The sequence below is a fragment of the Dasypus novemcinctus genome, chromosome 6 (assembly GCF_030445035.2).
Source record: "Dasypus novemcinctus isolate mDasNov1 chromosome 6, mDasNov1.1.hap2, whole genome shotgun sequence".
In the NCBI taxonomy this organism is placed as follows: domain Eukaryota; kingdom Metazoa; phylum Chordata; class Mammalia; order Cingulata; family Dasypodidae; genus Dasypus; species Dasypus novemcinctus.
Window position 1 is genome coordinate 118,175,563 of NC_080678.1, and position 144,179 is coordinate 118,319,741.

Below are 144,179 nucleotides of genomic sequence, written 5' to 3' on the forward strand. Positions count from 1 at the left end.
AAGAAGGAAGGAATGTTCCTTCTCAGTTGCAGCTTTATCCTTCCAGGTTTCGACCAGAACGAGGCAGGCCCACTCTTGATTCTTTTCGCAGAAAAGGAAAGGCTCAGGTTGAGTGAGGAAGCCCTCGCCTGGGTCTCTGCTGGGTTGACTGTGCCTGTCCTCAGCTGTTGGCCAAGATCCCTGCAGCTGGGATAGCCTCTGCATTTCCAGGGCCCACGCCGAAGCCCCCTGGTGGGGGGATAGCCCCACAGGCAAGGGAGGTGGGAAGGGACGTCCGGGGCTGCCCCCACCCCCCTCCGCTCTCTGTAGCACCACAGTACCCACCCACACCCTTTGTCTGCCCATGACATGGCTCTTTTCTGGCAGCACACAAGCCTCAGAGCACATGCCAGGTGTCCCGACCTGGGTTCCAGGCCAGGCTCTGTGGGATGTGAGCCAGGCCCGCCCCTCTCCATGCTTGGGGATCTCAAGGTCAGGATGTAAAATCCCTTGGTTCTTTCTTAACCAGCTCTCTGTGCAGCCTCCCCATGAGTGCTTTGGATTTGGACTGTCCTGTCACTTCTTCATCTCTGGGGTTTGCAGCCAAATTTGGGGGGGGATTTAACTGAAGGAAGGCCAAAGGATTTCAGCTGGTTAATTCTTTCTTGGACCTGGTGCGGCGGCTTGCTCGGTCGGTAGAGGTGGGGTCTGGCTGCGGACGAGGGGTTGGTCCAGCTCTGGACGAGGGGTCGATCCAGCTCTGGAAGAGGGGTTGGTCCCGCTTGGGACGAGGGGTCGGTCTGGCAGCAGACGAGAGATCGGTCTCACAAGGGGTTGCGCGGTTCGGCTGACGGGGTCACCCGGCGAAGCCAGCGACGAAGGGGTCGCCCAGAGAAGCAGGCGACAAACTGGGGACAAGGGAGGCCAGGCCCTTGTCGGGGGCTCTCAGGACTGGAGGGCGCATGGCAGAAGAACTACCGCGGAGACAAGGTAAACAGGCAAGTCCACTTTATTGAGGGAGAGGCAACAGTTTTATAAGGGCTGGGGAAGGCTGATTGGTCGAAGCCACGCCCTGTTCTGATTGGTTGCCAGCGAAAGGTCAGTGGGCGGTACTGGACGGGGGAGGGGTGGTGATTAGGGATTGGCTGTTGCTGTTGCTGGGGGAAGGGGCAGGGTTTAGGGATTGGTGGCTGCTGTTGCTGGGGTAGAGGGCAGACTTGAGTTTCCCGCCCACGCCTGGCTGTTGCTGCTGTCGGGGGAAGGGAAAAGGGCAGATTGGATTTTTCCGCCCACGCCTGGCTGTTGCTGCTGTCGGGGGAGGGGAAAAGGGCAGACTGGAATTTTCCGCCCTGCGCCTGCGCAGGGAGAAAGAAGAAGAAGGGTGCCGCCCCACAAGGCATCGTTGGCACCATCCAGGAGGAGGGGCGGCCGCGGAAGCATGGCGGCCGAGAAGGGGAGACCCGAGGGCACTCTGCGCCCATGCCGAGCTCCCTTCAGGGGTGGCGGTGAGTCCGACCAGCCACCCTATTATGGGGGCAGTGGCTTGGCCTGCCGCGGCCGCTCCCCCGCCAGGCCACACTTCAGCCCGAGGGGTGACCGCAACCTGGAGTAGATGATTGAGGAGCGGCTTCTGATAGGCTGATGACAGATCTAGAACCTGTCCTAAATTCTCTTCCAAAGGGGAGAGGTCCTGCCTGTCCTGCTCCTCTCCTGGGCATCTCCGAGTGTCCCTTCATCTCCCTTTGGCCTGTGACATGCAGTTGGTCCATCTTTTCTTTGAGGCTTCACACAGCTTGCCTCAGGGGGCTGCAGCCTGGAACCCCCAGTTCACACCAGGCCTGAGCCAGTGTCACAGCAGAGATCTAGCCAACGGCCCGAGGCAGTGAGCCTGGAGTCTTCCAACAAAATTCTTTCAACCCATGAAATAGGCTGCCGCACAGCTTCCCTACAGCCTTGGCTGTGACTTGTACCCCCTTCCTCAGCATCTTTGAGATCCTGGTGTACTGCTGGATTAAGTCAGTTTCCAGGAACTGACCTTAGGAAGGCAGCAGATGCACAAGGATGAACAGAGACAGACAAGGCAGCAGTTACTCTGTGCTCTCCCTTTCAGAGGGCCATCCAGGTTCTCTTGTTTTCACCTTCTCAGGACCCCTCACAAGGCCACAAGGAGGTGCCTGTGGCTGATGTGCAGGTGTGGAATAAAGGGCATTCCAGGGTAAAGGCTGGATGGGATGCCTGGTCCCACCTGCCTGCCTCCTGTCCTTTCCTCTGACACTCCTGCCATCCACCACTTCCTGCTGGGAGTTGTCATCTCACTGCCCAAGAAGCATCAGCCTGCTCCGGACAGTCCTAGTAGCCAAATGTTGGGGCCTCTCCCCAAGATGCTTGAGACCTAGCAGCTCACTGGATGCCCTTGCAGGCCAATGGCCCCATGTGGCTTTTGTGGTCTGACCTCAGTATATTCAGGCAGTGGGAAGATCAGGAGGAAGGTACAGGCTTGATGCTGAAACATATTTTTTCCACCCTGTCTTGTTTGCTGCTTGGTTTCAGGATTCACAGCTCACAGAGTGGTTAGTGACCTCACAGGTCATCAGGCTCAATCTCCACCTGGGGATAGAACTGCACTGCTAATCTACCTCCACTCACACATGTCCAGTGCCCAGGGACACATTCTTTACGGAGACACTGTGAAGATAACTCTGAATTTTAGGTCAGGTTTCCTTGCATGGACCAACATTTTCATACCCTGCAGGAATGGCCCCATCTAAACTGAAAATTAACCTCCCATCTCCTGACCTCCAATCCTACCTTCCAGAAGCAGCCACTTGCAAAACCTCTTCTTTTGTGAGCATGTTGCACATTATTCTGATAACATGGTTGTACTGAGTACAGTTTCTTATTAAAGTTTACATATTATCTCTTGAACTCTTCCATTTTCCTAACAGAGTTAAATAATTTCAGACTAAGTATTTATTGCTTACTTTGCAATTACAATATATTGTTTATAGCTGAGCTATTTATTATGGTGTTTAGTTTTTAATGATTTGTTATGTTTATTTTTTATCTTGTTACTTCAGGGATCTTTTAGTTTCCCATGCTTTCTGATTATGTAGAAGCTTCCCTCTTATATAACTAGCTTCCCGATTTTTTCATAGATATTCTCTTAATTCTCTGAGACTATGAATTGCAGAATTTTTACATTTTATCCTGCTCACCGATTCTTCTGAATTTTTCTGGTTTTTGCTGTAGGTACTGATATTTTGGTCACAAATTTTAAGAGCTGAGGTGTTCCTCGAGTGTCTGACCATCTTTGTCCATTCTCATCTAAAAGGGGGGCACAAAAACACTATCATGGCTCATTGTGCCAGAAGCTTTTTGCTATTCCACACTGTGTCCTTCTCCAGTCTTTGGGTATCCCGTGACTCATTCTACTGGCCATAAGCCTTTGCTTTCTTTCTGTAGCCTAGAACCTCCTTCAAAATCATCTCAAACTGGGAACTTTCCTAGATGGTGTGTGTGAGTTGATGACTCTTGCTTCCTATAAATATTCTTGTAATTGTAATTCTTTGGAAGGCCCTTTTCAGTCAGGGCAAGAAGAGAAGAGTAGAGAGAAGTGTTAGCATTAGCTAGGAAAAGGAGGGGCCTTGTACTTTTTCCTGTGGGCTGAGAAGGGTAAAGTCTGTACTGTGAGTGCCTTTTCAGAAGCTAGAGCTTTGCAGTCCAGAAGTTGTCCAATGCTAGAGAAGACCCAGAGTGCCTGCACCTCCTGCAAAAGGCAGAGCAGGTGCTTTGTGATTGGAGACGGGTTCTTATCCATGCTAGCCCCAGAAAGTGTGGCCAACGACTTGACCTGCCTGACCCTCAGTTATCCCATCTGTGAAATGGTAGTAACACCGGTCATCAGGTTGTCCTGGAATTGGAAGTCATGCATAAAAAGTGCCTGGGATATAAATACCCCATAAATGATAGTCCTGATATCTTTAGAACCATCTGTCCTTAGTTTCCTCATTGTCTGCTGGCAGTTTTACTTATTTAAAATTTTTTTTAAAAAAGATAAATAGATCACACAACTCTTATGTTAAAAAATGCAAGTTCCCATATACCCCACTCCCCACTCCCCACCCCCCACCCCCACTCCTCCCACATCAACATCCTCTTTTATCAGTAAGGCACATTCATTGTATTTGGTGAATACACCCTGGAGCGCTGCTCTGCTGACCGTTTTAGACACAGCCTAGAGGAGGCAGTAAAGAGGGAGGGGAGGAGAAGGTTGCTCTTGCGTGTATAGCAATGTCTGTAAACAGGACATGGAGATTTGTTTTAGTTTCCTCATTGCTAAAGCAAATACCATACAGTGGGTTGGATTAAACACAAAGCCAGCTAACAGGGAGGTGAAGAAGGTCAACCACCACACCAGGGAGCCAAGAGTGCCTACAACTGCAAACAGGAGAACTGCATCCATCATCCAAGTGGAAGCTAAGCCCCCTCTTGATACAGAGGTGGAGTGGACATAACCATCCCAGGGTCCACAGGATGGAGGAGTGGAGTATGGATTAGAGGAGACTTGCTGATGCTCTATTCTGGAATTGTGATTAGTGATGGAAGTAAATGTGGCATTGAGGTGGAGAAAGTGGCCATGGTGGCTGCTGGGGGTGGGGAGTGGGAAGAAGAGATGTGATGTGGGGGCATTTTCAGGACTTGGAACTGTCCTGGGTGATACTGTAGGGACAGTTACTGGACATTGTGTGTCCTCCCATGGCCCACTGGGTGGACTGGGGGAGAGTATGGTCTTAAATGTGGACCATTGACCATGTGGTGCAGCAGTGCTCAGAGATGTGTTCATCGAGTGCAGTGAGTGTCCCATGATGTTGGAGGAGGTTGTTGTTGTAGGAGGAGTGGGGTAAGGGGGTGGGGAGTATATGGGGACCTCATATTTTTTAATGTAACATTGAAAAATAAAGACAAAAATTTATTGGCTCATGGTTTTGATGTTAGAGAGGTCCAAGCCAAGATGATGCTTTCTTCCCGAAGACTGGCCTCCCAGGGCAGGCTGTTTAGGTCTTTCGTCCTGAGCCCCTACATCATGATGCAATGCACATGGCAGCCTCTCCTGGTCTCCCCCTTCTCTTCTAGGCTCTGTTGACTTTTACCTTCCAGCTGCTCCCTTTCTGGCTTTTTCTCTGTGACCTTACCTATAAGGTCTTCAGTAACAGGATTAGGACCCATTCTGGACCACATACTACTGAGGCAACCTCATCAAAGTCCTTATCCTCAAGGGTTCATACCCAGAGTAATGGATTTAGTTTCAGAACATGTTTTTTTTATGGGATACAGAGCTCCAAACTGCCCAAAGTTACATTAATTGCTGGAAGGGAAAGGAAGGGCCTCCCTGTGGGTTGGTCCCTCTGATGCATGCAATAGGGGGGACTTGAGTGGTCACAGATCCAGGGAGAGAGCCAGCAGGGAATAAGGAGGCCTGGGGCCAGCCTTGCCCCCATGACTTACCTCTGCAGGCCCTCAGACTGCAGGGCTGCAAGGAACCCAGGCACCTACCACTTCCTTCCATAACCTGAGTCATGCCCAGCTCCACAAAGCTGTACACAACAGATCTGTGGATGTGCAATGACCTTGAACCCAGGGGAGATACGTAGATATGAGCAGCTTCTCACCTGGCCAAAAGGGGCTCTGAGCCTCAGCCTCCTCCAACCACCTCTCTTCTTCCAGGCACTGAACACAACCTGGAGAAGCTTCTCCATTTACTCAGAGGGAGAAAGAGCCTGAAAGTGTGGGCAGGAGGGCCTGTGGCTTTCCCTGCTGGTCAGCACCTGATGGGCTCAGCCAGCCAATCCATCACCCCCATCCTGGCCCTCTCGGCTCCTCCAGTGTCCACACCTCCATCTGCCTGGGGCTGACTTGGCTTCAGCACTGGAAGGTCCTGGTCCAGGAAGCTCCTCTGACTTGGGCAAACAGGCTGGGGGCGCCCCTGCCCTGCTCACCAGATGTGCCATGGGGCCTGAGGGCTGCTGCTCTCCAAGGCTGTGTCCGGGAGGGAGGCGCCTGTTAGAGAGGCTGCTGGAATTGGGGGACAGGTAGAAACTCTGCTTGCCCAACAGGGCACCTCGTCCCCCTGACCCATGCCCTCTTGTCCTCAGGTCGACGTTTGTGGGGAAAAGCTGGAAGAGCATAAACAGATTTGTTGCTGACATCTCCAATAAATTAAAGAAGTATGGCTTCTCCGAGCTGCGGGCCCCTTGGGCTGTGGGAGCTCGGCCCCGGCCAGGCAGAGCACACATTCCTTGGAGCCTCCAGGGGCCTGCATGTCCCTTGGGTGGGAGCCCTGAGCCCAGGGCTCTGAACAAGAGCAGAGGACAGATGGAGAGATGCCAGTGGACGCCCCCTATGGTGGCCAAGGGGTGGTGCCAAGGGGAGGGAGCTCAGTAAAATCCATCCATGGCCAGGACAGGGAGGTGGGGACCAGCTCCCCAGAGAGGGCTAATTGTTGGAGGAGGGGCGATGGGGGAGGGGAGATGGGGGAGGGGAAGGAGGGACAGAGCTGCAAGAATATCACAGTAGAAGGGAGACGCCTCAGAGATGCGAGTGCAGGTCTTGATGTCACTGCAGGTGTGTGCAGGTGTGCGCAGGTGTGCACAGTTGTGCGCAGGTGTGCACATGCGTCTTCTGGGGTGTTGGGCTCTAGGGGTGGGCAGAATGCCATCCTGGCACCCGCTCTTGCGTGAAGCCTCCAAGTCCTTCACTCAAGTTGTCGGCACTGCCTGGTGGGGAGTGGGCCCAGACGTGAGACGCGGTGGGGAGGGGACGGCTGGGCGGGGACCCGGCCTGGCTGCCTGGGCGTGCAGCTTCCAGCTGTGAGTGGCCTCTCACGAGTGGGTGCTTCCTCGCAGCCCGAAAATGCGGATCGCCTTCATCACGTTCGACTCTCAGGCCTACGTGTCCATGGACCTCACGTCAGACGAGTAAGACCCCCGGATGTCCTCAGTGGACCCAGAGGCCCCACAGGGCAGTGAGGAGCAAGCCCCAGTGTCAGGCTGGCCCTCACCCAGGACCTGGGTTCCTCGGGGACGCCTGGCACCTGGCACTGCCTCCCCCATTGTTCTCTCCTCACCCCTTGCCCTGTCTCCCTTGTCCCGAGCACCCGCTGGCAGCACGTCCCTTCATCAGAGTCTCTGAAGAGTCCAGGGACCCAGGGGGGCTGGTGGAGACTCGTGCATGTTCTGTCTCAGCCCTGCTTGTGCTGTGAGCCCAGCTCTGTGCCTGCTCATCCCCCTCTAGATTTGGGGGGGCAGGGTCCGAACCAGGCGGGACGATGGGGGCAGTCAGGGTGCTGGAGCAAAGGGTCTGGGGAAGCCAGAGTGGGTCAAAAAGAGGAGCCCAAGGGCAGGGTCCCGCAGGCATGGGACAGGCACAGGTGGGGGCATGCGGTGGCCTGAATGGGGTCACAAAGCCTGGAAGTGGGGCTGGTGAAGTGCCTGGTGGCCGCAGGGTCCAGGCACTTGGGGACGCCAGTGCTGGGGTCCCATCCCGAGTGGGGAGCCAAAGGAGCCTTGGGTACATGTCAGCCTGGGGGTGGTGCCTGGGGTTGGAGCAGAGCAGGCTGCCCGCACCTTGGAGGGAAGCCAGGGCAGCAGGGGAGGCAGGAGGCAGCACCTGAGGGGGGTGCCGGGGGGGCCAGGCCTCCCCATGGTGCTCCAGGAGGAGCTGCAAGGGCTGATGCTCTGGGCAGGGGTGAGAGCATGGAGGGGGAGTGGGTGTCATGTGGGTTTGGAGGTGGGAGGAAGCAAGTCTTGGAAAGCTACTGGGTGGGGCAGTGGTGTCCAGGGGAAGCTGGCCTGGGGCAGGAAGGCCCCCCCAGGCAGGAGGCTGCGGGAGCCGTGCAGGAAGGACACGTGCAGGGAGCCCTGAGTCCTCAAGCAGCAGCCCTGGGGGCACGTGGCCTGCAGCAGAGCTGGGGTGGCCTGGGACTGGTGCTCCCACAGGTGCTCCCTGCCGGAGCTGAGGAGGGGTGGGCAGAGGGGTGGGGTAGGGCCTGAAGGGTCCCTGGACTTGGGAGCAGAGGGAGCCCGACCCCCTGGGGGGTGTGGAGAGCGTGTGGCCGTGGGTGGCAGGTGCAGGGTCCTGGTGGATCTGCTGTGGGGGCAGAGGCCAGAGCACAGGGACTGGGTGGCCCCAGCTGGGCTGTCAGGAGAGTGAGACCAGGGAGGGGGGTCCTAGGGCAAGAGGCACCTGCAGGAGGAAGGGCTTGCCCAGGGAGGTGGAGCCTGCACACCAGCCTCGAGGGGCCCCAGTCCCACCTCCTGAGCTGGGCGGGCCTGTGAGGCCACCCACACTGCCCCCCCTCTGCCCACAACCCACCCTCCTCCCAGCTTTCGGCCTTTCTCCCCCAGCAAGCCTAGGAACCCTCTTAGGCCTATTTGCTGCTTCCTCTAGCACTGACACAAGCATCTAGAGGCACTGAGCCCCCCCCCACAGGGGGCTGCTGAACAGGGGAGGGGGTGGGCAGTGGAGAAGCAGGACGAGTTTTCCCAAACTCAGCCTCCCATGGGCCACCTGCGGGGGGTCCCCCAGGAGTTCCACAGAAACACTGGTCCCTCGTGAGTGCTGCCTCGCAGCTGCATGTGCAGGGATGCCCCCGCTGTGGAGTGGACGGTCAGAGGCAGGGCCCCTGGGGCTGGGGGCTGGGTGCTGTGGGTCAGGGATGCACCCAGCAAGCCAGGCCGAGCCCATGGGGACAGCGGAGCCCTGTCTGCATGTGAGATGCACCAGCATCCTTGCACGTCCACGCAGAGTGACGGTGGGAGGGCCACGCCCACCTCCACTGCCTTCTCCATGTTGCGTTTCAGAGAATATCTTCAACAAGGTCTTCGGAGACTCATGCGTGAGCGTAATCTGGTGCCATCTTCCTACGTGAATGTAGGACTAGAGAAGGTACAGCTGCTGGAGCCTGGGGAGTTCATGCCTCTGTATCACGTTCTTAGAGGGCTCCTTGCTCATCTAACCCCCTTGTCCAACATTTCCTTCTTTTGTTGCAGGCAAATATGATGATGAGAAAATCCAGCTCTCAAGGTAAGCCCCCTCCTGCCCTCTGTGTTCTCAGGGGCCCAGGGCAAAGCCGGGTTTGGGCATCAGTGCGTTTGGGTCCCGATCCCTCCCCTACGTTCTAGCTCTGAGCTGGAGGAAGTTCCTTACGGTCTCCCAGTTACAGATTCCTCTGTACGAGGAGGCTAAGATAATACCCACCTCGCCTTTACGAGAACTAAGGTATCTGCCTGCACCTTTGGATTTGAGAGGCTGCAGGTGCATCCAGGTGAGGCCACTTACCTCTCTGATCTGCAGTTGGGAAAAGATAAGGAAGCAGACGAGGGCCCCACGCAGACATAAGGTTTGATTTACAGAACGTCTTCTCGACTGCCACCCTTTGTTGCCTGCTGAGCCCTCTGAGCTGCACTGTGGCTTTCGGCTCTTCTTCCTTCCACCCTGTGCCTCCCTCCCTGATGGTATTGGGTGCTGTCCTCAGACCAGGACTGACGTCCCTCCAGGCTTCTCAGGGGGCTGCACTGTGGTTTGCAGAGCCCTTGGCTGGGTGCATGGTCCCCCTTCAAGGGCCTTGGCCAGGGGCTCTGGGGCCTGGGACACTGGCAGGAACCCCCAGGCCAGCCCGGCTCAGGGATTGCTTACCCTAAACCTGCAGCCCACCCATTACAGCAGGTCAGCCTGTGGTCTCCCTGCTGTTCTGGAGTCTTGCACCTGTCAGGTGCACGAGCTGGGTTTCCCTTCCTGGCACAGGTGGTACCATCTGGTGGGGGAGGGTGGGGCAGCCTGGCAGAAGGGGCCCTGAGTTGGGCTCAGTCTCCTGTCTGCCAGGTGGGTCCTGGCTCAGGCCCTTCTCTGCTGAAAGCCTGCAGAGTAGGGTGGCTGGCACATGCATCCCGGTGAGCTGCCCACGCCTTGCCTGCGAGGACTTGGTGTGGGGCACTGGGCCGTGTCCCAGCATGGGCAGCCCTGCAGTTCTGCTGCCATGGCTCCCTGGTGCACCCCAAGTGCCATTCCCACCTGGCCCCTCTTTGCTTGTCCTCCAGGTAGGAAGGTCACCAGAGTGGTCTATGCTCTGATGGCTGCAAACATACCTCAAGGGGCAGACTGGCTGGCTGCGGAGGAAGTGAGTCCAATCCATCATTACAGCCATTATGCTGCACTGATTCTGGGGAATTCTACTCAACACCTTCTTTCTCTTAGGCTCGAAAGGCTCGGAAGATGGGAGCTATCGTTTTCACCATTGGTGCGAACGACTTTGAGCAAAAACAGGTAAGTGAGAACAGGTAATGCAGGGGCCGCCCTTGAGCCTGATTGGGGGCAGGTGTCAGAGGCTGCTTTCCCCAGGTAGCCCAGGGATGCCATCCTAACCCTCCCCCCCCAATTACTTGGGTCTACCCCGTCCACTTTAAAGGATGGAGTTGGCAGGCTCAGTTGCACCCCAGCTGAGGGTGGAGGCCGTCCCCCATGAGTTCTGCTGCAGATGAAGGATCTAGTTCCAGGGAAACACTGCCCAGACCCTGACGTGTTGGCCAGGCACTGTCCCATTTGTGGAACCAGCTGCCCCTTCCATGCCCTGGCTGTGCGTCCCAACCACCTCCTCTCCCTCATAGCTGGAAGGAATTGCACATTCCAAGGACCATGTGTTTGGGGTCCCTGATCTGAACTCCCTGTCAAGCATCAGTTCCCAGGTGAGTGGAAACTGGACGTGAGAAGCCCGATGGGTGTGAGAAGCTGAAAGTGAGGAGGGGCTTGTCGAGAATCTCCCCACAGCTAACACCCTGCCCTTCTGCCCACTGTGGATTCTAGGTAATTGAGAAGAGCTGCATCGAAATTAAATATCTGGAACCTACCAATGTCTGCATGGGAGGTAAGGGCTGAGGTGTCACTAGTGTAGACAGAGGTATGTGTGTGCATGTGCATGTACATCCATGTGTGTATGTGGATATGCATGTGTGTATGTGTGTGAATTGTGTGTGTGTGCCTTTCATGAGTGTATATATGTGCATGTGGGTGTTGGCATGTGTTTGTGTGTGTGTGTATGTACATGTGTTGTTGTTGTGGTTGAGGCTGTATAGACCCCAGAAAGGCATGTTCTTAAAGCTATTCCATTCTTGTGGGTGTGAACCTAATGTACGTAGGGTCTTTCCCTTTTGATAAGGTTACTTCATTTAAGGCATAGCCCAGGGTTGTTCTCTGTCCTATTACTGGAGTTGTTTAAAGTGAATGAAATTCAGAAGAAGAGAGAGACAGCAACAGAAGCAAGATGCTGGAAATAAGGACACCCAGCAGATGCACCATGTGCCATGCAACATACATTGGAGTCCAGGACCATCAGCAGGTGGTCTTCAGGAAGAAGACCTCAGAACTGTAATCTGAAAGCAAATAAATCCCCACTCTAAAAGCCAACCCATTTCTGGTATGTTGCTTTTGGCAGCCTAGCAAACTGGAACAGATTTTGGTAATAAGAAAGTGGGTAGCTGCTATTGCAAATACCAAAAATGTTTAAAAAGCTGTTAGATGGGACAACCAGCAAAATGGCAACAGAATAAGGAGCTCCTGGAGTCAGCTTGTGCTACAGGGCAGTTAGTAATCCCCCAGAGCTGTCTAAAACACCTGTTTGGGGCTTCCAGGAGACCAGACAAATATCCTGCAACGTCAGGAGCTATTCTGTGTCTAGAAATGGAAGTTCCACTTCCAAAAACCAGGAAGACATGTTTGGGCACCAAATTCAACTACTAATTAGAAAATTCAGCGGGTTCAAATATAATCCTAAGAACTGCTAAAGTTTGAGCCAGTCCAAGTTTGAAAGAGGCCAGTAGCCACCATTTTGACTCCATCCCCCTGGATGAGGGTAAGCCAGGTTGACTGAAAATTACAGTGAAGGTAGGGACCAGCTTCTTTCACCAAGATCATCCTGCAGTCCTAGCCTATGCTTCAGCCCCACCTCTAGCAGAGAGGAAGCTGGCAGGCCCTACACCAGCCTCTCCGGGTAACTATGGGTTCATTTGTTTGGCACGGACCAAATAGTCAGAAGTCTACCAGGTCATCTGTCATCATTTTGGGCCTGCATGGCATAGATTTCTGCCCACACCTGCAGCTTCATCTCCTCCCCAGGCAGGGAAGAAAGGGGCGTGAGCTTCATTAGTCTCTCTGGGCAACTGCAGTCTAGGCCTGTATGACTTGGATTATTATACAAGGCTGCAGCTGTGTCCCTACCCCTGGCAAAGGAGAAAACTGGGAGAAGCATCATCAGTCCCTGGGGCAATGAGGGTAGCTTGAACCTCCACAGCTTACAGCACCAATGACATCCTTGGCTTGTACTAAATAACGAGCAAGGGAGAAAAGGCAAGAGCCCTAAAGAGAGAAACTGCACCCAGAATAAATACATTTAGTAGCCACATGCCAAGCAGCAACAAAAAATTACAATCCACACCAAGAAACAGGAAGATATGGCCCAGTTAAAGGAACAAGACAAGCCTCCACATTACATAAAGGAGTTAAGACATCTAATCATAGATGTTCAAACAAACCTCAATAAATTCAATGAGATGGCTAAGGGGATTAAGGAAATTAAAAAGACATTGGATGAGCACAAAGAAGAATTTGAAAGCATACATAGAACAATAGCAGATCTTATGGGAATGAAAGGTGCAATAAATGAAATTAAAAATACACTGGAATTATATAATAGCAGATTTGAAGATGCAGAAGGAAGGATTGGTGAGCTTGAAGAAATGAACTCTGAAAGCAAATACACAAAAGAACAGATGAAGAAAAGTATGGAAAAAATTGAACATGGTCTTGGGGAACTAAATAACAGCAAGAGAAGTGCAAACATTCATGTCATGGGTGTCCCAGAAGGAGAAGAGAAGGAAAGGGGGCATAAGGAATATTTGAAGAAATACTGGTAGGAAATTTCCCAACCCTATTGAAGAATATAGATATCCATGTCCAAGGAGCACAATGTACTCCCAACTGAATAAATCCAAATAGACCAACTGTGAGGCACATACTAATCAGAATGTCAAATGCCAAAGTTGAAGGGAGAATTCTGAGAATAGCAAGAGAAAAGCAATGCATAACATGTAAAGGACACCCAATAAGACTAAGTGCCAATTTTGTATTAGAAACCACAGACGCTGTAAGACAGTGGTATGATATATTTAAGATACTGCAAGAGGAAAAGTTTCCAGCCAAGAATCTTATATCCAGCAAGATTGTCTTTCAGAAATGAGGGAAAGTTTAGAACATTCACAGATAAACAGAGACTGAGAGAGTTTGTAACCAAGAAATCAGCTTTGCAGGAAATACTAAAGGGAGTGCAGGAGCCTGAAAAGGCAGGAGAGAGAGGCTTAAGAGAGATTCTACAAATGAAGAACATATCAGTAAAAGTAAGTAAAAGTGTAAAAAGAATAGTGAAAATAAAATACAAAAGATAAAACCCAAATATTTAGAAATAAACTTAACCAACAATGTAAAGCATTTTTATTCAGAAACCTGCAACTCATTGTTAAAAGAAAAAAAAAAAGACCTAAATAATTGGAAGAACATTCCATGCTCACAGATTGGAAAACTAAATATCATTAAAGATATCAATTCTACTCAAACTGATAAACAGATTCAATGCAAACCTGATAAAAATTCTACCAGCATTTAAAAAATAAATGGAAAACACACTTATCAAATTTATTTGGAAGGGTAAGGGGTCTTTAATAACCAGAAACATCTTAAGAGGAAAAGTGAAGTTGGTGGACTCTCACTTCCAGTCTTTAATTCATATTACCTAGCTACAGTGGTAAAATAGCATGGTCCTGGCATAAAGACAGACACATAGACCGATGGATCCAGACTGATGGTTCAAAAATAAGACCCTCACATCTATGGTTTAGTGATTTTTGACAAGCCTGTCAAACACCTCCAACTTGAGCAGAACAGTCCATTCAACAAATGGTGCTGAGAGAACTAGATATTCATAGTCAAAAGAAGGAAAGAGGACTCCCCTATATCTCACACTTTCTACAAAAATTAACTCAAAATGGATCAAAAATCTAAATGTAAAAGCAGGAGCCATAAAGTTTCTAGAAGAAAATGTAGGAAAATATTTTTAAGACCTGGTGGTAGGTGGTGGAGTCTTAAAGGAGATAAGAGGAGGACTGAGGTATACCACTGATGTTTAATGTATGTAAAAGTTTTAATTAACCTTACTGTAAAAGTGTGGAACTGTATAGAGTTGAAGGTACCACATTACAGTTAGTAACAGTGGGTTTATAAATGGGAATGTGGCTGAAAAGGGTAGTCTAGGAATGTAAATGCCAATTGACCAAAAGCTAGAGAATTACCTAGGGACTAAATCACACAGTAAAACCAGAGGTGGGTGGGAATTGTGGTTGATGGTACAGATGCAAGAGTTCTTTGTGAGCTAGAGCAGAAGTACATCACTACTGCAGGTTGGTGGGAATGTGATGAAGCACGGGAAAACAATTGGAGTGACCTATGTGCTGTAGTTAACAGCAGTGATGTAATATTCATGCATCTATATTAAAGATGTACTGTGTTGATACTGTTTGAGTATGGAAAAAGTGTGCCAAATATATGCTATGGACCTAGTAATGATCAATGATATTATCTCATAATCTGTAACAAATGTTCCACCATGGTGTGATGTGTTGACAGAGGGATGTTGTATAAGCATTCTGTACATGTACATGATTGTTTTGTAAGTTTGTAACTTCTATCATAAAAATACATTAAAAACATAATAGCAGGGTGGTTTGGGGGGAAAATATACCAAATAAAAGATAAGGACTATGGTTAGGAGTAAGATTTTGAAGATATTTTTTCATAATTTGTAACAGATGTCTCACAACAATGCAAAATGTTGGTGGTGAGTTGATGTATGAGACCCCTGTATGATGTTATGCATGTTTGCTTTGTAAGTTCACAACTTTTCTATACACATATTATTTATGTGTGTTCATGTATAAATGATATAAACATAAAAAATAATAATAATACGGTGGGTTAGGGAAAAATAAACCAAATATAAGATTCTTTGGTTATTAGTAGTATTTTAAGGATGCTCTTTAATCATGAGTAAAAAATGCTCCACAACAATGTAAGGTATTGGTGATAGGATGAGGTATGAGAGCCCTGTATGAGGTTTATGTTTCTTACACTAATTCTTTATCTATGTTTATGCATGAGTGATATAATTCAATAACGTTAAAAAATACAAAAAAAAAAAAAAAGCTGTTAAATGGGATAAAAAAAGTAGAGGTGGGAAGAATTGGGTGGTGCTTGATAGGAAAGGCCCAGAGTACTTTGAAGAAATTGTTGGTAGAAACACAGATGCTAAAGGAACTTCCGATGAGGCCTTACTCAGAGATGATGAGTGTGTCGTTGCAAACTGGAAGAAAGCGATTCTTGTTTTAAAGTGGCAGAGAATTTGGCAAAGTTGAGTCCTGATATCATATGGAAGATGACAGAATTTGGAAATGGCAAGCTTGGAAATGTAGCTGAGGAGATTTGAGACTAAATGTAGAAAATGCAGCCTGGCTTCTCCTTGAAGCTCATAGTAAAATGTGAGAGGAAAGGGATAAGTGAGGACTGAACTGATGGGCACAAAGAGAGCAGATATTGATGACTTGGTAAATTCTGAGCTTCTGGAAAGCGAGTCTCCAGAGAATAGTGCCCCATGTGAAAACATCTCTGAACAGGGAGCTGGTCATCAGTGTGCATCAGGACTGGGAATGCAAACATCCAGGGAGGATCTCCAGAAGATCTTTTGTCTTATGGCCTGGACCCGTGTTCTACCTGTGAAACCAACAAGTTTTTTGCAAAATCTGTACGAATGGAGCCATTACCGGTTTGGTCTATAAGGAACAGAAATGGGGTAGATTGATGGAAAAATGACTTCAAAGGCACAACCATGGCAGCTGAGGTCTGGACTGTAGACAGTATTCAGCCAAGAGAGCAGACCAGCCAGGCCATGTAGAAGGTGTGAGTACACCCAGGAGCCTGGAGGTCATCCCTGCCATGTGGAGGTGTGAGAATGCCCGGGAGCTTGGAGGTCAGCCCTGCCATGTGGAGGTGAGAGTACACACAGGAGCTTGGAGCTCAGCCCTGCCATGTGGAAGGTGTGAGTACACCGAGAGCTTGGAGATCAGCCCTGCCATGTGGAAGGTGCGAGTACACCCAGGAGCCTGAAGGTCAGCCATGCCATGTGGAGGTGTGAGAATGCCCGGGAGCTTGGAGGTCAGCCCTGCCATGTGGAAGGTGTGAGAACACCTGGGAGCTTGGAGGTCAGCCCTGCCATGTGGAAGGTGTGAGTACACCTGGGAGCTTGAAGGTCAGCCCTACTATATGGAAGGTGTGAGCATGCCCAGGAGCCTGGAGGTCAGCCCTGCCATGTGGAAGGTGTGAGTACACCTGGGAGCTTGGAGGTCAGCCCTGCCATGTGGAAGGTGTGAGTACAACGCGAGCTTGGAGTTCAGCCCTGCCATGTGAAAGGTGCGAGTACACCCGGGAGCCTGGAGGTCAGCCCTGCCATGTGGAAGGTGTGAGTATGCCCAGGAGCTTGGAGGTCAGCCCTGCTATGTGGAAGGTGTGAGTATACCTGGGAACTTGTAGGTCAGCCCTGCTATATGGAAGGAGTGAGTGCGCCTGGGAGCCTGGAGGTCAGCCCTGCCATGTGGAAGGTGTGAGTATGCCCAGGAGCTTGGAGGTCAGCCCTGCTATGTGAAGGTGTGAGTACACCCAGGAGCTTGGAGGCAGCAACCTTTTGCCTTGTTGTTGGAAGAGTGCCACCACCCCAGATTTCTCAGATGCCTTGGGGATGATGGAGAGGTTGTTTGCCACCCAGATGCTTGACAAGGTGGGGCTGAGAGCTGGCTGTCACCTCAACATTTGATGATGCTGGAGCCTTCACCCCAGTGTTTGGGGTGGGCAGGGATCCTGTCAAACACCTGGAAAGGGTGGGGCTTCTGATGTACTAGGGCCTGAGGTCACACCGTTGTTCCATAACGACTCTCAGACCTGGAAATCTCATGGGTCTGCCCTGAAGGGTTTTGGAATTGTTTGGGACCCGTGACCCCTGTTTTCCTTCCAATTTCTCCCTATGGCAGTGGGAATGTTGGCCCTATGACTATCCCTTCTGTGTCTCTTGAAAGCAGGTAACTTGTTCTCTGAGTCCCCAGGTCCACAGCCAGAGAAATTGTGCCCCAGGACAGATGACAGCTGTAACTGATTTTGATGAGAAGTTTACTTAATATTGTTACTGAAATGAATTAAGGCTTCTGGGATGTTGTGATGGAATGAATGTATTTCAATATGGCAAGGACATGTCTTTTTGGAGTTCACGGGGTGGAGTGTGATGGTCTGAACCTGTGTAGACCCCAGAAAAGTATGTTCTTAAAGCTGATCCATTCCTGTGGGTGTGGACCTATATCAAGTAGGGCCTTTTGATGAGGTTCCTTCAGTTAAGGCCTGGCTCAGGGTGGGTCTTAATCCTCTTATTGGAGTCCCTTATAAGACAATGAAATCCACACAAAGAGAGAAAGCTATGGAAGGAAGAAGCTGGAAGCAACACAGCCTGGAAGAGGAGACCAGCAGATGCCACCAAGGACCTTGCAGTGTGACAGAGGAGGCTAGGGTCACTGGCAGCCGGTCTTCAGGAGGAAGGTACCATCTTGATGGTGCCTTGATTTGGACCTTTCCAAGGCTCAGAACCGTGAACTTGTATGCTAATAAATCCCCACTGTAAAAGCCAACCCATTTCTGGGATATTGCTTTCGGCAGCCTAGTGGACCAGAACAATTGTGTGTGTGGGCAGGCATGCTTTTGTGCACAGATACGAGTATAAGAGGAGCATGAACCTGTATGTGTGTATGCGTGCATGTTTGTGTGTATATGTTTCAGACTTCATATGTTGGTGCATGTGGATATCATCATGTGTGTACATGCATGTGTATGTGTGCATTTGGGTTGTGTATGTGCATGCACGCATATCCATGTGTGTTTGTGTGTTCATGGGCGTGTGTGAGAATCATGTTTGTGTATGTATCTGTCTATGTACATGCAGTGTGTGTGTATTTGCAATGTATGCATATGTACGTGTGAGCATGAATATGTGTGTTTGGATGTGTGGTGTGTGCACATATGCATGTGTATGTGCCTTTGTTTATATTTGGGTGTCTATATGTGTGTGCATGTGTTTGTGTGTGTGTGAATGTGTGGTGTGTGAGTGTGTTTGAAGTGTGCAGGAAGTTGCTCATTTGTGAGTGGCTCTGTGAGGGTACTTGTGGGTATCTGTGTGCAAGTACATTTTTCCCCTCTCAAAAAAAAATGTTTACGAACAAGAAGAAAGGAAAAGCATATTTAGAGCCCCCTCGACACAGCACCAGCCGGTGGAGCACAGGAACACATGAGATGGACGTCACACAGGAAAAATTAGCCATCATCCCTGCTGCGCAAAACTGAGCGGCCATTTGAAACCTGCAAGTCACAGCATCAGAGGACGGGGAGCCCGACAAGTGCGGCTCAGGTGTGAAGGAAAGACATGGCCAAGCCTGACGTCCAGCATGCCCCAGCTCAGTGCAGGAGGAGAAGGGCCTCCCAGTGTGGCAGGGGCGCCTGCTCATCGGCCGGCAGCTGCCTCCTCCCTGATGTGGAATCCTGAGCCCCGCGCCCACCTGGGAACTGGGCAGGAGCCCTCTCCCCGGCCACGGCCATGGGCCCCTGCTGAGCGTGGCCAGTGGGGACCTGCTCGACTGTGACTTTTGGTGCCGGGTCTGCGAGTGTGGGAGGCCCTCCACACCTGGGCCAAACTCTGCTCTCACCTGTAAAGCAAGGGGTGACTCTGCCCACTGCCAGCATCCCATGGCTTTAGGGAGCCCCTTGGGATTTCAGTGGTGGAGCTCACCCTAAGGAGAGGCCTGGCAGGGCACAGTCAGGGTTTCTAAGAATCAGTGGTGAGAAGAGGCTGCTTGGAGGTGGTGTCCCCCAGAGGTGGTGTCCCCACAGCTGCTTCCTTGCCTGAGTCACCTTGGGTGTTCATTCTGGGGCAGCCTGCCCTGAAAGGAAGAGCCAAGCGAACACAGCCCTGAGTGTGTCCTCACAAGCCTGTTCCACGTTGTCCTTGCAGAAAGCCCTGATATCAAGGTGCATGGAAGAGGCTTTGCGAATGCCCTGAATAAGAAGGACATTATTTGCAGATTCAAGTTCAGCAGAACCAAGTTCAAAGGTAAGTACCTGCCCAGATGCCTCTGAGTCCTGAGTGACCCCACAGCACGTGTTGCTTCTGAGATGCCTAGCCTTGCCTGTCCTTGCTGGCCTCTTTCAGTAGACGTAGTAGGGTCAGAGGCAGCATGCCACACAGGGTCAGATGGGCGAGGGGCCTGGCCCCCTCCCACCCTGACCGGAAACAGACCCCAGGCACCTGGAGCAGGGCTGAGCTCTGCCTCGCAGGGAGCCCTCCCCAGGGCCAAGATGGAGGCCACAGGTGGCTCTGGGGGCATGGGCAGCCAGCCTGGGCCCTGCGCCCTGCCTGGGCCACTGGCCCCTGCAGGGAAGGTGGCTCATCCTGAGCTGAGATGAGGAGCCCTGGCCAGGCCTGCGCTCCAGAGTCTGAGGCCCAGGCCCCAGGGCCTTAGCTCCTGAGCCTGTTTTCTTTCCTATAACACGGGCCATGGTCGTGGCAAGATCTCGTAGTAGAGGGGGAGGTGCCCTTGAGGGCGTAATAATTGTGTGAAAATGTAAGAAGCAGCCTATTACTTGGCAGGACTGAGGTGCCAGGCACGTGGCCGAGGGTGAGCAGCCTTAGGAAGCAGAGGGCCTGGCAGGTGGCCCCTGGGGAGCTGGGGCTGGGTGGGCCTTCCCCAGAGCCTGGGCTGCTGGGTGGCCCTCAGCACCCTCTGCCTGCCAGCTCCTCACTGCCTCCGGTTGTTATGGTTGCATTTTCCTGGGCCAGTGCCTTGCCCGGCTGCCTGGTAGACCCAGAACTGCTCCCTTCTCCAGCACTGGTGGGCATCTGCTCCTCTAGGTGGGCAGAGCACAGGGAGGACCTTGGTGCTGGCTCTCCACTCAGGAGAGTGCTGTTCCCCTTTACCTGCCCTTCCCCAGCGTGGGTGGACCCGAGCCCCCCAGTGCTGATAGCCAAAACCATGGAGGGTGCCTTCTAGTTCACCTAGAAGAGAGTTCCTGGTGCAGGCGGAGCCCACCTGACAGCCCTGGAAATGCTTCTGGGTCCTTCCCAAGAGGACTGGGGGTTCCTGTGCCCCCTTGGGGGTCCCTGGTGTCCCCTCTGAGTCAGTGCTGGGCACCGGGCCCCCAGTCACACCACGTGGGCAGAGCCATGGCATGTGGCACATCGTGAGCAGCTCTGATGTGCTGAGAAGAATTTGTCTTGTTCCTTCCAATCACATGTTCCTCTTATTAAAACACCTGGGAAAACTTTTGGAAAACTGAGAAATGAGAAGAAAAATTTAATAGCCAGTATGGCCCCCTGTTCCACGAGTTCTGTCTTTCGCATGTTGTTTTCACGACAGGGGGAAGGCCTGTGAATTCGGGTGATGAGCTCGTTCTGGGTGGCCCCTCCCTCCTGATCTGCCTGCCTTGCCCCTCACACAGCTGTCTTGGCCATGAGCCATCTTGGCTGTGACTTGGCAGCACCTGCAGTGCCCTGCACTTCCTGCCCCTGACCTTGGACATGCTGTCGTCATCCACTCCCTGGGGCTCTGTTTTCCAGGGAATCCCAACCTTCCCACATTGCCTCAGCACCTACTTTGAAGATGAGTTTCCAGATATGTCCAGATCACCAGTTTCTTGGCTCCTCTGACAATTGAGATGGGCCAACACACCCGTCCCCATGGAAATGAACCTTTTGTTGAGAAGAGCCCTGATCCGTGGTGGAAAAGAGAAAAACAATCACAATTGTTAGAGATTCTTAATTATAAGATTGATGTGGCCACAGGGAAGTAGAAGAAAGAACAGAGAATAAAACATTACCCTGATCCCAAACCCAAGTAACTATTGTTTCCAATCTCAAATGCAGCATAGTGAAATTTACTTTCCTAAAATTTATGGAAGAAAAACAGACTGAACTGGAATTAAAGAAACTGTAATCCCCTACAAATATTTCTTCATGAGACCTATGAGTTCCTCAAATTAATGAAGTGGTTAGGGCCATAACTGAGGGTTCTCTTTCATTTTTGATCCATGTGTTTTAAAAATTAAGTTACTCAGGAAATAACACCTGGATGCCAGTCCCATCAAAATTAGCAAGCATTTCTAAACTGATAACAAACTTAGTTTTTTTTTAAACAATTCTATTTTATTGAATCATATTAATAAAGCATAAATCCTTCCAAAGGATATAATCATTGGTATTCATTATAATCACATAGTTGTGCCATTCATCACTTCAATCATTTTTGGAGCATTTTCATCATTCCAATAACAGCAATAACAATAATAATAAACAAACAACAAACACACCAAACTCAACACCTCTCAATCTATGCTTCACCTGCCATACACAGAGCTGTTCTGCTCTTTGTCTAGTATATTTGCATTTACAGTGTGCATGCAGTAACACACATATTCATATTTTACATGAGGTTTCACTGTTATACAATCCCATGTTACATTTTTTAGCTTTCTTTCTAGTAATAAACATTACCTTAAACATACCCTTTCAACCACTGTCATAGCCATATAATAACTCTGCTAGTTACAAATACCATGATGTGTTCTCACCTGTTCCACATTTCTGTCTTTAGCACATACTATTTTCACAATAGTACATGCTAAAGACATTTATTTCCAAAGATTTACAAAAACCTTTTTACCAATTCTGTACAAATTAACCCTCAACTCTCTATTCTCTAACCTCATTCTATTTTCTGGTGACCTATATTTTAATTATTATCTCCATGAGTTTACATAATACATTTTGTTCATAATAGTGCAGCCATACAGTATTTGTCCTTTTGTGTCTGGTTTACTTCACTCATCATAAGGTCCTCCAGGTTCTTCCATGTTGTCACATGCTTCATGACTTCATTTCTTCTTAAAGCTGCTTAATATTTCATCATGTGTACACACCACAATTTGTTAATCCATTCATCAGTTGATGGACACCGGGGTTGTTTCCAGCTTTTGGCCATCATGAATAATGCTATGAACATCCATCTATTCTTGTCACTGCTCTCAGTTCTTCTGGGTATACACCCAGTAGTGGTATTGCCAGGTCACATGGCAAATCTATATTTGACTTCTTTAGAAACTGCCAAACAGTCCTCCACAGTGGCTATACCATTCTACATCTCCACCAACAGTGAATAAGCATTCCTATCTCTCTGCATCCTCTCCAACTCTTCCAATTTTCAGACTTTTTAATAATGGCCAGTGTAACAGGTATGAAATGATATTTCATTGTAGTTTTGATTTACATTACCTTAATCACTAGTGCTGTATAACATTTTTTCATGTTTCTTTGCCATTTTTATTTCTTCTTTGGACAATTGTCTTTTCAAGTCTTTTGTCCATTTTTTCATTGGGTAGTTTGCCTTTCTATTGCTGAGTTATATGATCTCTTTATATAGCATGTATATTAAACCTTTATCAGATATGTGATTGCCAACTATTTTCTACCATTGAGTCAGCTGCCTTTTTACCCTTTGGACAAAATCCTTTGAGGTACAAAAGTGTTTAATTTTGAAGAAGTCCCATTTATCTTTATTTTCTTTTGTTGGTCATGCTTTTGGTGTAAAGTTTATGAAAATACAGCCTATCACAATATCTTGTAGATGCCTTCCTACATTTTCTTCTTTCTGTCTTTCTTTCTTTATTAATTTTAACAATGGGACATCATTAACTTTACTGACAAAGATTTTCTTACAGCTTCATTGAGACATAATTCACATTCCATAAAGTTAAATGTTAAAAAAGGTACAATTCAGCAATTTTTAGTCCATTCACAGAGTTGTGCATCCATCACCACTATCAAATTCCAGAACATTTTATTTTGGGAGTTTTATGGTTCTTGCTTTTATATTTATGTCCTTGATCCATTTTGATTTAATTTTTTAAAATAAGGTGTGAGATAGAGATCCTCTTTCTTTCTTTTGGATATGGATATCCAGTTCTTCCAGCACCATTTATTAAAGAGACTGTTCTGGCTGAGCTGGGAGGACTTGAGTGCTTGTCAAAAGCCCCTTGCCTGTAGACGTGGGGATCTATTTCTGAGTTCTTGATTCATTGGTCAATCTGTCTGTCTTTATGCCAGTACCATGTTTTTAGTGATGTAGCTAAGTGTATGCTTCAAGTCAGGAAGTGAGAGTCCTCCAATTTTGCTCTTCTTTTTAAAGACAGTTTTGGTTACTGAGGGCCCCTTACTCCTCCAAATAAATTTGATAATTGGCTTTTCCATTTCTGAGAAGATAAAAAGGGTGCCAGGATTTTTAATGTAGTGTTGAATCTGTAAATCAGTTTGGGTAGAATTGACATCCTAACGATATTTAGTCTTCCAATCCAGGAACACAGAATGTCCTTACATTTATTGAAGTCTTCTTTGGTTTCTTGTAGCAATATTCTAGTCTTTTGAATATAGGTCCTTTATGTCCTCGGTTAAGTTTATTCCCAAATATTTGATTCTTTCAGTTGCAAATATGGAATTTGTTTTCTCATTTCCTCCTCAGATTCCACATCAGTAGTGTATAGAAACGCTATTGCCTTTTGGGTATTAATCTTGTGTCCTGCCACTTTGCTGAACTTGTGTTTTAGTTCTAATAGCTGTGTTGTGGAATTTCCAGGAATTTCTGGAAATAGGATCATATCATCAGCAAATAGTGCAAGTTTTACTTCTTCCTTTCCTATTTGGGTCCCTTTTATTTCTTTATCTAGCCTAATTGTTCTAGATAGAACTTCTAGCACAATGTTGAATAACAGTGATGGCAGTGGGCATCCTTGTCTTGTCGGTGATCTCGGCAGGAAAGCTTTCAATCTTTCATCATTGAATACAATGCTAACTAGTTTTTTCACTTATGTGTTTTACCATTTTGAGAAAGCTTTCTTCTATCCCTATCATTTGGAGTATTTTCTATCAAGAAAATGTGCTATATTTTTTCAAATGCCTTTTCTGCATCATTCAAAGGGATCATGTAATTTTTCTTCTTCAATTTATCAGTGTGGTTTATTACACTAATTTTCTTGTGTTGACTCACCCTTGCATACCTGGGATAAAACCCACTTGATTATGGCATATAATCTTATTTTTTAAAATAAAGATTTATTTGTTTGTCTGTTTATTTATTTTTAACTTGCTCCCAGATGGCTCCCTTGTCTGTCTGCTCGTTGTGCTTGCTGTGTCTGCTCATCTTCTCTAGGAGGCACCAGGAACTGGATCCAGGACCTCCCATGTGGGAAGCAAGTGTCCAAAGCCCTGAGACACATCCACTCCCTGTTGGCTGTAGTGTCTGCTCATTGTGGTGGTTGAGACTTCTGCTGATTATGGTGTCTGCTGATTGTGGCAGTCTGCTTGTTGCAGCGGTTGCAGTATCTGCTTGTTACAGCGGTTGCATCTGCTCTTGCGGTGCCTGCTTGTTGCAGCATCGGCTCCCTGTGGTGTCTTCTTTAGGAAGCACTGGAAATCAAACCCAATTTGTTTAGTTCCTCATTGATTTCTTTTAACATTATTTTGTAGTTCTCTGCATGTAATTCCTGTACTTCTTTGGTTAAATTGATTCCTAGGTATTAGAATCTTTTTCTTGCTATTGTAAATGGAATTTCCCCCCTGATTTCCTCTTCGGATTATTTAATATTAGTGTACAGAAACATTATTGATTTTTGCATGTTGATCTTATATCCTGCTACTTTGCTGAACTCATTTATTGTTTCAAGTAACTTTGTCATAGACATTTCAGAATTTTCTAAATATAGTATCATGTCATCACAAATAGGGTTTTACTTCCTCTTTCCCTTTTGGATGTCTTTTTTTTTTTTTTACTTCTTTTGTCTAATGGCTTTGGCTAGAACTCTGGCACAATGTTGAATAACAATGGTGACAGTGGGCATCCTTGTCTTATTCTTGATCTTGGAGGGAAGGCTTTCAAACTTTCCCAGTTAAGTACAGTGTTGACTGTGAGTTTTTCATATATGCCTTTTGAGGGATTTTCCTTTTACTCTTAACTTTCAAAGTGTTTTTTTAATCCAGAAAGGATACTGGATTTTGTCGAATGCCTTTTCTGCATTAATTGAGATGATCATGTGTTTTTTTTTCCTTTCAATTTCTTAATGTGTATTACATTGATTGATTTCTTATGTTGAACCACCCTTGCATACTAGTAATAAATCCCACTTGGTTATGATCTATAAGTCTTTTGATATATTAGATTCTATTGGCAATTATTTTGTTGAGAACTTTTTGCATCTATATTGATTAGAGATTGGTCTGTAATTTTCTTTTCTTGCAGTGTCTTTATCTGGTTTTGTTATTGTGATGATGCTGGCTTCATAAAATATGTTGAGTAATTTTCCCTTCTCTTCAATTTTTTGGAAGAATTTAAACAGGATTGGTGTTAATTCTTCTCAAAATGCTTGGTAGAATTCACCTGTGAAGTCATCTAGTCCTGGACTTTTCTTCGTTACGAGTTTTTTGATGACTGATTCAATATCTTCAAATGTGATTTAAGTTCTTCTATTTCTTGTAGCTTCAGTGTAGGTTGTTTGTACATTTCTAGGAATTTGTCCATTTCATCGAGGTTGTCTAGTTTGTTTGCATACTATATTCTCTTATAATCTTTTTTATTTCTGCAGGGTCATAGCTGCATCTCTTTCCTTTCTGGTTTTGTTTATTTGCATCTTCTCTCTTCTTTGTTAGTCTAGCTAGGGGTTTGTCAGTTTTATTGATCTCAAAGAACCAGCTTTTCGTTTTGTTGATTTTCTCTATTTTTTAATTCTCAATTTCATTTATTTCTGCTCTAATCTTTATTATTCCCTTCCTTCTGTTTGCTTTGGGAGTGGTTTGATGTTCTTTTTCTAGTTACTCCAGTTCAGCCTGTTCTGACTTTTGCTCTTTCTTCTTTTTAATATGTGTGTTTAGGGCTATAAATTTCCCCTCTCCAGACTGTCTTCAATGTATCGCATAACTTTTGATAAGTTGTGTTCTCATTTTCCTTTGTCTCAATATGTTTACTGACTTCACTTGCAATTTCTTCTTTTTTTTAAAGGACTCTTTTTTTTTTAAGATTTATTTTATTTATGTCTCTCCCCTTCTTCGCCCCCGTCTGCTCTCTGTGTCCACTGGCACCCTCGGTGGCACCTGGAAACTGCATCTCTTTTTTGTTATGTCATTTTACTGCATCAACTCTCCTTGTGTGTGGTGCCACTCCTGGGTGGGCTGTGCTTTTTTCATGCAGGGTGGCTCTCCTTGTGCATGGGGCACCCCCATGCAGGGCCGCCCTGCGTGGCATGGCACTCCTTGTGTGCAGCAGCTCTGTGCATGGGCCAGCTCACTGCATGTGTCAGGAGGCCCTGGGTATCGAACCCCGGACACTCCCATATGGTAGCCAGACACTTTATTGGTTGAGCCATGTCTGCTTCCCGCAATTTCTTCTTTGTCTCATTGAATATTTAGGAGTGTGTTGCTTAGCTTCCACACATTTGTGAATTTACCTAGTTCCTGTCTATTATTGATTTGAAGTTTCATTCCATTATGATCTGAGAAGGTGCTTTGTATAATTTCAGTCTCTTTGTATTTTTTGAGAAATGTATTCTGATCTACCATGTGGTCTATCCTGGAGAAAGATCCACGTGCCCTTGGGAAGAATTATAACCCACTGAGTTTGGGTGCAACATTCTGCATATGTCTGTTAGGCCTAACTCATATTGTTCAAGTTCTCTGTTTCCTTGTTGATCTTCTAACTGTTCAATCTAATGATATGACTAGTGTGCCAAAGTCTCCAACTGTTATGGTAGAGGTGTCTATTTCTCCCTTTAGTTTTGTCAGAGTTTGCCTCATGTATTTTGGGGCACCCTGGCTAGGTGCATAGACATTTATGACTGTTATTTCTTCCTGGTGGATTGTTCCTTATATTAATATATAATGGTCTTCTCTATCTCTTATAACTTTTTTTTGCAATTCAAGTCAGTTTTGTCCAATATAGCTACCTCTGCTGTTTTTTTGGTTACTATTTGTGTGAAGCAACTTTTTCCAACCTTTCACTTTCAGCTGGTTTGTATCCCTGGGTCTAAGGTGAAACTCTAGTAAGCAATATATGGATGGTTCTTTTTTAAAAATCCATTCTGTCAGCCTATATCTTTTGACTGGGGAGTTTAATCCATTCACATTCAATAATGCTAATGTACATACATTATTTACTTATAGCATTTTATTCTTTGGTTTTCATGTATCAAAGACTTGTTTTCATCTGTCTTTTTACTCTTTTGGTTATCCTTTCTGCTATTCCTTCTTCTATCCTGTTTTCCAAACCTCTCTCTCCTGTCTTTTCCTTTCAGGCTGAAACTCTTCCTTTAATATTTTCTGCAAAGGTGGATCCTTTTTGTTTTTTTAATGAATTCTCTTAGTTTCTATTTGTTTGTGAATGTTTTACACTGGCCTTCATATTTGAGGGACAATTTTGCTGCATAAAGGATTCTCAGCTGGCAGTTTTTCTCTTTCAGTATCCTATTTGTATCATATCATACTGCTGTCTTCTTGCCTCCATGGTTTCTGATGAGAAATCTGCACTAGGTCTTACTGGGTGTTCCTTGTATGTGATGATTTGCTTCTCCCTTGCTGCTCTCAGAACTTTCTCTGTATCTTTGACATTTGACATTCTGAGTAGTATGACTCTTGCAGTGGGTCTATTCAGATTTATTCTGATTGAGATACACTGAGCTTCTTGGACATGTAAGTTCATTTCTTTTGTGTGAGTTGGGAAATTTTCAGCTATTATATCCTCAAATATTCTTTCAGCCCCTTTTCCCTTCTTTTCTCCTTCTGGAATTCCCTTGACATGTATGTTGTTGCATTTCATGTTATCATTCAACTCCGAACCCCTGCTCTATTTTTTCCATTCTTTTCTTTCTTTCTTCTTTTTTCTCTTCAGTTTCAGCATTCTGTCTTCTATATGACTTATTCTTTCTCCAGTCATTTTGAATCTACTGTTGTATGCCTCTAATGTGGTTTTGATCTTACCTATTGTGTCTTTCATTCCCATGAGCTCTGTTACATTTCTGTACAGGTTTTTAAATTCTTCTTTGTGTTAGCTCAGTATCTTCTATTGTAATATTATTTTTATTTTTAAAGAAGCTTTGGATTACATAAATGTCACATAAAAATTATAGGGAATTCCCATATGTCCCATCCTCTCCCCCGTCCACATTTTCCCACCTTAACAACATCTTTCATTAGTGTGGTACATTCGTTACAATTGAAGAACACATACTGAAGCATTGCTACTACCCGTGGATTAAATTTACATTATAGTTTTTAACCTCTGTCCTGCACAATCTTATAGGTTATGACAAAATGTATAATGGCCTATACCAATCACTGCAGTGTCATGCAGAATAATTACAATGTCCTGAAAATACCCGGTATTGCACCTATTTTCCCTCTCTGTCCCTTCAGAAACTCTGGTGGCCACTGATTAGTGTTTTCTCGATATTCTTTATCTCTTTGGATGCCTTGTCTTTCAAGTCATTAATTTGATTTTGGAAATTTGTGTTCATCACATTGATTAATTGTCTCAAATCTTCTGTCCCTTCTGGAGTTTTGATATATTCCTTTTCTTGGGCCATTTCTAACATTTTCTTACTAATGGCTTGTAATTTTTGATATCCAGGCATCTGATTAGGGTGGTGAGTTTACTCAGATGCTAAATTTTTTTCCTCTTTCATAGGGCTTTAGTGGCAAGAGGCTATGTGTTACTGCTATTCTTTGATTTTTGGTTCAATCTGTTCTGAGTCTCTGGGATTGTCCTGGTTAGTTGATCAAATTGGGCTATGAACCCAGTAATGGGGAGCAGACCTGCTTCCTAGGGCTTTGTGGAGGGAGATTGCAAAGGCCAGAAAAAGCCTCTCTTTCTTATTTAATTTTAATTTTCTCACATGCAAATCCTTGGTCACCCAGCAGATGGCGATCTTTGGTAACCCTCTTTCAATGCCCAGTTGAAGTGTGTTGCTGCAACATCGACTGGATCATTGTGACAAAGTTTCCTGTCTGGAGGCTAATAGCTTTGTAATTGACACTTTCTCAGGGGCAGTTCTCCAAACTTTGCTGGCTGCCCCCTCTCATTTCCCAGGTGGGAAGTAATTTCTCTCCTTTTTGTGACCTCAAAAACCAGTCCTGGTCAGTAGAGAGGGAGATTGAGAGAGTTGGATCTCTTTAATCTCTTGCTAGCTCTTAAGACAAACAATGGTGTGGCTCCATCTGGCTTGGAAGGGCCCATGGAACACAGCAGACCAAATTTGTGGGTCAAAAGCTGGGTCAGCCTTAGGCTGTGTCCTTCTCTCACTTTTTCTGGGGAGGTAGATCCCTAGGGCCCCATTTGTAGCCATCAATCCAGAGGCCTGAGAATTCAAAAGTTTTTATATTGTGGGGGAAGGTGCTGGCATTTGTAGCTATGGCTTTTAATGCATAGTTTTGTAGACACAATTATTTTCCCTTGCCCCTTTCTCTTCTGGGCAGTGTCCAGCCATCCCCTGGTGTCCTAAACCCTAGAAGATTATTTTCCCAAGCTGTTTATGTCTGCCGTCTAGATATTTTTTAAGGAAAGAAGAGAGTCCAGTGTGTTTTTAGTCAGCCATCTTTCTGGAAGTTCTAATGTATTTTTAAAAATATTATTTATTATTATTGTTATAATTATTTATTTATCAGTTGTATTGGTGTATATCATTCATACATGAACACACATAAACAGTGTGTAGTAAAAGTTGTGAACTTACAAAACAAACATGTATGACATTATACAGAGTCCCATATATCACCCCAACCCATGTATCACCCCACCCCACATCTTGCATTTTTCTGAAATATTTGTTACAAATTATGAGAGTATCATCAAAATATTACTACTAACCATAGTCCATATCTTATATTTGGTGTATTTCCCACCAAACCCACCTTATTATTATTATTATTATTTTAATTTAATAAACTGCTTTTGTCTGTTATTTTTATTTTATTTTTATTCCCCCCCCTTATGGCTTTTTGCATACTGTCTGCTCTCTGTGTCCATATGCTGCACATTCTTCTGGGTTTGTATGTATTTATTTTATTTCCCCTCCCCCCTTGTGGATTGCTTGCTGTCTGCTCTCTGTGTCCATTTGCTGCACGTTCTTCTGTGTTTTTGCTTGTCTTCCTTTATTTTTTTGTTGTGTCATCTTGCTGAGTCAGCTCTCCACACTGCTTGTGGGCTGGGTGGCTCTCCGCAGCATGCAGGTGAGACTGCCTTCACAAGGAGGCCCCAGAATGTGAACCCAGGGCCTCCCATATGGTAGATTGGAGCACAACTATTGTGCCACAGCCACTTCCCCCTATTATTATTTTTTAATATATATTTATTACAGGAGTTGTGCACCTATAAAACAATCATGTGTATGTGTAAAATTGCCATACAACAGCCCTTCACCAACACACCACACCATAGTGAAACATTTGTTACAGATTATGAGATAATATCATTACACCATTACCACCAACTATGGTCCATAGTGTACATTTGGCACACTTTTTCCATATTCCTTCATGATCAACATAGTAATCTTTGGCATAGATGCAAGAATATTACATTATTCCTGCTAACCACAGTCCATAGGTCACACCAGTTGTATTTATTCCGTGCTTCTCCACATTTCCACCACCCTGTAATAGTGATGTACATCTGTTCTTGCTCACAGAAGGACACTCTTTCATCTGTACCATCAACCACAATTCTCTTTCACCTGTGGGTTCACTGTGTTATTTAGTCCCTAGATTAAGCTCTAGCTTTCTTTCAATTGACATTTACATCCCTGGATCACCCTTTCCAGCCACATTCCCATTTATAAACCAGCTGTTATTCACTATAATATGTTACCATCAACTCTGTCCATTTCCATGCTTTAACGGTCAAGTTAATTAAAAATTCTACATACGTTAAGCATCAGTACTCCTTCTCAGACCTCCTCATAACTCCTGATAACCTGTCCTCTAGGGTTTAACTCCATGAATTTATTCTTCATATTTCATTCATATTAGTGAGACCATGCAAGATTTGTCCGTTTGTGTCTGGCTTACTTCACTTAGCATAATGTCTTCAAGATTCATCCATATTATCATTGGTGTCCCAATTTCATTTCTTCTTAATGCAGCATAGTATTCCATCATATGTATATACCACATTTTGTTTGCCATTCATTGGCTGTTGGAAACTTGGGTTATTTCCATCTTTTGGCAATTGTGAATAATGCTGCTATGAACATCGGTGTGCCACGTGTTCTTCTGTTTGTGCCACAGACTTCAGTTCTTCTGGATATATTCCTAGTAAAGGAATTACTGGATCATATGGTGGTTCTATATGTAACTTCCTAAGGAAGAGCCAAACTGTCTTCCACAGAGGCTGCACCATTTACAACCCCACCAACAGTGAAGGAGTGTTCCTATTTCTCCACATCTTTTGCAGCACTTGTTTTGTTTTGTTTTTTAAATTATGGCGATTTTATGTGGTGTAAGATGAGATCTCATTGTCGTTTTGATTTACATTTCTCTAGTAGCTAGTGATATGGAACACTTTTTCATGTGCTTTTTGGCCATTTGTATTTCCTCTTTGGAGAAAAGTCCATCTAAATCTTTTGCCCATTGTTAAGTTGGATTGTTTGGTTTTTTATTGTTGTTATATGCTCTCTTTTATTTAGAATGGAAATCAAGCCCTTATCAGATATGTGGTTTCCAAATATTTTCTCCCATTTAGTCAGATGCCTTTTCACCTTCTTGATGAAGTCGTTTGCATCACAGACGTGTTTGAGTTTGAGGAGGTCCCATATATCCATGTTTTCTTTTGTGGCTCATGCTTTTGGTATAAGGTTTAAGAATCTACCACCTACCACCAGGTCTTGAAGATGTTTTCCTACATATTCTTTTAGGAGCCTTATGGTTCTTGCATTTATATTTAGGTCTTTAATCCATTTTGAGTTAATTTTTGTATAAGACATGAGATAAGGGTTCCTTTTCTTTCTTTTGACTATGGATATCTAATTCTCCCAGCACCATTTGTTAAATAGACTGCTCTGCCCCAGCTGGGTGGGTTGGATAGGCTTGCCAAAAATTACTTGACCATAGATATGAGGGTCTACTTCCAAACCATCAGTTTGGATTCATGGGTATATGTGTCTGTCTTTATGCCAGTACCATGCTTTTTTTTTTTTTTTTAACCATTGTAGCTATGTAATGTGATTTAAAATCTGGAAGAGAGGGTCCTCCAGCTTTGCTTTTCCTTTTCAAGATGTTTCTGCCTAATCGGAACCCCATTACCCTACCAAATAAATTCAATAATTGTGTTTTCCATATGTTTAAAAAATGCTGGTGAAATTTGTATTGGGATTGCATTGACTGTATATCAAATTGTGTAGAATTGATGTCTTAATGATATTTAGTCTTCCAATATATGAGCTTGGAATATTCTACCATTTATTTAGGTCTTTTTAAAAATTTCTTTTGACAATGCATTGTAGTTTTTTGAATGCAAGGGCTCTACATCCTTGGTTAAAATTATTTTTATATATCTGATTCTTTTAATCACTAATGTAAATGAAATTTTTTTCCTGACTTCCTCCTCAGACTGCACATTATTAGCATATAGAAACATCACTGATGTTTTTGTGCATTGCGGTTGCTTATTGGTATAGCATGCTGATTGATTTTCTTGTGCTGAACCACCCTTGCATCCCTGGTATAAAACCCACTTTATCATGATGAATAAGTTTTTAAATATGTTGTTGGATTCAATTAGCAAGTATTTTGTTGAGGATTTCTGTACCTGTATTCATTAGGGAAATGGGTCTGCAATTAAAAAAATTTTTGTAATATCTACATCTGGCTTTGGTATTAGGGTGATATTGGCTTCATAGAATGAGTTTGGTAGCGTTCCTTCTTATTCCATTTTTTGGAAAGAGCTTAAGTAAGATTGGTATTAATCATCTTTGAATGCTTGGTAGAACTCACCTGTGAAACCATCTGGTCCTGGGCTTGTCATTTGGGGAGTTGTTTGATGACTGTTTCAATCTCTTTACCTGTGATTGGTTTGTCAAGGTCTTCTATATCTTCTAGGGTCAGTGTAGGTTGTTCATACATTCCTGGGAATTTTTCCATTTCATCTACATTGTCTAGTTTTTTGGTGTACAGTTGTTCATAGAATCCTCTTACGATATCTTTTATTTCTGTGGGATCAGTAGTAATGTCCCCATTTTCATTTTTTATTTCATTTATTTGCATCTTCACTCTTTTTTTCCTTGTCAGTCTAGCTAAGGGTTTTTTGATTTTGTTAATCTTCTCAAAGAACCAATTATGAGTTTTGTTAATTTTCTCTATTGCTTTTTGTTCTCCATTTCATTTATTTCTCTTCTGATATTTGTTATTTCATTACTTCTACTTCCTTTGGGATTAGTTTGCTGTTGTTTTATTCTTCTTGATTTTAGCTCTTTCTTCTTTTTTAGTATAAGCATTGAGTGCCATCAATTTCCCTTTCAACACTGCCTTCACTGCTTCTCATATGTTCTGATATGTTGTGCTCTTGTTTTCTTTTGTTTTGAGATATTTATTGATTTCTATTGAAATTTCTTCTTTGGCCCACTGATTATATAAGAGTGTGTTGTTTAATTTCCATATATTTGTGAATGTACCCTTTTTCCACCTCTTGCTGATTTTCAGCTTTATTCCATTAAGATCAGAGAAGGTGCATTGTATAATTTCTATCTTGTTGAATGTATTGAGATCTGCTTTTGCAGAGTTAACATGGCAGCTACTGGGTGCTTTCCAACTTGAACAGGTTCAAACTTTAACTGTTTTTAGGGTTATATTTTACCCAGCCGTGTTTACTAATCATTACGTGAATTCAGGGGCCAACTATCTCTTCCTCCCCCATTTTTGGGAAATGGAGCTTCCAACTCCAGCCATGGAATAGCCCTTGAGGCAGCTTCTCCACCAGTGGAGAATGGACACTGGCCTCCATAGTGTAGAGTGCTCTACTCATGAATCTTCTCTGCAGATGGTAGGTCTCCTCCTTCCATTCTTTCAAGGATGTTGCAGGATGCTCATCTGGTCTCCTAGGGTCCCCAAGCAGGTGCTTTACATAGTTCTGGGAGATCACCAACTGCCTTGTAGGATGAGCTAACTCTCAAAGCACCCTTCTCTGCTGCCATCTTGCACGTCCCTCTGCTGCCATCTTGCACCTCCTCCCTCTAATGTATTTTTTTTCTAATTTTTCATACTTTATTCCCTGTATGAATAGGTTAAGAAAGTAGAATTTCCCCAAGCACTGATTTATAGATAATGTGAAAAAGCAGCACACAAAACAAAACATTCAGTTTCACAGATAGTTACATTTAATGATCACTTTAAATGCAATTTCAACTCTCATTTTAAGCTAAGTGCAATAATAATTTAATACAAGATAGTTAAATACACACACAACCTGTATATCCTGAACTACAAGTGGTTTCCATGGCCACATATGCTTTTAGGCAAGTACACATTTCCACAATGAACAAGTACTAACAAATATATTAATAAAACACTACCCCAAATGCTTATCCTGCCATCAGCTTTTTAAGCAATGACATTCATGCTACTGAAAGCATTTCTTTTTAGAAGATTTAAACTGACTTGGGAAACTCAGTTGTAAAGCTTGACAAACAGAATGTATAAACCCCAAAGATTTTAAATAAAGAAAGCCTACCAACACTGAGGCATTTACATGAAACTTAGTTTCTCAAAAAACAAAACACTCTTGCTATCTGAAGAAAATTAAAACAAATGACCACTTAAGACACTTAAGCATTCTCTAAAAATACTGTATTTTCCTATATCATCATCTACTTAAGAGAAACACAAACCAGTTCACTTCATTAGTAATATCAGAGTTTTGTCTAGAAACTTAAGAAAATATAAAAAACATGTCTCAGCCATCACAGGATCAAAGGTGCCATTTACTCGTCACATATAAAACAGCTACAATATAGCCTACAATGACAAAAAAGGACACCTAACACATAAGTACTACTTCATCATCTAGTCAAAAGTCAGAAGGAATTACATGAATTGCAAGGTCCTTTAACTTATATATGATCATTAAAACCCAATGGCAATATAAAGACAGGCAATTAAAGACTCAAAAGCTCTAAAATTGAAGACAGGAAAATAAAGGCTGAAGCCTGTATGTTTCTCCAGCTTTCATTTTCATAGTTAGATATCCGGACCTTACTATAGGAAATAGGCAGTTACTATATATATTTGACCCAGAAGATAAGGAAGCTTTAAGAAGTACAAAAAGGATCAAGATCCATAGTTTGTGTGATCAAATGCTTTTCTAGCTTGTTTCCATTCTTCATTCATAGTAAGTCTTTAACCCTAGCAAACTTCCTTGGGTCCTTTCGAATCAAGAAGATGATATCTTCAACTTGTACTCGACCTTGTCTTCCAATTGACATTGCCTTGTGAGTCATCTCAGTGATGACCTCTATGACAAGGTCTTCAAGAATATCCACTGACTCAGTATAAGGATTCTGGTCATCCCCAAATCCATACATCATACACTGTAGTTCCTTAGAAAAAAGTCTCTTTCTATTACCCTGTCCACCTTCTGCACCTCCTCCAATTTCTTCATTTTCTTCCTCAAATGTGGGGTCTTCCTCTTCATCTTTCTATTTTTAATTTCATCCATTGTGTCTTTAATTTGCGTATGCTCTGTTACTTTTCTTTGCAGTCTCAAATTGGTCTTTATGCTCACTCAGTGTCTTCTTAATACTCTTTATCCCTTTAGTCATATTTTCTTTCAATTCTTTGAAGTGATTTAGGAGTGTTGCATGATTATCATTCATTAATTTTCTTAAATCCTGTATATCTCCAGGATATTTGGTCGGTTCCTTTGGCTGGGCCATCTCTTCCTGCTTCCTAATATGGCTTGTAATTTTTTGCTCATGTCTAGGCATCTGAATATGTCAATCAATTTGCTCTGATAGTCAATTTCTTCTGTTGCCTGTTTCCTGCCTCCCCCCCCCCCCCCCGCCCCAGCTCTTCTTTGATACTTGGTTCACCTTATTCTGAGTCTTTAAAAGTACCCAGCTTAAATTACCAAAACTGGGCCAGGGATTCACTAATGGTGTGCAGATTTTCTCCCAAGAATTGGGGTTAAGAGAGTCCTTAAAGCAGTTTTTGTCCATGCAATTTCCAGACCAGCCAGCGCATGGTGTTTCTTGGAAAACCTGTCCGTGGAAGTGTTTCTTTCAATCTCTACTTTCCTGTGTGGTGCAGTCAGAGCTGAAATTCACAGCAGGATTTGCTGGCTGAATTCATGGAAGAGAAGCCTTCTGATGCCCCTTCCCTTTTCCCTTGAAACAGCTGACAGGGAGGAGGACATCTGTTCCCCCCCCCATTGGGCTGCAGGGAGCCAGGGCTTTTACCCCAGCTTAATATCTTGGGATGGGGGAGGGGAGCCCTTCCCAGCCATGGTGGGCATTTGATAGCTCAGGTTTGTTGTTTTGGGTTCTTCATCTCTCTGTCCCTTGCCCTCCTGGGAGTTGCATAGCACTGTCCTGGTCTGTTGACTCCCAAAGCAGGTCCCTAGGACAGCTTTTGGCCCTTTCTCCATTGTTTTTGTGAGAGAGTTGAGCCCTGCCTGCCTACTCCAATGCCATCTTCCTGGAACTCAACTAGCCTAGTTGAAATGAAAACATTCCACAAGAGCCAACCCTGTGAGGTGGCAGACCCAGCCTCCATCCTGCAGAGAGACAGTGGATGCTGCTGCTCACCCTCCTTCCCAGGTGCAGCTGGGCCCGGGCCTTGGAAAGCAAAGGTCCTGCTCCTCCAGCTTGGGGGATGACTGTAATGACAAGCCCCACTCAGAGGGCTTCTTTGCAGTGCCCTTCACCCCAGTCCAGGGGCCAGTGAGTGTGCAGGCTGCAGACTGAGAGGTGCTCCTACAGCTGTGGGCCTGCACTCAGCCTCCTGTGCCCCAGTCCCAAACCCCACAGTAACCGAAGGCTAAAGGAAAGCCAAAGCATCCAAAATCCCCTCCCATGTCAGGCTTCCCCATTGCAGGAAAGGGCACCCCTAGCCACTCAGTCCTCTCCTCCAAAGCTCACGGCCCCCTCGTGCCTTTTTGCTTCCCCTGCATCCAGCCACCAAAAGTCCTGCTGCCTTCAAGTCCACACCACCCCGGCATCTGTCAGGCCCTGGCACACTCGCTGTCCTTGGATAAAGCCCATGCTGCCCGTCCTGCTCACTCCCTTCCTCCCTGCACAAGCACGAGTAGTTCTGACCTCAGGACCTTGGCACAGGCCCCTCCACAGCCTGGAAGATTCCTCCCTCAGACCTCTCCCTGATGGCTTCCTCACCTGTTGGGGCTCAAAGCAAGCATTGCGTCCTTGGAAAGGCCTGATTTTTAGTGAAGGTTCAACAGCATACAATCATTGTGAGAATCGTAGAATGAACTTGAAATACTCATTACCTGCTGTCAGTAATGGCACACCCATGCCAAGCTGGTGACATCAGTATCCCCGCTGCCGCTTATTCGAAGCAAATCCCGGACATCACGTCAGTTCATCTGCAAATATCGTAATGTCTCCAAACGAGAAATTGTACCTGTAAAAGATGATCCAGGCCACCCGTTCTGAGAGGATGTCCCTTCACTTCCTTGCTCTGTGCCTTCCCCATTTTCATTGTCATGCACTTCACACTCCCTGACATTTATTTTGTTCATGGTTATATTTTATGGGATTGCCTCCCCATCCAGTCACGAGAATGTTCCTGCCCTGAGAACGTCTCTCTGCCTGCCTTGTTTCTGTTAAATACCATCGGCTGCCCAGTGCCAGGGATCCCACAATTTCTCAGAGTAGACGATGGCTGAAGGAGAGGCTGGCCACCTGCCAGGGTCCACTTGTCTGGCCGAGGGCAGCAGGAGGTGGTGGATGGATGGACATGCACTGACCTTCTGCTGTGGGTTTTCTCTTTTAGATAAAGCAGCAAGCTCTTCTGAAGACAATGTCATAACTTGTCCTGGAGTAGAACCTCAGATACTTGGAAAGTAAGTGACCCGACCTGGGGACCCTCGTGGCAGGAGACCAGGTGGGCAGTGGTTTAGTGGTCTTGGGTGAGGACACCCTCGGCCGGGGCACCCGGGGAGCCCTCTGTACCTACCCTGATGGGTGGTCCTGGGGGTGGGCAGGGATCCGTGTGGCCCAGCTCTGCTGAGGACGGCAGGAGGTGGAGGGTGCCTGCCTTAGTTTCCCCACTTCTGGGACATCTAGCAAGCCATGGGTTGTCTTGACAAGAGTGATTTCTTGGCTGCCAGTGTTGGGGCTGGAAGCTGACTCCCTCCAGGGTGGGCAGCGCTCTGGTGCTGGCAGCCGGCAATCCTGGGGTCCCGTGGCTCCCCCACCACACGGCCATGTGCTCTCCTCTCTCTGCCGGTTCCCAAGGACTTCCAGCATCTTCTCCTCCAAGTGGCTTTCCCTTGAAAGCCCCCAGTCACTGCACTAAGGGCAGTCTCATTCCCCTGACCGCAGCATAACGATGTCCTCAGAAGTTCCACTGACTCTGGGTTACACCCCAGGACTGGGTGCAGGTCGTGAACATGGTTTTTTCTGGGGCACACGCTTCAGCCCATCCGGTTCCAAAGGGCTCCTGCCACTCGCCAGAGCTGAGCCCACGTGCCCTGTCCACACGGAGGAGCCCAGGGAGCCCCCCCATTGCTGCCACTCATGTGGCTCATGGCCACACGGTGCACAGATGATGCCGGGCTCCTGGGGCCGGCCGTGTCCCTCGGGGCCTCTGCGCCAGGCCGACCTCGTGCCCTGGGGAAGGACAGCTCACCCCGTTCTCTCCACTACCCCAGTGCCTTGCTGGCAAAGTCACTGCACCCAGAAGCTGGGGGCCAAGGTTCAGCCATGGGGAGACCTGGCTGTCACCGGCCCACCCCCTCCATGCTTTAGGCCCATCTTCGTTGAAATCAGCCTCAACAAAGGCATAACCTTCATCACCAACAACCTCAAATTCAGAGGAAAGGATTGCGTGAGTACTGGGTGGGGGCACCCCCGTCACGGGGCCCATCGGCCCAGCCCTGATGCAGACACACTGGGGGGCACCTGGCAGCCAGGGTGAGTGGGTGGGGCAGGGGTCCACCAAGACCAGAGTCCAGGCCTGTGGCTCCCCTGGCTGTGTGGGCCCCAGGGCCCACCCCTCCAGGTCGGGGTTCAGGCAGGGGGATGGGGCAGCCTCCGCCACACGTGGCGTCTGTGGCCCTGGGTGCTGCCGAGGTGGTCTGGGCATCTGGCCATGGACTCCTGGCCCCCCTGGGGTCCCCCAAGGTGAAGCGCCTGAGGAGAGGAGGAGGCTGGGGGTGGAATGCCAGGGGATGGGAGCTGGGAGTGGGCCACCCAGCCCCAGCCCAGCCCTCGGCCACACCTGTTCTCTGGCAGCCAAGGCTGGATGGTGACGGTGGCCTTTCCACAGGGGGAGAATCCTGCTGCCAAAACCACCGAGGACAAGGCAGGGAACCCAAGCAAGGTCAACAGCCAGCGCCCCATTGAGCAAACCCCTGAGAAAGCCCCTGAGATGCCCCAGGAGGCCCCCCCAAAAAACCTCCCTGGAAAGGTCCCCAAGCAGGCCCCTGGAAAGCCTCCTGAGAAGCCCCCTGCAAAGCTCTTCAAGCGTCTTGCAGCCACAGCCCTCGAGAGGCTTTCCAAGTACCGCAGTGGTGATGCGGACAGCAGCGATGAGCGCACTGACCAGGAGGGGACCCCCGAGGGCGAGGGCGGTGGTGAGGAGGCGGAGCCCCGTGGCTTGGAGATACCCTTACCACCACTTGTTGAAAGCTTCATCAGCACCGGCAGCAGCAGCAGCGACTTCCCCTGGATCCCCGTGGTGGCTGGCGCAGCTGCCCTGCTCTTCCTCCTGTTGCTGTGCTGCTTCTTCTACCTGTGCTGTTGGGTGAGTGCCCCTGCTATGTGAGCAGGCAGGTGAGTGCCCCTGCTATGTGAGCAGGCAGGTGAGTGCCCCTGCTGCATGAGCAGGCAGGTGAGTGCCCCTGCTATGTGAGCAGACAGGTGAGTGCCCCTGCTATGTGAGCAGGCAGGTGAGTGCCCCTGCTATGTGAGCAGGCAGGTGAGTGCCCTGCTATGTGAGCAGGCAGGTGAGTGCCCCTGCTACGTGAGCAGGCAGGTGAGTGCCCCTGCTACGTGAGCAGGCAGGTGAGTGCCCTGCTATGTGAGCAGGCAGGTTAGTGCCCTGCTACGTGAGCAGGCAGGTGAGTGCCCCTGCTGCCTGAGCAGGCACCTGAGTGCCCCTGCTGCCTGAGCAGGCAGGTCAGTGCCCCTGCTGCCTGAGCAGGAAGGTGAGTGCCCCTGCTATGTGAGCAGGCAGGTGAGTGCCCCTGCTTCGTGAGCAGGCAGGTGAGTGCCCCTGCTTCGTGAGCAGACAGATGAGTGCCCCTGCTATGTGAGCAGGCAGGTGAGTGCCCCTGCTATGTGAGCAGGCAGGTGAGTGCCCCTGCTATGTGAGCAGGCAGGTGAGTGCCCCTACTGACTGAGCAGGCACCTGAGTGCCCCTGCTGCCTGAGCAGGCAGGTGAGTGCCCCTGCTATGTGAGCAGGCAGGTGAGTGCCCCTGCTTCGTGAGCAGGCAGGTGAGTGCCCCTGCTATGTGAGCAGACAGGTGAGTGCCCCTGCTATGTGAGCAGGCAGGTGAGTGCCCTGCTACGTGAGCAGGCAGGTGAGTGCCCCTGCTGCCTGAGCAGGCACCTGAGTGCCCCTGCTGCCTGAGCAGGCACGTGAGTGCCCCTGCTATGTGAGCAGGAAGGTGAGTCCCCTGCTACTTGAGCAGGCAGGTGAGTGCCCCTACTGCCTGAGCAGGCACCTGAGTGCCCCTGCTGCCTGAGCAGGCAGGTGAGTGCCCCTGCTGCCTGAGCAGGCAGGTGAGTGCCCTGCTATGTGAGCAGGCAGGTGAGTGCCCCTGCTTCATGAGCAGGCAGGTGAGTGCCCCTGCTATGTGAGCAGGCAGGTGAGTGCCCCTGCTTCATGAGCAGGCAGGTGAGTGCCCCTGCTATGTGAGCAGGCAGGTGAGTGCCCCTGCTTCATGAGCAGGCAGGTGAGTGCCCTGCTACATGAGCAGGCAGGTGAGTGCCCCTACTGCCTGAGCAGGCACCTGAGTGCCCCTGCTGCCTGAGCAGGCAGGTGAGTGCCCCTGCTGCCTGAGCAGGCAGGTGAGTGCCCTGCCAAGTGAACAAGCAGGTGAGCGCCCCTGCTATGGTTGCATCTCCCAAGACTGACCAAGGCTCAGGCTCCGTCCCCCCTGGAGCCTAGAGGTACACTGGCCTCCTGCCCCACCTGCCATGGGGTGCTCACAGGGAGGCTGTGCATGCTGGGCCAGGCTGCTCCAGTGCCCACGGCCTTTCTAGAGGTGACCAGAGGCAAGTGTGCAGCAGGGCAGCAGGAAGACAGAGAGGAGTGCTCCTGGGCTAGGAAGGAGGGGACTTCGAGGGGCTGGAGGACCTTCCCGAGGGCTGCAGGGAGGAGGAGGAGAAGGGGGGGCAGAGAAGGAGCAGGCAGGTCCCTGCCCAGGGAGCGCTCAAGGGAAAGCCTGTGGGGACCATCCCACTAAGGGCTCTCGGCTTGGGGTGGCCTCAGCCTGTCTGGCCTGCCCCAGCCCTCCAGGGAGGGGCAGTGTCCCTGTAAGAAAGGAGGAAACTGAGGCTCAGAGGCAGCCATGCCGGCCACAGCCCTGCAGGCATCAGTCTGTGCCCCGCGGCTCTGAGCAGGGTCCCCACCTCTCCCAGGGGCTGAGGCTGAGCCCAAACCACACCTTCCAGCACAGGTTATGTCTTTTTTTAAAATATTTAATTTTAAAGAAGCTTTATATTACATAAATGCTACATAAAAAATATATACATAAGGGATTCCCATAAACCTCACCGTCTCCCCCTCCCGCACTTTCCCACATCAATGACAACCTTCCTTAGTGTGGCACATTTGCTAAAATTGATGAACACATATTGAGGCTTTGCTACTAACCATGGACTCTAGTTTACATTACAGTTGACACTCTGGCCTGCACAGTTTCGTAGGTTATGGCAAAATCCATAATGCCCTGTACCCATCATTGCCTTGTCCTGGAGGACAACTCCAATGTCCTGAAATTCCCCTCATGTGACACCTCTTCTTCCCTCCCCCTCCCCTCAGACCCTCTGGTGGCCACTGCCTTTATAGCAATGATAGAAGTTCTTCCATTGCTAGAATAATGTCTATAATAGAATAGTAATAAGTCTACTTTAGTCCAGTGTTCATTCCGCAGTCTTGAGGATTTGACGATGGTGATGCAGTTTCTGATTGAGAGGGGCCCTGTTTCCCAGGTGGTAGGTGGATGTTACTCTCTTGCTTGCAGTTGCAGACACTCTCTGCTTCTTGGGATGGGCGTTGTCCATCATCATCTCCTTGTCAGTTGTGCTGGATGAGTCCAATGAGCTGGAGAGTAGGTGCTGCAACTCTGCTGAGATTCAGGACCCAACTGGCACATGGATGGACCAAAGATTTTAAGTCTCTGGAACATACATTTAATAAGTAGAGTGCTAATGATATTTCAAATAAAAGGGACAGAGGAGCCTTGTTTAGGGAAACTATTCAAGAGTCTAAGTCTGTTACACTGAGGAGCATAGATTCCAGAGTAAGGCCAGCTGATAGGGTGCCTAACTCCTGAGGGGCTCTGTGCTGCTTTTGGTGTTTGGGTGTCTCTAGCTCTTAGGAGCCCTGCTGTTTGAGGCATTGTTTACCGTGGCAGTCAATGGGATCCTGCTGAGCCTGCTGAGATGCGCAGAGTGTAACCTCTGGAATGACCTTCTGATTCACTTTGAAATCTCTTAACCATAAAAACTCATTTGTATTGAGTATTTCTCCCTTTTGGTCAAGGTCTTTTTCTGCATGCATTGTTCGTTGGTGTTGGTAATAATCCCTTGGTGCCAGGGGGGCTCATCCACAGGCATCATGTCCCATGCTAGGAAAAGGATAGTGTGTTTATATGCTGAGTTTGGCTTTCAGAGAGGCCACATTTCGACAACAAGGAAGCATTCAGGAGGTAACTCTTAGGCAATATATAATGTTAGGCTAAGTTTCAAATTCACAAGGACAGGTCTGTAAGTACAGTCATCAATATGCAGGGCCTGTCATCATGGTCTCTCCTCCTTCACTAGGCACTGCCCTTGTACTTGGGAGATTCTTGCCATGCTGTTAAAGAATGCAGCAGCACTCCCCAGCATGGGAATTCAATATTCTTTTGCTTACTGTGTGGGTCTTCAACCATCCAGACAGTGAACACTTGTACATATTCATATGCCTTCAAGGCATGCCCCAGGTGGACCCCTTCCCACATTTCTGTAACCTACGCTTCTTTGAAAATAAAGTGGAAAAAATAAGGTCCTCGGGGAATATACAGGAGAAATTATTACTGTACATACAAGACAACAGACCTTACAGTGATGAAAGACACAGTGTCTAAAAACTTTTTATATTATGTCAATTTTTAAAGTTTTTTTTTGTATTTTACTTGTTATTTTAAATACTAGTATTATTTCATTTTCTTATTAATCTTATTTGGCTATGTCTTTTTAACTTTCTAGTGTAAAAGGGAGCCGGACCCATGTAGGGTAAGTCCTAAGTGCGTCCTGACTTCCTGTGAGCTCATCTGCCATGCACCGAGCCTCCCGTGGCCCATGGAGGGGTCCGCTCCCACCCCAGGAGCTCCACCGCCTGTGCCAAGAGCCTGCAGAGCAGGAGGAGGGGGGCGCAGGGGTGGGGGGTTTGGAGGCTGCTAGGGAAGCCAGGAATCCCCCTTCCCAGGCTCCCACCAAAGGGGCAGTGTGGGCAGCCTGTGGGGGGTCTGCCATGGACCCTCCTGAGACAAGTGGGGCACTTGAGCCCCTGCCAGCTGGCAGGATGGTACTTGCCCAGGACTCAGGGAAGCTTCTGGAAAAGGAGCCTCATGTTGCAAGGACCCAGCTCTGGGATCTGCCGTGCCCTTTTCTTAATCACGGTCTCCTGGTGGGCAGAGGGGCCTGGCCAGGTCAGCCCTTGCGGCCTGCAGGGCTGAGGGTGGGTGAGGGACCTTACCTGACATGGAGCTGTGAGGGGCACCCACCCGGGGGAGCCCAGGGCCGGGTTCAGGGCAGCAGCCATGGGGCCAGGTGGACCTGGGGCGGTCGTGCTTTCAAAGCTGGAGCCCAGTGGCTGAGGGGCATCCCCTGCCCATGCGCAGACCCCTGGCTGGCCCAACACGTGGTGTCTTCATTTGCCAGGGCTGCTCTGACAAATGCCATGCACCAGGTGGCTTGAACCTGGAGGTCACTGTCTCTGGTCTGGAGCCCAGAAGGCCAGCTTTCTCCCGGGTCCGCAGGGTTCCAGTGCCAGTCACTGTGGCCCTCGGGGTCCTTGGCTGGCCTCATGCCTCGGCCACATGGCGCCATCCTTGGTCCCCTCCATCCTCTGCTTTCAGACTCCTCCCAAGTCACGTTTCCTCCTTCATGAGGCTCCTGCAGTGTACAGAGCCCCCACTTCTCTTTGGCTACCCATCCAATAGTGGCGTCCTGGGCACGTCCTGTTACAGATGGCTCCCCCCAGAGAGCACGGCTGCAGGCGTGAACCCCTCTCTTCTGGGGCCCTCAATCCAAGCCTCACACAGGGCACAGCCTCAAGGCGAGGCTCTGCCAATGGGGGCATCAGACGAGCGAGGGGACAGGGGAGCTTTGCAGCACTTTGGGGACGAGCCAGATGCCGTCTTGTTTGCCCCAGAGGATGCTCCCTGGAGGCGCGGGCTGTGGATGGAATCCGGGGTCCGTCACTCGATTGTTCCTTATTCACCCCACAAACATCGGCTGAGTGGCAGCACCAGCCCCCCCCCCCGCCCCCCGTTGTGCCGCCCTGGAGCAGACGCTTTCTCTTCCTACAGACAGTGTGCTGCAGCCCGCCGTGCCCCATGATGATTACCCGCTGCTGTGACTGCCCGGGCACTGGGCATGTGAGGCAAATGGAGGTGAGGAGGGCTGGGGCAGGGGAGAGGGTGATGATTCAGGTGCAGAGGCCCTGCTGGAAGGCTCCACCTGGGGGAGTCCAGGGTCCGGGGTGCTTTGCTTCCTCCCTGGGTGCCGGGGGCCAGGGGAGGGCACGAAGCTGTGGGTCAGTGTCCCAGACGCTCCAAGTCAACTGAGCCCAGCTGCCCCTGCCCCACCTGGTTGCTGGGTGCTGGCAGCCAGCCCACAGGAGTCAGGTAACCGGTTGCCACCCAGGTTTCCTCAGCTCAGGTGTGGCTCAAGTTTCAAACCCCAGCCAGCAGTGGAGGGAGAAAAACAGCCTGAGCCACAAAGAGGGGTGAATGAGTCAGAGAAATAGAGACGTGCTGAGCAGCCGCTGTTAGCGCCTTCTCAATTCTCTTGAGACACCGCAGCTGTGCCCAGCCCAGCAGCAGCCTTTTTGGCAGAATGAGGACAAGAGCTGCTGGCTTCATGGCTGGTGACAAAGGGTGCAGGGCTGCAGGGAGGAGGAGCCCCAAGACCCCATCCTCGAGTGACCAGTGCTGGGCCTTGAGTCCTGGGAGCCCAAGTCTCAGCCCTTCACCCCTCCCTGGACACGCTGCTGCCCACCTGGTTGGGAGAGCCCTGCCAGGCCAAGGGTCCTGGGGTGAAAGGGCCACCTGGAGGACAAGAGCCCCAACCTCCTGCTGGCTGGACCCCTCCATCCTGCTCTTGCGTCTGCTCTGTGCTCCTCTGCAGCCCTGGAAAGCACTGGAACAGCCAGCCCTGCCCTTGTCCTGACACAGTGACTTGTTCGGCCTGCTTGGCCCAGACCTGCCCCACCCTGTGGCTCAGGCCAGCAAGGTGCTGCCCTCCACCGGCCCAGGGTTCCTTCTGGACTGTTCTCTGCCCTTCCCACCCCCATATCAGGAACCTGCCCCTGAGCTGGGCACGGGACCTCCCACCTGGCCCCTGCCTGCCCCCTCCTCCTCCACCCCAGCACAGGCCTCCCTGCCCACCGTGGGCTCCTGCCCAGCTCCCCACACCCCCCGGCTGCCCCCTCAGGGACCTCTCCTGGCTCCTGGTGTAGCTCACCCGACCTGGGAACTTGTCCCCTAAACGAGCCACTGACCCCCCATGCCAAAAGGGTGTCTTGTTCCAGATTCTGACACAGCACAGCGACCACCACCCCAGCAGGCACGCAGGCTGCCAGGCTCCACTCCCAAGCTCATGTGGGTTCTTGGGGCTCAGCAGGGGTGCCTGACCCTCTCTGGACGCGTCGCTCAGCCGTGCCGCATCCTCATGCCACGTCTCCTTTGCAGGGCAAGCTGAGCCTCCTGTGTGCCCTGTTGAGTCGGTGCTGCACCCCAGTGCGCCTGGTGCGGCCCCCGTTCCAGTGCATGGTGAGCAGGCGCGGTGCTGCACCCGCGGCGGGCCCACGCCCCAGTGCTTTTCCCTCGTGACGCCTGCCCACAGACAGGGGCCCAGCCCTGGGAAACGGCCTCAGGAGCACGCAGGCCCCAGGGGCCGGCCGTGGCTGCCCACACGCTCCTTCCCTGTGGTCTTGGATGGGTGGGGGACTGTCCAGGCTGGAGGCTGAAGGGCCACGACCAGAGTCAAGGGCAAGGGGCTGCAGAGCAGGGCCAACCACCGGCTCCAGCACTCCTGGCCCATGAGCCCCCTGCACCTGCAGCCCTGGGGGTCAGCTGGCTTTATGCCTCCCAGGAAGTGGCCTCCCATGTGGGGGCCTCTGGGTGCAGCCCCCACGGGCTCTTCCAGGTAGCCACGGTCCCCTGGCGTGGGCTCCCCGGCACAGGGGGTAAATGGCAGCGCTGCATGTGCACCTGGAACCAGGGCGGTGCTGTGCCCATGGTGGACATCCTGGGCAGCTGCCCTCAGGGGTCCCTACATTCTTCCCCTCCAGCCCCTCCTCCAGCTCAAGCCTTGGCGCTGTGGTTATGTGCAGTTGTAAAGACCAGGAAGCAGGAGCACAGAGAGGCTTGTGCCTTGCCCCACCTCACACAGCCACTGCGGGGCGGGGATGGACCGGGACCCAGCAGCCTGGCTCTGGAGCCCAGCGCCCTCCTCGCCCTGCACTGCCTGTGCTCGGGTCAGCACTTGGGATCTCATGTGGTCATCCTACATCACCTGGCAGCTGTGCCCACGTGGCTGCGGGCCCCCTGACCCAGCCTGCTGTCCACCCTGTGTGGCCTCCCCTGTCACGCTTTGTGCAGGTGGGGCAGGGGCCCTGGAGGTGCCCAGCCCTTGACCGCCGTGTCTGTGGCTCCGGTGGTGCTCCAGGACTGCTCTGGGCTGGGGCACAGGCTCACTCTGGGCACGGGCCGAGGCCCTGAAGGTCACTCACATGGCGTCCTCACCTGGGCGCAGGGAGGCAGCCGCCCACCCCTGGCCGGCCCTCGCCCCTGGCCTGGCCACCTCCTCTGCACCTCCCAGGTGTGGAGACAGAGACTCCGCCTCAGCGAAGGCCTGGGTGCTGCAGGGGGCAGTTCCTCTCCCCGCAGAGCCCCTGGCTGGCCTGCATCTGGCCATCAGGTGGACCCTGGGAACACCTGGAAAGCACATTTCTGTAGTGGACTGGGCTGTACGTGCAAGGATCTCGCGGGCACTGGTGTCTTGATTTCCACCCCATGTCCCAGCAGACTCCTTCTCCATGGAAATCCGCCTGTGTTTGTGGGCCTTGGTTGGAGTGTGTTGGGGTGGGTCTGAGACTGCACGGGTGCCCAAGGGGCAGGTGAGTCTTGTTCTTCTCATCCTGCCCGTGATGGAGCTGGACCAAAGGGGGCACAGACGTAGGGCTGGGGAAATCCTAACGTGACAGTGTCCTTCCACCAGCGATCTTTAGAAACGTCTCTGCTCGTGCCTCTGGACTGTGATGGCACCTGGCTCCCCTCCCTCCCACTTCCCCAGGAGATCCAGAAACAGAGTCCAAGCCCCAGAGCCCTGGACACTGAGGCTCCCTATCAGCTCTACCGGTCCCTTCAGGAAAGGCCCTGAGCTGCACAGTAGTGACCTGAGGAGACGTAATGGTAGTTGGCTTCACGTGGCAATCGCTGATGGCCAGAGAGGAAGGAGAGCCGCCCCCCCCAACCTCACATCCCTTCACCCCCTCATGCCCATGCCACGGACTCAGGATCCCTGCAGCCCCCAGAGGGCTCCTCTCCTGGGTGAAGGTGCTTACATCTGCCCCTCTATCAGCACCTGTTCAGATCATTCCAGGGTGCCCCTGCAGCCCCAGGATGGGCATGATTGGGGCAAGAGACTGCAAGTGTCCCGTAGACCATGCCCTGAAAGAAAGCAGAGGGACCTGCTGCCCTTGGGGAGCACCAGCCCCAGAATCAGTTGCTCATGTTCTAGAATAAATGAGTAGAAATAAAGGAGCGAGAAACAAAGATAAAGATTCCATTCTATGCCCAACAGCGACAAAACCCAAAGTTCCCATGAATGAGTAGAACTCGATGAATGTTATCCCAGGGTGGCATGCTCTGGGTGAAGAGAGAGGCAGCGAGTCTAGAGAGAGTGGGAAATCAACATGATCTTCATCAGCCCAGTGGTCAAGGTGCTCGTGATGATACTTAGTGTTGGCACAGAGAGAGGGTGGGGGACGGACACCTGCCTGCCCTGCAGGCGTCAGTGTGGACAGGATCAGCTTTCTGAAGCACTTATCATCCTATGCCTGGGCCTGTAGATGCAGCACTCTCTGTGGATGGAGGGATAGATGGATGAATGGGAGGATGGATGGATGGGTTGATGGGTGGATAGGAAGGTGGAAGAGTGGGTGGATGGATGGAGGGATGGGAGGATATATAATGGATGGATGGGTGGGTAGATGGAGGTGTGATGGGTGGATGAATGAGCATTTATGGTTGGACAAGGGCCTGCAATGATACTTTGGGTCATTTCTCTGACACCAAGAGGCATGTTTGGATCTGGCATGTATGAAGGCACAGAAAGCCTCTTTGGGGGACAATTGTGGAAGGATGGAAGGGGTCCCTGTAACATTTTCAGGGGTGACCATAGGAAGAACTTTGTTTAACCAGTTGCTACTTGTGTAAACTTGGCCTAGTTTCTTAACCTCTCAAAGCCTCACTTTTCTCATCTGAAAAACAGGGAAAAATAATAAAACTCCCTTGTGCTGCAAAATACAAAGGCCGCACACCAACCAGGCCCGGGCGGGAGCCCCTCCCCAGCCCAAGAGTCACAGTCCCCAGGCCAGATGAGTAGAGGGTCTCGTGGCTCAGGGTCAGTGCTGGGGGAGAAGTGCTGTGATTGCAGGTAGGATTGGGAAGTCCCAGGAGGCACAGGCATTTTATTTTATTTTTTCATTGATTGAAACACATCACTCATACATAAACATACATAAACAATAAATGTATAGTAGTTGTGAACTTACAAAACAAGCATAAATGACATCAAACAAACATATATAACATCTTGCCCTACCACCAATAACTTGCAGTGTTTTTAAACCTTTTCAACTAATGATTAAAGAGCATTGTCAAAATATTACTATTAAGCAAAGTATTTTTCCCCTAACCAATCTGATTATTATCTTTATATCATTTATATATGAACATACATAAACAATTAAGTGTATAGTAAAAGTTGTGAACTTATAAAGCAAACGTGCATGACATCATACAGGGGTCCCATACATCAACCCTCCAACACCTTGCATTGTTATGAGATGATTGTTACAAACTATGAAAGAATACTGTCAAAATCTTATTACTAATCATAGTTCCTATCTTACATTTGGTGTGTTTTTCTCCCAACCCACCCTATTATTATTTTTTAAATGTATTTTTTATGACAGAAGTTGTAAGCCTATAACACAATCATGCACATGTGCAGAATTCCCAAACAAAGCACCCCTCCATCAATACACCACAATGTGGTGTGTCATTTGCCACAGATAAAATAATATCATCTGATTACTGCCATGTCCATAGTGTACATTTGGCTCACATTTCCCACACTGCCTCAGAACCAACACAGTACATCTTTTGCATAGATGCAAGAATATCGTATTGTTACTACTAACCACAGTCCATAGGTCACTCCAGCCATACCTTTCCCATGCTTCTCCACATTCCCATCGCCCTGCAGTACTGATAGACATTTGTTCTAGCTAACAAAGGACACTCTTGAATCTGTACCATCAACCGCAGTTCTCATCCACCTCTTGGTTTACTGTGCTACCCAGTTCCTAGATTATTCTCAAGCATTCTGTCAGTGGCATTTACAAAACTAGACTACCATTTTCAGTCACATCCCCATTTATAAACTAGCTGTTACTCACTGTGTGTTACCATCCACTCTATACATTTCCACAATTTTACAGTAAAGCTAATTAAAACTTCTATGTACATTAAACATCAGTAGTCCACTCAGTTCTTCTCTTATCTCCTTTAAGAATCCACCACCTACCACCAGGTCTTGTGCTACATTCAGCTCACAATATGTTGGCTTGAAGGGAAGGCAACACAGAAATAAAGGTAGAGACACAAGAGGGGAGAGAAACCTGAGACCAGGGGACTCACAGCTTCTGGAATGAGAGCCTCAACCCTGGTTTTCCCATTGCATTTATTGGGAAACTACCAAGCAGTTGTTTGCTATCTGAACTACAACATCATTTACAAAAACAGGAAACAACTGCAACATCTAACAACAGCTACATTTAACAGGTGTAACATTTACAGTAACAAACAGGTAAACCAGTTTTCCACAACAGTCTTGAAGATATTTTCCAATAATTTCTTCCAGAAGTTTCATGGTTCTTGCTTTTAGTTTTAGTTTCTTGATCCATTTTGAGTATGTGTCTTGGAGTTGGTCTATTTGGATTTTTTCAGATGGGAGTTTGTTGTGCTTCTTGGACAGGGATATCTATGTCCTTCAATAGGGTTGGGAAATTTTCTACCATTATTTCTTTAAATATTCCTTCTGAATCTCTGGACTGACCATGTGATAGCCAGGCCCAACAGACTTGCAAGTCCTATACTCTGGTTTATTGGACTTACCCCACTCAGTGAACATGGAGGTGAAAAAGGTCAGCCACCACACCAGGGAGCCAAGAGTGCCTACAACTGAAAGCAAGAGGATTGCATCCAGCATCCATGTGGAATCTAAGCCCCGTTGTGATATAGATGTGGAGTGGACACAACCATTCTAAGGTCCACAGGATGGAGGAATAGAGTATGAATTAGAGTGGACTTACTGATATTCTATTCATGAACTATTGTGATTAGTAGTAATCGAAGAAAATGTGGCATTGGTGTGGAGAAAGTGGCCATGGTGGCTGCTGGGGGTAGGGAGTGGAAGGAAGAGATGTGATGTGGGGGCATTTTTGTGACTTGGAGTTGTGCTGGGTGGTGCTGCAGGGACAGTTATCGGACATTGTATGTCCTCCCATGGCCCACTGGGTGGACTGTGGGAGAGTATGGGCTATGGTGTGGACCATTGACCATGAGGTGCAGTGGTGCTCAGAGATGTATTCACCAAATGCAATGAATGACGGAGGGGGTTGTGGTTATGGGGAGGAGGAGTGGGGTGAGGGAGGTGAGGGGTATATGGGGGCCTCATATTTTTTTAATGTAACATTAAAAAAACAAAGACCATAAAAAGTAAAAAAAATATTCCTTCTGCCCCTTTTCCCTTCTCTTCTCCTGCTGGGACACCCAGGACACGTATGTTTGCATGCCTTTTGCTGTTATTTAGTTCCCTGAGACCTTGTTCAATTTTTTCCATTCTTTTCTTCATCTCCTCTTTTGTATGTTCACTTTCAGAGGCCATTTCTTCAAGCTCACCAATCCTTTCTTTTGCCTCCTCAAATCTGCTATTATATGATTCCAATCTTTTTTAAATTTCATTGATGGCGCCTTTCATTCCCTAAGGTCTGCTAATTTTCTATGTATGCTTTCAAATTCTTCTTTGTACTCATCTTAATATCCTTAATCTCTTTAGCCATCTCACTGAATTTATTAAGATTTGTTTGAACATCTATGATTAGTTGTCTCAACTCCTTTATGTCATCTGGAGGCTTATCTTGTTCCTTTACCTGGGACATAGCTTCCTGTTTCTTGGTGTGGATTGTAATTTTTTTGTCGGTGTCTTTGCATCTAGCTTACTAGGGTATTTTTTCTGGGTGCAGTTTTTCTCTCTAGTTTAGGGCTTCCTGCCCTTTCTCCCTTGCTGGTTATGCAGTAGGAGCCAAGCATGTAGTTGGTCCTGTAAGCTGTGGAGGCTCAAGCTGCCCTCATTCCACCAGGGACCAATGAAGCTTCTTCCAACTTTCTCCTTTGCCAGGGACAGGGACAGAGTCATAGCCATGTGGAATAATCCATGTGCAGGCCTAGACTGTCGTTGCCCAGAGAGACTGATGGAGCTTCACATCCCTTTCTCCCCTACCTGGGGCAAGGATGGAGCTGCAGGTGTGGGCAGCAATCTCTGCAGTGCAGGTCTAAGATGACTGCAATTCCCCTGGTAGTCTTCTGATTTTCAGTCTATGCCAGCCAGAGTTCCCTGCTGTTGCCTGTCTAGGCTGGTGCAGGGCTCCTCAGCCTCCTCCCTGCCAGAGGCGGGGCTGAAGCCTAGGCAGGCTGCAGGCTGATCTATGTGAAAGAAACTGTCAGCCCAGCTTCCCCTCAGGCTGGGGGTGGAGTCAGAATGGTGGCTACTGGCCTCTTTCTGAGGTGGGCTGGTTCTCACCCCAGCTGTTCCCAGGGTTATCTCTTAGCCAGCCAAGTCTCCCAATCAGTAGCTGAAATCGGCAGCCAACCATCTCCTCCTCCCCTGTCTCTGGGAAATGAAGCCTCCAATTCCCATCACAGAACAGCTCCTGGGGTGGCTTGCACCACCAGAGTAGGATCATCACCTGTGTCCATGGTTTGGCTGGTAATTTCCCAGAGAGGCTGGCACAGGTCCCTGCAGCTTCCTCCCTGCTGGAGGTGGCACTGGGGCCAAGGCTGGAGCTGCCATCTGACCTGGAGGGAAAGAAGCCAGTTCCCACCAGCACTGGGATCTCAGTCCACCCCTCTTCCTCTCGTGCCAGGCATGGAGTTAAGAAGGCAGCTCCTGGCCTCTTTCTGACCTGGACAGGCTCAAACCTTAGCTGTTCTCAGCATCATACTGTAGCTGACTGAGTTTACCCATCAGTAACTGAAGTTGGTGCCCACCCATCTCTTCCTCCCCCATTTTGGGCAAGTGGAGCTTTCAATTCCAGCCGCGGAACAGCTCCCAAGGCGGCTTGTGCCTCCAGTGGAGGATGGGCACTGGCCTCCAGGGTGTGGAGTCTGAACTTATGAGTCTTCTTTGCAGACGGGCAGTCTCCTCCTTCCACTCCTTCAAGGATGTGGCAGGATGCCCTTCTGGTCTCCTGGAGCCCCCAAACAGAATCTTCAGCTAGCTCCAGAGAGCTCTGGGTGTTTGCTAACTGTCCTGTAGCAGGAGCCAACTCTAGGAGCTCCTTACTCTGCTGTCATCTTGCTGGTTCCCCAGGCTCAGTCATTTTTGATGGAAATGAGACTTTGTGGAGGAGGTAAAGTTTGGGTTGTCTTTTAAAAGATGAGTAGATGAGAAAAAAAAGGGCATTCCAAAGAGAAGAAGAGTGTGTATAAAAGCTTAGAGATGGGGAGAGCTTAGTGAATGTAAGATTTGGCCACATCCTGAGCCCCCTGAGCAGGCTGCCCCAGTCCCTGCCACAGTGGGATTGCTGCAGGTCAGCACAGGCACCACGGGGCCAATGAGTGTCCACAGCCAGGGGACAGCAGGTCTCCGACCCAGGAGGCGTCCACCCAGTAGCAGCGTGTCTGCGTGCTGGAAGGTTCTCTGAGCACTCCTGGGCAGCTCGTGGACCCCAAATCCAATACCCACTGTGTCCCGGGTTGGGGGTCATGCCCCGTGTCTTGTGGAGGAAAGCTCTGAGCTTCCTGAGGTGCTGGGCCCCTCCTCAACCCCAGCTGTGTGGGGCTGGCTTCCACCTGCCTTCTGTGTCCTCCACTGTCCCTCGTGCATGAGGTCCTGAGGTGACCCCACCACACAGGACAGGCCCTGGTGTGTGTCAGGGGTGTGGGGAGAGACACATGAAGTCAGCAAGGCCCAGAGACCTCACATGGTTCCAGTGGCCATTCCTGTGTGGCTTGGAGGCTGTGACATGACCGTTTCCTGGGGCCCCTGCTTGGCTGTCCTGGGCGGTGTCTTAGCTTCCCCTAGCTGCCATGGAAGTTTCCTGAGCTCCATGGCTTTGGGCGTGCACACTGGCCCGTCCTCCATCCACAGGCTGGAGGGGCTCTCCAGGCCCCTTGGCCTCACCTGGTGATGTGCACAGCTCTGCAGGCCGTTCGAGGACCTGGGCACCCTGGGCTCGCTTTCCAGCAGCCGGGGGGCCACGTGCCTGAGAGCACGGCTGTCTTGACATCAGGCGCCTGGCTTGGAGCGGGGCATGGGCAGGCCCTCGTGGAAGGCCAGGCAGACACGGGTACACAGGCGAGCTGGAGGACCGCGGCCCCGGGCCTGAGCCGAGGGGGGTGGGCAAGCACCCGCCGGGGCCCTGCTGGGCCTGTCCTGCTGAGGCTGGCCTCTGGGGCACCAGGGGTGCTGGGCTCTAAAGGCAGATGCCAGGGTCTTGGGGTGCTGCCCGCTGGAGGTGAGCAGGGGTCCCAGAAGGCCGGGGGTCTCCCTTCTCCCAGGGGGCTGCCCGAAGGTGCGGGGAGACCCTTCCTCACTGGAGTGAGGGAGGGGCCAATGTGCTCTGGTCGCTTGCGGGGGCCTTGAGTGGAGGGTGGGGGTCCTCGGCAAGCCCAGGACGGAGGGGCAGGGAGGACAGCAGCGCCGGGGCGGCGGGTGCCGCAGACAGATGCAGGGTCTGCACGGGCTTCCTCGCACAGGGGGTGGGGCAGACCCTCTGCCTTCAGGGGCCCCTGCAGCCCCCAGCCTCACGTCCCGCAGTGGCCCAGGGCCCTGGGGAGGGGCCCTCCTTCAGCAGACACTTGCCAGGGCCCAAACCAGGCAACGCTGTGGCCCCAGGGGGAGTCCGGTCACAGGGAGAGGCCAAGGTCAGAGGTCAGGCCTGGGGAGGGTAGGGGGACCCCTGCAGAGGAGGTGACAGCCGAACCTTGTCGCCAAGTGGAGTGGAGGCTGGAGGCCAGCACCCAGGGAAAGGTCCACCGATGGGTGCAGGTGTCCTGAGCCCAGCCCACCGCGCCAAGGGAACTGCAGCCTCCACTCCCAAGTCGGATGACCTTCCTGTGACCTTCTCTCTCTTCTCTGCCCTACAGGGGAGGTGCCTCACCTTTGCCCCAGTGAGAGCCCCATGCAGGCCGGTGGTCTGCAACCCAGCCACGTGCGCCCCACCCTGCCGCGAGGGGCCCTCCTTCAGCAGACACTTGCCAGGGCCCAAACCAGGCAACGCTGTGGCCCCAGGGGGAGTCCAGCCACAGGGAGAGGCCAAGGTCAGAGGTCAGGCCTGGGGAGGGTAGGGGGACCCCTGCAGAGGAGGTGACAGCCGAACCTTGTCGCCAAGTGGAGTGGAGGCTGGAGGCCAGCACCCAGGGAAAGGTCCACCGATGGGTGCAGGTGTCCTGAGCCCAGCCCACCGCGCCAAGGGAACTGCAGCCTCCACTCCCAAGTCGGATGACCTTCCTGTGACCTTCTCTCTCTTCTCTGCCCTACAGGGGAGGTGCCTCACCTTTGCCCCAGTGAGAGCCCCATGCAGGCCGGTGGTCTGCAACCCAGCCCCGTGCGCCCCACCCTGCCGCGAGGGGGTCCCTGTTGCGGCATGCCCGCAGTACTGCCGTCCCCCCACTGCATACCCCCATCCCTGCTCCCGGGCTCCGGCTGCCTGCCCTCCACGAGCCCTGCCTGCAAAGCCTCATCGCTAAAGCATCAAAGGGCCAGGATTGTTGACTTGATGAGGTGGACATAGTTTTGGTTTTACAATCAAAAAGATGTTGGCATTTGTTGCTGATGATTAAAAGAGTTTATTAGATGGTGAGTTTCTGTCCTCTCCGAAATGCATATATGCTCCACCTGCTAGAATAACGCATCCTGGGGCCCCGTGTGGGATGACATGGATTGTGCCTCTCACAGCACCTCGTCTTCATCCATCTGCCAAACTCCGGTCCATGAAAAAGCCCAAAGAGCCTGTTTCATGTGAATCCAGTCCTAACTTCATGCAAAGAGAAGCCTTTGAATTTCTCATCTCCTTTCTCCATGTCCCTGGTCTCCCACTTTGGAGTCCCACATTCTGAACGTGTCATAGAAGGTGGTGAGGAGCCCCCAGGGTCACTAGCTGGAAGCATGACTTCTCCGTCCAGGTGCCCTGAACTGTGCCCAAGCCCAGAAGGATTCCACTGAACCGTGTCCTCTCCACTAGAGAAGAAAATTGAGTCCCCATCTGGGTCCATCTGCCCCTGCTGGAGAATCCACGCCCAAGAAGGCTGGGTTTTAGTGAGCAGCGTCCTCCCACCAGGCGCAGCCCATGGTCTCTCTGTGCCTGTGAAATCACCAGGCCCACAGGCCCCCGGAACCGGGCGTGGCATCCCTGAGCCCCTCAGGAGGGTCTGCAAGGGCAGCTGTGACTGAGGGCGCCCAGGCATCCTCTATTATATTATTTTTTCATTTAAAAAATTTATTGAAATATATCATTCATACATGAACATACATAAATAATAAGTATATAGTAAAAGTTGTACACTTACAACACATCATACTGGGCTCCCACACATCACCCCACCACTAATCCTTGCATTGTTGTGAAACATAGCAAACTATAAAAGAGCATCATCAAAGTATTACTCCTAACTACAGTCCATATCTTACATTTGGTATATTTTTCCCCAACCCACCCTATTATGTTTTTTATTCATAAACCTTACAATTTATCTAAAGTGTAAAATCCATTGGTATAATCAAGAATTGGGTATTTATCATTTCTATCAATTTTAGAGCATTTTCATTATTAAAAAAAAAGCCAACTCTAATACCTATATATTAGCAATTCTGATTACAAATTCTCTTATGTGCTTTCGCCATTTCTACTCATTTCCAAACATTTACAAACTACTTTTTGCCAATTCTGCTCAGATTAAACCCAGCTTTCCATTCCCTAACTACACTCTCTTCTCTGGTGACATGTCCTAGTTAGCCATTCTTTATTTTTTTTTTTTTAAAGATTTATTTATTTATTTGTTCCCCCGCCCTGGTTGTCTGTTCTCTGTGTCTATTCGCTGTGTCTTCTTTGTCTGCTTCTGCTGTCAGCAGCACAGGATTCTGTTTCTTTTCATTGCTTCATCTTGCTGTGTCAGCTTTCCGTGTTTGTGGCACCATTCCTGAGCAGGCTGCAATTTCTTTCACCCTGGGTGACTCTCCTTATGGAGCGCACTCCTTGCACGTGGGGCTCCCCTATGCGGGGGACACCCCTGCGTGGCAGGGCACTCCTTGCATGCATCAGCACTGTGCGTGGGCCAGCTGCACACCAGTCAAGGAGGCCCGGGGTTTGAACCGCAGTCCTCCCATGTGGTAGATGGACGCCCTAATCACTGGGCCAAATCCGCTTCCCAGCCAGTCTTTATTGATCTTACTAGTTAGGAAACTAAACTCTCCACCTCAGTCCTGTCTTCTTGAAACTTTCAATTGAGTGTAAGGCAAGAACAGGTTTTGGTGTTTAATCAATACTGATTGAAAGAAATAACCATAATATCTCCCATGTTTAAAAAAAAATTCCTGGGGGGGCCTGTTTCTGTGTATGTAGGTTGTGTGTGCAGGCTTACCCTGGGACAAATAACCATTGACCTTCAAAGCCTTCCTGTCTGGCGTTGCTGCTGCTTCAGGGAGCCCCCTCTCCCCCTCCCTACCCCTCACCCTCCTGTGCAGCTGAGTCCCCCGTCTGTCCAGCCAGCTCCCAGGACGGGCTTGGGGAGAGCATTTCCCACTCACCTCCCAGGCCGTCTGTGTGCCAGCAAATCCTCTCCCAAGCTGGTGGTAAGAAGGTTGTTCCTGTGACAAAATGCCGCATAAGGCGAGGCCGAGCAATGGGCCAACTCAGAGCCAGGAGCGAGGGAGAGGGGCTTAAAGCCCTGGGGAGGGGCTCGGCAGTCAGTTTAGGCCCCATTTGGAGACTCGATCCCAGATCAACTGTGCAAGCGGCTTCCCCACACCGCGCTTCCTGGCTTTCTCTGCAGGATGTGAAGCCTGACTCAGTCAACTCTTTTTTCTGTTTTCTTTTTATTTGTTTCACAAAGACTAAGAGCTTCTGGTTGTATAAATAAGAGAATGCTAACAAGGAGGAACAGGACATTGCACTGCCGGCTGTTGGGGACACTCATTCCGAGGACCTGGCTAGCACGTCCTCCACCCCAGGGGCAGGAGGGGCCACAGGGTCCTGAGGACATATGGGTAGGAGGGAGCTACACCCCTGAGTGTGGTGACCCGCTGGCTGGAGGCCCCAGCAGGCCACGTGCCAGGTGTTCCAGGCAGCCCTGACCACTGCAGGGGAGGGCGTGGCAGGACTCTCTGGACTTTGACACCAGCCTGGGGAGGGGGAGCCCCCATGGTGAGATGGGGGCTTCAGGAGCTCAGAAGGCTGCAATATTTTTTTTCTTCAAAATTAATATAGTTTTTTATTATTATTTTTAAATGTTACGTTAAAAAATATAAGAGTTTCCCATATGCTCCCCCACCCCACTCCTCCCACATCAACAACCTCTTTAATCATCGTGGCACATTCATCGCACTTGGTGAATACATTTTGGAGCACTGCTGCCCCGCATGGGTAATGGTTTACGTTGTAGTCACACTCTCCCCCACCCATTCAGTGGGTTACGGCAGGATATATAATGTCTGGCATCCATCCCTGCCATGTTGTTCAGGACAACTCCAAGTCCCGAAAATGGCCCGCATCACTATTGCCTAACATGGAAGCTTCCAGGGACCCACGAAACCTGCACAACTCTCCACAGGCCACTTCCAGATGCCCCAGCCTGCGGTGTCCCTCAGTGCCTCTGTCCAAGGGGCGTTTCCATGGAAACATCAAAGCTGCGCTGCCCACAGCACAGGCCTGACCCGCCTCAGGCTGTGCAGAGGCAGCGACCCCAGAGCAGAGGACAGGGCTGAGGGGGCGGGGCCCGGGGCTGGGTTGGAGCCAAGGGGGGTGGGGCTGCGGGGGGCGGGTCGCGGGGGGGCAGAGCTGAGGGGGGCTGCGGCAGGCAGCCAGGCCCAGGGCTCCAGAAGCTGGAAAGCCTTGGGAACCAGCAGCGTTTCCTCCTGCAGGCCCCTGCCCTCTGGGTGCTGCCCGCACCCCCGACAGCCCCTGCATGGAGGACTGAGGGGCTCCCAGGGAGCTGCCTGGTGCACTTACTGGTCAGGGTCCCTCCTGGCCACCCACTGGTCACGTGACTCCAACAGAGCTGCTGTCAGGGCCCAGGCAGGGGGAGGGACAGTTAGGAGGTGGCCCCGGGGCTGTCAGCGCCCCCAGAGTTGTCTCCACATGTTGGGGAGCCTCTGCCTCTGTCCTCACGGGAGGCCTTGGCATCAGGAAACCGAGAAGGGACGCGGCTGGAGAGGTCGGGGTGCAGGGCCCTGCCCCGGGTGGGCCGGGCCGGAGGCTGTCTCAGATGCGGCTGAGCCAGGGATGCAGGGCCTTCCTGCCTCAGCACCAGGCGCCCAGGCGGGGCTGGGGGTCGGGAGGCCCGTGAGGTGCAGACGGCTCCCAAATGGCGCTCGTAGCTTACATTCATCTCCTTGCCCAATTGCATGCCCAGGCTTCTGGGTGGACAGCTGAGGGGGTTGTGAGCAAGCGGGGAGGGTTCTGGGCGGGAGAAGCGAGCCCTGAGAAAGGCCCTCTTGTGTGGGAAATGCCTTCAGAACCTTCTGGATGTGGAGACGTTCAGACCCCAGAAACAAGGAGAGAGGAGCCTGTCCCTCACCGGGTGAGCCCCGGTGACAGGGGAGTCGGGGGAACAAACCGAGGGCCCCCCAGAGGCCGACCGGGAAGGGAAGGCAACAGGAGCGGGGAGGCTGGCGGCGTGCACCCCTCCTCACAGAGCCAGCCGGGGGGCCCGAAGGGGCCTTGACGGGCGCCTCCCACCGGATCCTCACAGCAGTCTTGGGCGTGCCGGGACAATTCTGAAGTCGCTGTGTGCAGGTGTGATTTCCAAATTGGGTGTTATCGAGGTCTTCTTGTAGGGTTTATGCGCCCTCTTAATTCTGTGTGCGTCTTTGCCAGGCTCTGTTGCAGGTTCTGTGTGGAAACTGGGTCCATTTTATGCACATTTTACCTGTGTGGGTGAATGCGTGCCAGCAAGCACGTGTATCCCCGCACCCTGTTTCCGCACGGGTCACTCTGCTGGGATCTGGAGCCCCCAGGGTCCACCCCTGAGGTGCCTAAAAGATGCACAGCCTGCAGGCCGAGGTCGTGCCCCGCCCTCGTGTGGTCCCCGCGAGTTCCTGTCCCCTGGCCTGGGCAGGGCTGGCATCAGCCTCCCTCTCCCGCTTCTCGCAGGGGACTCAGTGCCTGAGCACGGGCTCCGCGGGCGTGGAAAGGAGCCGGCCCTGCACCAACGCCTCGGCTTAATGATTAGAGGGACGTGACCCAACCAGTCCTGGGAGCATCAAACCAGGATGGGGCGAGGTCACTCACCCACTACAAGGCTGGGCTCTGAGCCGTGGTCCCTGGGCTAATGCCCTTCTCAGGCAGACGAGGGCCAGGCAGGGCCAGGGGGAGGTTTGAGTCCCAGCTCCCTGTGGGAGGAGCAGTCATAACAGCCCTGGCCTCAGGCAGGAGCCCTGCGTGGTCAGGAAGGCCATGCTCTCCAAGAGGGGACAGAGAACAGAGCAGGGATCCCTGAGCTGAGAACTTGCTGCATCACAGGCTTGGGGGCACATTAGGGAGCTGGCGGTTCCAGCAGGGCCTGGCAGGAGCCTCTCCAGGGCTGGGCTCCTCCCATCCTTCCATGTGGGGGAGAACACATATTCCAGCCAATATTTTAAGTGACACGTGGGAGGGATTGCTAATACTGCATTATAAGGTACCTTAACTACCTGTGAGGACATAGTGTTATTTGAAGGTGGATTTGAAAATTCCTATTTCAAGCTTTAAAGAAACTAGTAAAATAATTTTAAAAGAAATATATTTCTTATGCTAGGAGAGGAGAGAAAATGGAATCATAAAATGCTTACTCAAAACCACAGAAGGCATAAAAAGAAAGAAAAAGATGTTAATGGGGAAAAGTGGTGGGGGAGGAGGTAGGGTATATGGGAATCTATATTTTCAATGTAGTCTAGAGCTTCTTTAAAAAGAAATTAAAAAAAAAGAAGTAAAAGAAAGAACAAGGACAACAGATAGAAAATAGTTACAAAATGATATATATTAATCCAAGCATGTCAATTGCTTTAAATGTGAATGGTCTAAATACAGCAATTTAAAAACAGACTATCAGCATGGATTAAAAAAAATAAAAAGATGACCCAACTATTTGTTGTCTAAAGAAACCCACTTTAAATATAAAGACAAAGACAGATTAAAAATAAAAAGGATGGAAAAAGATGCACCACACAAACACTAATCAAATAGAAAGCTTTAATAATTCTGTTAACTTCAGACAAAGCAGATTTCACAGTAAGGAAAATTATCAGGGATAAAGAGTGGCATTACATCATGAAAAAGTGGGCAGATTTTTCAAGACACAACAATCCTGAATGTATTTGTGCCTAACAGTAAAGCACCAAATGTGTGAAGCAAAAAGGGTAGAACTGCAAGGAGAAAAGACAAATCTCTCTGGAGACTTCAGTGCCCCTGTATCAGTTACAGACAGATCCAGAAGGCAGAAAATCTAGAAGAATACATTTGATATCAACAGCAACAATCAACTAGATCTAGTTGACACCAATGGAATTCTTCCTCCAAAAACAACAGGATACACATTCTTCTCAAGCATCCAATGAACACTCACAAAGATAGCCCAAACCCTGATCCATAAAACACATGAACAAATTTAAAAGAATAGAAGACAAAGTATGCTCTCACATCACAGTGCAATTAAAGTAAAAATCAGTAACAGAAAGACCACTAGAAAATCCAAAAATATTTGAGGATTAAACATTTCTAAAAAACCCATGTGTCAAAGAAGACATCTCAAAGGAAATATAAAATTCGTCTCAAATATCAGGGCTACCTGCCAAATATTAAAGCTGTTTTCTTCTTTGCCTTGCTATCACTTCAATGGATAATTTATAAAATCTTGGCAGAATCAGGAGATGTATTCAATTATATATAATATTTCCATTTAGGCCAAATGCATTCCTGATAGTCCTTTAATTAGATACCTCGCAGCAATTGGATACTTATATATGGTGATACATTATAGAAGCTTTACCTAGGCCTTTGGGACCATAGGTTTTCTCTTAGAAATATTGAATATCTGTCTCCCTTTGTTTAATTTTTTTAAAGCATATAGGTTAAAGGTTTAGATGCCCCACTAGTCCAGAAAATATATCCATTTAGTTTGAAAAAGCAACAATTTTTTTCTCCAAACAGTAGATTTAGAATACAAAGGCCAACATGAATTTTTAAATAAGGAGATCCAACTTAAACATTTTATTCAACCATATCTCTTAAATTTACAAATTTGAATACTGTTATGGATAAATTATATTTGCACATACTGCATAATAGGAAACACAGAAATACTACCTTAAGTTTGTTTCTTTTTCTGTAGATACCTAGAAATGTGTTACCTTAAGTCTAATTCATGGCTTCAGAAAAGAGCATTTTGCCTTTGCTTGTCTTGCATTATGAGCCAATCTCCTATAATAGATTTATCACCGTTGGCAGTACTGATCACTAGAATTTTAACTGGATGGCAAAGTTTAAGTAACTCTTGCTTAATTGTATTTCTTCTAAGACTCGCTCAAATATCAAATCAAATTTACTTAACTTATGATTGAAGCAGTTCTATCAATTTCAGACATAACACTTTCTGGCATGTTTGAAACAAATCATTCCCCAAAATATACCACTCTATGAATATAAGAAAATAGGGTACTCTCAAATACCAGGCCCATTAAATTCTGAGTCTATTTAAGATTGCTTTATACTGTGAGGGAAAAAACGTGTCTACTTTCAGGAGGAAAAATGGCTTCATTCAAACAAATTATGCAAAATTTCCTCCAGATGATGGTGCAGCTATCAAAATAAACATCATCGCACTTGGCACATGTGCAATAGAATGAAGTCAGAGGTGCCAGTCAAGGTCTTAGTTTTCCTTCTCCACAAAAAGAAAATGATGAAATGCGTCCATGTTCCTAAGCTGCCAACTTTCAAATCACCGGTATCTTTTTATACCAAAAATATATTCAACTCCCACCCCAGTGCAGAGAATATCATGAACATTTCATGTATAATATATCAGTAATAGGTCACTTATTTAAAAATAGAACATATTAATTAACACAAATCCATCACCATCTCATATTTCCTGTCCTTCCAAAGCAAAATAAATATTTCACAAAGCAATGAGTGTTTCATGTAATGCACATACACATTGTACTTGGGAAACTGTGTGTATGCTAGTGTTCCAATATATTTGTTTATAGATGTGCATTATTGCCATTTTCATGTGAATAATGGTCAACCATTTTCTATTTGACCCTTTTCTTGGAGGGCAGCATTCATCTCTGTTTAAATTATATGCTCTTTGTAACATATTGGAAAGCTAACCTGTAAGACAAAACTCTCACTGTCGGTTTTCCTTCCTGGAAAATGGTGCATAAAGTCTTGTTTAAGTGAGTGATACTACTGAAAATAGAATACATCCCCCTGAGCCTCTCCCATGTCCAATCAAGAATGAGTCAAATTTGAAACATGAATCTAGGAGAATAATACAAACGTCCAGCTTCAATTTACAAATTGATACGTACAAAGCTCAATCTTTGGCAGATCAAAGTAATAGAGACATTCTGACAGTGAATTGTGTGGTTGTTGGTCAGTGCCCTGACCCACGAGGTAAGCCAGTTTGTGAGCGAAGTGGAGAGGCGCAGGAACGCAAATCACATCCTATAGGAGGAAGAAAACGAAGAGGAAGTTTCTTTTTCTGAATTTAATTTACATCTATTTTCTTTAGATTTACATTTACATATGTCACATCACAGATTCAAAACATAGGCATGCAAGTTTGAGCCATTCATTTTACAGATCTGGAGGAAAACCAGGATCAGAAGATACATACTGGCAAGTTATAATACATGTGGCACAGCTTGTAAGTCAAATGCTGCACTGTGTCTGGGGTCAAGCAAACGGTGTCATAGATGACATTATAATGTGTGGGAGTAACAGACCCATCTTTCAGAGCTGACTCACAATGAAGAAATCATACCTGGAATTAAAAGGACACATGAGAATCAGCTCATTGCAGAAGAAAAGCACGTAGTGAGTGGAGGCTCTGAAAACATTTAGTCTGTTACTCAACAGAAATGCGTTCCCCAAGCAGAAAGTGTTTTCTTAAATGAAGCAGTCTGTCGAACAGGTAAACAATGATATAATGACACAACTCCATAAAGGACATTTAAATCATTGGGATGGTACTGTCAGGTGCTTTAGACTAATAACGTACACACAGATGTCTAGAGAGAAAAATAAAATTAGCACATTTGCTATTACCTACATATTATCTCTAAACAACATACATTTCAAAAATGTATATATATTTATATTGTGTGTGTGTATATATATATGTGTAGGTTGTATATGTCAAAAGAACTTTTATTTACTCTAGTTTAAAGATTTACCCATATTGTTGGATAGATCTTATTATCCAGAATTACATAATAAAATGTTCCTAGTCCTTTCAGTTGCCTGTTAAGTAATTCCCCATCATATACAGGCTTCAAAATTCATTATCCATTCTCTTGTTGTTAGTTTCCTCCTAATTTTTTTTCCAGTCTAAAGACATGAGGAAGAGTCTAATGGGTGCTTTCTTAGGCCCCAAATGCAAGTCTTTCTCTAAGGTATATAGCCAGATTGGAGCTTAGGTTGAGCAGCTGCGAATTCAGAATTGGTCTCTTTCTGGTGAACTGTTAGTTTCGTTTATTTCTTTTGATCAATATATCCAAGGCCAGCATTTTGAATTAATATTCTGGTGTGTTTTTCCATCCATTTTTTTCCCCCAATTTTATCATACTTTTAAGATTTACTAGGAGTGTTTCTTCCAAAGAACAACTAACTTAATGATTTTTCTCCAAACTGCAATCTGACTTAAGGGGCAAGGTTAATGTTTAAATTATCAGGTTTATTTTATGTGGACCATATTATTTTGTTCTTTACATTTATGTTTTTTCTGTGTTTTGCTTAATCCTTTCCTGTCTTCTACTAGATTGATCAATATTTCTGCCTTTCTTTCAATTTCATTTATCACTCCTCCCACTCTATTGAGATGGAAGTCAAGTTTTTTTAATTTACATAGTCAACTTAACAAGTCTAAAGTTAATCATTTAAACTTTAATTTAACCATTCTACCTAGCAACTGAGGATCTCTAGATTCTTTAGCCCTGATCCCTATTTTCCCATGCAAATGGTATTTATGTCCAATATTTTATATCTACCTAGTTCTTACATACTCCCCAAATTTGACATTGATAAGGTCAGTGTTTTAAACTCCCAAATATTTTTGATAGCATTGCTTCTTGAATCTCATTCCTTCTTTATTTGTTCTCTCCTTTTCCCTAAATATATACTTTAAGATAGTTATATTTCAGTGAAGGTCTGATGCACATATACAATATGTATAATTATCTAAATCTTGTTTTATTTCACTCTCACCTTTGAATGATAGTTTAACTGGGTATCAAATTTTAGGGTGAGAGTTACTTGTTAGCATATTGAGGATATTTTTTCAATGTCTTATGTTTTCTATTATTGAATGGAATTTTTATTGTTTATCAATAAAATATTTTCCTCTTCTGATTTTAAAATCTCTTGTCTCGGATATTTTGATGTTTCACTTTGTGTCTAGGTATTGATTTATTTTAATTGTTCTTGCTTAGGTTCTATTATTCCTGAATCTAAGAAGTCAGGTTTTCAACAATTCTCTCTTTAAGTATTGACCCCCTTCCTGCTATCTCCACCTTTTTGAACTTCTACTCAACCTATAGCAAATCTGCTCACTTAGTTTTACATTTCGATAATGTGTATTCATACCTTCCATCTCTCCATGACTCTGCACTGAATTCTGTGAATTTCTTTGAATGGATTTTGCAGTTATTTATTTCTGTTCTTTTGTGTCTAACCTGCCCTTTAACTCTTCTATCTTCTATCTATCTCACTTCTACCATCTTTATCATTGCTAGATATCCAATTACAAAGTCAACTTTCTATTCAACATTTATCAGTTCTCTTATGTTCTGTTCCATTATACATATATATAATCTTTTAAAAATTCATTTATATAAACTATTTCCAACACTTTATCTGAAACTTATGTGTTTAGCTCTATGTTGTATTGCCTGCAGCTTCCCTCTAAGAGTTGCTTCCTCAAAAGAAGACAAAGCAATTTCTGAATCATCATTTTCAATTATTTCTTGATGTCCATATTATCCAGTCCTGATTTTTAAAAATTAAACTCTGTATTTTGTTGCCAAATAACTGTTAATATTACTTTGGTATTGAATCACCCCAGTTCAGAGGAGATAGATATTACATACAGAAAATTTGCACGTATGAGAAATTGTGCTTTAGCTTAGTTTAGATGCTGTCCCCTAGAAGTGCAACAAAACATTTAAAAACAATAAACCTCCTTAGGGTGTTAATTTAATACTTTGATTTTTAGGTTATATTTGCTAAGACCTGACTTTGATGACTGAGGAATGTCAATATAAGCACAATTTACTCTCTCATATGATTGTAACATACAATTTAGGGCTCCATCAAAAAACAATGGTTTTGGGTCACAGACTCCTATAAAAGTGAGATTAAGAAACCCACCCAACCAGATCACCAAGCACAATTCCTATATCAAAATAAAGAACCACAGTGTAAAAGTAATAATATAAGCTCAAAATAGGTGTAAAGAACCAAAAATAATTTCTAAGGAGAAGTTATTTGAATTAAATGACTTTGCTAAACTGAAGTAATTTGAGAAAATTATATAATCAGATTTTTTTAAAATGAAAATAAAACTAAAAAAGGGCTTACTATTCCCTTCTGGGCAGCTCCACATTGATAACCATGCCTGGAAGTGATTTTGAATTCTTCCTTGAGACTCAACAAAAAATTCTGATGTTAATGCATTTCTTCACCACAATTACAGTCAATTTGGCACTTTAAAAAATTGTGATAAGTGCTACTGTGTCTACTCAGTCTTATCTTGGAAGCATTCAATATGTGAAAGATCATATACATAGGATCTCTTAAAAGAGTTTGCAGGAATGGGTGTAGCTCATAGGTGAGTTCCTGCTTCCCACATAGAAGGTCCTCCATTCAATCCCCAGTACCTCCTAAAGATAATAATCATATGGGGACAGCAGCACTCTAGGTACCCATTATCACTGTTTTAGGTTCATGTGTCTATTTCAAGATGTAAATAAAAAGGTGTCTACTCCGATCCAGCCACCTACTCCCCAGGGGAAAGGTCTTTCCTCCAGCCTTAGGAGCTATTCCTGCTATTCAGGCAGGGCAGCAGGGCCAAAAGACACACAGATGGGGCTAGAGAAGCCAGCTGGGAGGGCTCCCCCTCCTGGTAACTGCAAAACTCTGGGTGAAGGGGAGAGGAGTGCAAGCCACTGGCCAGGCTAACATCATGGATCTTGTGAAAATCTGAGGCCACCAAGCCTTCCTACTTCAGGGCTGGAATGGAGATTGAAAATGGCAAAATTTTTACCCTGGAGGCAAAGAAATATCTACTCCTCAAACATACCAATTCTGCCTTTTTTCCCTCTGACTCTGGTGTGGGACCCAATGTCAAAGCAGTAGGGTCTGTATTCTCTCCTCCCATTGCCTGAGGTCCACCATTGGTGTCGAGTTCCTTGTCCTCATCATTAACACTTGGAATTCCTTTGGAAATATATATATATTTTGGTTTTTAGTTTTGCTTTGGAAATGTTAAAGACTCAAGTGCAGCTCTCACATACACACATGCACACATACACATAAAGGTGGCCCTTTGCAATGTAGATACTTACTCAAAGGACTTAGCAACTAGTTTTAAGGAGGTTGAGCTGTGGTATTCCATAATCTAGCAATGCTTGAAACTGTCCATCTCCCACCCTATCCCAATACACGATAATAAAAGATGGCAGGGGCTGAGTTACACTTAGTCCAGGTCTTCATCACAGCTGGAAAAAAACCAGACACCTGTGTTAATAAACAGTAACCATTGGTAGTTTTGACAAATTTGAGGCACATTTTTGACACTACAGCACTTAGGGTCTTTCACAGCCTAAATCTTTAGTCTAGTCCAGGACTTCTCACCACAGGACTGTAGACATTTGGGGGCCAGATAATTCTTTGCTGCAGGAGGTTGCGCTATGCATTGTAGGGTTAGCAGCGTCCCTGACCTCTGCGCACTAGAGGCCAGTCACCAGGCACACCCCCACCCCAAACTGTGAACCATGACATTTGGAAAGTCTCTAGACAAGGACCAGTGTCCTCTGGGGATGGGGGTTGGGATGGCAGAAGGTTGTCCCAGTTGAAAACTATTAGTGTTGACACTGACCACACAAGCAGGTCTTCAGCCCATCCACAAGCTCTTGCCCTGATTCCTGGAAAACACATTGAGAGTGCCATCTGCTCAGAGAATAATAAAGTGATGGGTTTGGAAAGCAAGAGTCTTGGAATCTTACTTCCCTTCTGAATGAATCTATAACATCAACATTACAATCAGAATTGAGGATCTTATTAAAGATCAATTCTATAACCCCCTACAGAGCTCACCAAAGTCTTGTCCCTTATGACATCAAACATTTTTACAAAACATTGATGTGTGCAAAAGGAAGAGATAAGGGGGCATTTAACAGCAATACTACAGAATACACCACTGTCACTATGCATGGCTGTGCAGTTTCCCCTATGGGAGAATGCAACAACAACAACAACAAACAAAGAGCCAGAACTCCTGGGGGCCTCCTCCTGGAGATGGAGTTCTCACACTCTGGCTCATCTACAACCATCTGCTTTGAGAAAGCAGCTCTCTTGGGAATGGTGACAGCATTTGTAACAGCCACTTAATATGTCAAGAAAAATTCTACTTTTCCCTCAAGTTTCAACTGTCTTGTTGTGTTTTAGTTTACTTCAGCACATCTTGACCACTTGTCCTGGGATGTGTGTATTTGTCTGCCTGCCTCTCCACCAGAATTTAAGCTCCATAGGAAAGGGCAGGCATTTTTGGTCTACAGGTTAATGACTGCAATCTGAGTATTTAGAAAATGGTACTCAACAATATCTGTTGAATGAATGAAAGCTTAATTTGTCCTTATCAATGCAATATCATTCTCTAATTCCCCCCCAGAAAAACATAGCAAAAGAAGGTTTTTGTTTTGACAGAGAATATGGTGGCTGGTCAAGTTAATCATCTGTCAAAATAAAAATGGTTCTTCTTGGGGAGGAGATGTTGCTCAAGTGGTTAAGCACCTGCCTCCCATGTAAAAGGTCCCGGGTTTGATCACCAGTACCTCGTAAGGAAAAAATTTAAAAATAAAAAGGTTGCTTCTTAAAGAATACTCTTGACAGTTATGCTTCACTGACCACAAACATTATGATGAAACAAATGGTGATTTACGACAGTCATGTATCATGTAATGCAGAAGGAATTATGTACTGAAGTGTGCACAAATTCATTTCAGGGAGCAGTGTGGTTTGCACCCAAGAGCAGAATAGAAAAGGCCCGTGGAGAAAAGGAGAGGTCTGGTAGCTAGAAGCAGCCTTCCTCTTCTGGGTAGTTTATGCACAAATAGACGAGAACCCCCAGATCCTCCTTCCTGGCTGCCTCTGCATCCCAGTTGGGTTTCCATGTTTGTCTTCCTTCTTGTACTGATGATCCACCTGGAGAGGGAGGCTGCATTCCCACAATGGTCCCCCAAATGCCCTACTCCAAACCCAGATCCTGTGTATATGCCGAGTTACCACCCCTGTGATGATATATGCTATGGGGCAGAGTTCCCCTTAAAATAACATTTTCCAAGGAGGAATAATCTAATTACAGGAGACCCTCTAAAGCAGAGTGTTACTTCTGGCTGGTGACAGAAAAGACAGAGGGATTCAAATCAGAAGGAAGACTCAGTGTGCCCAGGCTGGTTGGAGATGGAGGGGTCACTTAAGAAATGTGGACGTGTTCTAGAAGCTTATATGACCTGACAGCCAAACCCCAACAGGACCTCAGTCCCACAACAACCATAAGGGATGGATTCTGCCACATCCAGGTGAGCTTGGAAGGGGACCCCAGGCTTCCAGGCGATGATGCAGCTCAGCTAACACACTTGGACTTTAAACTTGTGAGGCCTGCGCCCATACCATGCCAGGTTTCTGACCCACAGAACTGTCCAGTCACAAACAGATGTTACCTGGAGCTGCTAACTTTGTGATGATTGGCTAGGTAGCAATATAAAACTTTGTGAAGCCTTCCACTGTATTTTGGAAATATACAGAAGGGCAAAGAACAACTTTTCTTTCCAGCTCCTGACCTCTTGAGAAGCAGGCAACTTCTTGTTTGGCTCACCTCTCCAGTTTTACCCAAAGACCGCTCTCATTCTCTAGGCTTAACACCAACTAAACAACATCTGCAAAAGCTTACTCACTGTGTTAAATCTTCATTCAAGCTTGACACAATCCTGCAATTGACTTCTGTCAATTTTCAATATCATGGAAACAATCGATACCAATAAACATTGCTTGCTTTAGCTTAAATTTTAAAATAAAGGTAGATTTAGTTATAACAGAATCCAAGCAAACTTTAACCACTGAATTAAAAAAGAGTTCCTTAGACTCTTATCAAACCCCACTAAACACAAACAAATAAGGAGAAGCCAATGAGGGAAGTGGATGTGGCTCACGTGATTGGGCTCCTGTCTAGCATATGGGAGGTTTGGGGTTTGATTCCTGGGGCTTCCTGGTGAAGCCAAGCTGGTTCACATGGAGTGCTGGCCTGTGCAGGAGTGCAGGTGCAACAAGATGATGCAACAAAAAGACACAGAGGAGAGACAATGGGAGATGTGGCAGACCAGGGAGCTAAGGTGGCGCAAGAGAGTGATCACCTCTCTCCCACTCTGGAAGGTCCCAGGATGGGTTCCCTGTGCCACCTAAAGAGAAGACAAACAGACACAGAAGAACACACCTCAAATGGACAGAGAGAGCAGACAGCATGGTGGGGGGGGATAAATAAATCTTTTTAAAAAAAAGAGAGTAGGCAATGAAATCCAACATACACCTGTGTCCACCTTCCAGAGCTCTCCTCCCATCTTGATAGCAATGCTCATTGGCATCTGTGATCTCTCTATGGTCCACACCAGCAAGCACTGGCTCAGAATGCGGCAGTCGGTACACAAGTATTTTTTTATGCTATCATACTTGACTTCCCTGTTGTTGGACAGCATGCAGATGACCTTGAAAGCAAACACACGTGAGACTCCCAGAGAAACAGCCAGGCAGTGATAGGAGAAATGAAAACCATCAAGGAAGCAGTTGAGGTGGAGCAATGACCAGCTAGTGTAGACTGATTAAGCAAATATTTGGGTCTAAGAGGGTGACATTTCTAGAGCTTACATGACAGCTGTGAGGGAGAGTGTGTGGAGAGACAGGCTGCAATGTAGGTGATTTGGCAGTTGCATCAAGAGCTTAAACTGGCACAGGTCCTGTGGAGCTAGTGTTTCAATTCCCTGGAATTTATCATGAAGCCAACAAGCAGGGTTAAAAAAACACTCACTGCAGGATTCCATCATAAGGATATTCATGAGGTGGCAGATTTGGCCCAGTGGTTAGGGCATTCATCTACCACATGGGAGCTCCGTGCTTCAAACCCTGGGCCTCCTTGACCTGTGTGGAGCTCGCCCATGCACAGCGTTGATGTGTGCAAGGAGTGCCCTGCCATGCAGGGGTGTCCCCGCATAGGGGAGACCCACATGCAAGGAGTACGCCCCATAAGGAGAGCCACCCAGTGCGAAAGAAAGTGTGTATGGCCCAGGAATGGTGCCGCACACACAGAGAGCTGACACAACAAGACGATGCAATAAAAAGAAACACAGATTCCCATGACGCTGACAACAGAAGTGGACAAAGAAGAAGATGCAGCAAATAGACACAGAGAACAGACAACTGGGGCTGGGGGAAAGGGGAGAGAAATAAATAAATAAATAAATCTTTTTAAAAAAATAAGGATATTCACCAATTACTGGACAAACATGATCAGTCAAGTACTTACCAAGCATTTCATTGGGCTCAGTTCATTACTTCTACAATCTACTGAGTTAGGTACTAACCACAGAACAAGCTGAAGAGTTCTGGAAACTGCCTGTTTATAAGCAAAGGAGGGTATCAAACCTTCACTGGTCTCAAGGCCTGGGCAGTCGAGGAGAAAGTGTTTGTTCCTGATTCAAAAGGAAATTCTTTGAAATGTTGCTTATCACATCATGATGCTCACAGGACCTTTTGGTGAGGCATCTTTTATTAGACTAGGAAATTCTCTGATTTTGAGAGTGAGGGTTCAGTCCCTGTCCTCCTGGTCATCCCTCAATCTCTGGAGAACATAAGAAGAAAGATTCTGGGGCTAGTCTTCTCACCATCTAACCTACACCCTTAGAATATGTAAGGAGATGCCTTGATGAAGAGAAGAGTCTATTGTACCAGGAGGTAAACTAGTCAAGTTCCCCTTCAAGAGGGGAAACAAAGGGAGGGTAGATGGGTTGGTTTGTTTTCAGAATCCCCAAATTAAAAGGCAGACCTTAATTTTTTAGGCAGATGCTAAACAAGCAAAGAAATTCCCATTATGATAATGATTTGAAATCCAAACACTGACCAAACTCCATCCCGTTCACACAGATTCTCATGCGCAAAATGCCATGCTGTGAGAGCTCCCAACAAAAGATTTCTCTGCTCTGAGGACCTAAGGCCACAACACCAGATGACAATATAAGATGGCACGTGATCAAGTAATAGGAAGTGAGCCACAGCATTAGGAGAGACAGGATTATGAAAGCGAGGCAGTTCATGTAAGAATGATAAGTACAAGGAATTCTTCAGCATAGCCTGAAAAGTCCTCCTTACTGGAAATTGTGAAGGAGAGAGAAGTGTAGGTTTTAGGTACAAGACAATAGGACAAACACCTTGGTCACGTGATCAAGAAAGAACAAGCTCCTAATTGCATGCTGGAGGAAGCAGAAGAAAGAGATGTGTTAGGAGAAAGAACTGAAGGAACAGTTGGTGAAGGAATTCCCATCCCAGAATGACAACTAGGTCTAAGGCAGTGGCTAAGGGAAAGGAAAGGGAAGATTCCAAGAGAAATACTGAGCTTTGGAAGAGATATGCTGGAGGAGATGGGTCATAGATGTAGTGAGTTATAAGTAGGGAGAGAACACTAACAATCACATTTGGAGATTACCATGACCCACAGCACTTAGAAATCTAAAAACACCATAGAAATTTACAGACTTCTGTGGCAATTCTACGTCTATGAACCTCAGAGAATTAGCATGAGATGATATTAAAAAATAGCTAAACTGCAGCTGCCTGAGTTCAGCTACACGAGAGAGGTAAATTTGCTTTCCTGGGCTGGTTTCAGAACCACTTGGCAAAACTCTAGCTTCTAAAATGCATGAGTATGCAGCTTTAGAACTACTCAACTGCTATAGATGGACCATATATCAAGACGATATGTACCATCTGTATTTTTGATGAAGCATGTTCATCTAAGACCATTAAATAGGATTCAATTGTATCACCCACCTCAATCCTATAAAATACGTATATCTTCTATACACATAAGATAACGTAGAACAAAACATATAACAAGAATTTTACATAGCCCATGAAATGAATTAGAAAATGGCATAAGATACAATGCTGAGACAATCATCCTAGGGAAAATTTTGTTTTTGAAAACAAAAACAAGTTCAATTTTCTGAAAACATGATTGGGAGCTACTTGTTATTACTACCCATGCCAATTCCAGATCAAGTTGCTATTTCTGAAATCTCCTTCAACATGGATTCCACTAGCCACTAACCGTATTTCACAAAATCAAGGTTCAACATATGTCTAAGGGAGACAAAACAAAAGACTTTTTGTTTACAAAATTTTAAAGGGTTTTGTCAAAGAAGGAGACTCATTCCTACAAATTAATATTTCAGTTCCTCTGCTGCTAGATTGCCAGGAACCAAATTTAAGCTGGAATGGATTTCTGCTCTACATACTTACACTTTGGACTTTTCATAGCTATGCCCATGTTTTTTGTCACTTTCTGCAGACTCTGTGCTCAAGACATGGCAGCATTCTGATTTTTCCTGGTATACAGCAAGGGCCAGCCATGGAGAGACTTTCTCCTGAGTAAGAGCCACTTCTATTTCTTTTGACCAGTCTGCAAGTTGTGAATGGGAGTCAAGCTGGAAAAGAATTCCAAAGCATATTATAAATCTTAAATGTTTTATCAACTGTGACTTCCTACTGAAATACTACAAATGACAAGCTCAAATGCTGACTGAATTACTCACTTTCCTTAAAAATATGAGTTAGTAAAATTGGAAATCTCCCATGGCTTACAGTCTTTTAGATTGATTCTATGAATTTGTGTCTTCATGGATAAATTTGGATTATTATGCCTTGAAAAAATGCCCACATTATTAAGTGATAAAGCCATAATACAAAGCTTACTATGTGCCAGGTATTTTCTAAACATTCTTATTGCAAGCCTGTTTGTTCCCTCATGGGGAAGGGATGGCTAATTTGAGAAGACACAGTGGTCACAATTATAGCAGGACCGAGTCCATTCCTCTGGCATCATAATTCATTTGCCCCAAACTTGACACAACAATCTTGAAACACTCTTACCATTCTTTCTCCTTGGATGATTTTTACTGATTTCAAAACTCTCCCTGAGAAGGACAGAAATTTGCTATCAAATTTCAGATCCCAGCACTGAAGCTCCCTTTGCACACACTCATCTCTGAAAATGGAAAACAGCTCACGAAAATAAGCAAGAAGCAACCCCATGATTTGCAAAAGGCAGGTGTCGACTTTCCTTTGAGCCGGCGCTCATGCCTGCTGCTGCTGTGGAAATGCTGCAGACAAATACCGTCCAACTCCAGCGCAGTCTTGGTTTCGCGCCACTGTTCCTGTAAGCACTTGAGAGCCTTTCCTTCTCGCCCCTCTTAACCTCTTTCAATATTCTAATGATGCAATAACTAGAGTTGGCCAAAAAATGTCATTTTCTTCCCAATTGTCATTTTCTAGTAGAAGAATCTGAAATGCTGAGGATCTAGACAGGCCTTGAGTTTGGTACGCACAGACAGAGAAGGAATACTTACTTTTGTGTAGTAGTTATAAATTTTTTAAAATTCAGGTTTCCTCTTTTCTGGATTCAACCTCATATGGACCACCAAATCTTTCATCATCGTATAATCCTTACACTTCTTGTCTGTTAAACTTTTAGAAAAGAAAATCAAAAGGTCTATCTGAACAAGCAAGGCTACGTTTATGGCAGAGAAGTCTAAACAGTGGCATCTTGGAGAGGAGGAACCCAGCAAGACTGGACATCTAGTTCCAAGGTTACAGCAAGGTGCTGCCAGAAGCACACGTCTCCAGTCACAGGCCTGTGGGGCTCAGAGGGGCTCACTGTGGAAAGACTGCATGGCCCAGCAGTACCTGTCGAAGGGAAGAGCTCAGGAATCAGCAGCACAGATTCTCTCGGGTAGTTCGTCTGGCTCTTCTTCCACTTGCCCTGGCTGATGAAGGGTGGCTGCCTGGGATCCATGACCTCTTGATGGTAGTGCTGCACAGGAAAAGCAAGGGGGCATGGCCACCATTCTCAGGAGGGACCTCAGTGACAGCCACGAGCAGGTGCACAAGGGTTCGCTTTGTTCTGCTTCTTTCCGAGCACACACGGAGGTGAGGAGGCATGCTGGTGGCTGTTTTCTCCAAGTTAGAGATGAGGCTCTAAGTTCTGTTTAGAATTCTGTCACTCTATACCTCCAAGGAACCATCCCCTGCCTTTCTCATGAGCAGACATATGTGTTGCTGCACAATGCATGCCAAGGAGCACAGGGCCATTTTCAGAAGAGACAGAAATAGGTGCAAAAGGCCAGAGGTGGCTGGGCTTTTGTTGGTGGTGGTTTTCTTTTTGAAAGAAACCTAGGAGTGAGCCTGTGCTGCTGTCTGGAGCTCTCCCATGCAGGAGCACGGGGTTTACACACGCTGGTAGTAGAAGCGTCACCATCTTTCACTGGTCCCCACTCCACCACCTAGCTGAACAGAGCTCGGGATGTGCTGTCCTTCCTGTGGGAAGATTTGCATCTTGCACGCTAATCCTTACCCTTTTCATAAATACCTTCGCGTCATCCAGTGCAACATCGACTTCTGTATCTAACAAATCTTGTTATTCCTATTCACATTATTAATAAGCTTCTATTGAAAGCCAGGGCTGAATTTCTCTTCCTGGGACTCATGTATAAATTTAGAGGATTTCAGGTTTTCATTACACTGTTAAAATTAAGCAGTTGCCTCCTTTTGTTCTGCCTTTCAAACAGGGTCTGTAGACACGACCCTAACAATTTCAAATGTCGCCCCCCATTTACTCAAGTATTTTACTGCAGGAGCCACCTCTTTATTTTTCATCCACAACCAAGTCTTCTACCTACTGTTTAAAGAAATAAAACAAAGTAGAGTTACTGTGGCTCTAAGACATTTAAAATGGAGCCAGCAGGTCACTCTAGAAGTCACTCTTACAGAGGCCTGAATGAGATGTCACAAACGATACCATAAACTTCTAAGTCGGCAAAGCCTCGAGCAACAATGCTTCTCAAAACCCCAAGAACCTCTGAACCACAACATAAGCCATAAGGTAAAGAACTCAGTTAACCATCTAACCTGAAGGACAAGAGCACCCCAAATACCCACCAACCACAAACAACTTGTCAAACTTCTTTCCTTTATAAACCCTGGCCTGGAAATGCCAAATGGGACATGATTTGAGGTGCTCCCTGAATCTGTGCTTCCCAAATTGAAATTCTAAGACTCCAGATAAATGGGTCTGTTGTCTTGCAGCTTAGTTTGCCATGTCTCAGTTGACACTACCGATACATGCAGGAAAGCAAGTTGCCCTATTGAAAATTGTGCCTTAACCCACTGCTCTGTGACATGGACACACATGAACTAGTAAATATTCCCAGCTAATTCTGGGGTATCTGATAAGTGCCAGGCATGTGATACTGAAGATATTACTAAAAGCAAAACGGACAGTTTCTGCCCCCAGAAAGTCATAATCTAAAAGGGAAGCAGTTAATAAAATAATCACCCCCATGTGCAGGTACCAGCTGAGATACCTGCAGTGAAGTACTATAATCTCCCTGGGAGCCTCCCCCAGGCCCAAGGATGCAGGCAGGTACATGCATGGAGGCAGTTGTTGGGGTGTCCAAATGACTCTTCTGAGTCAATTAACCTTGAGGTGAAAGAGTTAGACTGACCAGACCCAAGTAGAGGACACATAACCTTTGACCATGGTAAAAGTGTGGAAGTTTCCATCTCCCCCACATCGTCACCCCCTTAGCTCTCCAGCTGATATCCATGCCCTGTCATTCGAATCCCTTCATCAAAAATGCCAGTGATTCCTTTGTTTCCTTAACCCTTCACCGAGTCGTGCGGGCTCGCCTCTAACTCTGGTCACCAGAATGGGCTGTCAGAGGGAGCACCCAGCAACAAAACCCTGCTGGTTATTCACACCTGCAGCCTTGGCACACTCTTTGAGGGGTGCTCCCCAGCAAAGCCCACCTCTTCTCAAAACTCCTACATGTCTCCTAGTCTCCCCCCTCTAGCCCACTCAGCCAATGACCTGGTTTATTTTCCACTGAGAGATACAAGAATTCAGAAAGAAACTCCCACCCCTTCCATCCACCTTTACCACCTTCCCTTCTACCAGGAGGTAGAGTACAATGCATGGTGTGTCCTGCTCTCCAGAAAGCTCTGTCTCTCTGCTTAAGCTCTGGACTCTAGACAATGTCACCTTCAAGGGTGCTTCCATTATCACTTATTCCACTTGCATCCTAAATTATCACTTCATTCTGTGCTATTTGAACATTCCCATCAGAATAAAAACATACTCTAGCTTTCCCTAACTTAAATATATTCTCCTCCAGCTATGAAACTATGCCCCTTCTCATCATTTTGGCAAAGCTGGCCACCGTTTTTCTTCAATAACTTCACAACTGGACTTCCATCCTCACTTGCAAAGGTCTCTTCAGGTTTTTGCCTTATTTAATTTCTTGGTAACGTTCCTCCTTGAAATGTATTATTCACATGGCTATATATTCTAGGTTATTCTTTATAGCCCAGTTTGACGACATAATATCCAGAGACAGCTGGAAACAGCATCTCCAGCCTGTCCTCTCTCTGGAACTACAACTTACCAACACATCCTAAAAGCAGGCTTCATTTACCCCCTGTAGCAGCAACTACACCATGCCTCCTTGAAATCATTCCACCTCAAGGCACAAGAGGATGGCATTCCCAGCCTGCAGTCAGCTGCATTCAGTCCATAGGACTGAATTTTGGCTGACAGGAAGACAAGCAGAAGGGGTCATTACTGCCAATCCAGCCAAAGGCACATATGCGTCACTGCACCACTTCTACTGGTTTTCCTCTAACATGCGACCATGGGACCACTTGTCAAGAGGGAAGAGCCACAAATGGTAACACCCTGGATCTTGAGTCATGTCTTGGAGCAGGGTTTCCCTGAAGAGTCCACTCATGGTAGACTTGGTTCAAGACAAATTAAATCACTGATACAGGGAAGCGGACTTGGCTCAACAGATACAGCATCCATCTACCACATGGGAGGTCCACGGTTCAAACCCAGGGCCTCCTTGATCCATGGTGAGCTAGCCCACATGCAGTGCTGAAGCACACAAGGAGTGCCATGCCACACAGGGGTGTCCCTCACATAGGGAAGCCCCATGCGCAAAGAGTATGCTCCATAAGGAGAGCCGCCCAGTGCAAAAGAAAGTTCAGCCTGGCCAGGAAAGGCACCACACACATGGAGAGCTGACACAACAAGATGACACAACAAAAAGAAGAGACACAGATTCCAGGTTCTACTGACAAAAATAGAAGCAGGCACAGAAGAACACACAGTGAATGAACACAGAGAGGACACAACTGGGGGGGGAAGGGGAGAGAAATAAATTTTTTAAAATCTCTACAAATAATAATAGTAATAAAATAATAAATCACTGATACAGCATTTTGTGATCCTTTCAGATTCCATCTTCTGCCCTTCTTACAGTCTTCCCCATCTTACCAAATGGCACCAAAATCAAACCACTTCTTCATAAAATGTCCAAGGGTTACATAACACTCTCCTCTTTTCTACACGCACTAATTCCAAGACATCAAGTCCTGCCCATTCCCACCTACTTCTCCTGGCCACCTCCTCCCTTGCTAAACGATTTGACAACCTCCTCGATGGTCTCCTTGCCTCTATTCTTTTCCACACTTCTGCAATCCATTAGCAGACAGTCTACAAATCAATCAATCTATCCTTTCATTCATCTACAGGAAAAAGGTTCAATGAATATGAAATCAAATTTATTTGTCCCAGTGCCCAAAACTTCATACAAGGTGGCCCCCACCTTGTAGAAGTTCTCAGACTTCTTCCTTACGTCTCCTGAGCCATGCTAGCAGGGTACAATCTGGATACAGCAGCTTCTGAGCTGAGGAAGCTGAGCTCCCAGGTGTGGAAAATAGCCAACTAAGGCCATCAAGCCACAATTAAAGTAGCAATCAAGTGCTGAATCCCTTACTGTGATGGTGTGAGCAAGAGGCTCACCAGGGGAAAGATTCTGGCTTACCTGTTCCCTTTCCCTTGTGAATAGGACTGAGTTGGATGGGGAGGTGGGGGGGGTGCTGAGTCCTTGACTGCAGCTCCCACCGGAGAAGCCAAGGGCTGGCTGTGCACCAAGTCTGGTGTGGGGAAGGCAGCGCTGCCAGGTGAGACCCCCAGGTAAAGGCTCTGGATCAGAGGGACCCCAAATCCAGGCAGCCCTGGACTCTCTTCAGTCCAGAAAGAGGATGTGGGCTCTGCCGGAATCCTCTCAGCAAGAATCAGATGCAGCAGATGATCTAAAAAGATTCTGGGAATGAAAAATCTCCACACCCCAGGGAAGACCCTCCCAGGGGGGCATACTGTCAGGAAAACCCAACTTTAAATGTTAGAAGGGGAGCCTGATCACCTCCCAAGAGGACCCCAGTACCTCCAGAAATTCAGGGGAAAGCCATCTTTTCCAGGTCTGAAAAGAAAGAGGAAAAAAAAAAAGAAACCTGATGTTTAGGTTCAGCTAACTGCAGTTAGCTTCTGGTTCCACCTTCACTAAGATAATGGAGGTTTAATTACAGTGGGAAAAACATTGATGGTTTTAAGTCTTAATGCATCCTGAAAATTGGTCTGGATTTGGAAAATCTTGGTTACAGGAAAATGGTTTGGTTTTTGTAATACAGTTTGATCTGAGTATAAGGTTACACAGTGAAAAAGTTTAGCCAGAAATAAATCTTTATTTTGGTGCTGAGTTGCAAATAAGCTTGCTTTGTAAACAGCAAGGGTAAAGAGAAAGTCCTATTAAAGGTTTGGTTTGAAAGTTTCCTCTTCCAGGAAGTGGACTAGGCCCAATGGATAGGGTGTCCACCTACCACATGGGAGGTCCGCGGTTTAAACCCCAGGCCTCCTTGACCCATGTGGAGCTGGCCCATGTGCAGTGCTGATGCTCAAAGGAGTGCCATGCCACACAGGGGAGCCCCACGTGCAAGGAGTGTGCCCCATAAGGAGAGCTGCCAAGTGCAAAAGAAAGTGCAGCCTGCCCAAGAAAGGGGCCACACACATGGAGAGCTGACAAAACAAGATGACACAATGAAAAGAAACACAGTTTCCCAGTGCCGCTGATAAGGATAAAAGCAGTCACAAAAGAACACACAGTGAATGGACACAGAAAGCAGACAACTGGGAGAGAAATAAATTAAAAATCCTTAAAAAAAAAAAAGAAAGTTCCTTATTCCTAGGACTACAGTGGTTGCTCAGGGACAGCCGTGCTGGGGGAATAAAGGTTGTGGGTCAGATTGATGAGCTTTGTGCTTCTGTCTCTGCTGTTCAGAATGTTTTCATGCCTCTGGACAATGATGCTGGATTGTGTAATTGTGTGAAGTAGTGAACTTTGGTTAACCTGGAGCCCTCCCTTGCCACTAGCAAAGGAGTGAAATGATTGTAGCTTATAAAGCAAAACCATGGAGTCTGAATGTGCACACACTCTGCTCTCTTGCCTCTGGGTCCATCTGATTTGCTGGGGCTCGGGGGTCATCTGTGTCTACACCATGCACCCTAGTTTATTGGAGCTGGCCCCAGTCAGGATGGCTGGTGGAACAATGGCTTGAATCATGACCCTGCCAGGACAGGGGTCCCCGGGAAGGCACCAAGCCTGGAAAGTTTTTTCAAACCATTTTAGCAGGCTGGAACTTGCTGCCATTACCTTCTCTCTCCTCCTCCCTTAGGGAGATGCATGACAGCAGTGGAAAGCCAGGGGCTGGCCTCTCCCAGTAAGTCCACACCTTCAATTCGTAAACCACATTCCCATCTGATCATGCCCAGCTGCCTAGGAGGGGGGAGGTGGAGGGGTGCTGAGCAGAGCCAGGATGAATGCAATAAAAATTCCTCCCCGAAGGTGACACAGCCAAAATACATTTGCAAAATTAACTTCTGCCCAGATTCTGCCTCTCTGAATTTCTCTTCACATGTCTGTGTAAAAATGCTTTGAAATGTTTTGAAAACTGTGTAACTGGTAAAGTACATTTGTCCAGAGGAAAAAAAACTATTGCCTACAACAAGAAACCTCTAATTACTTAATAGCCCTTTTAATGGTTTAGCTGGGAAACTGTCTGACAATAAAGTCATAAAAAACTGCAAAGGAAAAGAACAATTTGGCTTGGCAACATCATGCTAAATATAATCAGCCTATCTCCCAATACCCCGGAAATGCAAAAGGTAAAAAATAATAATAATTCTTCCATTTTAATCTGTACTTAATGTTGTGTTCAACTTTAAAATCTATGCTTAACCTTGTCAGTTTGCCTGTGCCTAGAAAATCAATTTAAAGTCCGCTTGTTGAATAACAGTAAAAAAGTAGCTGGACTCAGATGTGATCTTTGTCCACAAGCCTCTCCTGTTACTTTTACCGGATCTGTGGTTGGTGCTGGGGTTTAGTGTATACCCAGGGGACCAGAATCTCTGGACTAACCATGTGATAGCCAGGCCCTGAGTTTGACAGACTTGCAACTCCTACACTCTGGTTTATTGGACTTACCCCACTCAGCTAACATGGAGGTGAAGAAGGTCAACTACCATACCAGGGAGCCAAGAGGGCCTACAACTGAAAGCAGGAGAATTGCATCCAGCATCCATATGGAATCTAACCCCCCTCTTGATATAGATTTGGAGTGGACACAACCATTCCAGGGTCCACAGGATGGAGGAACAGTGTATGGATTAGAGTAGACCTACTGATATTCTATTCATGAAATACTGTGATTAGTAATCGAAGAAAATGTGGCACTGGTGTGGAGAAAGTAGCCATGGTGGCTGCTGGGGGTAGGGAGTGAGAGGAAGAGATGAGATGTGGGGGCGTTTTCAGGACTTGGAGTTGTCCTGGGTGGTGCTGCAGGGACAGTGACCAGACATTGTATGTCCTCCTGTGGCCCACTGGGTGAACTGTGGGAGAGTGTGGGCTATGTTGTGAACCATTGAACATGAGGTGCAGTGATGCTCAGAGATGTATTCACCAAGTGCAATGAATGTCTCATGATGATGGAGGAGGTTGTTGTTATGGGGGGAGGAGTGGGGTGAGGAGGGTGGGGGGTAATATGGGGACCTCATATTTTTTAATGTGACATTAAAATATAAATAAAGACTAAAAAAAAAGTAACCAAGAAATGAATTTTTAAATACCAATACTGTCTTGCTGGTAAATTTAATGCATAACTCACAAATGAAATTTATTCAGTTATTAGAAAAGCAAGAAACTTCACAGGATTGTTACTAATAAAATTCTTGTGGCTTAATTATAAATTCACCTTAAGGTAAAAACTTACTAAAAACTATAACTAAAAATTAAAATCATTTTATAAGTACTTATATACATGTGTGTGTGTGTATATATATATATATAAATTTATAACTAAACTACTATAGTGGAGCAAATATAACCTAAATTTCAGCTATTGTAATAGTAATATTAAATTAATTTACCTCTGTTTATGTCTACTTCAAGGTTATCTAGTGCTTATAATAATAGTAATCATAACTCAAACTTATAGTTATTTTATAACTAATTTGACCCTTAAACTTCAACTATTGTGATAGTAATTAAAAACTGCATTTGGCTTTGCTTATGGTTCCTGCAGGTCTGGCCCACCCCTTGACAATTCAACTTGATAATTAGACTATGGGAAACTTATAGTTGGATTTAGAAAAGTTTTATGTATATCACTTTTGTGTCATTCTAAATAATTTTGTTCTTCACAATTCTTTACCCTTTTAAAAGGAAAGCTGTCTTTTTCCTTGACCATCCCAATAATATAAATTAATTCTGATTGGCCATTTCCACGAGGAATCAGAAATAACTGTTGCCAGGTTTTCCAAAAGTAAGCAGTGCTCTTCCCATTGTACGAGTGCGGTCACCCCTCGGGCTGAAGTGTGGTTTGCTGGCCTGGCAAGGGGAGGCGGCCGCGGTAGGCCTATTCCAAACCACTGCCCCCATAATAGGGTGGTTGGTCGGGCCCACCGCCACCCCTGAAGGAAGCTCGGCATGGGCGCAGAGTGCCCTCGGGTCTCCCCTTCTTGGCAGCCATGCTTCCGCGGCCGCCCCTCCTCCTGGATGGCGCCACACGATGCCTTGTGGGGCGGCACCCTTCTTCTTCTTTCTCCCTGCGCAGGCGCAGGGTGGAAAAATCCAGTCTGCCCTTTTCCCTCCCCCCGACAGCAGCAACAGCCAGACGTGGGCGGGAAACTCCAGTCTGCCCTCTACCCCAGCAACAGCAGCCACCAATCACTAAACCCTGCCACTTCCCCCAGCAACAGCAACAGCCAATCCCTAATCACCACCCCTCCCCCGTCCAGTACTGCCCACTGACCTTTCTCCGGCAACCAATCAGAACAGGGCATGGCTTCGACCAATCAGCCTTCCCCAGCCCCTATAAAACCGTTGCCTCTCCCTCAATAAAGTGGACTTGCGTGTTTACCTTGTCTCCGCGGTAGTTCTTCTGCCGTGCGCCCTCCAGTCCTGAGAACCCCCGACAAGGGCCTAGCCTCCCTTGTCCCCAGTTTGTCGCCTGCTCTCCGGGCGACCCCCTTGTCGCCGGCTTTGCCGGGCGACCCCGTCAGCCGAACTGCGCAACCCCTGTGAGACCGACCCCTCGTCTGCTGCTGGACCGACCCCTCGTCCCAAGCGGGACTAACCCCTTGTCCTGAGCTGCACTGACCCCTCATCCGCAGCCAGACCCCACCTCTACCGACCGAGCAAGCCACCGCAGCTGGCGACCAACGTGGGGCTAGGCAACCCCACCACAGCCTCACTCCATAACCTGGCGGCCCCCCCCCCTCTTCTCACCGTGGGGCTTCTCTCGTGCAACATTGCTGCTACCTGAGCCTTGGCTACCTCATATGATCCACGGCAGTCTGGGAGAATCGCTGGATGGCTTTCTCCTTCCATGTCGGGGGCTTATACCGACCCACTATGATTAAGAGGAGCCTTGGATTTCTTGGGAGCGCACGCTTGCACGTCTGAAGTAACCCTACCACAGCCCTACGCCCTCCTCTCTTCTCACCCCTATCTTTTCGCTCTGCATTGCTGCTCCTGAACCTTAGTGACCTCATACGATCCACGGCGGTCTGGGAGAATCACTGGATTGCTTTCTCCTTCCATGTCGGGGGCTTGTACCGACCCGCTATAATTAAGAGGTGCCAATAAAACTCTCAGGAGTGTGTGCCTGAGCACCTCCACCCCGGCCTTCACCTCTGCCTCCTCCCCTCCGCGCTTGCTCCCCTTTGCCTTGCTCCACTGCTCATCGTTCTGCCTTCCCGTCGTCGGGGCCTTCCTTTGGCCCGCGACCACCGTCGGAGTCCCATCGGCTCCGACCCCTCGTCTCACCACGCACCTCGGCTCCCATCGCCGCGCTCTCAAGGTAAGGGCCCCTTTTCTTATCGGCTCCAAAAGGCCATTAGCAATGGGTAACATCCTTTCTGCTAAGCAAGCCCCACAAGTTCGGGCCCTCACCAGTCTCCTGGACACTCACTGGTGTAAGATCTCTTTGAAACAGCTCCAAGTTTATTGGGACCTTCTTCTCCCCTTTAATCCGTGGCTTACCACGTGTCAGCTTTGGGACCCGGACACCTATACTCGCCTTATAGATAGGGTCACTTCTGCTGTGGAGCAGGAAGGTAAAAGATTGCCTCCTGGCTTATTACCGGTGCTTTTTACCATCCGCTCCTGCCTTCAAGGCGCCCCTACCATCGACTCCCCCCGGCCGCGCCACCGCCGCCGCCGTGATTGTCAGGACGGCGACTTTAACAGTGACCCTGATCGGAATCCTGATACCGACTCTGATTTTGACTCTGAGTCACTTGTTGAGCGCCTTAATAACGCGCTCGAAAATTGTCCCCCTAAACAGTGTAATCTTGCAGTGTCGAGCGTCGGTGAAGATGGCGAATTTCTGCCTTCTTCCTCACTCGAAAAGGGGAAGCACTCCCAAGATGGCGGACTTCTGCCTTCTTCCTCACTCGAAAAGGGGAGGTCCCTTTACCCCTCCCTCCCCCCAACGAATTCCTGCCTGGGTGGGCCGGAAGCTCCCTCCCCACCATTTTATCCCTCCGCGCAGGGCGGCCCGTGGCCATCTTGTAGCCCACGGCCATTTTGTGGCCCGCTGCCATTTTGTAGTACTGCTGGGGATGGCCTGCAGCCATTTTGCAACACCGCATGGGCAATGGCTCCTCTCGCGCCCTCTGTGCAAGCGGCCCCCCCGGCTCCGCCTCCCCCGGCAGCCCCCTCCATCCGATCCGTGGCAAGCTGCCACACGCGCGGCTCCCTCTAGCCTCCCTCCTACATAACCTCCAGCAGTCAATCCTCTAATCCCGTCCATACCCCTCCTACCCCTCTACCCCCACTACAGATTCATAACCTGCTTTATCAGGCTAATGCAATTTTTAGCACATACGTACAGGTCAGCTATCAATGACTCGCCACTGCTGAGGACACCCCCCCCACTTCATCTTCTTGGCCTCCTCCTACCCGACCTCTTCCTGCTCACTCTTCCCGCAGGTGCCCCCAGTCTTCTGTAACCACGGCCCCCCATGCCGCCATCGCTCTCAAGCAGCTCCGGCCCCGCTAAGCGGCCTGCAACCCGCTTTCCCCGGCCTGCGGCCTGCTTTCTAGCATCTAATAATGTTTCTGCTTTTGCCTCCCCATACTTCTGCAGAGCTTCCTCCTGTCTCGACCTCACTCCTCTTCTCAGCCATCCAAAGCGTCCTTTCTCATCCCCCACCACCCTCCTTTTTTGCTTGAACCCCCATTGCATTGCAGATTGGGCCACCCCATGTCGGCCCACCCCATTAACATTGGCCTCTCTTGTGCCCGTGGAGACTTTGGCCTTCTTGCTGTCCTCGCCTACGTCTCCACCACTCCTGACGCTGCCGCCACCACCGCCGCTGGTGCCCTGATGCGACTTGTCCTCACAACTGTGATCCTCCAGACCATCACACAGTCTGCCTCTGCCGCTCTTCGCCGCCAAGGAGAGATCAACTACCTGTAGCGCACTGTCACTCTGGACTTTTAACAGCAGATGGACCTTATAGCCACCGAGATCAACGAGAATTGGACATTGGCCACCCTTGTTTACAACGGCAAGATACCACCCCCCTAATTGTACATTTGTATCCCCATCATACCCACCTCCCCCTTCAGCCCACTTCCCTCATTTGCTTACTGCCCTTGGGCCTCGGCTACTTGTTACTGCTGCCATCCTGGCCCTTCTTTGAAAAGAAGGGGGAAATGCGGTCACCCCTCGGGCTGAAGTGTGGTTTGCTGGCCTGGTGAGGGGCGGCGGCCGTGGTAGGCCTATTCCAAACCACTGCCCCCACAATAGGGTGGTTGGTCGGGCCCACCGCCACCCCTGAAGGAAGCTCGGCATGGGCGCAGAGTGCCCTCGGGTCTCCCCTTCTCGGCAGCCATTCTTCTGCAGCCGCCCCTCCTCCCGGATGGCGCCACACGATGCCTTGTGGGGCGGCACCCTTCTTCTTCTTTCTCCCTGCGCAGGCGCAGGGTGGAAAAATCCAGTCTGCCCTTTTCCCTCCCCCCGACAGCAGCAACAGCCAGACATGGGCGGGAAACTCCAGTCTGCCCTCTACCCCAGCAACAGCAGCCACCAATCACTAAACCCTGCCGCTTCCCCCAGCAACAGCAACAGCCAATCCCTAATCACCACCCCTCCCCCATCCAGTACCGCCCACTGACCTTTCTCAGGCAACCAATCAGAACAAGGCGTGGCTTCGACCAATCAGCGTTCCCCTGCCCATATAAAACTCTTGCCTCTCCCTCAATAAAGTGGACTTGTGTGTTTACCTTGTCTCCACGGTAGTTCTGCCGTGCGCCCTCCAGTCCTGAGAGCCCCTGACAAGGGCCTGGCCTCCCTTGTCCCCAGTTCGTCGCCTGCTTCTCCGGGTGACCCCCTCATCGCTGGCTTCGCCAGGCGACCCCGTCAGACGAACCGCGCAACCCCTGTGAGACCGACCCCTCGTCTGCTGCCAGACCGACCCCTCGTCCCAAGCAGGACCAATCCCTCGTCCCAAGCGGGACCGACCCCTTGTCCTGAGCTGGACCGACCCCTCGTCCGCAGCCAGACCCCACCTCTACCGACCGAGCAAGCCGCCGCATATGAGGCCTTTCCTTTGCCCAAAAGGCCTTACTAAGCAACCCCTATTGTTCAGGCTGTCTCAGAAGAAAGTGAGTCAGAGCTACCAGATTTCTTTTCAGTCTAAGCAGAAGCCCCAAATGCTTGCCAGTTTCCTCAAAACAATGTAACCAGGAAAACCAGTGAGAAGATTATACTCTGGATTAGCCAGCAAAGAAAAAAGTTTTAAACAACTAAGTGGTGTTTCTGTATCAAACTATGCATGTCTGCCTATTTGCTCAAATTGTTGAAGTTAAATATGCAGTTATATAAGTAATATATATATATTCCTAAAACACAAATTGAACTAGGTGGTATTAAAAAATCATATGGAAATCTGAATACAAAAACTATTCAAAAAGTTATAAAAATCCTTATTAAGCTACAATTGGAACAAGTTAAGTAATTGCTTTATATTCCAAAGCCTAAAAATCAGTATACTTTAAAAATTATTCAGTTTTAAAATGATCAAAAACAGAAGATTTTAAGCCCCTGTACAGAAAAAGAAAACAACATTCTTTGTTTAAAAAATAACAGTTTCAATTTGTTTAGCTTAAGTATTATCTCTTTGGTTTATGGGATACCAGGTTAATAAGTTTACATTATATATATTGAATCTTTAAAATAATAAAAGCTGTAAGCTCATGTTTAATAAAATTAAATTAAATATAGGCCTGCTTTCTCTTAAATGCACAAAGAAAATCCCATTGCTTACTAATTGTAATCTAAGGTAAATTTACCAGTCTGTAATTGTTGTCAATTGTAAAGAGTTTATAAAAACATCTTCCCAACTGAAGCATTTAAATGGCTCTAGTTCTAAGGGCCATTATTAGCTAGAAGCCTGGATTAATATGAACAGCAATAAGTAACTTCATAGCAATGAAACCTGTCTGAAAGTCACCTCAATGTGCATATTCAAGTAGCAATAATAAAAGTTTCCTCTATTCCATTGGGAATCTTCTGTTTTAATTTTACCAATAAAAATAGTTTTACTTCCACTGCTAAATTAAAATGCCTGCTAATTAATATCTTCAAGATAAAAGTGTAAAAGCAAAAAGCAAAGGGGAAGCGGGCATAGCTCAACTGATAGAGCATCCATCTACCATATGGAAGGTCCAGGGTTCGATCCTCAGGGCCTTCTGACCCGTGTGGAGCTGGCCCATGTGCAGTGCTGCTACGTGCAAGGAGTGCCATGCCACACAGGGATGTAGGGGTGCCCCATGGGCAAGGAGTGCGCCCTGTAAGGTGAGCCACCCAGTGTGACAAAAGCACAGCCCACCCAGAAGTGGCACCACACACACGGAGAGCTGACACAGCAAGATGACACAACAAAAAAGAGATGCAGTTTCCCAGTGCTGCCAGATAATGCAAGCAGATGCAGAAGCAAATGGACACAGAAAGCAGACCACCAGAGGAAAGGGGAGAGAAATAAATGAAAATAATTTTTTTTAAAGTAAAAAGCAAAGTACTAAAAAGTAAGTTCATTTAATATGTAACACTTTGCATTGAAATGTTTAAAAGGTATATAAAAATCAAGAAGTAAACTTGAGCATTGTCAAACTCTCTTTTACATTCAAAACAGGCCTTGAATACATTGTAGGTTGCCTCTCCATGTGAGTTATTGGCTGTTTGGTCACTGACCCCTAAAACAATAAAAATATCTACTACTTCTCTGGTCATGCTCCTGAAGTGGATGGAAACTACTTTGCAATTTCAAGCTCCTGCAGCAGCCAGCAGTGGCTCAGTACAGCCAAATGTACAATGGACATCATCTTCAGACTGGCACTGTTTCAGAGTGCCAGAGAGCACTAGGCACCAGCCAGTAAAACCTACTCCCTAGTTTCTCTCTAGAGTCAACAGTACTGCTTCTGTGAAGAACATATGAAGTGGAACAATAAATACCAGAATACTGTAAGTAGAACTTGAAACACAATTGGCATTATGGCCTGCTCCCAGGGAGAGAAAACATGTGAAGTATTGCAAGCCTGAAACTTAAAACTATTAATTGAAGCTCAAAACCCTTATGCATTAAGTAACAGCCATCTTGGCTGAAAACAGTGGAGTCAACAACCCTTTTAATCTAAAGGCCACCAAACTAACTTGGGGGCAGCCTCTCACAGCCTTTACCCCACACAGTGTAAAGAGTGTGCTTATGGCCAGGGGCCACCATGGCTTATAGGTAACTGGTTCATTATACCAGGCTCAGCCCCCCTACCACTCTACTGTGTGATAAAAACGAGGCTTGCTTACTAACAGTGGGCCACCTTTTAAACAGTCACAAATACCAGGAATTAAAGCCAAAATGTAAAAAAAAAAAAACTTTACTCTGTAGTTCTGATCACTCCCACAGCTAAAGGTAAAAGAAATTTCCAAGTTGGTGCATTAATCCTGAATGAGACCAGCTGCCCAAGAAAGTGCCAGTTCACCTGAAGGACCTGATGAAGCACATAAGTGCCAATCACTGAACAGCCTGAAATGTATCTTCAAAACAAAGCTAAGTACCTAAATTGTTATCTATTACAATTTCTCTCTGAGGGCTAACCAAGAACTTAAAATACATATATACTGTTCGCCACCAACTTTTAAAACAGGTGCCATCTTTACGGGCACCTAACCTTTTCTACCTCTGTAATCCAGTGTACTCTTAAAAAAAAAAAAAAACATGTATTCTAATTAAATTTGTTTCAGAATGAGCATCTTATTAGCCATGTGAACACTTCATCCAGCTTCATACAAAATGCCAGATCCATCTTCCTCCAGGCAAAATAAAATAACAAAGTTTTTACACCTTGTCAGGTAGAAACTACAGCCCATAGCCAGCAGGAAGTAGCTATGGAAAAAAGATCATCTCCCTTCAGCACCCCTTTAAGAGAAAGGTGTAAACTCTCTAAAGAAAAAATAAAAATTAATCCACATAAGCACCAGTAACCCCCAGGATTCTGCTGTGCAGAACGAGGACTTCTCCTGGGAATAGGAAGAGGCCCTGCCTGTTGCGCAGGGGCTTTGTCCTTCAGCCCTCAATGGGAAATTGATAAATGGAGTAATCAATCAAAACAACAAGCAGCCACCCACCTCATAACTCCAGCAATAATTATGCCAAAGCTTAGCAAGTAAGCTAGCTTAAAGGGGGGAAATGACAGGAGCCCTGGGTGGGGGCTACGCATCTCTTTGTAAATAACCTGGGCTGTGTGTGTCAGACAAGGAAAGGCTGAGCTTCACCTTTCCTAATGATGCCAACCACTCCAGTCCCAGGAAGCCAATTAACAATGTAAGCTCTAGAGACTTGGAATATTCAGGGAGGATGCAAACTAAACATGTTAATTCAAGCCTACCTGGAATGTGGGAAATAAGTGTTAACTCAAGTTATTGAGAACTCAAACAAAGGACCATTTGGCTCTTCCTCTGTAGGAAAAGAACCCAAAAATCCTATTTGGGGCTTGGGTTTTTGGACAGAGAAGCTCCCAAGCCAGTCGTAAATAAATTTTTGCCTTCCCAAAATTATTACTGAGCCCTGGCCTTCCATGCGCAATTATTGAACCTCTTGATTCCACAGCACCCTTCTGGTTTGCTGATACAGTCTGACTCTCAAGTCAAGGACAGTTTCTTGCTGGAGGAGTTTATAATTCACATCAGCACAGGAGAAATGCTGTTTTCATATTGAAGAATAGAAGCTGTATAAGCAAGCCAGAGCTCCAACCTGCCAGAGAGAATTGGTTCACGAGGGTTTCAGAGTTCAGTTTATGGTGATCGTGCTGGGATATTTAAAGGTGAATCTCACACTTTATTTTAAGTTTACATCAACCTGAAAGCTTAATTTTTCATGGTTGGTGGATACCATTTAAAAAGCCAGCACTTGTCAATCATAAAACTTAAAATTGGAGTAACTTTCTTAAGTCTACAGAAGGTGAAACGTTCCACCATATACAAACCGATGATGAGGAATCTTAGTTGGGTCATTTGTGTTGTAAGAGTTGCAGCCAACTTGTTGTGAATTCATTACCCTCAAAATACTAGAAATTAAAAGAATTGATTTCATTGAAAGAATAGTGACTATTATTAAGCATCCAGTAGCATATAAGAGAATACACTTGGAGAAATCTGACTGTGTTTCAACTCTGCATGAACATGATGTGCCTGATAGGCATGTATAAGGGAACTGTATTGTGACCTGAATGGTATGTTCACTTCTGACCACATTTTCTGGTCCCTTTCCAGACAATAAAACCAAATAAGGTGGAAATACCATCAGGATGTCCTCCATGCCCAAACAAAACCAAAATGTCTTTTTAGACTCTGTGCCCCAGTTTTAATTTGATCAGCAGAGTGAAATGTAGAAGAGAAAACAGGTGTATTCACTGCAGGGAGAAGGATGCACAGATATGAAGGGTCAGGGTTTATTATTCTTTCTAGATGGAAGTCGGACATGGGAAGGGAAAGTGGGAAAACAACAGTGTGGGGGAGGCCTGAACTTGCACGTCTCTAGGTGAGGCCCAACAGTCATTTCATTTCAAAGACCCTTCACTCTATGCAAAGCTGGAGACCATCAAGATGTGAAATGAAAAAATTTAAAAATAAAGCATAAATAAATAAAAAGATGTGGAATGCTAAAAGCAATCTACAGCGATCAACAGCTCTGCTACACAGTAAAACAAAACTGTCAGGCACTAACTGTCACTACCTCACCTTCCAAAGTGAATATTGTAATAGCAGAGGCAATCTGGTGAGGTAGGCGAGAGCTCTTTGGAGAATTTGATGGTAATCTTCACATTCTGATCGTGTCTGGTCTGGCTGACCACTTCCAATTCCTGAGATTAAAATTTAAAAAATAACATCCAGTGACTCGTCTAAGAAAACTAAGCTTCCTTGCATAAGAAATAAATGATTACATCAGTGGGCTATCCAAAGCAGTCTATTGGGCACAAACATGCATCGTATCAAGTGCAGCTCCACCAAATTGAACCGTGAGCAGGTGACGTGCCCGTTTTGACTCACTGCCGTGCTTCAAGTCCTGCCTCGTGTCACCTTGAGGCCCTGAAAAACCCTGCGACAACCCTTCTTCTCCAGGGAAGCTGAAGCTCCTCTGTATACAAAAGTTATAAGTGCCGTGAATTTATGCAGTAAAAAGAGCAATGCAAATAGAGCGTGACGTCTTTAATCTTTAACTATTCAATAAACTGCTCAAGGCTGTTTGAGTAGGAAGGACAAAGCCAAAGATCCAGACAATAGGACTCCAGCTACAGGTATCAAGGAAAGGGGACTGTTACCCAGAAGCCTTCTTCGCGGATGCCCCAGGCCACATCAGTGGCCCTCAGCACCTCCTTATCCCCGCTCTGACATTCATCCTGTTTTATAAGGTTCACAGAACAAGAATCTAAGTCAAAACCTTGTTCGGCGATTCCATCTTTTAGTCCCAGCACTCCGTGCCACACTGCCACCTAGTGGGCATCAGGAAGTGGTGCATGAACGAACAATCCCAAACTTCCCTGAGAACTGGCTTTTGACATAAAACAGACCTATTCCTTTTAAGAACAGCAACTAGTAAAGGATTTCATGTTATTTATTATAACTTAATATTTACATGGATTTAAATATATATACCACAATCTCAATTACGAATGACAGCGTAAGGCAGTGACTTGCTGAGTTGCAGTAAATCGTTAGTGTCCACATTACCTGGAGCCCCTGTACTGAGAATAATTAAGATGTTTCAGGCCTTCGGTCACAAAAAATGGTCTGTCTGGAAGCATTAGTCCTAATTTATGATAATCGTATAAAGTGTTAAAGTCTCAATTTCTAATATAAAAATTTACTTTAGGGAAGCGGACTTGGCCCAGTGGTTAGTGCATCCGTCTACCACATGGGAGGTCCACGGTTGAAACCCGGGCCTCCTTGACCTGTGTGGAGCTGGCCCATGTGCAGTGCTGATGTGGGCAAGGAGTGCCTTGCCACGTAGGGGTGTCCCCCGTGTAGGGGAGCCCCATGCGCAAGGAGTGCACCCCGTAAGGAGAGCTGCCCAGTGCAAAAAGAAGTGCAGCCTGCCCAGGAATGGTGCCACCCACACGGAGAGCTGACACAACAAGATGACACAACAAAAAGAGACACAGATTCCCATGCCACTGACAACAACAGAAGCAGATAAAGAAGACGCAGCAAATAGACACAAAGAACAGACAACCAGGGCGGGGGGGTGGAGGGGAAGGGGAGAGAAATAAATAAATAAATATATTTTTTTAAAGTTACTTTACATTTTACACATAAAAGTTAGAAATTGTTTTACAAAGTATTTCTCAACCAGTTTCCAGACACATCCAGCAAGCAAAGTCATCATATGAAAAATTTCAGGAAAGATAACAGCAGGCATCATTTAGTAGCACCTGCCACACACCATGTGCTTCATACATACCACGGAATTACATCATCTCAGAGATGCAGTGCAGATGATAAAAATAGGCATTCGCCTTTTATGTAATCAAGTTGATCAGTCTTCATTATGTGGACTCTGGATTTTGTGTCTTTATTACAAAAACAAAAAACAAAAAACTTTTTTTTAAGTTGAAAACTTTGACCCAGCAGAATATATTGTACTGTAACCATCACAGCCGAGGTTCGATTGCATTAACTGAATCCCTGGTAAGTGACAAAATCCGAGCCAGTGTGCTCACCTGTGTGATGATGACAACCTGTCTCTGTGAGGACGAGGCCATGGGGGTTAATGTCACGATGGACGAGGAGCTGCTCAAGCTCCCAGTGCAGTGACATAAGCACTCAAGCAAACAAAGTTCCTGGAAGACCCCGCTTGAGGAACAGCATGTAAATGAGTTGTCTAACTTGGAAATGCCATGGCATAGAATTGGCTAATGAATGAGGATCTCTGCTCCTTTCCCATCAGCCTTGAAATAAAAGGTGAATCAAGCACCTTTGATTCAGAAAATTCGCTGCAGGGAAGGAGGCGATCAGCCGCAAGCTGCTCACACTTCCCACCTGCCAAGCCTCATGGGGCTACGGAGGCGCTCCACGTGGAATTTATTTATCGCTATGGTTGAGCCTCAAGCATCCCCTGCCGCCAAGCCCTTCTCTGTCCCTCCACTCACCTGGAGTCAGGGACGCTTCTTCCACCCCTCTTGGTTGCCCAGGGTCACCCGTTTGGGCATCCACTTGTGGCAGCTGGAGTCCAGCCTGCAGTTGAGCCGGCAGTGGGGTCTGCACGTTTTTGGAGATGGTAATAAATACAAGTGTTATTACATGTTCATTCAAAATTTACAGGAGCAGATGTGGCTCAAGCAGTTGAGTTCCTGCCTCCCTCATGGGAGGTTCAGGTTCAGTTTGGAAAAAAAAACGAAGAACAAGCAAAACAAATGAAAACCAATTCAGGGAAGCCAATGTGGCTCAGGGGTTGAGTACTGGCTTCCCACATAGGAGGTTCCTGGTTCAATTCCCAGTACCACACACACACACAAAAATTGCTTTATGCCTATTATGTGCCAGGCACCAGCACGGCATAAGACAAAGAGCTTCCTCTTGAAGAGCTCATATTCCAGTGATGGAAAAATAAAGATAACTGACAAAGAGCCCACTAGTGGAGGTGGGGCAAGATGGCGTCTGAGTGAGTGCACCTCATAATCTCTCCTGCAAAGAAGCGGCTGGGTGGGGTTGGAGTCCTGCTGGAGCAGGCTGTGTCGGGCTTGCTGGACAGGAGGTGTCTGGACATCGATTTGGAGAGACAGTGACAGAAGTGGTGCTTCCTAGAGGTAGAATTTTGGGTTTTGGACATGGAGGTCAGAAGATGTGGGGAGGTGGGACTCTTTCCCCTAGGGCTGGTGGCCACAGTGTTCCCTGAAAACTGTCAATTGTGTGGTGGTGTTCCCAAGCCCCGTGTTTCCCGGATGTGTGGTTCTCAGGTCCGTGTCCCCTAAGCCCCCATAGCCCACACTCCACAGACCCACATACCTTGAGTCCGTAATATGCCAGACTTCCCATTCCTGAATCCAGCACTCCCTGAGGTCCGGGATTGCCCCAGCCCTCTGGTTTTGGACTGACTCTGTGAGTGCAACCGATTTGGTGGGAGACGCACAGGGGCCAGGTGAGTGCAGGCTGAATTTTCTGTTCCCCCCTTCTTTTTTCTTTCTTTTTTTTTAGCTTGGAGGAGCATACCAGCTGGCTTGGGGAGAGCCTGGGAAGAAAGGAGAGGCAAATCTGCTGAGAAAGCCCAATTTACCTAAATGCCCTGGAATAGGAAGCTTGGTCTGGAGAAGTGGAGTCAGAAAATCAATTAGCCCTCCTGTAACACACCTAAAGGAGAGGGGCTGTAGGACGTGCTTCCAAGCTTCCAACAGCATATTTGGGGTTCCTGGTGAGGTGTGGGTGCTCTCTCGCTGGAAATAAGCAGTCATTGTCTTCTGTGTTGAGTTGGTTCACCAAGGACCCACTTGAATCTCTTAATGGACCCCTCATGCAGCTTTCCTGCTGCCCTGGGAGAGAGGGAGGTAAGGAAGGGAGAAAGGGGGAATGTCAGATTCCTAAGCATTTTATTTAACTGCAAAGAGGATTCCTTGCTTGAAACTTTGGGTTTTTTTTTGTTGGTTTGTCTTCTTGTTTTTCCTTCCTCTTTATCCCCCGAAGGCCCTTTTTCTCTTCTTTTCATTTTTCTCTTTTTCTTTTTCTTGCTTGCTTCCCCCCCTTTGTTTGTCACCCCCATTTTTTTTCTTTTTCTTCCATTCTCTTCTTTTTTACTTTTATTTTTTTTATATTAACTGCTGCAGGGAGCGCTTCACATTTGCGGTGCTTCCTCATCCTCCATTTCCTCTTTTCTGTGTGTATTGATTTTGGCCACCAACACTATCCCCTTTCCTCTACATCTTTCTATCCTCCATCATTTATTGCTCTCTTATATTCCACCTCTTTGTTTGGCCCCCAAATTTTCTGACTTTTTATTCCTAAGAACTTTGTTCCATTTTCTGTCTTTTATTCACTCTTTATATTATTGTCTTTCTTTTCTCTTTCCTTTCTCCTTGAAAACACTGGCCTTTTAATTCATACTATGTTCCCCCTCATATTCAGTTGACTGTCTCATTATAGGTGCTCTACTTCACTTACTGTTATAACCTTACACAGTTTACATGAGTCTAATATCCATTCTCCTGTATCTCTCATGGTTCCTCTGTTAACATTTACTATCAATACTACTATTAGGGGAAGAGGCGGGGCAAGATGGTGGCTGAGTGAACTTCCCTGATAGTATCTCCTGCAGGGATTCGGCTGGGTGGCGTTGGAGGCTCTTTGGGACTGGGCTGTTTCGGGATTTTTTCTGGTCGGGAGGTGTCTGGACATCGATTTGGAGGGAAGGTAACAGAGAGGATGAGTCTGAAATATACATGGAGATCCCAGCTGTGCACGGAAGATTCCCTCCTTGAGTGGGCAGAGCCACAGCATCCAGCACAGCGTGGGGAGCGGGCGCAGCGCGGGGAGCGGGCGCAGCGCGGGGAGCAGGCGCAGCTCAGGGAGCGGGCGCAGCGCGGCAGGGTTTTCTTTCTTTTTGTTTTTTTTTTCTTTTTTTTTTGAGGCTCTGCAGTACTGGGGAGTTTGTGGGCCCTGGGCGGCCTATTGGGGGGTTAGTGGGATGGGAGACGCTTGCAGACCAATTTGGGCAGACACACGGGGGAATTTTTGATTGCGGACACAAACAATAGCGTTTCTGCCTAGAGGCACCCCCCCCCCCAAGCCCGGCTGCTGACCTACAGCAGTCTTAAAGTGATAGCAACAAAGAGACGCTACCAGGGTCTCACAGGGTGGGAGGTGTTTGGAAGCTGATTAGGGGAATATTTTGCGAAACGTGGGAATTTCAGGTTTGGATTCTGTTATTAACGTTTTGGGCTGGAGCCCCTCCCCCGGACCTGGATATTGATCTGAATCATTAAATTGGCTGCAGCCTAGAGGCGCCCCCAGGTGGCCATTCCAGGGAGCCACAGGGTGGGAGGGTTCCTGAAGTCAATTGGTGATATATCCACACAACAGACGCTAGTAACTGAGTGAATTGTAGGGTACAGAACACAGGATAGAGCTTGTGGATGTGACCTCACCCATAGGCCTGGCACCCAGCTGCAGGGATCCCTGAAGGCTGTGATGCACTGTGGTGCTCCCAGGCTTCCTGTTAACCAGACTTGAGGTTGCCAGGTCTGAGTTCCCTGGACTCTGGTGGCCCACACCCCAGAGACTCACACCTCTTGAGTCCTCAATATCTCAGACTTTCCATCCCTGAATCCACCACGCCCTGAGGGCCATCTGAGGTCCTTGAATGTCCTAGCCCTCAACGTTTGCGTTTTTTCTTCTTTGTTCGGTTTTCTTTTGTTTTTACTTTTATTCTATTTCTATTTTTTATTCTATTTTTTTAATGTTCTGATTCCTGGCATTGCATTATCCCCTAGTCTTTTCTCCCAGCATATCCCCCAAAGTCTTTTTTTTTCCTCTCTTTCTTGTCCCCCATCTTCTTCTTATTCTATTTTATCTTAACAATACAATAGGTCCTGCAGGAAACACCTCACATTTGCTGGGCTTCCTCATCCTCCACTGCCTCATTTCTCTGTGAATAGATTTTGGCTATCTAAACTATCCCCTTTCCCCTACATCTGGATATCCTCCACCATCTACTATCTCTCCTATATTCCACCTCCCTTTCTTTGATCCACAAAGTGTCTAACTCTTAATTTCTAATACCTTTGTTCTCTTTTCTGTCTGGTATCTGCTCTTGAAACTATTACCTTTCTTTTCTCTTTCCCTCTCTCACGAAAACAATAGCTTCTTAGTACGTACCATATTCCTCCCATATTCAGTCATCTACCTCATTATAGGTACTCTACCTACTGCTATAACTCTACACAATTTACATGATTCTAACCTCCATCCTCCCAGAACTTATATTGTTGCTTTGTTAACATATATCACCAATACTACTTCACACTTTTTCCTTCCTTACACAATTGCCTTCCCCTGGCACTAATACTTTCCTTTAAAGTGAACTTAATCAGCAGTAAGAAATTAGAATAAGAAGAAAAAAGTGACAAAGAGAAGATATAACACTTAGGCCAAAACAACAACTAATTAATCTCCAAGACTAGACAAAGAAGTTAAGGAACTGATTAAACCCATCAAGAAAATATGATGACCACACAGCAACAAAAATCTACAAACCAAACCAGTAATCAGGAAAACATGGCTGAATCCAATCAACAAACTAAAAATCAGGAAGGGGAGCAGAACTTCGCACAAGCAATGAAAGAGCTCAGAACATTTATCACCAACAAATTTGATGAAGTAAAGGAAGAGGTTAACAACATGAAGATAACACTTGGAGGGGAAATTGCAGACATACGCAAAAAAATAACAGATATGATGGAAATGAACACCACAATTCAAGAAATAAAAAATACACTTGCAGCAAATATCAGCAGACTAGAAGAGGCAGAGCAGAGAATTAGTGATGTGGAAGATAGTGTATTGGAAATCAAACAGATAGCAGAAGTAGTCAATAAAAAGATAGAAAAAAACCAGATAGTACTTAGCGACCTGAATGATAATGCAAAACACTCAAACATACATATTATAGGCATTCCAGAAGGAGAAGAGAAGGGAAAGGGGTCAGAAGGAGTGTTGCAGGAAATAATCACTGAAAACTTCCCAAATCTACTGAAAGAGACAGATGTACATATCCAAGAAGCACAGCACACTCCAATGGTCATAAACCCCAACAGGCCCACCCCAAGACATATACTTGTCGAATTATCCAATGCTCAAGACAAAGAGAAAATTCTAAAAGCAGCAAGAGAAAAGAAAACCATCACATACAAGGGAAGCCCCATAAGATTAAGTGCTGATTTCTCATCTGAAACCATGGAGGCAAGAAGGCAGTAGTATGATATAGTCAAGGTACTAAAGGAAAAAAATTTCCAACCAAGAATACTCTATCCAGCTAAACTAGGATTCAAAATGATGGAGAGTTCAAAATATTCGCAGATAAACAGAAACTAAAAGAGTATTCCAACAAGAAACCTCCCCTTCAAGAAATTCTAAAGGGAGTTCTGCAGGAAGAAAGGAAAAACCAGGACAGGCAGAGTTAGAGGAGAGTGTAAGAGCAACAAAAAAGACAAAAATAGAAGGGAAAAAAATAATACAAACAAAATATGACAAACACAAATCCAATCAAAATATGGCTAACACAAATAATTCCCTGAAAGTAATAACACTGAATGTCAATGGATTAAACTCACCTATCAAAAGATTCAGACTGGGACACTGGATAAGGAAATATGACCCATCTATATGCTGTCTACAAGAGACACATCTTAGACCCAGAGACTCATGGAGGATGAAAGTGAATGGCTGGAAAACAATCATACAAGCAAACAATAACCAAAAAAAGGCAGGAGTAGCTATATTAATATCAGACAAAATAGACTTTAAATGCGAAACAATTGTGAGAGACAAAGAAGGATACTACATTTTAGTGAAAGGGACAATCTGTCAAGAAGATCGAATGATCATAAATATTTATGCTCCTAACAAGGGTGCCTCTAAATATGTGAGGCAAATGCTGGAAAAACTAAGTGAAAAAATAGATGCATCTACAATTATAGTGGGGGATTTTAATACACCACTATCAACTCTGGACAGAACATCTCAAAAGAGAATCACTAAAGAAACAAAACATTTGAACAGTATATTAGAAGAGCTGGATCTAATAGACATATATAGATCACTACACCCAAACACAGCAGGATATACGTTTTTCTCAAGCGCACATGGAACATTCTCCAAGATAGACCATTTGCTAGGCCACAAAGAAAGGCTTAATGAATTCAGAAAGACGAAATCATACAAAACAATATCTCTGACCACAGTGGAGTGAAGCTGGAAATTTGCAAGGGACAGAGGCCCAGACTTCACACCACGATTTGGAAATTAAACAGCACACTCTTAGAAAAACAGTGGGTCAAAGAGGAAATCTCAAAAGAAATCAATGACTACCTGACACAAATGATAATGATAACACAACATACCAAAATTTATGGGATGCAGCAAAAGCAGTACTGAGAGGGAAACTTATAGCCATAAATTCATATATCAAAAAAGAAGAAAGAGCAAAAATTGAAGAACTAACTGCACTTTTGAAGGAATTAGAAAAACAACAACAATGTAACCCAACAGTAAGAAGAAGGAAGGAAATAACAAAGATAAAAGCAGAACTAAATGAAATAGAAAATAAGAAAGCACTTGAAAAGATAAACAAGACCAAGAGCTGGTTTTTTGAGAAGATCAACAAAATTGATAAACCTTTAGTGAGACTAACAAAGAAAAAAAGAGAGAAGGTGCAAATACACAAAATAAGAAATGAGAAAGGCGATATCACCACTGACCCCACAGAAATAAAGACGATCATAAGAGGATACTTTGAAAAACTATATTCCAACAAAAATGACAATTTAGAGGAAATGGACAAATTCCTAGAAACACATAAGCAGCCCATATTGACGAAAGAAGAAATTGACGATCTTAACAAACCAATCACAAGCAAAGAGATAGAATCAGTCATTAAAAATCTCCCAACTAAGAAGAGCCCAGGGCCAGACAACTTTACAGGTAAATTCTACAAAACATTCCGGAAAGAACTAACACCAATCCTGCTGAAACTCTTCCAAAAAATCAAAACAGAAGGAATATTGCCTAACTCCTTCTATGATACCAACATTACCCTAGTACCAAATCCAAAGACACCACAAGAAAGGAAAATTACAGACCAATTTCTCTAATGAACCTAGACGCAAAACTACTTAACAAAATACTTGCTAATCATATTCAACAACACATTAAATGAATTATACACCACGACCAAGTGGGATTTGTTCCAGGTATGCAAGGATGGTTCAACATAAGAAAATCAATCAATGTGATACACCATATAAACAGATTGAAGGAAAAAAATCATATGATTATATCAATAGATGCAGAAAAAGCATTTGACAAAATACAGCACCCCTTCTTGATAAAAACACTCCAAAAGATCGGAATACAAGGAACCTTTTTGAACATGATAAAGAGTATATATGAAAAACCTACAGCCAACATTGTTTACAATGGAGAAATCCTGAAATCCTTCCCTCTAAACTCAGGAACAAGACAAGGATGCCCATTGTCTCTGCTCCTATTTAACATTGTCTTAGACGTACTTGCTCGAGCACTGAGGAAAGAACTAGATATAAAAGGCATTCAAATTGGAAAGGAAGAAGTCAAAATTTCATTATTTGCAGATGACATGATCCTATACATAGAAAACCCTGAGAGATCTACAACAAAGCTTCTAGAACTCATAAATGAGTTCAGTAAAGTCGCAAGTTATAAGATCAATGCACAAAAATCAGTAGCATTTCTGTACACCAATAACGAGCAAGATCAGGAGGAAATCAAGAAACAAATACCATTCACAATAGTAAATTAAAAAATCAAATACTTAGGAATAAATTTAACTAAAGAGGTAAAAAACTTATACACCGAGAACTATACAAGACTGTTCAAGGAAATCAAAGAAGACCTAAATAAATGGAAGAATATTCCTTGTTCATGGATAGGAAGACTGAATATTACTAAGATGTCTATCCTACCAAAACTGATCTACACATTCAATGCAATCCCAATAAAAATCAACACAGCCTTCTTTAAGGAACTAGAAAAACTAACTATGAAATTTATTTGGAAAGGAAAGAGGCCCCGAATACTCAAAGACATATTGAAAAAGAAAAACGAAATTGGAGGAATCACACTACCTGACTTCAAAACATACTACAAAGCTACAGTAGTGAAAACAGCATGGTATTGGCATAAGCAGAGACACACAGACCAATGGAATCGAATTGAAAGCTCTGATATATAACCTCACATATATAGCCATATAATATTCGATAAACCCACCAAACCCTCTCAACTTGGAGAGAATGGCCTATTCAACAAATGGTGCCTGGAGAACTGGATAGCCATATGTAGAAGAATGAAAGAGGATTACCATCTCACACCTTATACAAAAATCAACTCAAGATTGGTCAAAGACCTAAATATAAGAGCCAAGACCATAAAGATCTTGGAAAGCAGTGTAGGGAAACATCTACAGGACCTGGTAATAGGAAATGGCTTCATGAATATCACACCAAAAGCACGAGCAGCAAAAGAACAAATAGATAAATGGGACTTCCTCAAAATTAAAGCCTTCTGCACCTTAAAGGAGTTTGTCAAGAAAGTAAAAAGGGAGCCCACACAGTGGGAGAAAATATTTGGCAACCATATATCTGATAAGAAACTTATAACTTGCATATATAAAGAACTCCTATATCTTGAAAATAAAAAGATAAACAACCCATTTAAAAAATGGGAAAAAGATTTAAACAGACACTTCTCCAAAGAAGAAATACAAATGGCTAAAAAGCACATGAAAGAATGCTACAAATCTCTAGCTATCAGGGAAATGCAAATCAAAACTACAATGAGATACCATCTTACTCCCATAAGATTGGCAGCTATGAAAAAAACAGAAGAATACAAATGCTGGAGAGGATGTGAAGAAAGGGGAACACTCATCCACTGCTGGTGGGAATGCAGAAGGATCCAACCATTCTGGAGGTCAGTTTGGTGGTTTCTCAAAAAACTAACTATAGATTTGCCATATGATCCAACAATACCACTGCTGGGTATATACCCATCAGAACTGAAAACAAGGACACAAACAGATATATGTACACCAATGTTCATAGCAGCATTGTTCCCTATCGCCAAAAGTTGGAATCAATCCAAATGCCCATCAACAGACTAGTGGATCAATAAAATGTGGTATATACACACAATGGAATACTACTCGGCTGTAAGAACAAATACACTACAAACACACGTGATAACATAGATGAATCTTGAGAACCTTATGTTGAGTGAAGCAACCCAGGCATTGAAGGACAAATACTACATGACCTCAATGATATGAAATGAGCAACCTGCCTCAGAGAGATAGAGACTGGAAAAGAGGCTTACAGGAAATCGGGGGGTGGAGGAAGGATGTGAGCTGACGTCTGCAGGGGTGGAATCTATTATGAGCTGGCGGTAAGTATGAGCACAAAGAAGGGACAAAATGGGGGCAAGGGGTTGCCTTTGGGTAGGGCTTTGCAGGTTTGAGGGGGGCTGAGGATGGGCCAAGGGGTAATATTGTCCAAAAATTGGGGGGAGGGAGGGGCAACATACGAACATAGGAGAGTGTCAGGTGTTCGCTGAGAGTAAAATGTTGAAAAAATCATATCAAAATATAATTAGGAGGGTTACCTGTTTAGGATACTCAGGGGGATGGTCTGATGCGGGATGGACTCCGGGGGAATAGCTGAAGGCTCATTTTGCCAGGGTGGGTTGTACCATTGGGTAGAGACCCAAGAAGTGAGAGTTGGGGTGGACCCACATCCTGGGGAGGACTAATGCCATCAAATAGAAAGGACTGTATCTCTCGTGAGAAAGGGTGGCTCCCAGGGCATTAGGGCAGTTGAGAAAGTCAGGCCCTGAACACTGCTGCAAGTATCTCTGGACGTGGCTTCTCGGGAAACGGAGATTGGCTGGCACTGTGGGCCCCAGGGGGAGGGGAAAATGGATGTGGAATGGATGGAACCAAGGTAAATGTGGGGGCAAGAGAGGAGTTTTGCGAGAGTACACGAGGATGAATATAAAACATGTAATATTACACCAAAAACATATAGGGGATGACAGACTAATAATGTAAACCATAATGCAAAACATACGATAACTAAAAAATTTAGAAAACTGTACATCCTAAAGTATGGACCACATTGTAAGCACAGATGTCACCTTGTTTGAAAGCTATTGTTTCGGAATATGTACATCAGTTTCAGGAAATATGATATGAATAAGTTAAAATATTATCGCTGTGGAAGGGAAAAGGTTTTATGGTGGATCTGTGGGAGTACTGTATATTGTATATATGAATTACTGTGATCTAAGACTCTTGTGAAGAGAAGCTCAATAATTAGAAAAAAAAAAGAAAATAAAAAGATAGGATGTAGAAATTTACCAATCAATATGTACTCTAGATCTAACCTTTATTTTTTTTTATTTTATTGATTTTGTAAAAATATTACATTAAAAAAACAATATGAGGTCCCATTCAACCCCACCACCCCCACCCCACCACTCCTCCCCCAGCAACACTCACTCCCATCACCATGATACTTCCATTGCATTTGGTAAGTACATCTCTGGGCATCTCTGCATCTCATGGTCAATGGTCCACATCATGGCCCATACTCTCCCACATTCCATCCAGTGGGCCCTGGGAGGATTTACAATGTCCAGTGATTGCCCCTGCAGCACCATCCAGGGCAACTCTAAGTCCCAAAGGCGCCTCCACATCTCATCTCTTCCTGCTATTCCCCATACCCATATCAGCCACCATGTCCACTTTTCCCACTCCACTCCAATGCCATCTTTTCTCTGTGGACCTTGGATTGGTTATGTCTGTGGCATCTCTATGTCAAGAGGAGGCTCAGATTCCATATGGATACTGGATGCAATCCTCCTGCTTTCAGTTGTAGGCACTCCAGGCTCCATGGTGTGGTGGTTGTCCTTCTTCAACTCCATCTTAGCTGAGTGAGGTGAGTCCAATAAATCAGATTGTAGCAGCTGAAGTCTGTTGAGGCTCAGGGCCTGGCTATCATATTGTCAGTCCAGAGATTCAAATCCCCTAAATATATCTTAAACCCCAACACCAACTACAATTCCAGTAAAGTAGCATGAAAGTCTAATGAAAAGAGATTCCATCTGAATCAGTTTCATCACGCAGAAACACCAGCTCCAAAGAAGGGCCATCTGACATGGCAGTGAACCCCATCTGCCATGACCATATAGCCCATGGGTCTCTTTAGCCCTCAAAGGAACCAATACCTGGGATTGTATCTACTTCATCTGTCTCTTAGATTCTGCTCAGTTGTGCATAAGGGCAATCCTTCTGACAGCCCCCAGACTCTTTTTTAGAGACTCGTAGCCATATAAACTCATTTCTCCTTTCCATTTCCCCCTTAAATTAGGTCAAACAGCATTTTAAAGTCATGTTATTATATGTAGACAGGGATATTCTGCTAGATCCGCATTGAACCTTCAATTCAAGGTCATTTTCCAGTTGCATCATCAGTTGGTATTTGATAGTGATCCCTCGGTGCCAGGGAGGCTCATCCCTGGGTGTCATGTCCCACGCTGAGGGGAAGGCATTGCATTTACATGTTGAGTTTGGCTTCAAGACTGGCCACATTTGAGTAATATAAAGGCTGTCAGGAGGAAATTCCCAGGCACTGTGATGCTCTAGGCCTTGTTCTTATTTCAGGCATATAGGCTCACAAGCATAGTCATTAGTATCATGCTCTCACTGTTGGACCCTCATTCCTTCCTGGTCCTTACCATTGCACCAGGGGGACTGCTGCTGCTCCCCTAGTGACCACGACAGAGCACCCCTGGCCAGGAACCCAGTACCCCCCCAGCTGTAGTTTTTAATTGTTGCCACTATGAGTATATCCAAACATTACCATGCACCCTGGACATATGCCCTGTATAGCTCCCTGTCAGCCATATATCACCTGTCAATAGTATCCTATACTAGTATTCCTCTACTGCCATTGTTGAACCACTCTGTGATCCAAAACTTCCTGAAAATTGAAGCCCAATATAATGTCAGGTTCCCTTACTAGTAAGATGGCATATAGCGATGGGTTTAAAGGTTAGATATAGAATACGTGTTGAGTTGGAAAAATTATACATCCTATCTTTTTCTTTTTTTTCCCTAATTATTGAACTTCTCTTCACAAGAGCCATAGACCACAGTAATTCATATGTACAATATGCAGTACTCCCACACATCCACCATAAAACCTTTTCCCTTCCACAGCGATATTCTTAGACCTTATTCATATCATATTTACTTACAGTGATGTAGAGACTCTGTGACAAGAGCTTTCAAACAAGATGATATCTGTGCTTACATTGTCATCCATACTTTAGGATATACAGTTTTCTAAATTTTTAGTTGTCCCATGTTTTACATTATGGTTTACATTATTAGTCTGTCGTCCCCTATATGTTTATGGTGTAATAGTACATGTTTTATATCCATCCTTGTGTACTCTCGTGAAAGTCCTCTCTTATCCCACATTTACTTTGGTTCCACACATTTAACATCCATTTTCCCATCCCCTTGATGCCAACAGTGACATCCAACCTCCGTTTCCTGAGGAGCCATGTCCAGAGATACTTGCAACAGTGTTCAGGGCCTAACTTGCTCAGCTGCCCCAATGCCCTGGGAGCCACCCTTTCTCTCGAGAGATACAGTTCCCTCTATTTGATGTCATTAGTCCTCCCCAGGATGTGGGTCCACCCCCACTCTCACTACTTGGGTCTCTATCCCAAGGTACCACCCACTCTGGCAAAATAAGCATTCAGACATTCCCCAGGAGCCCATCCCGCATCAGACCATCCCCTCTGAGCATCCTAAACAGGTAACCCTCTTAATTATATTTTGAAGATCTAACCTTTAAACTCATCGCTATATTCCATTTTACTAGTAAGGGAAACTGACATTATGTTGGGACTCACTTTACAGGAAGTTTTGGATCACAGAGTGGTTCAACAATGGCGGTGGAGGAATACTGATATGGGATGTTATTGACAGGCTATATATGGTTGACAGAGAGTTATACAGGGCATATGTCCAGGGTACATGGTAATGTTTAGATATACTCATAATGGAAACAATTAAAAACAACAGCTGGGGGGGTACTGGGTTCCTGGCTGGGGAGTCTCTGTCATGGTCCCTGGGGGAGCAGCGGCAGTCCCCCAGGTGCAACGGTAAGAACCAGGAAGGAATGAGGGCCCAACAGTCGGCTCCTGATACTAATGGCTATGCTTGTGAGCCTATACACCTGCAATAAGAACAAGGCCTAGAGTAGCATTGTGCCTGGGAGTTTCCTCCTGACAGCCTTCACGTTACTCAAATGTGGCCACTCTCAAAGCCAAACTCAGCATGTAGATGCAGTGCATTCCCCCCAGCGTGGGACATGACACCCGGGGATGAGCCTCCCTGGCACCGAGGGATCACTACCACATACCAGCTGAAGATGCAACTAGAAAATGACCTTGAATTAAAAGTTCAATGCAGATCAGCAGAATATCCCTGTCTACATATAATAACATGACTTCATAATGCTGTTTGACCTAATGTAAGGGGGAAATGGAAAGGAGAAATGAGTTTATAAGGCTATGGGTCTCTAAAAAAGAGTCTGGAGGTTGTCAGAAGGAATGCCCTTATGCACAACTGAGCAGAATCTAAGAGACAGATAAAGTAGATACAACCCCGGGTATTGGTTCTTATGAGGGATAAAGAGACCCACGAGTTCTATGGTCATGGAAGATGGGGCTCACTGCCATGTCAAATGGCCCTTTTTTGGAGTTGGTGTTTCTGCATGATGGAACTGGACTCAGAGGGGATCTCTTTTCACAAGACTCGCATGCTACTTTACTGGAATTGTAGTTGGTGCTGGGGTTTGAGATATATTTGGTGGATTTGAATCTCTGGACTGACAATATGATAGCCAGGCCCTGAGCCTCAACAGACTTCAACTCCTACACTCTGATTTATTGGACTTACCCCACTCAGCTAACATGGAGTTGAAGAAGGTCCACCACCACACCATGGAGCCTAGAGTGTCTACAACTGAAAGCAGGAGGAGTGCATCCAGTATCCATGTGGAATCCAAGCCCCCTCTTGACATAGATGTGCAATGGACACAACCAATCCAATGTCCACAGAGAAAATGTGGCATGGGCGTGGGAAGGGTGGCCATGGTGGCTGCTGGGTGCGGTGAATGGGAGGAAGAGATGAGATGGGGAGGCATTTTTGGGATGTGGAGTTGTCCTGGGTGGTGCTTCATGGTCAATTAGGGGACATTGTAGATCCCCCCAGGGCCCACTGGATGGAACATGGGAGAGTGTGGGCTATGATGTGGACCATTGACTATGGGGTGCAGTGATGCTCAGAGATGTACTTACCAGGTGCAATGGATGTGTCATGATGATGGGAGAGAGTGTTGCTGTGGGGGGAGTGGGGGGTGGGGGCGGTGGGGTTGAATGGGACCTCAAATTTTTTGAATGTAATATTTTTAAAAAATAAAAATAAATTAAAAATAAATTTTAAAAAATGAAAGTTAAAAAAAATACTACTATTATACATTTTCTTTTCTTACTTATTTTGCTTTCTCTGGCCCTAATATTTTCCTTCAAGTGAACTTAGCCAGCAACAAGAAAATAGAATAAGAAGCACAAAGTGACAAAGAGAAGACATAATGTGTATGCAAAAGCAACAACTAATTAAACCCCAAGACTAGACAAAGAAGCTACAGAACTGATTAAACCCGCCAAGATAAAATGATGACCAGACAGCAACAAAAAACTACAAACAAAACCAATAATCAGGAAAACATGGCCAAATCCAATGAACAAACTAAAAACCATGAAGAGGCGTAGAACATCGAACAAGTAATTAAAACTCTCAAAACATATATTAGCGACCAATTTGATGAAGTGAAGGAAGAGATTAAGAATATGAAGAATATGAAGAAAACTTGGAGGAAAGTGGACTTGGCCCAGTAGTTAGGGCATCCGTCTACCACATGGGAGGTCTGCAGTTCAAACCCCGGGCCTCCTTGACCCATGTGGAGCTGGCCCATGCGCAGTGCTGGTGCTCGCAAGGAGTGCTGTGCCACATAGGGGAGCCCCACACACAAGGAGTGCTGCCCCATAAGGAGAGCCTCCCAGTACAGAAAAAAAAAAGTGCAGCCTGCCTAAGAATGGTGCCTCCCACACAGAAAGCTGCCACAACAAGATGATACAACAAAAAGAAACACAGATCCTGTGCTGCTGACAACAAGAGAAGTGGACAAAGAAGAAGATGCAGCAAATAGACACAGAGAACAGACAACGGGGACGGGGGGGGAGGTAAGAGGAGAGAAAGAAAGTAAGAAATATTTTTTTTTTAAAAAAGGTACTATTTTAGAATCAACCCAATGAGGTACCAAAATATAATTATCTCTACTGCCCTTTTATTTGTGATTTATTTAATTAGACAGTAATTGAGTTTCTCCAAGTTGCAGAGTCCCCTTTTAGATTTTCCTGAGAAATCCCTGAGCTCTTATGTGATTTGGACAAGGTACCTGTGAAAGTCTGGTTACTTCCTAGACTCAGGCAGAGAAACCAGTCCAGGTGCCTGCTGTGGAGTGGCTGTGGCCATTGTGGGTTTTGGTTTAAGAGTCTGTTTCCACTGGGGTCAGGTAAACACGGTGTGGTGGGGACATGAAGAAGAGTGACCAGAGGAGAACATTCTGGTGCACTGGGTTGTGCCTTGATTGGAAAGATGGAGCTGGGGAGGCAGGTCCTGCGGGGATGCACAGGCCACTGTCAGGACATGGTTGTTTTAAGCAGAAGTTTAACCACCTGGCTGTGGGTAGAGAATAGAATGGAAGGGGAAAGAAGTGGAAACGGGGGGACCATTAGTTTTTCCCAGTGATCCAGGTAGAGGACAAAGATGCCTTGGAGGGGGGTGGGTAAGTTTGGCTGTGGTGAGAAGCCATTGGATTCTGGACGTATTTTGGAGGCACAGAGAGAGGGGAAGACAGGCTTCAAGGAGGACTCCTGGAACTTTGGCCTGTGCACCTGGAAGACTTGCCCCCACCTGCGACGGAGGTGCCTACAGGTGGGCAGGTTTGAGGAAAGATCAAGAATTCAGTTTTGGACATGCTAAATTTAAATTCATTAATAAACATCCAAGAAGAGATGTGGAGAAGGCAACCTATGACTTAGATCTCTGAGTTGGGGTTCAAAAGGGAGATCTGTGCTGCAGACTTACAAGAGAGAGGCTTTGTGTATGTGAGCTACTAGAATGCAGGAGACTGGGGGAGATTCCCATGGGAAGGACAGCAAGGAGAGATTAAAAAAAAAAAAAACAGACTGAGCTCTCGGGAAATCCAGCATGAAGAGGTCAAATAAGAAGTGCCCAGTCTCCTAGAAACCAAGTGAAGAAAGTGTACCTAGAAGGGGAGCGACCAGGGGTGCAATACCTACCCAAGTTCGTTAATCCCTGGGCTGGCCTTATGACTCGACTACAAGTGGTTAGAATTTCTCTGATTTATGGGCTTTGGGATTGTCTCTATCTTTTGACTATTAAAAAGGAAGCTCCTGTGAAAGAGTCTGTCTGTGGAAATATATTTCCACATGGTAGTTGAATTGCCCATGTATATTTAACTTCAAATATATGCACTTTTTTTCCACAATGATTGTTACCTTTTATACTCCAATCAACAACATTTCAGATTTCCAATTGTTCCACATTCTATTGACATTTGATGATGTTAGACTTTGAGTCTTAGCAATTTCTGGCTGCATATTGGCATCTCATTTTAGTCTTAATTTTCATTTATCAAATGATCAATTCTTTTGATCACTCTTTTTCTCTTCCATTGCCAACTCATGTGTATTCCTTTGTGAAGTGTCTATTCAGGTATTTCACCATTGTTTCTGTGTGTTTTGTGTTGAATTTTCCAAGCTGTTTACATATTCTAGATAAATGTTCTTTTGCATTTTCTCCTACTCTGTGTCCTGGATACTCATTTTCCTTAGGATGTCTCTTAATGAGGGTAAGTTCTGTTTCTTGTATCTATAATCATTTTTATGCTTCATGCTTTCTGGGTCCTGTTTAAGAAATCATTGCCAGTTTCCAGGTCAGAAAGTTATTCTTTGATGTTACTTCTGAAACACAGTTTAAGTTTAAGATCTCTTCTTCAATTCAAATTAACTTCTTTAAATGTTGTGAGATAGGGGTCAAGAGTCATTTGGGGACTTAGATTCCATATCGGTACTGGATGCACTCCTCCCGCTTCCAGTTGTAGACACTCTAGGCTCCATGTTGTGGTGGTTGACCTTCTTCAACTCCATGTTAGCTGAGTGGAGTAAGTCCAATAAATCAAAGTGTAGGAGCTGAAGTCTGTTGAGGCTCTGGGCCTGGGTGTCATATTATCAGTCCAGAGATTCGAATCCCCTACATATATCTTAAACCCAGCACCGACTACAATTCCAATAAAGTAGCATGCAAGTCTTGTGAAAAGAGATCCCCTCTGAGTCCAATTCCATCACGCAGAAACACCAGCTCCAAAGAAGGGCTATCGCAGTGATGCTCAGAGATGAACTTACCAGGTGCAATGGATGTGTCATGATGATGGGAGAGAGTGTTGCTGTGGGGGGAGTGGGGGGCGGGGGCGGTGGGGTTGAATGGGACCTCATATTTTTCATAATGTAATTAAAAATAAATAAATAATTAATTAATTTTAAAAAAAAGAATCATTTGGGGAGAACTACAGTTTTACCAGTAAAATTTGTTAAAAACAATTCACTTTCCTCTGCTGAATTGCTTTTGGACCTTCATCAGAAACCAATTAGGCATCAAAGTATGGCTCAATTTCCGGACTTTAATTTGAATCTTCTGACACAAGATGCTTTGACTCTTCTCTATTATCTGTGTTTCCATACTATTCAACAATCAGCATGTCATTTCAATTCATATAAACCTTCAGGAATTATAATGAGATTGCATTGACTCCATTTGTGAAAAACTGACATTTTAAAATATCGGGCATGAGAATGATATAGCTCTTCTTTTACATAGATATTTAAATTTACTCCTTGATTTACAGTAACGTTCTTGCATATTTTCATTAATTTTAATTTTAAGTATTTTATGGGTTTTGACGCTATTGTATATGGATATTTTCTATTTCAATATCTAATCATTTAGTGCCAGTACATAGAAATACAACTGATATTTAGGTAGTAAACCTAAATCCTGAGACATGGCTAAATTCACTAATTCTGGGCTTTTCTTGGTAGAGTCCTTAGGATTTGCTATTTTTACTCTCATGATGAATGTGAACCCCAGGTTTTCTTTTTCCTCCTTCCTCTCCAGCCTTGTTTTTCCATCACTTGCCTTATTGCAGGAACCACCTGAAGTGTGTTGACTGGGATGGTGAAGGTGGACATTCTTGCCTTGTACCCGTCTCAGGGGTCAGAGTGAGCGTTCCGCCATAAGGAGTCAGATCCTGTTTCCAGGGATGCCTTCCTCCAAATGGGGTCCTGTTCCTTCTGAGCTAAGGATTGTCACCTTGGATGTATCTTGAATTCACTGAATGATTTGTCCCAATTCATTGAGATGATCATATGTTTTTTTTCCTTCTTTGTTCTGTTGATATGGTGAATTACATTGATTTTAGAATGTTAAACTAAGCTTGAACTTGAGATGTAGAATCATGTCCTTGTCCATTTCTCCCTTTAGTTCTATCAGATTTTGCACATACATCTTGAAGCCCTTTAATTAGGTGCATTAACATTTATTTTTCTGTTCTACCAATGAATTATCATTTTTATCATTATAGTTTACTAAGCCAGCCGAGGTCAAAGACAAAGTCTCAAATCTGCCCCCCCCAACCCCAGGAGGCAAGCATTTTATTATTATAGAATTAGAGAGGTGGGGACAGAAATGCCACCGGCTGAGCCCACCTGCAAACCTGGGTCTGCAAGGTGGGCATTCGAGGAAGAGGAAGGGGTGAGCTCATGGCCGCTGGTTTGGCCCACTTTAATTGTGCTCTTTAGAGTGTCCTTGGGTCTTAGGTAAGGGGGAAGAGAAGCACAGGAGCTTGCTGGGGAGAGAAAAACAGGAATTTGCTAGGGAATGAAAAACAAGAACTTACTTTGTGACTAAAGACTTTCATTAAAAAATAGTGATGCACAGCTACATGCTAGGAATTACAGGAGTGAGATTACATAGTTAAAACTAAAGTGTCATTCGTTAGCTCAATCTATAAATTAAAGCTGTGGTGTAACATGTATGTGACAGCTCTGGGTCTCACTCAGGGTCGGTGGTCACTCTGTTCTTTGTTTCCTCTATTTCATGTCCCGCCCCCCGCCCCAGTCAGCCTACTCCTAAGAAAATCAGGAGAAAAATCAGTCCATATAAACACACCCATAAATAAGAGAGATGATGAAACCAGAAGATAAGAGCTTTATTACAGCTATTATAAATATGCTCAAGGATATAAAGGAAAATAGAAACATGATGGAGAATAATAGAAGATATAAAGCAGAAACAAGCAGGAGTTCTAGAGCAGAAAAAACACTATATCTGAAGCAAAAAATGTTCCAGATGGCCATAAGAGAGGATTAGAAACTTCTGAAGGAATGACCCATAAACTTAGGAAAACTTCAGTTGAAATTGCCTAACATGAAACATAGAGAGAAGAAGAGGGACTCAGTAACTTGAGGGGAAGATATTGAACGATCCTTTGATGTAACTGGAGTCCACAAAGCTGAGGAGAGAGAGGCAGAGACAAAAATATTTGAAGAAATAATGGACCAATTCTTTCCCCAAAATTTGATAAAAAATTATAAACCTGGAGTTGCAAGCAGATCAACAAGCACCCAGTGGGTTAAACATAAACAAAGCTCCACCAAAGCATATCATACTCAAATTGCTGGGAACTAAGTATAAAGATTCTATTGTCCTCACTTTAAGCTTTGTCACAGCTGCTGTACAGGGACCTCTCCCCCATGCTTACTGCTAGGTTACACCTGTGTTCAGCAGGGGCTTTCCACTCTGGTGGGTAAAGCAGAAACATCTCCCATCCATGGGTAAACTGTGAGCACTTTTCAACTTCCTCTCCCTCAGCTGTTCTTTCTTTGCCAACAGATTCTGACTGGCATTATGAAGTCTGGCCCATTACATATCCATCTTAAGATTTAACCAGAGGTTCAAGGGTATTTTCGTGTCTGTTACTCTGCCCCATATATTCCCGAAGCTGCAACTGCCCTGACCCCAGACCCCTGACTCCCAGGCTCAGAGCCACCACTCTGCTGGTCGTATCCCCTGAGGTATAGCCTGTGCGGGGTAATCTCAGTGCTCTCCTCATCTCCCGCCTTACCTTGGGGATCACAGGCTGGCGCCACTGGATTTCCACTGTCGTAGAAGTGTTGTGTGGTGCATTTTGTCTGGTTTCTAGTTGTTTGTGGTGAGAGGGCACTTGATATCTCTTACTCTAAGCTAAAGTCATGCTCTGATTTTCAGAATTTCCCCTTGGATTGTGAGCTTCCTAACTCTCTTCAGATTCAGAACTTATAAAAAATCTGTGGGAGTGGATGCAGCTCAAGCAGTTGAGCACCCGCTTCCCACAGGGAGATCCCAGGTTCAATTCCAGTGCCTCCTAAAAACAAACAAACAACAAGCAAAATAAATGGAAAAACCAACTCAGGGGAGCCAATGTGGCTTAGTAACTGATTGCTGGCTTCAGCCTCCTACATATGAGGTCCCAGGTTCAATCCCCCATCCTGGGAGTTACTAGAGCCCCCATCAGTCTAATACACCATACCGCTGCTATTTTCTCTGACCCCAAGAGAGACTTCTTCCAGTACAAAGTTTTGATTCATGAAATTCCTCCTGGGACTAAGACTCTGCCAAAATGAGTACAATAATCCAAAAACTCCCGTTCCAGAGTCTAGCCCCATTCAGTTCTTGTTATCTCAGCAGCTTTTTTTTTTAAGATTTATTTATTTACTTCTTCCCCACCCCCACCTCCACTGTCTGCTCTCTGTGTCCATTTGCTGTGTGTTCTTCTGTGTCCTCTTGTATTCTCACCAGGCGGCACTGGGGTCTGTGTTTCTTTTTGTTGTGTCATCTTGCTGCATCAGCTCTCCATATATGTCGCAACCACTCCAGGGTGGGCTGTGATTTCGCATAGGGCAGCTCTCCTTGTACAGGGGCCACTCCTTGCATGGGAGGCACCCTTACGTAGGGGCATCCCTATGTGGGGTGGCACTTCTTGCACACAGCAGCACTGCACATGGGCCAGCTCACTACACAGGCCAGGAGGTCCTCGGTATCAAACCTTTGGACCTCCTATATGGTAGGTGGACACTCTATCTGTTGAGCTACATCTGCTTTCCCCTCAGCAGCTTTCTGAAGTTGTAATTATAGGTGTTTTGTTATTTACAGATTGTAATGTACAAATCATTTGTAATATAACAGCTTGGACATTGTTCACAGCAGGGAAGTTCTCCCAGAAGTGAAAAATGTGGAGTACATTTTTGGGAGACATTTCATTTATAGATGAGAATCTGATCATTTTTCAAAGCCCTTTTCTCTGGGGCAAGGAATATAGAGATGCCAAAGGACTCCCCCTTCCTCTCCGTGCCCTCTGGCTGATGAATAGGATTAATGCCTTCTTCCTTATAGACACCACCTGTGTCAACCCCACCTGCACTCTCTTAGTCCTGCAGGTGAAGGGACATGGCCCTTTCCAGCCAGGACACAAATACCACCACACTGTGCAGGCAGAGGGTCTCAAAATAACAGCATCCTCGAGTTTGCACTGAGATCCCAGAGACATCACTTTTGTGGTGGCAGGTGAGCCCAATACTCCCCCCAACGTCCCCTGATCAGTGCCTTGCTCGATGACAGGCTAAAGATCAAAAAGTCCAGACTGTGGAAAGCGGATGTGGCTGAACCAACTGGGCTCCCGTCTATCATATGGGAGGCCCTGGGTTCGCTTCCTAGAGCCTCCTTGTGAAGGCAGCTGGCCTGCACCCGCAGACAGCTGACAGCCCATGTACATGGAGAGCTGGCACAGCAAGATGATGTGACAAAAGGCTACAAGCAGACACAGAATAACACACAGGGAATGGACACAGGGAGCAGACAGCAAGCAAGTGGCAAGCGGGGGGATAAATAAATAAAAATAAATTAAAAAAACAAAGTCCAGACTGTACCAGCCATGAGGATTGCTCCCTGCGGGGGGCTCAGAAGGCTTTCTAGAATCATGAGGAAGCTCCAAGAGATGAAATCTGCTCAAACCTGTGCCCACACATATCAAATATTAATATTAAAAGTCATGTGGCCTTAACTGTAGATAGGAGAAAAAACAAACATCAGTCAACATAAAGGCAAAGCTGTAGGAATTATTCACTCTGAAGACAAGAGAAAAAAAGAAGATGGAAATAATCAGGAGTCCCTGAATGACCCTGCTGGAAGGTTTCTGTGATAGCCAGTATAATCCCACCACCTTGTGGTCAGTGATAATTCCACCAAAAAGAAGCCCACCAATCTCAGGAAACCTCCCAAGAATGGCACAGCTGGTCCAGTCCACCAAAAATCCATGTTCAGGAGGGGCAGTCACCCTCCTGGGAAATCATTGGCAAAGGCAAATGCCACAATGTCATGTTGTATTGGCACCAATTGTACTTTCTGGCAGAAATTTGGGGAAGAGGGCTCAGCCAGATTCACAGCTTCCACCCTCACAAGCACCTAGTGAGAAGCAGAAGTGGGCTAGGCATGGGGCAGCAGGATGGATATGGGGGTCAAGCTCCAGGAGAAATACCCCCCCTCCATGATATATCTTTTAATAATAAAGGTGCAAGAAGAGTGATGGGGTGGAAGAGCCAGCAGCGCTCAGGGGAGTGGCCCAGCCAGGCCTGGGATCTGTGCTCAGGGTCCCTGTAGGACTTGGGGGTAGGTGAAGTGACTGGAGAAGGAGCAGCAGAAGTTCCAGCTAGCCCAGGCCAAGGAACCATGCAAGGAACTTTAGGGTAGCTAGGCATCAAACCATCCTTTTTCTAAGTACCATCTTTAAAAATCATTTATCGAGGTAAAAGTCACATAACAGAAAATTAACTGTTTTAAAGTGAACAATGCAGTGACACTGCATCCACTCCCACCTCCATCTGGTTCTAAATTCCAATGTTCTTAAGAGGAAGGTAATAGAATATAGCCTTGATCTACACACCTGCCAGGATAGCCAACGAGTAATCAAAACTAATGAGAAATACAAACTAAAAATGTGACTCAAGCCAAGAGTCAAAAAATAAAATTTGTCAGAAGAGATGGACTGATAATTACCTCAAATGTTGGGATTAATTGACAGGATTTTGAGGCAGACTAGAATAGGTAAACATGGGATCCTGGTAGAGTTGTGGAAACAATGGTAAGAGGCAAGTGGAGGCTCTTGATAGCAATGTCTTGAGATGTTAGAGATTCTGATAGAGAAACCAAAGCCAAGTGGCCTTAGCTGTGAGAAAAACAAATGTCCGTCAACCTAAACGTAAAGCTAGAGGAATTATTCAATCTGAAGTTGAGAGAAGGAGAAAAAAGATGGAAAAACTCAAGCATCCCTACATGACTCTGCTGGAGGGTAAAATTAAATAGTCTAACATGTGTAACTGGTGTCCCCTAGGGGTGGGGACAGGGGTGGTGGAATGCAGAGAACTGGGCTGGAATGATGGAGGCTATGGGTGGGTGTTCATCTCTTCATAGATAACCTGAGCTGTTTGTGTCCTGAGCTATGCATGTGGGACAGTGAGAATGGCAGCCCTGCCCTTGGTAAGCATGACAACAACTCCAGTCCGGGAAAAACAGTTTAGCAAAGCAAACTTTATAAACTTTAAATATTCAGGGAGAATACAAACCAAATGTGTTAACAGCTTACATGGAATGTATGAAGTCCACTCTAGAAGCTTACCTAGGATGTGAAAGATATATGTTAATTCAAGCTTATTAAGCACTGAAACAAAGAATCATTTGGCCCTTCCTCTGTATAAAAAAGAACTTGAAAATCTTGTTCGGGGCTCAGGTTTTGAACAGAAAGCTCCTGAGTTCGACCAGTGTTAAATAAATTACTTTTTCCTTCCCAAAATTATTCCTGAGACCTGGCCTTTCTATATGCAAATAATTGAACCTCTCTTGACTTCTACAACAGGAACATATATGACAAAAGAATGGCCTGAACCATAAATTTACATATCCAAGATATTCAGTAACCCCCAATGACATTATCCACTAGGAAACCACACCGAGGCACAGCAGAGTCAAACTGCTGAAAGCCAAAGAAGAAGATGAAGCTCTGAAAAACACTAGAGTAAAACAAAACACACAGAGGCTGAACACACATCACAAACAGCAGAGGCAGGAAAGTCCATTTCTATGCTTACCTAGTTGACAACTATAGGATTGCCTGGGGCGGTTGACAACTTATAAAGAGGATACTTTACGATCAGTGCATGCCCACGCTTGGCTGTGCCCACGCTTGGCCGTGCCCAGCACTTTCGTGCTAGGACATTGTGAGGGCAGGGTGAGTGGGCTGCTTGGCCTGCTCCCTTAAGAGCTGAACTTAAATGGAGAATCTGATCCTTTCGCTGCTGCTTGTCACAGGCAGTTATAGAGAGAGATCAACTGCCCAGGAAGCAAAAGGGAGGTGCATCCTCTCACCAACCGGGCTCTGAGAATCTGGAGGGTCTGGGGACAGGAACAGGACGCTGGTGGCTCTGGCATGCTCCAGAGTATCCAATGTGGTTGCTGCTTCCACATGCCGGAGGTGGTGACCTTCTGGCTGACAGACCCAGGCACTGAGGCCCCTGGCTCAGCTCAGACATGCCTAGGGCCCTGGAAAGAAGGAAACAGAGGCACAGGCCTGGTGAGCCTGGGCTGGGAACCAACAGCCGGGCTCTGAGGAGCTGGCCCTCGAACAGGAGTGAGGGGGTCTCCAGGCCAGGGTGGGGGCCTCACCGGTTCTGCGAGGGGTCTGCCCACACCCCAGGTAGGGGGCTCATCCAGGCCCAGCTGTGCCTCCTCCCACTGTCCTGGGCCTGGCCCCTCTGTGGGGGGGTCAGTCCTCCAAGGGGCGAGGGCTAGAAGGGTGTGGCCCTCGGGGAGCACCTGGCAGCGGGAGCTGGCCTGAGAGCCGAAGGGTGGGCTGTCCGGCCGGGACAGCCCCCAGACCCTCTCAGGAGCCCCTCCATGTTGGAGCTAAGATGCCAGGAGCTGCCAGGGAGAGAAGCTGCTTTCCTCACCGCCTCACACAGACCCTGCTCCCCAAATGGGGGCCTCACCTGGAGGCTGCAGCCTCCTTCCCACCCACCAGCCTTGACGCAGAACTCCAGGTACAACTCTACCTGTTAGGGGGCTGTGGGGCTGGGGATTTAGGAAACCACCCCATGGGAGAATCCGTCTCGCATCCAGCCTGGAAACGGGGCCCTGGACGGTGCTGGACTGTTGGGAGCGGTCAATACGAGTATACACTGAATTCAGCAATGCCAGCAACATGGCCACCAGAGCAGAGCCCACTTCCTTCTTGTTCTCCCTCCCTGCTCTTTGTTCTCCATCTTCCCACCACTGCCCAGACTGATAAGATAGTGCGCAGGCGCAAGACGCGAAACTAAAGTCTGCCTCCCACCCCAGCAACAGCAACAACCAATCCTTAGCCTCCACCACCTCACTCCCCGCTCCTCCCCCTCCCGAGGGTATATATACTTTGTCCCCTTTAATAAAGTTGCAGTTTGATCAGAACCCTGTCTTGCTGTCATTGTTTGTGTCTCTTGTTCCACCATTCTTTCTCGGCAGGTTTCGGGTCTCTGTTGCCGTCCCACAGGCTGGGACACCGGACCAGACGGGGCTCCTAAACGGGGTGCTGAGGGGCTCGCGCTGCTCCCCGCTGTGTGCCGCTCTGTCAGGGCGGACCCCCCCCCACCCCCGACCCTCTCCGTTTGTCCCCTTTCATGCTTCATGGGGAGGGCTCAAGAGCATCGCCCTCTGGGAAGAAGGTTCTGGAGAGGCAGCCGACCCCGCCAGGCCATCTCTGCTTCCCCTGAGGCCCTGCTCTAAGGGATGTGAGGAGCCTCAGTGCCCTCCCTGGTGAAGCCAGAACTGCCGCTCTGAGGAGGCCCCGGGAGAACGGGCTCAGGGAGAGGGAAGCCGAGGAAGGGGCCACCAGGACTCTTGGGGAAACGCGCAGGAACGCCCGGACTCTGTGGAGTGCCAGTGGCCCAATGGGACAGCAAGGGGCTGGGATTTCCACTCTCCTACGGGCCGCGTTGCACAGCTGAGAGCTCCCCGTGAGAGACCAGGATGTGCCCCGGGGGGGGGGGGCCCTCAAGATACTTTGGGGCAGAAAAGCAGGGAGACAAGAAAACAAGTTCTGTCCAGTCACCCGGCCTGAGGTGGTACTTCACGGTGAGAAAGCTCCCCGTGGAGGGTCCACTGGCCTCTCAGGCCCTCCTCCCTAGGCCTCTTCATAAATATTTCCTATATTGGGACATTCTGGGGCCGCAGGTGAAGGACCTACACAGACCCATCCCTCCTCCCACACCACGAGTGGAAATCTGGCCCCGTCTACCTCAGGCAGCAGCCTCTTCACTGTGCTGATTGACACAGTCTAGAACCTTCCACAACACCCGCAGGCAGGTACTGTGAGTCTGTGACTCGTGTGTTAGACCACCTGAAAATACTGAGTCTGATCACGTGGGCCTTTATTTTACTCTGAGGTTATTTCTGTTGATTTACTTTTATCGTATGTTTGTGAGAGGAACTAGGTAGCGATTAACATGTGGAATTGGGCATTAGTGGAACACCGGATCTGGAGCTGGTTTGGGCATTACTCGTTGAGTAATTTTGAGTAATGGTTTTGTCTCTTGAGACTAAATTTCCACTTCAGCAAAATGGAGAAGATCCTAATCATTGCCATGGAGGTGACAGTGAGGATTAATGAGAGACAGTAAATTAGCAAGTACACGTCATTTTATTGCACTTTCCTTTGTCACGCTTCACAGAAAATGCATTTTTTACAAACTGAAGGTCTGTGGCAATCCTGTGAGTGTCGAGCCCGTCTATTGGCACCATTGTTCCAACACCATTGTTCCTTCTCTAACACACACACGCACAACTTGGGCCTGCACATGCCAATACTGAAGACACACGCCGTGGGTGATACAGTGGCTTCCCCAGTTTCTCACAGATGGCAGGATCTGCTGAGCCTAGCTTTTCTTGCTCAGGTACATTTTCCTTAGAGCCTGTGAGTTTCATGAAGAGTTTGTCAATATGTGATAGAGAAGGAAGAACCAGGAAGCTTTATAAGGACAGTGGCTCTTCCTTTAAGTGAGTTGAGAAAATTCTGGAACCAAATCAATGAGGTTTTTTGGAAGGTTCTACTAGTTTCTTGAAGAGTAAGAGGAGGTAGGGACTTAAACTAGATATTTGATATATGTTGCTTATTTTCTCTGAAATAAAAGAGTGCTTAACTGTCCTCTGAAAATGTTGCCTGCCCCTTGCTGAAGGCCTCTGTGTGTGCAGCAGCCCTAAGTACAGGCGGACCTTGGGGATATTGCGGGTTTGGGTCCAGACCACCTCAATAAAGTGAACATCACAATGAACTTTTTGGTCCCAGTTCCTATAAAAGTTAGGTTTATACCACACTGTAGTCTTCCAAGTGTGCAGTGGCATTGTCTTTTGAAAAAACAATGTGTATACCTTAACTAAAATGTGACACAGAGACATGAAGTGGGCATGGGCTGTTGGAACAATGGTGCCAATAGACGGGCTCGACACTCACAGGATTGCCACGGACCTTCAGTTTGTAAAAAATGCATTTTCTGTGAAGCGTGACAAAGAAAAGTGCAATAAAATGACGTGTACTTGCTAATTTACTGTCTCTCATTAATCCTCACTGTCACCTCCATGGCAATGATTAGGATTTTCTCCATTTTGCTGAAGTGGAAATTTAGTCTCAAGAGACAAAACCATTACTCAAAATTACTCAACGAGTAATGCCCAAACCAGCTCCAGATCCGGTGTTCCACTAATGCCCAATTCCACATGTTAATGGCTACCTAGTTCCTCTCACAAATATATGATAAAAGTAAATCAACAGAAATAACCTCAGAGTAAAATAAAGGCCCACGTGATTGGACTCAGTATTTTCAGGTGGTCTAACACACGAGTCACAGACTCACAGTACCTGCCTGCGGGTGCTGTGGAAGGTTCTAGACTGTGTCAATCAGCACAGTGAAGAGGCTGCTGCCTGAGGTAGACGGGGCCAGATTTCCACTCGTGGTGTGGGAGGAGGGATGGGTCTGTGTAGGTCCTTCACCTGCGGCCCCAGAATGTCCCAATATAGGACATATTTATGAAGAGGCCTAGGGAGGAGGGCCTGAGAGGCCAGTGGACCCTCCACGGGGAGTTTTCTCACCGTGAAGTACCACCTCAGGCCGGGTGACTGGACAGAACTTGTTTTCTTGTCTCCCTGCTTTTCTGCCCCAAAGTGTCTTGAGGGCCCCCCCCCCCCCCGGGGCACATCCTGGTCTCTCACGGGGAGCTCTCAGCTGTGCAACGCGGCCCGTAGGAGAGTGGAAAACCCAGCCCCTCGCTGTCCCATCGGGCCACTGGCACTCCACAGAGTCCGGGCGTTCCTGCGCGTTTCCCTGAGAGTCCTGGTGGCCCCTTCCTCGGCTTCCCTCTCCCCGAGCCCGTTCTCCCAGGGCCTCCTTAGAGCTGCAGTTCTGGCTTCACAAGGGAGGGCGCTGAGGCTCCTCGAGTCCCTCAGAGCAGGGCCTCAGGGGAAGCAGAGATGGCCTGGCGGGGTCGGCTGCCTCTCCAGAACCTTCTTCCCAGAGGGCGATGTTCTTGAGCCCTCCCCATGAAGCATAAATGGGGATGAATGCTGAGGGTCGGGGGTGGGGGGTCCGCCCTGACAGAGCAGCACACAGCGGGGAGCAGCACGAGCCCCTCAGCACCCCGTTTAGGAGCACCATCTGGTCCGGCACCGTCCAGGGCCCTGTTTCCAGGCTGGACGCCGGACGGATTCTCCCGTGGGGTGGCTTCCTAAAGCCCCGGCCCCACAGCCCCCTAACAGGTAGAGTTATACCTGGAGTTCTGTGTGGAGGCTGGCGGGTGGGAAGGAGGCTACAGCCTCCAGGTGAGGCCCCCATTTGGGGAGCAGGGTCTGTGTGAGGCGGTGAGAAAAGCAGTTTCTCTCCCTGGTGGCTCCTGGCATCTTAGTTCCAACATGGAGGGGCTCCTGAGTGGGTCTGGGGACTGTTCCCAGCTGGACAGCCCACCCTCCGGCTCTCAGGCCAGCTCCCGCTGCCAGGTGCTCCCCGAGGGCCACCCCCTCCCAGCCCTTGCCCCTTGGAGGACCGACCCCCCACAGAGGGGCCAGGCCCGGGACAGTGGGAGGAGACACAGCTGGGACTGGATGAGCCCCCTCCCCAGGGTATGGGCAGACCCCTCGCAGAGCGAAGGAGGCCCCCACCCTGGCCTGGAGACCCCCTCACTCCTGCTCGAGGGCCAGCTCCTCAGAGCATGGCTGTTGGTTCCCTGCCCAGGCTCACCAGGCCTTTTCCTCTGTTTCTTTCGTTCCAGGGCCATAGGAGCATCTGAGCTGAGCCAGGGGCCTACATCAATCATTCCAGCCCAGTTCTCTGCATTCCACCACCCCTGCCCCCCGCCCCTAGGGGACACCAGTTACACATGTTAGACTATTTAATTTTACCCTCCAGCAGAGTCATGTAGGGATGCTTGAGTTTTTCCATCTTTTTTCTTCCTCCCTCATCTTCAGATTGAATAATTCCTCTAACTTTACCTTTAGGTTGACTGATGTTTGTTTTTCTCCAATCTACAGCTAAGGCCACTTGGCTTTGGTTTCTCTATCAGAATCATTTTTAATTTGTATTTCTCGTTAGTTTTGATTACCTGTTGGCTATCCTGGCAGGTGCATGGATCAAGGCTACATTCTATTACCTTCCTCTTAAGAACATTGGAATTTAGAACCAGATGGAGGTGGGAGTGGATGCAGTGGCACTGCATTGTTCACTTTAAAACAGTTAATTTTCTGTTACGTGACTTTTATCTTGATAAATGATTTTTAAAGATGGTACTTAGATAAAGGATGGATTGACGGCTAGCTATCTTAAAGTCTCTTGCATGGTTCCTTGGCCTGGGCTAGCTGGAACTTCTGCTGCTCCTTCTCCAGGGACTTCACCTACCCCTGAGTTCTCCAGGGACCCTGAGCACGGATCCCAGGCCTGGCTGGGCCTCTCCCCTGAGCGCTGCCGGCTCTTCCACCCCATCACTCTTCTTGCACCAGTACAACATGACACTGTGGCATTACCTTTGCCAGTGATTTCCAGGAGAGTGACTGCCCCTCGTGAACATGGATTTCTGGTGGACTGGACCAGCTGTGCCATTCTTGGGAGGTCCCCTGAGATTGGTGGGCTTCTTTTTGGTGGAATTATCACTGACCACGAGGTGGTGGGATTATACTGGGTATCACAGAAAACTTCCAGCAGGCTTATTCAGGGACTCTTGGTTATTTCCATCTTCTTTTTTTCTCTTGTCTTCAGAGTGAATAATTCCTACAGCTTTGCCTTTATGTTGACTGATGTTTGTTTTTTCTCCTATCTACAGTTAAGGCCACATGACTTTTAATATTAATATTTGATATGTGTGGGCACAGATTTGAGCAGATTTCATCTCTTGGAGCTTCCTCATGATTCTAGAAAGCCTTCTGAGCCCCCCGCAGGCAGCAATCCTCATGGCTGCCACAGTCCGGACTTTGTGTTTTTAATTTATTTTTATTTATTTATCCCCCCGCTTGCCACTTGCTTGCTGTCTGCTCCCTGTGTCCATTCCCTGTGTGTTATTCTGTGTCTGCTTGTAGCCTTTTGTCACATCATCTTGCTGTGCCAGCTCTCCATGTACATGGGCTGTCAGCTGTCTGCGGGTGCAGGCCAGCTGCCTTCACAAGGAGGCTCTGGGAAATGAACCCAGGGCCTCCCATATGGTAGACCAGAGCCCAGTTGGTTCAGCCACATCCGCTTCCCACAGTCTGGACTTTTTGATCTTTAGCCTGTCATCGAGCAAGGCACTGATCAGGGGACATTGGGGGGAGTATTGGGCTCATGTGCCACCACAAAAGGGACTTCTCTGGGATCTCAGTGCAAACTTGAGGATGCTGTTATTTTTAGGCCCTCTGCCTGCACAGTGTGGTGGTATTTGTGTCCTGGCTGGAAAGGGCCATGTCCCTTCACCTCAGGACTAAGAGAGTGCAGGTGGGGTTGACACAGGTGGTGTCTATAAGGAAGAAGACATTAATCCTATTCATCAGCCAGAGGGCACGGAGAGGAAGGGGGAGTCCTTTGAAATCTCTATATTCCTTGCCCCAGAGAAAAGGGCTTTGAAAAATGATCAGATTCTCATCTATAAATGAAATGTCTCCCAAAAATGTACTCCACATTTTTCACTTCTGGAAGAACTTCCCTGCTGAGAACAATGATGTAGCTGTTATAATACAAATGATTTGTACATTACAATCTGTAAATAACAAAACACCTATATTTACACCTTCCGAAAGCTGCTGAGGTGAAAGCAGATGTAGCTCAACAGATAAAATGTCCACCTACCATACAGGAGGCCCAAAGTTTCAATATTCAGGACCTCCTGGCCTGTGTGGTGAGCTGGTCCATGTGCAATGCTGCTGCGTGCAAAGAGTGCCGCCCCATGTAGGGATGCCCCCGTGTAAGGGTGCCCCCCATGCAAGGAGTGGCCCCTATGCAAGGAGAGCCACCCTGCATGAAACCACAGCCCACCCAGAGTGATGTCACACACATGGAAAGCTGATGCAGCAAGATGACACAACAAAAAGAAACAGATCCCTAGTGCCGCCTGGTGAAAATACAAGAGGACACAGACGAACACATAGCAAATGGACACAGAGCAGACAATGGGGGTGGGTGGGTGGAGAAGAAAATAAATAAATCTTTAAAAGAAAAAGACAGCTGCTGAGATAACAAGAACTGAATGGGGCTAGGCTCTGGAATGGGAGTTTTTGGGTTACTGTACTCACTTCTGCAGATTCTTAGTCCCTGGAGGAATTTCCTGAATCAAAACTTTGTACTAGAAGAAGTCTCTCTTAGGGTCAGAGGAAATAGCAGTGGTATGATATATTAGACTGATTGGGGCTCTAGGAACTCCCAGGATGGGGGATTGAACCTGGAACCTCATATGTAGGAGGCTGAAGCCAGCAATCAGTTACTAAGCCACACTGGCTCCCCTGAGTTGGTTTTTCCATTTATTTTGCTTGTCGTTTGTTTGTTTTTAGGAGGCACTGGAATTGAACCTGGGATCTCCCTGTGGGAAGTGGGTGCTCAACTGCTTGAGCTGCATCCACTCCCACAGATTTTTGATAAATTCTGAAGCTGAATAGACTTAGGAAGCTCACAACCCAAGGGGAAATTCTGAAAATCAGAGCATAACTTTAGCTTAGAGTAAGAGATAGCAAGTGCCCTCTCACCACAAACATCTAGAAACCAGACAAAATGCACCACACAACACTTCTACAACAGTGGAAATCCAGTGGCGCCAGCCTGTGATCCCCAAGGTAAGGCGGGAGATGGGGAGAGCACTGAGATTACCCTGCACAGGCTATACCTCAGGGGATACGACCAGCAGAGTGGTGGCTCTGAGCCTGGGAGTCAGGGGTCTGGGGTCAGGGCAGTTGCAGCTTCGGCAATACATGGGGCAGAGTAACAGACACGAAAATACCCTTGAACCTCTGGTTAAATCTTAAGATGGATATGTAATGGGCCAGACTTCATAATGCCAGTCAGAATCTGTTGGCAAAGAAAGAACAGCTGAGGGAGAGGAAGTGAAAAGTGCTCACAGTTTACCCATGGATGGGAGATGTTTCTGCTTTACCCACCAGAGTGGAAAGCCCCTGCTGAACACAGGTGTAACCTAGCAGTAAGCATGGGGGAGAGGTCCCTGTACAGCAGCTGTGACAAAGCTTAAAGTGAGGACAATAGAATCTTTATACTTAGTTCCCAGCAATTTGTGTATGATATGCTAGGTGGAGCTTTGTTTATGTTTAACCCACTGGGTGCTCGTTGATCTGCTTGCAACTCCAGGTTTATAATTTATCAAATTTTGGGGAAAGAATTGGTCCATTATTTCTTCAAATATTTTTGTCTCTGCCACTCTCTCCTCAGCTTTGTGGACTCCAGTTACATCAAAGGATCGTTCAATATCTTCCCCTCAAGTTACTGAGTCCCTCTTCTTCTCTCTATGTTTCATGTTAGGCAATTTCAACTGAAGTTTTCCTAAGTTTATGGGTCATTCCTTCAGAAGTTTCTAATCCTCTCTTATGGCCATCTGGAACATTTTTTGCTTCAGATATAGTGTTTTTTCTGCTCTAGAACTCCTGCTTGTTTCTGCTTTATATCTTCTATTATTCTCCATCATGTTTCTATTTTCCTTTATATCCTTGAGCATATTTATAATAGCTGTAATAAAGCTCTTATCTTCTGGTTTCATCATCTCTCTTATTTATGGGTGTGTTTATATGGACTGATTTTTCTCCTGATGGTCTTAGGAGTAGGCTCACTGGGGCAGGGGGGGCAGGGCATGAAATAGAGGAAACAAAGAACAGAATGACCACCAACCCTGAGTGAGACCCAGAGCAATCACATACATGTTACACCACAGCTTTAATTTTTGATTGAGCTAACGAACGACATTTTAGTTTTAACTATGTAATCTCACTCCTGTAATCCCTAGCATGTAGCTGTGCATCACTATTTATTAACGAAAGTCTTTAGTCACAAAGTAAGTTCTTGTTTTTCATTCCCTAGCAAATTCCTGTTTTTCTCTCCCCAGCAAGCTCCTGTGATTCTCTTCCCCCTTACCTAAGACCAAGAACACAATTAAAGTGGGCAAAACCAGTGGCCATGAGCTCGCCCCTTCCCCTTCCTCGAATGCCCACCTTGCAGACCCAAGTTTGCAGGTGGGCTCAGCTGGTGGCATTTCTGTCCCCACCTCTCCAATCCTATAATAATAAATCACTTGCCTCCTGGGTTTGGGGGGGCAGATTTGAGACTTTGTCTTTGACCTTGGCCGGCTTAGTAAACTTTTCCCCTTGTGTGATGGGTCTGAGCCTGCCCTTCAGTTCTCAGCACTGTGTAAGAACACAGAGAACCCGCAAGGTCCCCTCCAACTCTCATCAGGACCTGCGTAAGCCAGAAGACAAAGGGTTAATAGCTCCCAAGCACTGAAAGAGAAAACAACAACCCAACCACGTGCTACTCTATGAACAGCAAAAAACTTCTTTTACAATCAAATGTGCGATAAAGAAAATTTCAGGCAAACAAAATCTGAGATAATTTACTGACCACAACTTTTCAGTCAAGAACTGTTAACGTTTTTCATTATTGAGGAAAATGATCCCAGATGGAAACTCAAATTCTCACCAAGGAATGAAGAATGCTAGAAATGCTGAATGTATAAATGAAAGCAAAAAACATTGATTTCTCATTTTAAAAAGGTTTTAAAAGAAAAAACAATAGCTCTGTACTAATATATGCAGTAGTAAAATGTATGGCAACACAAGAACAGTATGGGTGGAGGAAGGGAAATACACCGTTTTAAGGTCTTTTATATGTGAAGTGGTCAAAGTGAGCCTCTGGTATTTACAGATGCTTATTGTAATCCCTAGAATTACTTCAAAATTTTAAAAAAGCATTTTACCTAAAGAACCAATAGAGGAGATATAATGAAATACTAATTAGCAACAACAAAAATTAGAAAATTAATAGCCTGGTCTCTAATAAAAGGGAAAACAGTGGACATAGGTCACAGGGGATAAAACTGCATGACAGCTGGTGAAAATCTGTTTTCTGTTGTTGGTTTCTTTTTTTGTTTTTTGTTTTTAGGAGGAACCAGGGATTGATCCTGGGAACTCATACATGGGAGGCAGGCACTCAACCACTGAGCTACATCTGCCCCCATGGTGGTAGATTTCTAAGAATACTGAAATCACATTATGTAAAGGAAATGGACACTCAAAAATAAAATGAAGTTACTGAGTGAAATACCATGTGATGAAGCTATGCACTGTGTACAAGAGATGACATAAATACAACTACTGATAGGGTGAGAGTCAAAAGTTAGAAAAAGATGTACCAAACATAATTCAATCATACAGAAGGTGGAATGACTCTATTTACATGAAACAATCAACACAAATACATGATAAAGAGATGCATTTAATAATGATAAAAAAGATAATTCATTGGTAGAACAGAAAAATAAATATTAATCCACCTAATTAAAGAGCTTTAAGATGTATGTGCAAAATCTGATAGAACTAAAGGGAGAAATGGTCACAGACATGATTCTATGTCTCAAGTTCAAGCTTAGTTTAACATTCTAAAATCAATCAATGTAATTCACCATATCAACAGAACAAAGAAGGAAAAAAAACATGTGATCATCTCAATGAATTGGGACAAATCATTCAGTGAAATTCAAGATACATCCAAGGTAACAAACCTTAGCTCAAATGAAAGTCCAGAAATTAAGCCATACTTTTATGCCCAATTGGTTTCTGATGAAGGTCCAAAAGCAATTCAGCAGAGGAAAGTGAATTGTTGTTAACAAATTTTACTGGAAAAACTGTAATTCTCCCCAAATGACTCTTTTTTTTTTTTTTTTAAAGATTTATTTTTCATTTATTTAATTCCCCTCCCCTCCCCCGGTTGTCTGTTTTCTGTGTCATTTTGCTGCGTCTTGTTTCTTTTGTCCGCTTCTGTTGTCGTCAGCGGCACGGGAAGTGTGGGCGGCGCCATTCCTCAGCAGGCTGCTCCCTCCTTCGCGCTGGGCGGCTCTCCTTATGGGTGCACTCCTTGCGCGTGGGGCTCCCCTACGCGGGGACACCCCTGTGTAGCAGGGCACTCCTTGCGCGCATCAGCACTGCGCATGGGCCAGCTCCACACGGGTCAAGGAGGCCCGGGGCTTGAACCACGGACCTCCCATGTGGTAGACCGACGCCCTAACCACTGGGCCAAAGTCGGTTTCCCTCCCCAAATGACTCTTGACCCCTCTCTCACAACAATAAAAGAAGTTAATTGAATTGAAGAAGAGATCTTAAACTTAAACTGTGTTTCAGAAGTAACATCAAAGAATAACATTCTGACCTGCAAACTGGCAATGATTTCTTAAACAGGACCCAGAAAGCATGAAGCATAAAAATGATTATAGATGCAAGAAACAGAACTTACCCTCATTAAGAGACACCATAAGGAAAATGAGATTACAGGACACAGAGTAGGAGAAAATTCACTTTCTTCACTTGGTTTCTAGGAAACTGGGCACTTCTTATTTGACCTCTTCATGTTGGAATTCTTGAGAGCTCTTTTTTTTTTTAAGTCTCTCCTTGCTATCCTTCCCATGGGAATCTCCCCCAGTCTCCTGCATTCTAGTAGCTCACATACGCAAAGCTTCTCTCATGTAATTCTGCAGCACGGCTCTCTCATTGGAACCCCAACTCAGAGATCTAAGTCATAGGTTGCCTTCTCCACATCTCTTCTTGGATGTTTATTAATGAATTTAAATTTAGCATGTCCAAAACTGAATTCTTGATCTTTCCTCAAACCTGCCCACCTGTAGGCTCCTCTGTCACAGGTGAGGGCAAGTCTTCCAGGTGCACAGGCCAAAGTTCCAGGAATCCTCCTTGAAGCCTGTCTTCCCCTCTCTCTGTGCCACTAAAACACATCCAGAATCCAATGGCTTCTCACCACTGCCAAACCTACCCACCCCCCTCCAAGCCATCTTTGTTCTCTACCTGGATCACTGGGAAAACCTAATTGTCCCCCCGTTTCCACTTCTTTCCCCTTCCATTATATTCTCTACCCACAGCCAGGTGGTTAAACTTCTGCTTAAAACATCCCTGTCCTGACAATGGCCTGCAGGACCTGCCTCCCCAGCTCCATCCTTCCAATCAAGGCACAACCCAGTGCACCAGAACGTTCTCCTCTGGCCGCTCTTCTTCATGTCCCCACTACACCATGTTTACATGACCCCAGTGGAAACAGACTCTTAAACCACAACCCACACTGGCCTCAGCCACTCCACAGCGGGCACCTGAGACTGGTTTCTCTGCCTGAGTCCAGGAAGTAACCAGACCTTCACAGGTACCTTGCCCAAATCACATAAGAGCTCAGGGATTTCTCAGGAAAATCTAAGAGAGGACTCTGCAACTTGGAGAAACTCAATTACTGGCTAATCAAATAAATCACAAATAACAGGGCAGTAGAGATAATTATATTTTGGTACCTCGTTGGGTTGATTCTAAAATAGTACATTTATTATTTTTTTAAAAGATTTATTTATTTATTTCTCTCCCCTCCCCCCTGTCCCCCCACCCCAGTTGTCTGTTCTCTGTGTCTATTTGCTGCGTCTTCCTCTTTGTCCACTTCTCTTGTTGGCAGCAGCATGCGATCTGTGTTTCTTTTTGTTGCATCATCTTGTGGTGTCAGCTCTCCGTGTGGGAGGTGCCATTCTTAGGCAGGCTGCACTTTTTTTTTTCTGTGCTGGGAGGCTCTCCTTATGGGGCAACACTCCTTGTGCGTGGGGCTCCCCTATGTGGCACAGCACTCCTTGCGAGCATCAGCACTGCGCATGGGCCAGCTCCACATGGGTCAAGGAGGCTCGGGGTTTGAACTGTGGACCTCCCATGTGGTAGACGGATGCCCTAACTACTGGGCCAAGTCCACTTTCCTCCAAGTTTTCTTCATATTCTTCATATTCTTAATCTCTTCCTTCACTTCATCAAATTGGTCGCTAATATATGTTTTGAGAGTTTTAATTACTTGTTCGATGTTCTACGCCTCTTCGTGGTTTTTAGTTTGTTCATTGGATTCGGCCATGTTTTCCTGATTATTGGTTTTGTTTGTAGTTTTTTGTTGCTGTCTGGTCATCATTTTATCTTGGCGGGTTTAATCAGTTCTGTAGCTTCTTTGTCTAGTCTTGGGGTTTAATTAGTTGTTGCTTTTGCATACACATTATGTCTTCTCTTTGTCACTTTGTGCTTCTTATTCTATTTTCTTGTTGCTGGCTAAGTTCACTTGAAGGAAAATATTAGGGCCAGAGAAAGCAAAATGAGTAAGAAAAGAAAATGTATAATAGTAGTATTGATAGTAAATGTTAACAGAAGAACCATGCAAGATCCAGGAGAATGGATATTAGACTCATGTAAGCTGTGTAGAGTTATAACAGTAAGTGAAGTAGAGCACCTATAATGAGTCAGTCAACTGAATATGAGGGGGAACATAGTATGAATTAAAAGGCCAGTGTTTTCAGGAGAAAGGAAAGAGAAAAGAAAGACAATAATATAAAGACTGAATAAAAGACAGAAAATGGAACAAAGTTATTAGAAATAAAAAGTCAGAAAATTTGGGGGCCAAACAAAGAGAGTTGGAATGTAAGAGAGCAATAAATGATGGAGGATAGAAAGATGTAGAGGAAAGGGGATAGTGTTGGTGCCCAAAATCAATACACACAGAAAAGAGGAAATGGAGGATGAGGAAGCACCACAATATAATATAACACAGCAGCTAATATAAAAAAATAAAAATAAAAAAGAAGAGAATGGAAGAAAAGAAGAAAATGGGGGTGACAAAAAAAGGGGGGGAAGCAAGTAAGAAAAAGAAAAAGAGAAAAAAGAAAAGAGAAAAAGGACCTTGGGGGATAAAGAGGAAGGAAAAACAAGAAAACAAACCAACAAAAAAAACCCAAAGTTTCAAGCAAGGAATCCTCTTTGCAGTTAAATAAAATGCTTAGGAATCTGACATTCCCCCTTTCTCCCTTCCTTACCTCCCTCTCTCCCAGGGCAGCAGGAAAGCTGCATGAGGGGTCCCGTAGGAGACTCAAGTGGGTCCTTGGTGAACCAACTCAACACAGAAGACAATGACTGCTTATTTCCAGCGAGAGAGCACCCACACCTCACCAGGAACCCCAAATATGCTGTTGGAAGCTTGGAAGCACGTCCTACAGCCCCTCTCCTTTAGGTGTGTTACAGGAGGGCTAATTGATTTTCTGACTCCACTTCTCCAGACCAAGCTTCCTATTCCAGGGCATTTAGGTAAATTGGGCTTTCTCAGCTGATTTCTCTCTCCTTTCTTCCCAGGCTCTCCCCAAGCCAGCTGGTATGCTCCTCCAAGCTCAAAAAAGAAAAAAGAAAAAAGAAGGGGGGGGGGGACCAGAAGATTGAGCCTGCACTCGCCTGGCCCCTGTGCATCTCCCACCAAATCTCTTGCACTCACAGAGTCAGTCCAAAACCAGAGGGCTGGGGCAATCACAGACCTCAGGAAGTGCTGGATTCAGGAATGGGAAGTCCGGGATATTGCGGACTCAGTGTGGGTCTGTGGAGTGTGGGCTATGGGGGCTCAGGGGACACGGACCTGAGAACCACACATCCAGGAAACACAGGGCTTGGGAACACTGCCACACAATCGACAGTTTTCAGGGAACACTGTGGCCACCAGCCCTAGGGGAAAGGTCCCACCTCCCCACAACTTCTGACCTCCATGTCCGAAACCCAAAATTCTACCTCTAGGAAGCACCACTTCTGTCACCGTCTCTCCAAATCGACGTCCAGACACCTGCCCTGCAAGCCCCTGACACAGCCTGCTCCAGCAGGACTCCAACCCTGCTCAGCCGCTTCTTTGCAGGAGAGATTATGAGGTGCACTCACTCAGATGCCATCTTGCCCCACCTCCACTAGTGGGCTCTTTGTCAGTTATCTTTATTTTTCCATCACTGGAATATGAGCTCTTCAAGAGGAAGCTCTTTGTCTTATGCCCTGCTGGTGCCTGGCACAAAATAGGCATAAAGCAATTTGTGTGTGTGTGTGGTACCAGGAATTGAACCAGGAACCTCATATGTGGGAAGCTGGTACTCAACCCCTGAGCCACATTGGCTTCCCTGAATTGGTTTTCCATTTGTTTTGCTTGTTTCTTGGTTTTATTCTCAAACCGAATCCGAACCTCCCATGAGGGAGGCAGGAACTCAACTGCTTGAGCCACATCTGCTCCTGTAAATTTTGAATGAACATGTAGTAACACTTCTATTTATTACCGTCTCCAAAAACATGCAGACCCCACTGCCGGCTCAACTGCAGGCTTGAATCCAGCTGCCACTAGCAGAAGCCCAAGCGGGTGACCCTGGGCAACCAAGAGGGGTGGAAGAAGCATCCCTGACTCCAGGTGAGTGGAGGGACAGAGAAGGGGGTGGTGGTGGGGTGCTTAATGCTCTACCACAGTGATAAATAAATTCCACGTGGAGCACCCCCATAGCCCCATGAGGGTTGGCAGGTGGGAAGTGTGAGCAGCTTGCGGCTGATCGCCTCCTTCCCTGCAGTGAATTTTCTGAATCAAAGGTGCTTGACTCACCTTTTATATCAAGGCTGATGGGAAAGGAGCAGAGATCCTCATTCATTAGCCAATTCTATGCCATGGCTTTTCCAAGTTAGACAACTCATTTATATGCTGTTCCTCTAATGGGGTCTTCCAGGAACTTTGTTTGCTTGAGTGCTTATGTCACTGCACTGGGAGCTTGAGCAGCTCCTCGTCCATCATGACTTTCACCCCCATGGCCTCGTCCTCACAGAGACAGGTTGTCATCATCACACAGGGGAGCACACTGGCTCGGATCTTGTCACTTACCAGGGATTCAGTTAATGCAATTTGAACCTCGGCTGTGATGGTTACAGTACAATATATTCTACTGGGTCAAAGTTTTCAACTTAAAAAAAAAGTTTTTTGTTTTTTGTTTTTGTAATAGAGACACAAAATCCAGAGTCCACATAATGAAGACTGATCAACTTGATTACATAAAAGGCGAATGCCTATTTTTATCGTCTGCACTGCATCTCTGAGATGATGTGATTCCATAGTATGTATGAAGCACATGGTGTGTGGCAGGCGCTACTAAATGATGCCTGCTGTTATCTTTCCTGAAATTTTTCATATGATGACTTTGCTTGCTGGATGTGTCTGGAAACTGGTCAAGAGAGAGTTTGTAACACCGTTTCTAACTTTTATGTGTAAAATGTAAAGTAGCTTTTTATATTAGAAATTGAGACTTTAACGCTTTATCCGATTATCATAAATTAGGACTAATGCTTCCAGACAGACCATTTTTTGTGACCCAAGGCCTGAACCATCTTAGTTATTCTCAGTACAGGGGCTCCAGGTAATGTGGACCCTCTAACAATTTATTGCAACTCAGCAAGTCACTGCCTCTGTCATCATTCGTAATTGAGATTGTGGTATATATATTTAAACCCATATAAATATTAGGTTATAATCAATAACATGAAATCCTTTACTAGTTGCTGTTCTTAAAAGCAATAGATCTGTTTTATGTCAAAAGCCGGTTCTCGTGGAAGTTTTGGGTTGTTCGTTCATGCACCACTTCCTGATGCCCACTAGGTGGCAGTGTGGCACCCGGTAGTGGGACTATAGAGATGGAAACGCGGGACAAGGTTTTGACTTAGAGTCTTGTTCTGTGAACCTGATAAAACAGGATAAATGCCAAAGCAGGGATAAAGAGGTGCTGAGAGCCACGGGTGTGGCCTGGGGCATCCGCGGAGAAGGCTTCTGGGTAACAGTCCCCTTTTCTTGATATCCGTAGCTGGAGTACTATTGTCTGGATCTTTGGGCGTTGAGCAGTTTATTGAAAAGTTAAAGATTAATGACGTCACGTTCTATTTGCATTGCCCTTTTTACTGCATAAATTCACGGCATTTATAACTTTTGTATACAGAGGAGTCAGCGTCCCTGGAGAAGGAGGGTTGTCGCAGGGTTTTTCAGGACCTCGTGGTGACGCGAGGCAGGACTTGAAGCTCGTCAGTGAGTCAAAACGGGCACGTCACCTGCTCATGGTTCAATTTGGTGGAGCTGTTCGTTTGAAGAACTTGATACGATGCATGTTTGTGTCCAAGAGACTGCAGAGCTTCACGCCATCAGTGTAACCGGACTCCACCCTCACACTGCCCAGTTTTTGTGATAAAGTTCACTCTTCGCAGAAATGGACTCCCCGTTTTTCACTCTTTTCCTCTTATTCCCGATAAAATAGTTACCAAGTTCTTTGGTTGCACTGGTCTCTATAGCTGTCGACATGTCTATATTTAATGTACAACACTGTTAAATACCTGGACCCTTCCCTGCCCCTTGCCATAGCCCAGGGCTGCAGAGTTTTGTTTTGATCTACTTCTGTTGTTTTATCTCCTTGGTTCACCTAACTTTGGCTCTTAATAGTAATAGTGCAGTGTTTGAAGTGTCTTGGGTCCAATTATTTGCTTGGTTGTTTGATGACTGAAACATGGCTCAGTTTCTCAGGTTCCAAAGGAAGCGTAGTAAAGCTGTTTGCAAACCATTTCTGACTGACGTCTTACCCCCAGTGGGTTGTTTATAAGTACAGCATTAAATTCAATCCAGACCCTGTTGCTGGAAATCTCTGAGACACTTTACTTCTTCAACATGAAGCAGATATGGGAAGGTGCCATATTTTTGATGGAGAAACTTTGTTATTACCTCAAGTACTACAAAAGAGGCTTAAGTAATATTATTTGACATGTTCTTCATGTTCTCTTTCCAATTTTTTTTTCACTTTTTTTTTTTTTACGTTTTGAAAGATACTTTGATTACATAAATGTTATAGAGAACATATAAGGGATTCCCATATGCTCTGCTCCCCACACCTCCCACATTTTCCCACATTAGCAACATCTTTCATCAGTGTGGTACATTCATTGTAGTTGACAAACACATTTTGGAGCATTACCACTAGGCATGGATTATAGTTTACATTGTGTTTACACTCTCTCCCATTGGACTCTGTAGGATATGGCTGGATATATAATGGTTTATCTGTCATTGAAATGTCATTCGGGATGACTCCCAAGTCCTGAAAATGCCCCCCTGTTATATCTGCTTTTCCCTCTCCCTATCCCCAGAACATCCATGGGTCACTGCCTCCACAACGGTATTTCTTCCATTGATAAACTCACAATAAATCTATAGTAGAAAACTAGTAAGTTTATTTTAATCCCTAGTTCATTTCCCAGTTCTAGGACTCTGGGATGGTGATGCCCACTCCACCATTAATTGAGGGGGCTTCAATCCCACACATCCGATGGAAGGGACTCTCTTGCTCGCGGTTGTATCTCTTTCCAGTTTGTTTTCTTTTTGTTATGCAGAACTTCCACTGCTTCTATGTAACAGTTTGTGGAGATGTCCCAAGGACGCCACTGCTCATACGACTTGTCATAAAACTCGTTATCATGTTTGATGGTGGCTGATATTCTCTAGTGCCTCTAATTTTAGTGCTTCTAATTTTAATGCTTAAACTGAATTCTAATATAAGGAGAAAAATTTACATTGTAAGTGGCACAATATGTTTCTAAAATACTAATGCAGGTCTGAATAAATTATTTTGTAATTTTATTTCTGGCTCACTCTAAATTTTCAGCAAAAAACATCATTTGGAGAAGGAATGGTAATTTTCTCCGATCAATTTCCATGTTAATTAACCAAAGGAATGTTTCACAGGATCTTGTTGAAGCCAAAAATATATCCATTTGAATGTTTAATTCTGACGCCTCTGTTTTGTGTTGTGAACCACATTTTCCACTAGTATCTTTGTGAGAAAGATGACTCCAGCTTCGGTGGTGATTTTGTTGTGGAATTTAAGAGAAGTTCAATTAATTGAGTATAGAGAGGCCAGGACTCAGGAATGATTTTGAGAAGGAAAAAAATGGTTTATTGACGGCCGGCCGGACTCGGGAGTTTTCTGTTTGAATCCCGAGCCCGGAACAAGATTTTCAAACGTCTTTTATACAGAGAGGAAAGGCCAAATCGTCCCTTTGTTTCAGTTCTCAATAGGCTTCAATTAGCATATATCTCTTCCACATCTTAGGTAAGCTTTTAGCAAGGACTCCAGACATTTTAGATAAGCCTTGGTTTTTGCATTTCCCCTAAATACTTAAAGTTTATAGCCCTTGCTTTGTTAAACATTTCCTGGGACTGGAGCCTGCTGGTCCCTAAGAGCAGGACTGCAGCCTCTTACCGTTTCACACCCACAAGTCAAACAACTTAAGTTATCTCTGAAGAGACAAAGAGCCTTCCACCCATAGCCCACATCATTCCCCCCCTTTGTCAAAGTTTACTTGCTAAGCTTTGGCATAATTATTGTTGTAGCTATGAGGTGGATGACTGTTTGTTGTCTTGACTGATTATTTATCAGTCTTTAGTACAGCATCAAGGACCGTTTTTAGAAGTTTAGAACTTTTCATTCTGGACAGCAGAATCTTGGGCAGGGGCCTCCCGCAGTTATTCTGCTGCCACTGGCACTCACGTGGATTTCCAGTCAGGTTCCAGATCCATCTATTACTTTTATTTTACTCTTAAAGAGTTTACACCTTTAATTTAAAAGGGGTGCTGAAGGGAGACGATCTCTTTTCTGTAACTGCTTCCTGCTGGCCATGGGCTGTAGTCATTGCCTAATAAGGTGTAAAAACTCTTTAATTTATTCTAACTGGAGGAAGATGGATCTGGCATTCTGTACGAAGTTGGATGAAGTTTTCATATGGTTAATAAGATGTTCACTCTGAAAGAAACAAACTTAATTAAAAATTTGGAATACCCGTTTTTAAAAGAGGACACATTGGATTACAGAGATAGACAAGATTAGATGCCTATAAAGATGGCATTCCTTAAAAGCTGGTGGGAACAGCATATATATTCTTTTTTAAGTTATCCATCTTTAGAGAGAAATTGCAACAGACACTTAGCTTTGTCTGAAGACACATTCCAAGCTGTTCAATGATTGACACTCATTCGCTCTGTCAGATGCTCCTGGTGAACTGGCACTCCTTGGGCAACTGGCTTCACTCAGGATTAGAACACTAATTTGGAAATACTCTTAGTTTTCACCTGTGGGAGTGATCAGAACTACAGAATAAAGATTTTTACACCTTGGTTTTCATTGTACAATTTCTAGCAATTTTGACTTGTTCAATAGGTGACTCACCATCAGCAAGCAAGCCTCACTTTTGCTAACTGAGACTGGCTGAGACTGCCACCTTATTCTATAGACATGTTATTAACTGTTTAGAAAATGATTTTACCAGGAATTTAACATGTCTAATATACTTCTGCACTTGATCCAAAATAGAAAAGATAACATTTCAATTATTAGGCATATATTTAGTACAGGATAAAAGTACAGCACTTAATATTAACTAATGTATTACTTAATGCATAAGGATTCAGAGTTGCCATTATTAGTTTTGAGTTTCAGGTTTGTAATACTTTACATGTTATCTCTCCATGAGAGCAGGCCATAATGCCAATTGTGCTCAAGTTTTACTTACAGTCTCCTGGTATCATGGCTCCACTCAGCATGTTCTTCAACGCAGTGAGCAAGTTGCAGCATCCTTCCAGTATTCCAGAGATTTTCCAGTATTCTACTAGCCTGGTGCATAGTGCTCTCTGGCACCATGGAACAGTGCCAGTCTGGAGGCGATATCCATTGTACACTTGGCTGTACCGAGTCATTATTGGCTGCAGGAGCTTGAAACTGCAATATAGTTTCCATCGACTTCAGGAGCAGAACCAGAGACTGATATAGCACATATTTTTAATTGAGGGGTCAGTGACCAGCCTAGCCAATAACTCACATGGAGAGGCCACCTGTAATGTATACAAGGCCTGGTTCGAATGCACAAGAGTTTGACAATGTTAAAGTTTATTCCTTGTTTTATATATATTTTAAACAACTTAACGCAATACATATATCAAATGACTATTTACTTACACAATTTTACTATGAAGATAACAGTAGGTACTTTACTTTAGTAATAGAGGAAAAATACTTTTCATTGTTAGAATGAAAACAGAATATTTCCAATAGAATCAAGACAACTTTTTATTACCATTTACTTAAATGTGTATTTTGCAGTGGCCTTCAGACAGGTTTATTATCATGAAGTTATTTCTGCTACCAATACCAATCTAAGTTTCTTTAGTTAACAATGACTTCTACAACTAGAATTATTTAAACATTTTCAGTTTGGAAGATGTTTTACAAACTCTTTATAATTGACTATAACCGCATTGACTAGACACCTCATGTTTAAATAAACTTACTAAATTACAATTACCAATGAAAGAAATTTACTCTCTATTTAAGAGAGCCTATCTACAATCTTTTCCCTTTAGCCTAATTTCACCAATGTGAACTTACAATTTTCACTTACAATTTTCATTACTGTAAAGATTTTGTACATATGTTAATTTAGTTTATAAATTAACTATGGGAGATTACACTCAAGTTAAATAAAATTGAAACCATTATAGTTTATGCAAGGAATGTTCTCTTTTTCCCTTACAGGAAGCTAAAAACTTCTTTTCTTTAAGTTATCAAAATTATTAAATTAAAAGCATACTGACTACCAGGTTTTAAAACACATGCATACTGACTACCAGGTTTTAAAACACATTACACAATTACTTAATTTTTTAAAATCATAACCCAGGAAAGATCTCTCCATAGTTTTTATGGACTTTCCTTTACTTACTGAAATTTGTTAATAGAGCCACTAATTACCTTATTTTGTTGGAAAGAAATCTTCTGGAAGAAAATAAGGCTCACCAGATTGTGGAGAAGAAAATACTTTATTCTCAATCTTGCAAGAAGGGGCGCAGAGCCAGATATGGCTGGTGCCCCGAACAAAGAAAAATGACACAATTTATACCCCTAAGCCTAGCATGCAAGCTCTTCCTGTTTTTCCATAGATTGGATACTTCAGAAGTTACAGCTTATCTGAGATTTAACTTTCCCACGCAAAAGTTTGATTTAACTGCTTCTTCTATCACATTCCAACCATTTTAGTTTTTACCTGCTCCCCCCCTTTGTCAAATAAGGAATAGAATTTAGTGCTGAAATGGCACCGACTTAGTTAGCTCCTTCTTGGGCATCCTTCCACTGCCCATAGGACTGGCCTAAACTGGTCTCCTCCACTGCTGTCCAACCCGGGAGTGGGAGACTGAGGCAGCAGGCCGCCAGGTTACATCAACATTTTTCTTCTGTGAAAATTAACCTAATCTTTGTTTTGTTTTTGTTTTTTTTTTTTCCAATTTATGGCTGACAAAGGTTTAAACTGGGAAATTACCAGGCAAACTGATTCTTAATTCCCTAGCCTAGTAGATAGGTTTAATCTGCCACACCTAGTCTTGCCTTAAAAGCTCTTGCAAAGAGGAGGCCCTTTCCCAATTGTTTCCATAATCAGATTTCTATGACTTTTTCATCCTGCTTAGTTCAATTTGGGCTTTAAGAATATTTATAAATATAACTGCATATTTAACCTCAACAATTTGAGCAAATAGGCAGACATGAATAGTTTGGCACAACAACATGACTTTAGTTACTTTAAACTTTTCAAAGACTTTTGAAACTCTTCTTAATTTGCACTATGACCATGCAGTTTACCACAAGAATTTTCTTTCTTACTTAATGGATTGTAATAACCAAAATGTTCTCAATGCCTTAGCACCATTTTGTTTTAGAACTTTATATTTTACCTTGAAATTAGCAGAATTTTGGATAAGCAACAAGATTAGTTTTATATATATTTACTGAGGCTATTTGAAGCCTCAGGGAGACAGACTGCTTTCTCTCATGAATTGCCACTCTTAGGAACACTGACCGTCAAGGCAGGAGACTTCTCCCCCTCCACCCCCCTTTTTGATTTTGGAGATAATAAAACTCCAGTGGCCATTTAACCTTATTCTATCAGGCAGCAATTTATTTAGTTTACACTTGAATTCATGAGAGAAAGGGTTACTAATACCAGAAGAGGAGACAGTGATGTCCCAGCTCTTCTCAATTATGAAATAACCACAGGCAAAGGCAAAGGGCGAGGTTAGGCCTGAAGCAACCATAAACAAAGGAAAGGTTAGTGTAGAATTTACACTTAAATAATAGTTTCAGGCTAAATTCACCCAGCTATAATCTCAGTTATTGTCTTTCCACTGTTTTACAATATAAATGCATTTATAAATGATTTTAACTCTTAGTTACAGTTTTTATTAATTTTTTTTAAAACCTATTAATTTTATAACACCTTTAAATACCTTTCATTCAACTTATAACATATTAAATGAACTTAACCATTACTTTAATTTTTCCTTTAAAGTGAAAGAATAAATCTCTTGCAGTTAGTTTGAAATAAAAGGCTACTTTTCAGGATTTGATTTCTAGAACATAAAATGTTCTTTTAAAAGAGGTAAGACTCTTCTTCAAACATTGAGGATATGATGAGGTTAAAGCACAAGAAGCTATTGATAAATGATTTTCTTTATATATTGATCTTACTCAATTTAATCATAAAAATTTCCCTTCCACAAACCTTCTACACTTTCAGTATTCATTCAGGTTCTGTCCCACACTCTACTCTTTCCAATAATCAATCATTTTATCTTAGGACAAAATCATCTTCTGTTTCCTTAACAATAAAAACACATTCCATATATCCCACATACTGAGTTACCAGGCAAACTTCTTACAACATATAATTGCCATTAATACTAAACAAGTTTGTTAAAATAATGAACTTTTCTTCACTTTAAATACTTAGTAGCATGTAATACCAGAAACAGTTTTTTTGGAAGTAAGTTGGCAGGGGAGATTGGCTGCCGAATAAGTTTGTTATAAAATTGCCTTTTATTATTATTATTATCAATTCAGTTTTGTTAAATAATGACTTTCTGCAATTAGCCACTTAAATACCTTAAACAATGCTTTGTAAAACTTTTATATTTATACCCTTAACACAAATTTTACCTTCACAGAATATTCTCTTACTTAAGGTTACTACAATACCTTCTAAGAACCTGAGCAGAATGCAAACGTATTTTGGC

At 45.9% G+C, this 144,179-nt stretch overlaps 1 protein-coding gene and 1 pseudogene across 1 annotated transcript; both read left to right on the top strand.

The window, feature by feature from the left end:
- Positions 1–6,165: 6,165 nt before the first annotated feature.
- Positions 6,166–86,891, top strand: LOC131278949 (anthrax toxin receptor-like). Its single transcript, XM_071215578.1, has 18 exons — positions 6,166–6,203; positions 6,882–6,953; positions 8,838–8,922; positions 9,027–9,060; positions 10,074–10,153; positions 10,231–10,299; positions 10,641–10,718; positions 10,837–10,897; positions 19,172–19,270; positions 38,240–38,309; positions 39,217–39,295; positions 39,737–40,213; positions 43,889–43,915; positions 45,214–45,297; positions 46,597–46,677; positions 55,567–55,747; positions 86,005–86,122; positions 86,822–86,891. The coding sequence occupies exons 2-18, from the start codon at positions 6,889–6,891 to the stop codon at positions 86,889–86,891; spliced, it is 1,758 nt and encodes a 585-aa protein (XP_071071679.1). The 5' UTR covers positions 6,166–6,203; positions 6,882–6,888.
- An 8,277-nt stretch (positions 86,892–95,168) lies between these two features.
- Positions 95,169–144,179, top strand: part of LOC139439093 (piwi-like protein 3) — a 76,143-nt pseudogene continuing 27,132 nt past the window's right edge.

Coding starts and splice junctions, on each gene's coding strand:
- LOC131278949 (XM_071215578.1), top strand. CDS start 6,889: ATGCGGATCGCCTTCATCACGTTCGACTCTCAGGCCTACGTGTCCATG. Junction 10,154..10,230: donor ACTGGCTGGCTGCGGAGGAA/GTGAGTCCAATC, acceptor TCTTTCTCTTAG/GCTCGAAAGGCTCGGAAGAT. Junction 55,748..86,004: donor GGGAGAGGCCAAGGTCAGAG/GTCAGGCCTGGG, acceptor CCTGCCTTCAAG/GCGCCCCTACCATCGACTCC.